Raw genomic sequence first — 144,179 nt, 5'->3', positions numbered from 1 at the left:
GGCATGACTGCGGATGCTCCACCGGAGCCGTGGGACCACGGGACTGTCAGCAGGCACGTCTGCCCCGGCCGGGGGACCGGGGAAGGGCAGCACGAGCGGCGCGGCACGCCGCCCTGCTTGGGGCGGCGGAATTTCTAGAGCCGCCCCTGCCTGAAAATGTGGGGCACCCCTGAGTCTTAGTGTCCACCTTCCCTCCATTTCCTATGCCTGTTCTGACCCTTCCTGCAGGCTCCCACCACAGCTGGCTGCTGCAGCCTGGTGAGTCTTCCTCTGGAGGGGATCTAGTACTTAAAAAGAACAGGAGTACTTGTGGCACCTTAGAGCCTAACAAATTTATTTCAGCATAAGCTTTCGTGGGCTACAGCTCACTTATGCTGAAATAAATTTGTTAGGCTCTAAGGTGCCACAAGTACTCCTGTTCTTTTTGTGGATACGGACTAACAAGGCTGCTACTCTGAAACCAGTACTTAAAAGTGAAAAAGCTTCCAGCCTGCCAGACCTATTAGCACAACACTGAAACTGCTAAAGAGCCATTCAAGGGGTAATGAAGCCATTTAACAGGCATTTGCCAACCCTCAGGTATATACCTTCAGTTTCTGAATGTACTGACAAAAACAGTTGTGCATGACTGTAATATTTACTCAGAACATGTTAGTCTACAGGACCTTAGTTTAAAAATTGCTTTAAAAATATTTCATTAGTGTGTTGCTGAAGATTATAAAAATCACCTCTCTCAAAAATCACTGCATAGATTTTTAGATGAACATTCATCTTTAGCCTTAAATGCTGGGATCACCAGCCATATAGGTTTTTAAATAAATCCTTCAAAAGACCACCCTTACCTAAAATACACGTGCGAGCCGTCGGGCATGGGGCACCAGTTTAATAAGATTTATGGAGCCCTATGCAGTACTAAGGATGTTACTGGAGTTTGGAAGGAGAAGCAGAGACTATGGTGACAATCTAACCATGCTTTATTTTGCACCTTCCATATACAGGCACACCCAGTTGTGTGCTAAGACAATTGAGTCCAACAGTCGTGCTCTGGGTTCCATGTTTAGAGGGCATTCATATCATCACGTGCACACCAGGACTGGGCAAATAATGGATTTTTTCGGTTAAAATAAAGAAAAATATTCCAGAACCAACCCCCATCAAAAATGAAAAAAAAAATTGGATCAGGTCAACTCTAAATGAATTTCTTCTGAATTTTCATTTTAATCGGCATTAGTACCTAGCTTTAAAAAGGGGAGCAACGAGGACCCAAGAAACTAGAGACCAGCCAGCCTAACTTTTGTACCAGGAAAGATACTGGAACAAACTACTAAACAATGCACTTGTAAGCATCTGGAGGACAATAGGGCTATAAAGAATAGCCAGCATGGCTTTGTCAAGAACAAATCAAGCCAAACCATCCTACCTTCCTTCTTTGACAGGGTCACTGGCCTAACGGATGGGGGAAAAGGAGCAGTAAATGCTGTTTTATGCAGCACTTCATCAACCGGAAAGCTCTATAGACTGGCATTTCTGATCCTCATTGAAATGCCGGGTTTTAGTCTGGTTGGCATGGGGCCGGCAGGGGTGGGACACAGGAGGAGGTGCGGAGCGCAGGGTGCAGGAGGGGATGTGGGGTGCGGGACGGGGGTCCAGGGTGCTGGATCCAGGGGCCACTCATCTTGGGTGGCTCCCTGCAAGTGGCAACCTGTCCCGGCTGCTCCTAGGTGGTGGCATGGCAGGCAACTCTGCGTACTTCCTCCGCCCGCACCCCGAGTATTAACAATGCAGTTCGCATTGGCTGGGAACCAAGGCCAATGGGAGCTGCGGAGGCGGCACCTGCAGGTGGAAGCAGTGTGCAGAGCCACCTGCCGCTCCTCCTCTTGCAGGGAGCAGCCTGAGGTGAATGCCTCCAGATCCGGCACCCCACACCTCCTCCCGCACCCTGAGCTCCTGCCCACACCCAAACTCACTTCCAGCACCCATGCCCTGCAACTCCCCTCCCTTAGTTAACCCGCATTTTTCACCTACCAGCACCCCCCATTCCCGCAACATGCCGGATAAAACAGCTTTTACTGCAGATGGAATATAACTTGATTTTAGTCCTGCTTTTGACACAGTCCCACATGACATTCTCATAAACCAACGAGGGGATTATGGTCTACATGACATAACTATAATAGGCGGGTGCAGAAATGGTTGAAAGACCGCACTCAAAGCATAGTTATCAATGGTTCGCTGTCAAACTGGCAGGGTGTAGCTTGTGGGGTCCTGCAAGGGTCAGTCCTGGGTCTGGTACCATTCAATATTTTCACTAATGAGTTGGATAATGGCGTGGAGTGTATGGTTATAAAATTTCCAGATGACACCAAGTCAGGAGGGATCGCAAGCGCTTTGGAGGGCATGATCAGCAGTCAAAGTGACCTTGACAAATTTTGGAGAACTGCTCTGAATTCAACACAATGAAATTCGAGTGCAAAGTGCTTCATTTGGGAAGGAAAAAAAATCAAACGTGCAAACTCTACCATGGGGAAAACTGGCTGGGTGGTAAAACTGCTGAAAAGGATCTATGGCTTATATGGGTCAACAATGATGCAGCTGCTACGGAGGCTAATATCATTCTGGGGTGCAGTAACAGACGTGTTGTACTGAAGCCAGGGGCGGTAATTGTCCTGCTCTACTCAGCACTGACGAGGCCTCAGCTGCAGTACTGTGTGCAGTTCTGGGCGACACACTTTAGAGAAGCTGTGGACAAACTGGAGAGAGTCCAGAGGAGAGCAACAAAAAATGATAAAACGTTTAGAAAACCTCACCTATAAGGAAAGGTTAAAAAAAACCAAAAAACCTGGGTATGTTCAACCTTGAGGGAAAAAAACAGGGGGGACTTGAAATATGTTAAGGGCTGTTATAAAGAAGATGGTGATCAATTGTTCTCCAGGTCCACGGAAGGTAGGACAAGAAGGAATGGGCTTAATCTGCAGCAAGGGAGATTCTGGTTAGAAAGTTTTTCCTTGTAGCTATTTAAGCTCTGGAATAGGCTCCCAAGGGAGGCTGTGGAATCTCCATCATTGGAAGCTCTTAAGACCAGATTGGGTCAACGCCTGGCAGGGATGGTCTAGGGTTACTAGGCCCTGTCACAGCGTAGGGTCAGAACATGACGACTTTGATGTTCCTCCTAGTCTATGTTTGTGGGTGTTTCCCCCCCCCCCCTTTGGGGGCATTTCTCCTTTTCCCCACCCAAATGTCAATTTGAAACCCCGTTTTGAATCAAAACATTGAAATGTTTCAGAGTTGTTGACATTCGACACAGTTTTTGGGGACCCCAAAGTGCTTTTTTGATGAAAAATCTTCACCCAGCTCTAGTGCGCAAAGTGCGACACATTAAAATATGCGAGTAGGAATGGCCAGAATTCGGGCGTCGTCCAGAGCCCCAACCCACGCTTAGGGACTCACTGTGCCAGATGCTGTCCATACAGACAGCAGGACAAAGCCCCTGCGCGGCAGAGTTTACGGTCTCAGTAGACAAGGGGTGAGAAGGAAATAGAAGTGAACAGACTTGCTCGCGGTCACAGAGGAGGCAAAACCGGGACACAACCAAGACCTCCTGCCTCCCGGACCAGTGCCCTATCTATTTATTGGGCCATGCTGCCGCTGAGCACTCACATATTATGTATCATTCTGGCCTTTCTCCATGCTTATGTGCATGCGAGGCTCCGAATACGGTAGACACGTGCTTGTCCCCAACCGCACCCCTGACCCTCCAAGGAGAGCCCTAGTCAGCTACAGCAGCTTTATACTACACAGGGGATGACCGGACATACCCGCTGTCCTGACAGAGCAACTCTCCCTCCTGCTTGCACCAGCAAGGAGGCAGAGGAGTGGTGAGCATCTTGCCCCGTTTTTAATCACAGGATATGCAGGGCCACTCTCTTCTCACTCAGTCCAGGGACTCCACTGAAGCCATAATAAATAACAATAATAATTAATAATATTGGAGTAGCACTGCTGTAATATTCCTGAAAGCGAGAGCAGAATCAGGCCCTTCCCCAAATAGCAAGTGGCTTTCGTTGTAAAGCGCAACCAACGGCTCCTAGCTTGTGGACTCGAATGTGTAAATGAGCCAGCAGTAAAGGAAAATGGGTAGCGTCTTGTGCCCCATGGCTAGGGTGACCAGATAGCAAGTGTGAAAACAGGGGTGGGGGATCACAGGGTCCTCTATAAGACAAAGCCTCTAATATTAGGAAGGTCCTGATAATATCAGGACATCTGCTCTCCCTACCCATGCCAGAATGCTAGCGGCGGCCCAAATGGAAAGTTATGACAGTGTTTGGGGAACGCAAACCCCCATGTCCAGTAAGAATTTCACTTCCTTCTAACCTGGCCCAAGGTTCAAACCAGCATCCTGTAGCCACTCAGTCCGCCGAGCCAACCAGCCCAGGTCCGTCGCCGAATGCTTTCCAAGAGGTACAGCCCCTCCCCAGCCAAGCGAAGCTAAAATGACGGCTCCCTTGAACTCTGTCTTCCGAGTCAGTAGTCGACAAGTCGGGGGAAAAACCCAAATCAGAACAGAAACCAGACGTCCATCACCACTCTTAATTACTCCACCAGGATACACACATGTCGATGAACTAATTCTGTTGATACTCAACTGCTGCAGTTACTGTAAGCTCCTCCCCTCCCCCCCTGGCATGACATATATTCCACTCCAATCCCTGTATTGGTGTCCTCTCTGCCCCGCTCCTCCCCTGCCTTCTGAATCAAGGATAAGTTGCTTGGGTCAGATTTTCAAGAACTCATCTTCCAGTTAGGCACTTAAAAAAAAAAATCTGATCCTTATTTAAGAAGCACTCAGCCCCCAGAATCTGCCAGTGAGGGACTTTAGGAAATCTGGTGAAGGCGCTTAGCACCCAGCAAGCTGAGCTGTCTCAAAAATCTAGCCACTCAGGCTGCGGGTTTCAGAAGAGACTTACTGCATGAGGCCTAACTCCCTCAGGAGCCTTTGAAAATCCAGCCTGAGGGCGTGACCACATGGAGCCTTGGTGCCCAGCAAGCCAGGCCATGAACGGACAGCGCATTCGCTTGGTGCACACAACGTCGCAGTACAGACCCTACGGCCACGCACCAAGGATGTAGCTATGCTGCACTTTATAACCCGCAGCAGCAAGTCTGAGCCCTGCTCTGCAGCCGTGGGCTCGCAGCACTTGTGCTACGGAACCAAAACCAGCAGCACAGACCTTGTCACTTGGGTTCTGAACACCCCTCCGCCCCGGGCTTCAACCCGAATGTCTACACAGCTGTTCTGAGCACTATGAGCCCAAGCCTGGAGACCTGGGCTCAGACCCACTGCTGCGGGTTATCAAATGCAGTGAAGACACGCCCGAGACGTTCTGCAGCGCGCTTCGACGTCCTCCCATTTCAAACGGCAGCAGATCAACGGGCTCTGTGGAACATTTAGTGCGCAGGAGCAGGGTCCATGTGGCGACTTCATGTGCAGAAATCCAGGCTGTGAACGCACAGCGTGCAAACCTGCTGCCCACAAAGTCTCCGTGCAGACAAGCACATGCACTGACGGGCGGTTTTGCGGGTGGGTACTTTCTGCCTTCCACTTTCACTGTGCACCATGTACATACTCCTGCCACCTACCCGTGGCTTGTGGGTGCTGAGCACCCCCTATTTTTTTCCGGTGGGTGCTTGAGTCCCGGCATATGCAGAGAAGACCTTTTACTCTGGGTGTCTAAATAGCTTAACTCTCTTTAAAATCTGTCCAATAGTCCCAGTTCCACCCCGCTCTTCCCTTGCCTATATCTCTGTGCTAGTTTCCTGAGAAAATATCAACATCCTTCCTCTAAGCTGTGTGATCTCCACTTTCCCCCGCTGCCCTGCCCCCAGAAGCAATAAACCTCAGCTGTTCATCTGAAGCCTGATGGTTTCCCAGCCATTTTTCTAAAAGCCTAATTTACTCTGGCAATTTGAATCAGTTTCCTATAAACATATTTTTATTGTACTGCAGGACAACTGTAGCATCAGTATTGTGTCAGGTGTATAATCCGAATGGCAGCTTGAATGCCTGTGCTGGTGGGGGGTTTTTGCTGTTTTGTTTTTTTTAAGAAAACAAGCTTCTGTTGCAGAAATTACAAATCTCCCATTATTTTGCTGTTAACACTGACACAAACTGCAAGTGTGTATTTGTTACACCTATTCCGGCACTACCAGAAATCCTCCATTGGAGTTGGACAGCACATGGATTAATTACCCGTAAAGGAAGACAAAAGCTGCTAGGCTGTCATTGGCTACAGCAGAATAAAAGTGATCACTCACATTTGAAATGATCCTGTAACATTCTATACACCTTACCCGTGCTGAATAATCAGAGTCCTTGCATGAGGAGGAGCTGTGTAGGGTTACAGAATAGGCACTGGGAAGTGTTCAGACGGGCACCACCGTTATTGTTTATTTGTATCACAGCTGAGATCGAGTCCCATTGTGCTAGGCTCGTTATATACCCAGCGAGACACAGGGCCTATGCCAAAGAGCTCAGAGTTTAAACAGACAAGACAGTTAGCAGAATCTCTAGGCACAGAGATTAAGTGATGTGCCTGAACTCACATAGCAAGGTTGTAGTCAAGCTGGGAAGTAAACCCCAGTTTCCTGAGTCCCAGCCCAGTGCCTTTTCCACACATCCATGTTTGTTTTCCTAAGACAGGGGAGGCTGCTCCCCTTTGCAAGGAGAAAGCGTTGGATTTCTGACGCTGGGCTGTGCCGGCGTTCGCAAAGATTGCATAACTCATGTGCGGTGACATAATGAGTGAGTTATGCGGCTCATCCCAAACGCCTGCCAATAAAACCTTTATGCCACAGCAGCATGTATTTTCCTGATGCCACATTATAGAGCAATGTTATTTCCAATCATTTTTCAGAAGCGTTTTATTGTGACCATTTCTCATAGCCCTTCTCATTCTGCCTTTATAACCTATATACACACAGGCCTCAGAGGACAGAACTATTGGAATCATTTAAAAATCCTCTTAAATTAGATATCTACACGCTATTCCTTTACATCAGGGTAACCTGACATTGCACGTTTCCCCAGAGCTAGAAACAAATACCAGTTATTAGTTTTGTAACCGTGCCTAGAAGACCGATTCAGGGATGAGGATCTTGTTGTGGTCGGTGTTATACACACATATAAAGAAATGATGGTCCTAAGCATCTGAGAAGAGGTAAAGGTGAAGGATAGTAACAAACAGGAGAGGACAAGGCAATGGTGATATGCCTGAGTGTGGTATAATGAGTATCAATCAAAGCACAACATTTCTCTTTATGAACGTGGGCCATCGACTCTTTGCTCATACTCAGACACAAGCCAGAGATGCACTAATATGTGCTTTTAAATTTGAAGCCAACCTTTTGCTTGTGTGTGGGATGCTCAAATCCTTAATTAGCAAAGTATCTATTTCCAGTCCTGGTGGGTCTAGTCCTGGTGAGCTGTTTGACTTTAGTGACTTCTAGATATTAGATCAGGATTAAATTTCTGGGCAGAAAGGATAGAGTTTTGTGGCAGTCAAATTACAAACCCAACAACTGGAACCAAGAGAGGCCATAAGGTTTTCAGCAAAGGGATCCACACCTGGACTGGTGTCTGATTAGATATTTGCTCAAGACAAGAACTGATCAGGAGTTTTCCATTAGAAACAACAAAATGACATTTCCACAAAACTAAAATTTTCTGTGGGAACATTCCAATTTTGTTGGCAATGTTGATTTACCATCAGGAAATGAAAGTTCCCATGTTCCCTAAGTTGCTCAACTCTTCTCCAACTTGTGAGATTTTTGTTTTGAAGAATCCAAAATTTCAAAGTAGGGAAATTCCATGTTTTCCCCTACCCTGCAAGATCTTATGGATCCCAGAAGTGTGAAAAGCCATCAGTAGAAAGGTGCCACTCCTTCATGTTGAATTACATCGAGCCTTGGGACCAGAAGGTGCTGCTTTCTTTTACACTAGGAAAATGTTTCAAATATTAATGGCAGCCACAATAATAAAAAAAACCACCTTTTTTAAATTATGCAAAACAAAACCCCCAACCCTAGGCATGCCCTAGCTCAATGACATATGGATAGGGACCACAACATATTTGAATGATACATTTATTTAGCCAAGCACTTTCAGCTTATTCCATAGAATTGAGTTAAAATGAGCCATTCTTACTTTCCCTATTGGTATCAGATAAACAGAATCCACATTGGAAATCACTGTCCTTCTACTGACATGGAGAGACAACCATGCAATGCAGGAAGCTCTGGAGAGACAGAATGCCACTTTGATCTTAGGCAAAATCCAAATGATTTTGAATGTAAAGTTGGAGATGCCACTTACACAGGAGCTTCTCCATCTGGGGCAGTACGACTCCAGTGACAACTATTAGACAACATTTATCTACTGTGGGTTACGCTTAGACTGGGTTGGAAATGTTTCGATAAACTATTTTTTACACTGACAAAAACATTTGTCAAACCCAAAACAGTTTGCAAAACAGGGGTGCTTTGCTGTATCTCCCACCTCAAAACTGTATTGAAAAAAGTTTCAAAATTATAAGATGTTTTGTTTTTGACATTGGAAAAACATTTTTAAAAAAGTTGAAACTGCATGAAACAACTTGGTTTAAGAGTAGTAGCCATGTTTGTCTGTATCCGCAAAAAGAATAGAAGTACTTGTGGCACCTTAGAGACTAACAAATTTATTGTAGCATAAGCTTTCGTGGGTTTAGAAATTTAAGTGCATTAGACTGAAAAAAAAAGTTAAAAGAGTAAAAAATCAAACCAGAAGGCTTCATTTGACCTGAACTGGGGTTGAGGGTTTGCGGGGTGAGGAGAAAATTCTTCAGTTTGCAAAGTTTGATCAAGATTTCAATTTTTCACCTCAGAAAAAAATGTTCAAACCATTTAAAATTTTCACAGGAAGGGGAAAAGACTTTATTATTGAGCTTGAATCATTATCTCATCCCATTTCATGAGCTAAATTAGAGTAGGGCTTAGTACATACTTGTGTGGTGTGACAAAGTTCCTCCTCTATCTTGGTGGGTCCTGCACTTACTGATGGATTTGTTCACCTCAGAGATCCACCATGTGGGCCAGGAAACAGCCCAGAGACCTTCCCCTCTGGTAGAACCCACAGTCCAGGTCAATTCCTCCTGTGTCTGATCAGGAGTTGGGATGTTTTGGGGGAACCCGGGCCCGCCCTCTACTCCAGGTTCCAGCCCAGGGCCCTGTGGACTGCAGCTGCCTAGAGTGCCTCCTGGTACAGCTGCGCAACAGCTACAATTCCCTGGGCTACTTCCCCATGGCCTCCTCCCAACACTTTCTTTATTCCTCACCACCGAACCTTGCTTCTGATGTCTGATAACGCTTGTACTTCTCAGTCTTCCAGCAATACGTCTTCTCACTCTCAGCTCCTAGTGCCTCTCGCTCCCAGATCCTCGCATGCACGCTACAAACTGAAGTGAGGTTCTTTTTAAACTCAGGTGCCCTGATTAGCCAACCTGTCCTAATTGATTCTAGCAGTTTCTTCTCAATTGGCTCCAGGTGTCCTAATTAGCCTGCCTGCCTTAATTGGTTCCAGCAAGTTCCTGCTTGTTCTGGAACTACCCAGGGAAAAAGGATCTACTTAATCTGGGACTAATATATCTGCCTTCTAACACTCTCCTGTAGCCATCTGGCCTGACCCTGTCACACAGGGTAGAACCCCCACACTGCAGGAGGTGGTGTGTGTTTCACATACTGCTCGCTGTGGGTTTTGTCATCCAGACAACCCAGATGCTGACCAATGACTGTGAATATTAGAGACCAAGAGAATTATTCCAAGTAGCCCAGCAAGATTCCTGTTTGGGTAATTAGAGGAGTTTGAACTGTCCAGTGCAAATCACGGGCAAGGTCCTCAGCTGGCGTGAACTGGCATAGCGCTGTTGAAGAGGGTAATGTTGAAGAGGGTAATGTACCAATCTGGACTGTTGGCTTTGGCAGTTTCCGATTCTCGATTTACCACGCATGGTGTGTGCTCAGTCACATGACTTTATTGGTGCTCCTTAGTTGGGTGACACAGGAGAATGAGAAGGAGCAAACGGCGCATTTACGAGATGAATTAGCCACCAAGACAGCATGCCTTTCAGCTGGTGAAACTTGTGACTTGCAAACGTTTTCGTGAATCTCCAATTACAAATCTCTGAATATTCATGAACAAAACAAATCTGGTGCTGTCATTTATTAAACTAATTTCACCATGTTGGGGTTATTTTGCTTTTCAACAAGCTGCAGTGACAATATGCTGCCTGGAGACATTTCCCCTGCAGGTTCACTTGGCGATGCTAATCTTCATGTCACCCTAAATTGTTTTGTAATGTTACTGTTCTAAGACAAACATCTGCCTTAATCCACCCCAGAACTGGTTGCAGTGCAGTGGCGGGTGACATATCTCCTCTGTTTTCAGTTTATAAAGCATTTGGGGATTACTTGAGAGGACCAGCTAAAGACACTGTATTATTAGTCGCACTACTTTGGGCTAAGCACCCTGCTGCGTCCAAGGACTAGACTGTGACATTAGACCCAGCCCTTGCGGAACACTGGCCCAGGAGACACTGTGATTCAGAGACACTCTGCTCAGTCAGGATACCTCCACTGCTTCTTCCTTAGTGCTGGCAATCTATACCAGTGATCAATGATTGCCCCATCCCTTGACCATGCTGGATCAGCTATATTGGCTAGCATGCAGGGAGCTGGCGCCCCATCCACCTGTTCTGGGAAGCAAACAAGCAGGCAAGGAGGCTGAGTAGCCCATACAGGTATGTCGGGGAGGAGAGCGGAGTTTTGCTTCCTTGCACAGACAGCTGGTCCAAGCCCTCCCTTAATAACCAAACCCACCAGCAGAAACGAGAGAAAAGATTTCCAAAGCTAAAAGAAAAGCCCTGATCTGAAATTAAAGTGAACCCTGCAAAGAAGGCCTTAGCCTTATTTTTGTAATGAAAATATTCTTTTAAACCTTTAAGGGTCTTTTAAACAAGTTATTTTAAGGTTCTTTTAAACAAGTCATATGCAGTTTCTCGCTTCTTCCTCTCTCCGAAGGACAATTGCTTCTGGCATGAAGCAAAGCTTTTATTCCGTTTTTAAACTTTAATGGTGGTTAAAAAGTAATAATGCATCATTATGGCATGGATTATGGTGATTAAATATTTAAAGGCGTTGCATACATCTACCCTGTGACAGAGGCAGGAGTTGGTGAAGGCTGATGCCTGTCATGAGAATGGAACATTTTCCTTTGGAAACAGATCAAACATAAGAGCACCCTCCCCCACCAGCGCTCCTGCCTATCACTGTCTAGGTACTCAGTGGAGCATGTGAACACCTCCTTTGCCATAAAACAGCATCAGACACAGCAGTAGCATTTTGTTTGTGATCTATGTGTGCCTAGTAGATTACCCAACTCTGGTAGGAAATAGAGCGGTTGTAGCATGCACCAGGAATCAAATGTGGTGCCTGTAAAGCCAAGCATTGCTAAAGTACTGGCAACGTATGCCTGCTCTCAGTACTAGCTTAAGCTCAATGGTGATGTGATTTGTTCTGAATCAGTGATCCATCAGGTCCAATGGTCTGGTCTCCTATCTCAGATAGTGACCGATCCATGACGCTCATTATACACCCTGGAGCCCCCAGGTGGCACTGTGGGAAAAGTCTTCCTACACCAATTCACTATCACCGTATGCTCTAAAGCGCGGGGATCAATGCCCTTTGTAATTTTATCCTAAGCGATGTAACTACAAGAACCTGCAGGTTTTCGGGTGTGAGGAGGAAAAGGAAGCGAAGTCCATCGGAGAGGCCGGATAATCAACAGCTGATTTAGGATGTTGCTGTGGGGCTGGGACCACAAAGGGCCTAAGGATGTGAGTCACCCAACTCCCAGACTGTGGCCAAGCATGGGGTGGTTATTTATTTGTATTACCAGCACGCCTACGGGCCCCACTCCTGGAGCAGGTCCCACGCTGCGAGGCACTATACAAACGCAGAGCAGAGACAAGCCCTGCTCTAGAATGCTTCCTACCTTGCTTCACTTTTGCAAGCATCTCTATACAACCAGAAGGACTGGAAAGTTCCCATAATAATTGAGCGTTAGGCATCCACACGGTATAGGCAGCTTTGAAAGTCTTCACCTGATTTTTTTTTATTATTATTATTATTATTTAAATTAGAGCTTCGATTTTGCAGATGCTAACGAAGGCCATGAAGGATGGGGGAAGGGATTAAACAGCTCCATATACACAGAGCCAAGTGCGGATACAAACATCTCTATCCACATCCGAGCCACAATCCGCAAAAATTGCCTGGCGCCCTGGGCAGTGATGCAGGGCTGTGCCAAGCACCTGATCCCCAACTGCCCCCGCCCTTTTCCCTAGAGAACTCTTGCCCCACCGCCTGCTCCGCCCCCGCCATACCTCGTTCCCAGCTCTGGATAGGAAGGCTACACTTCTGAGACCATGTGTGCAGTGCCACACAACCCTCCCAGGATGGGGGAAGGAATTTGGACACCCCGAGGCAGTTGTGGGGGCAGTAATGCATGCAGACCCGGCCCAGGCAGAGAGCGGCGATAACTACTCTCCCTCAAAGCGCGGGCCCTTGCTGCCTACTATTTTAAATGACCCACCGCATCTCTTTTAAAATGGCGCACTGTCAAAGCAAGCAGGGGACTACAACTCCCAGAACGCCCGCGGGTTATCCCCACTGCTGCGCAATTCATTGAGCTGAGGTGGAAGGAGCCTGGGGGCAGCCCTCCATTCTGGAGAGTCTGTTATGGTGAGAGCCCTGTCCCGATACAAAATTTGTATCCGCATCTGAGCTACTCTCTGTAAAAATGGTCCACGGATATAAAACGGAGACCCGCGGATTTGCAGGGCTCTCCATATGCAACCCTTGCACACTACCTGATCTAGCAGGTGGGGCTGTCAGAAGCTTTGGCAATGTTTCAAGCACCTCCTGACCTTCCATCCATTCCTATGTAACATCGGTGCACTGAGTGACCGCAGCAGAATGAGCCAGAGCTGGCTGGAGTGTGAATTGTCCCATCCTGTGAAAAAAGTTCTAGACTAAAAAGAAAAAAAAAAGTGCAATTTGAGACAAAGCCCAAATTCTGAAAATGTTTGTGAACTGAAATTCTGCCAATAAAATATTTGGGGTCAATCCAAACATTGATATGCCTGAAACATTTTGTTTCAATTTCAGCCTACCTTAGCTATAAAATGAGGTCCATTTCAAGGTGAAAAGCTACTTTTAAAATGGAAAATTTTTGAATTTTCTGTTCTATTCTGAAGTTATCGAAACAGGATGTTCTTTAAAGGCAGTTCTGTCAAAGTGATAACATTTTTGCCAAAACCAATTTCGAGCATGTGGAAGTGACATTTTCCAGCAAAACCAGTTTCAACACAAATGTTTTAACCAGCAGAAAAAGGGATTTAAAAGAGGTGATAACTTCGGTTCTGAGGTCTCCTTCCAATTATATGGCCAGGTTATAAAGGAACCTGCAAACAGCCTTTTTGCAGTGGCACTGTGACATACCCATGGCCCAGGGAATAAGCAGAGGCAATGCATGGGGGGCATGCGTGGTCATGTGCCCCCCCTAGATTTGCTGCTTGGCTTGAACTGAGCATGCTCAGTAACACTGCTGAAGTCAGCTGCCCTCACTTTGCCCCCCTCCTCCCTCATTCCTCAGGCACGGGTCGTCTCTGGAAGTCCAATTACATTGCATAATCTTGTACACTGGTTTGCCCTGCCAGCAACCAGAGAACGAGTCTCATCAATTTTCATGCGATTTTCTCCCCACTTCTAAAAAGACAGTCCCAGCTGACTGAAGACACGAGAGAGCGTTTTGCTATTAAAAAGTCAGATCTGACTTGTTTTATATTTTGTGACTTTAATGTTCCTTTTACATTCGGGGCCTTTCATGCGGAACTCCGGAAAATGCACCGCACCACAAAACAAACTTGATAACCTCCAATTCAAAGCTGTTTCTGGATCAGCACGGGGGCAGGCTTTGAAATCCTTTTTTTTGCCTCTTCCCCTTCATGCTAATCAGCTCCCTAGTTTCCATTCCTGCTCATTTTACAGCGTTTTGCCTGCAATAAATGAGAGCGAATCACTCATTAATGTTTGAGTAACCAAATGTCTTTCTGGGTAAGGCCAGGAACATTTCAGGAACCCTGCACAACACGGTCAAAAGAGGAATCTGGGCATTTAAATTCAGAACTCTGCTGGACACTAAAAACAATGGATTTAACAGAGACACTGGTTGTATGACCCTTTACAACAATTTGTAACACACCCTGCTGCTTACTAACCTTTTATTGTGGTACAACTTGCAGAGGTGTTAATTGCCCGCTTCATTTTCAATGGTGACCTACAACTTGTTAACCCTTTATGATTAACAAACTCCCCCCCATCCCTTTGTACATAGCTTGGATGCTCTGGTTACCTCCTCCAGACTTGAGGGAGCAGCTCTGTGAAGTTTGAAATCTTGTCCCGTCCCATTCACCAACAGAAATTGGTCCAATAACAGATATTACCTCACCCACCTGGTGTCTCTCATATCCTGGGACAAACATAGCTACATTTCAGATGATTTAGTTGAGGGTTGGTCCTGCTTTGAGCAGCGGGTTGGACTAGGTGACCTCCTGAGGTCCCTTCCAACCCTGAAATTCTATGATTCTATGATCTTGGGGAGCAGGGGAGGGGGAACGCAAAACAAAAAAACACCAACCAAAAGCAGCAGAGCTCAAACTGGTGTTTTGTAAAAGCAGTTGTGAAGGGGGGAGTCTCACAGACAGATCTGCACTAGGATCCTTGTCAGCACTAGGATCCTTTGGCAAGAGTGTCCCACCCATCAGTGCAACTCTGCCTGGCAGTGCTTTTTAATCACCCCACCTTTAAACCTGCTTGGGGGAAATATTTCATGCCAGCCAGTGCAGGAGTCTTGGCTACATTAGGGTTCCCCCCATCGCTGCCACCCATGTGTTAAAAATAGTTCTCCTAATGTAGGCAAAGCCAGAGGGACAAGTTCAACTTCGGTGTAAATCCATTGATTTCAACTGAATTAAATGCCACCAATCACTTTGGCCTTTGCACTTATGTTTGAACGTCTGATGCTGAAACCAGGGCCGCTCTGGGTGCTCAGCACCTCAGTGGATTGGAACGTAAGCTACTTGACCTTGAAACTGGTGTGCCCGATATTGCACACTCTGGCGCGGGGCTCCGTATGGAGCACAAACGGTTTCCAGATAGACGGACACAAAATTATTACAGGTCTTGAAGAGAAATTAGGGATGAATTTCACACGCGGTGTAAAAACTCCATAAGAAACACAGCACGTAACTGGCAATACTTGGGAAGGTTGGCTTGGTCTTTATTCTTTATTTTAAATGTTCTTTCAGTGTAAGATTTCCTGGGTGATATTTGACTTCATTTGTTTTCTAACGGTGTAAGAGAACTAGGCCTAGAGAGGATACAAGCCTGATCAATTAAGATATTGTTACATGAGCCCAACTTCAAGCACATGGTTACTTCCATTGAACACAACAACAGGTATACCAACTCTTGTGATTTTACTACCCGTCTTGTGAATGATGGTGGGTTTTTCCATGAAATCCCACCTACTGCAGTCAGCCTATTATATGAGAATCTCACCTTTTATTAGATAAAAAATGTCTAGTTCACACGACTATGGAGAAAAGCTTGAAAACATGAACCCCTCAAATTGAAGTTTCGTGATTTTTAAGCCATTCTGTAATTTCTTGCGGCCTTACTAAATGATTTTGGAAGCCTTGGAGGTGGTAATACTAGCAGACTTAGGCATGTGCTTAAGCAACTTGGATTTGAAAGGGTCACTCAAGGTTTGTCTTCACAACAAAGAAAAGCCTGCGGCTGACCCATGTCAGCTGACTTGGGCTCGCAGGGCTGTTTCATTGCCTTGTAGACTTCCAGGCTCCTCCTACCTCACAATGAAACGGCCCTGCAAGCCCAAGTCAGCTGGCACGGGCCAGCCGAGGGGGTTGGTTTTGGTTTATAGATATGCCCTGAGTGACAATTTCACATCCCAGTTACAGCAAGAAGACAGCCCTGCAGCCTGATCTGGCTGGCACAGGCCAGCAGCCACAGGTTTTTCTGGCTGTGTGGACATACCTTAAGGGCTTGTTTACGTGGTGCTTTAGTCCGCACCACAAGGCTGTGGCATCCTAACTGGCCAGTGTGGATCCTACTGATGTGCTGAAAGGGCTTAGTGCGCTTTAACTCAGTGCTGTTGTAAGGGACTATGCTAATGCACACTAGGGAACGTTTAGTGCACAGCAGCAAACTCCACACACACAGGACATGCTGAGGTGCGTTAGAATTTACACCTCCTGGGTGCAGACTAAAGCATCCCATAGACCAGCCCTTCGTCAAACAAAGGGTAGGAATAAATGGTCAGTTTTCAGAATGGAGAAAGGTAAATAGTGGTGTCCCCCAGGGGTCTGTACTGGGACCAGTCCTATTCAACATATTCATAGTTGATCTGGACAAAGGGGTAAACAGTGAGATGGCAAAATTTGCAGGTGATACAAACCTACCCAAGATAGTTAAGTCCCAAGCAGACAGTGAAGAGTTACAAAAAGGATCTCACAAAACTGCGTGATGGCAACAAAATGGCCGATGAAATTCAGTGTTGATAAATGCAAAGTAATGCCCATTGGAAAACATAATCCCAATTATACATATAAAATGATGGGGTCTAAATTAGCTGTTACCACTCAAGAAAGATCTTGGCGTCATTGTGGATAGTGCTCTGAAAACATACACTCAATGTGCGGCAGCAATCAAAAAAGCGAACAGAATGTTGGGAATCATTACGAAAAGAATAGATACTAAGACAGAAAATATCATGTTGCCTCTATATAAATCCATGGTACGCCCACATCTTGAATACTGCTTGCAGATGTGATCGCCCCATCGCAAAAAAGATATATTGGAATTGGAAAAGGTTCAGAAAAGGGCAACAAGAATGATTAGGGGTATGGAATGGCTGCCATATGAGGAGAGATTAACAAGACTCGGACTTTTCAGCTTGGAAATAAGATGACAACTAAGGGGAGATATGACGGAGGTATGTAAAATCATGACTGGTGTGGAGAAAGTAGATAAGGAAGTGTTATTTGCTCCTTCTCATAACACAAGAACTAGGGGCCACCAAATGAAATTATTAGGCAGCAGGTTTAAAAGAAACATAAGGAAGTATTTCTTCACACAATGCACAGTCAACCTGTGGAACTCCTTGCCAGAGGATGTTGTGAAGGCAAAGACTATAACAGGATTCAAAAAAGAATTAGATAAATTCATGGAGGATAGGTCCACCAATGGCTATTAGACAGGATGGGCAGGGATTGTGTCCCTAGCCTCTGTTTGCCAGAAGCTGGGAATGGGTGACAAGGGATTGATCACTTGATGATTACCTGTTCTGTTAATTCCCTCTGGGGCATCTGGCATTGGGCACTGTCGGAAGACAGGATACTGGGCTAGATGGACCTTTGGTCTGACCCAGTATGGCCATTCTTATGTTCTTCTGTACCCATCTGTCAGTTTGAACACCCTACTGCAGATGTGAATGCATTTAGGCACCCAGGTCTTTCACTGGGGTACAACACGCTATGGGACCGCACACAAAGCCCGGGAGATACACATCTGAGGTCAAGGAGCTGCATGGATTCCTCAGACAGCACATTAAACTCAGGTGCAGAGATGACCCAACTACACACTGAAAGATTTTTCTGGCTAAGATTTTCAAGAAGAGACTCAGCTCTTCGGTCCATAACTTGAGAGGTCTTAAAATGATCTGATTTGGGGGGGGGGTCACATTCTAACACTCACACAGGCACACACACAAATCAGGACCCTTTAAAGATGACTCAAGTTGGAGCACTTATTAAAAGTAACTTTTGAAAATCATGGCCTCAGATTTTGAATTAAAACCTTTCATAATACCCTTTGCCCTTCCCCAGCACCTGCCAGCCAGGGATCTCCAAATACTAAACCCCCATGAAGGAAGGAAATACCATCCTCATTTTACAGGTTGGGAAACGGAGGCAGCATCCTTCCCAAAGACACAGTGAGTCCGTGCAAAGGAGATTTATCCAAGGACAGATCTCCCAATCCCCCTGCTTTAACATCAGCCTCCTCCCTTCCCCACTCAGAAAAAGAAAACTGGACTATTTAATTCCACTCTTTCTAAAAAAAGACGTGAGACCACATTTGCTAGAGTTTCCATTCAGGTATTAGGCTTCATCTTAAGAAAACAGCCCAATGCCAGACAGACCTTGTATTAGTACTTGCTTATAAAAAAAAAAAAAAAAAAAGAAGGCTAAATGCAATCTGATTGCCAATAGAACTGTGATTCAATTTGGCCTTTTGCTTTATCCCCCACTCCCCTCGCTGCCATCTCTTTCCGCAGTATCGATTGGGTATTGTTAACCTTTCTTTATTACTTGTTTATGTTCCCCCATTACTTTAAAACATCAATAAGGAGCTTTTTAAAAAGGACAGCGGCAAGAAATGGAGAGACACTGAGGAAAGGTCAGGGATGAGGAAGGAGGTGGTGCCGGCTCTCTAGAAGCAACAGGCTGACAGCGCAGAAAGGTTAGCATTCCTGCCGCTCGAGGGACGGTGCTCACTTGTTTATCAGAGTGACATGAGTATCACCAACTCTCAAATACGTGCAGCCAGAGCTAAGGCAAAATGTCAGGCTGCCCCCACAGTGTACATGATCTATGGACAGACCTCCCTGCATCTCTCTCTGGCAGGTAGAGGATGCTCTCGAAGGTTGGCTTGGTTTTGATAGGATTCTTTATTTTAAATGTTCTTTCAGTGTAACACTTCCTGGGTGAAATTGACTTCAGTATTTTTTTTAAACGGTGTGAGAGAACTAGATGCAATGGCCAATAAAATAAGTCAGTCTATTAGAGATGGGGCCCAGAGTGCAAAATTCTGATCTATATCATTTGATGTTTACGTTTTGGCCATAGGATGCTGAAATCAGGACATGCTTTTCTCCTCATAAATGAAGCTGCAGTGACCTGGGGGATCATTCCTTCAGCAAGCAGATTCCTAATGGAGCTAGCAGGAGGGCAAGGCATGCACTATAACAATGTTTTTGGGAATGGACAGCTGAGCAAGGTGTAGATACAAATATCTATTTCAGGTACTTACAACACCCCCCACCTTATCTGAACACAGCACAATCTTGAGTTGTCAATGTACTTAGCCTATAACACCCCCATGAGATAGAGCAGGACTATTGTTCCCATTCTACAAATGAGGAACCAAAGCACAGAGAGGCCACGTGACTTACTTAAGGTTATACACAAAGACTAGTAAAGCTGAGACTTGAACCAGGTCACCAGAGTCCAAGGCTACCACCTTAACCAGTGGACCAGCCTTCTAATGAGGTACAAATGTGTCTGAGATTATATTAGCTAGGATGTGAGTTCTAAGGGGGCCATGTGAGAGAATTCTTTTGCTCAAGCATCTCTAAATGCTACATAAGCTAGGTGAGATTCACCGCAGAGCCAAATCCTGGTCCCATTGAGATTACTATCAAATCTCCTTTCAGTTTCAATGGGACCAGGATCTTTTTCCTATTAAAGGCAGCAGCAAACTTCCCATTGACCTCAATGGCACCAAACGAAGCCCTGCACAAATCCCCAGCTTATGTATTTATTTATTGTATTCCCCCTCCCCTCGCAATATGGATAGTTGGCTGGATGCTGCTGACAGAACATCTGTATCTCATCAGAGGCCTAGCAGCAGCCATGTTTCCTAACAGCCTCATTGCAGGGAATAAACGGCCTTAGAAGAAGGTCCCAAGAAGAAGTGGTGATGCACACGGGGAAGCAAGAGCCCAGAAATTGACTTAAGGAAGAAGAATAAGGGCCAGATGTTTAACGCACACACACAGAGCTAGGCTTGCAGTTCTGCAGGCACACGACTTGAGCTACGCACACAGGAGCAACCCGACAATGAAACAGCTCAGGCGTGATGAGGGACATAAATTCAAACAGGAAACAAAATTTGCGATTGAAGCAGCCGGGGCTCGGTGCACAAGCCGGCATTCATGGGCCCAGGCCTATTTGATACCGTCCACTGATTGCACAGGGCTAGATCCTAAGTGCCTGCTCTGCTTCTGCATGCTGTCCCTGATGTGCAAAGCCAGTGAATACTATTTAATACTAAGTGCAAGGGAACTAACCACTACCCTTCAACTGAGAGCAGAGATGGCCCTGAACCAAGACTTCCAGACACCGCTGAACCTTTGAGAAACTCAGCTCCAAATACTTTGTAGTATGAAGCCATCTATAACTGAGAGATTAGATTAATTTGGCCAAATTCTGTCTTTAATTAGACCTGTTAAACCTTTCGATTTTAAATAGGAACGGAGACTTCCTCAAAAACTCAGCCTAGAGCAGACTTCCCTAGTGTTCCTCACCTGAGCAACTTTACAATGAGGCAGTGGGCCAGATTTTCCGCTGGCAGAGATCAGAATGGCTCCATAATAGAGCCACAATGATTTACACCAGCTGAGAATCTGGCCCAGCGAGCAACCCTACAGCAAACCACTCCAGGCACAATGGAGGAAATACAATTCAGTAAGGAAACAGTTTCCATTTCAAGCATCCAGAGGGTTCTGATGAGCAGCAAGACACAAAAGCCGCCCCACCTCATTAAACATACAGTCCCAATGAGCTTTTGAGATCAGATGTAACTGCACAAGGAATCTCTTTTTGACCCCACAAAGCTCTGTAAATAACAGAGCTTTATAATTGATATTAAGAGACAGCATTGTGGTTGACAGTGCATGTTTAAGAGCCTGTAGTTCTGCTTGCAAACCCAAAGGCAGTTCACTAACAAGATCACTAGCATCCCACGCCATCATCATTTTATGGGCAGGTGAAAACCAGGAATAAGCCAACACCCTGGATCTTTGAGAAAAGCACAGCCGGGGAGGGGAGGGGTTGTCTGGAGACCAGCATGACAGAATGGGTTACTCCTAAAGTTTTTCCCTCTCAAAACCAGCTCCTCTCCCATAGTGAGGAGAGGAACTATGAATGGACACTATCATAATCATTCAAAGGCCCCAGTCAGCATCAGAGCCCCAGCTTGCTGGGTGCTGCATAGACACCTGCCTGGACACCTTAACTGCCATAGAAGAAATATATATCTGAGCTCCAATTGAAGGTGCTACCATGCATTGGTACCTTTCAGTTTGAGACTTGCAATGTATCTGCAGAGGGGATCGTAAGAATTTCAAAGGTCACCATCTCTCTTTCTTGCATTAAGAGAAGTTTCTGCCTATATTTGAAATAGGAGAACCCTGGAGGAGGCAAATGTTGCATTCAGTGCTGTAAATCACACTACACTACACACACAGTTCTCCCCTTGGAGAAGAGATGAGAGAGAGCCAGTTGTAACCAATGTTGGTCATGTGGTTTAATGCCCTAATGGAAGGTGCTCAGATACTACAGCGTGAAGCCGGTATCAGACCCTGTATAGAACAGAATCGAATCACAAGTGAAAGTTCCTGGCTTCAGGGATGTATACACAACACTTCCCCTCCAGATACACTGACCCTTCGGGAGAGGGTCTAAACCTCCCTGGCTCAATTGTCACCACTGCAGAGATGACACCAGCTTGATACGGTCATCTCACTAATGCAACACAGCAAATGCTTCCATACGGATGGCTCAGATCTTGGAAGAGATAGCCATGCAGATGAGACGAGCCCAGACAAACCGACACTGGCTTCACCTTCCATCATGGGCAGCCTACCTCCCTTCACCAAGACAGTTCAGTCTCATAGTGACATCAGATTCATTACTGTTCCAAGACACAGGTAATAGCAATGAGATATGCCTGCTATCCTACTTGGCTGGGATCTACTTCTATAGGACCATTTGGCTGCCTTGGTACCAAACACCTGTATAAGGAATGTTGCTTCTGTCTGTATTCACACAGGGACAAAGGCATTCTTGCATGAAAAGGAGTGCTCACCACTGGCTATTCTATTCTTTGGAAACGAGTGACTTGATTCTTATTTGTCATTTACTAGGGGGAAACAAGACTTCAAATAAACACTATTTCCATTCCATTAGTATCCCTGGAGCATGCTAACAGGAGCTACTGAAGTTAGACCTTTTGAAAATCAGCAGTTCCAGATCACTGTGAAAAACAGATTTGAGGTTTGTGATGGATAGTCAACTGAACATGAGCTCCCAGTGCAACACTGTGGCCAAGAGAGCTAATGTGTCCTGTGATTCATGAACAGGGAAATTTCGAGCAGGAATAGAGAGGTTATTTTATCTCTGTATTTGGCACTGGTGTGACCACTGCTGGAATCCTGTGTCCAGTTTGGTGCCCACAAATCAAGAAGGATGTTGAAAAATTGGAGAGTGTTCAGAGAAGAGCTGTGAGAACAATTAAAGGATTAGACAACATGCCCTATAGTGATAGACACAAGGAGCTCAATCTATTTATCTTAACAAAGAGAAGGTTCAGGGTGATTTGATCACAGTCTCGGCACCTACACGGGGAACAAATATTTAGTAATGGGATCCTCTGACAGAGAAAGGTCTATCACAGTCCAACGGCTGAAAGTTGAAGCTAGGCAAATTCTGACTAGAAATAAGGCATAATTTTTTAACAGTGAGTAATAAACCATTGGAAAAATTTGTCAAGGGTTATGGTGGATTCTCCATTCCTGATGATTTTAAAAATCAAGATTGAGTGTTTTCTCTAGAAGATCTGCTCTGGGAATTATTCTGGGGAAATTCTGCAGCATGTGTTATGCAGGAGGTCAGACTAGATAATCATAATGGTCCCTTTTGGCCTTGGAATCCATGAATCTAGAAGAACAAATGAGCAGCAAATCACATGTATCACTTGTACGCAGATAGTATGTGAGTGTTCCAGTCCTATGTAGCTAGGCAGTAAAAAAAAAACCCCAAAACAAAAAAACACTTCATTAAAAAAAATAGTGATGTACTGCTTGACAATTCCGAAGAACTGCTGGTGTCTAGAGTCTTGGCAGAATGTTCTCTCAATCCACAGCATCTAGTTGGTAGATCAAATAATTAAAACTAATTTCAGAAAACTAACTCTGGTTGCAAACGGAAAAGAGAGGTAAATTCCTCAGATCAATTATCCATGTGTTGCCCAGAGCTAAATGTTTACACCACTGCATCCTCTGCAATGTCAAAGATGCAGATGTCACCCAAGGCGAATAGGCTAGATTAATAGGCAGGAGGTTATGTTTGGACTACGAAGAAGGAAAATCCATACCTTCAGGAGAAAGCCTCTAGCTAGGAGTGACCAGAGGTTAGTATTAATTAAGTCTTCCTTGAAGGCTGTAAAAGATGGTGCATTTAAGAAAGAAAGTGTTTAAGTTAAGTGAAGTAGTATTTTCAGGTGAGGGTGTCTGCAAGGAAACTCTCAGGATGATAAGTGAGTATAATGAACGAACTACACTAGAGAAGGAGCTGGATGTACAAAAGCAGAGCTCCATGAGAGAAGTTTTCATCAATGATTAGCTACCGCCACCTCCCAGCCCAGGGCGCAGAATTCATTGAAGACATTAGTATCATATGATAAAGTACATTAGTACCTTCACAGAGAGAAAATGTCAGGTATTAAGAGTCTCTTTAAATCTAGCTGAGAAAGGCAGAACAAGGATCAGTGACTGGAAGTTGAAGCCAGACAAATTCAAAGTTGGAAATAAAGGTGCAAGTTTTGAAACAATGATGGTGACTAGGCATTGGACCAAGGGAGGTGGTGGATTCTCCATCTCTTGAAGTCCTCATATGAAGACTAGCTGCCTTTCCGGAAGAGATGCTCTAGCCAAACACAAGTTATTGAGCTCAATACAGGGGTAACTGGGTGAAATTTAGTGACCTGTGAAATATCGGTCAGATTAGATGATGTGATGGGCACTTCTGGTCTTAAATGCTATGAAAATGTTCTAAAACCAACTCACTGAGTCAGAGTCGGTGAATTTTAACAAGGGAATTGGACAGCAGAGTCTTGGGTTTTGTTTTCACCCATGAAATGAACTGGTTGTGTGACTGTGGTAAGTCACTTAACGTCTCTGTCTCAATAATCTGTATATGATTATAATACTTCCATTGCAATGGTGTGACAGGGTTTAGAAAAGATGCATTTGTAAATAATTTGGAAGTTTGGGAGGAAAGATGCTTCAAAGTACTAATGACTCAGGTGTGACATTACACCCCATATTCTTCATGGAAATACAGCTATGATATGAATATGGCATAACAAAGATAAACTTTATGCAAGATGGCTCATGTACGATACCATTAGAAAGGTTATGATTTACTGACTGTGATTATTCAATTTGTATGCATGTATCATTTCGGTATCTGAAATGAGGTATATTGACTATGTAAGAATTACAACTGTGTGTGTACTTGGGGAAACACCCACCAGACAGTAAGCAATCATCCTGAATGAGCCATTTGAGAAGGATAATAGAACTCTGAATATACTAATCTTCCACCTTCCTGAGGAGTTTCCTGGGATGCTGCATTGACCCTGCAAGGTCAGGTGATACGATAACCTGATACAAAATACCACCTTGGACACTGCTAATACTTTTCCTCTGCAGGGGGATGGGGATCAAAGAAAGGTTTCCCGCCTTAGGTAAATCCTTTTTAAGGTTGGGGATGGGGTTAATCTGGACTCTCCTCCATTGCCTACCCAAGAAGAAAGACAGCTGAAAATACCTGGTGGGACAAAGGAACTAACCTGAGGGGAAAGGCAGGGGTGAGTCTAGACTGTACAGGGGTCCATCTGTAAGAAGAAATAACTGGAACTCTAAGCCACAGAAACTCCTCAACTTGCCTAAAATAACATTTAGGGTGAGAAATTATTTCTTGAAACTAATCTCCTTAAGATCTTAAGCTTAGTATGCATGTTTTGTTTTATTTGCCTGGTAATATGCTTTGTTCTGTTTGCTATTATCCCTTATAATCACTTAAAATCTGCCTTTTATAGTTAATAAAGTTGTTTTGGTTATTATTAAATGCAGTTTGTGCAATTTCTGAGTGTGGGGGGGGAAGAAGTTGTGCATCTCTCTCTTCACATGGAGGGCGACGGTGAATTTTGATGAGCTTGCGCTGTGCAGATCTTTCTATACAGTGCAAGACAGTATTATTTTGGGTTTATTCTGCAAAGGGGATGTGCACATGAGTGCTGGGTGTCTGCAGCTGGGTGTGGCCCTACCTGTGTGTGTGCTGCAAGAGGCCGGAGAGCCTAATTCAGCAAAACATGGAATGGGAATCCAGGCTGGTGGAGCAGGAGGGGCTCAGTGAAACCCCAGTACATGAGGTGGCATCCCAGAAGGAGGGGTCTAACCTGTCACAGTGGCATCGTTGAGCAGGATAATGTGCACAGCTTATTGCTCTGAGACACTGGTGGTGATTTTAAGTGAGTTTTAAGTGCATTGGCTAGAGAACAGACAAAATGGTTACTGGTTTGTTATTTTCTGTTTGCTTTTTTCGGGCAAGGGAATTAGGGACACAAAAGCAGGAAAACGAGTGAAAGTGAAGCTACCAAAAAGTTGGAGCTCTACCAGTTGCAAGTAGAAGAAAACAAAAAGATGCATAAGAGACAGATAGAATTGAAACAGCTGGAAATTGATGAGCAAAAAGCTGCACATCAGAGGGCCATGGAAGTGAGACAGCTAGAGGCTGAGGAAGCCCAAGAACGGAGAAAGCTGGAGGCTGACAAAGAAAAGGAAGCGGAAGCAGCCAGGCAGCAGTTAGCCCTGGAACTGAAAGACAAAGGAATGAAGCATGAACTGAGGCAGGTATATATATGCAAGCAAGAATCAGGCTGGAGATATATTTGCATATATATACCTGCCTCTGGAAATTTCCACTACATGCATCCGACGAAGTGGGTATTCATGCACGAGAGCTCATGCTCCAATACGTCTGTTAGTCTATAAGGTGCTACAGGACTCATTGCTGCTTTTACAGATCCAGACTAACACGGCTACTCCTCTGATACTTCCCCATATTAATTTCCCCCTACTGTTACTCACACCTTCTTGTCAGCTGTTTGAAATGGGCCACCCTCGTTACCACTACAAAAGTGATTTTTCCTCCCTTGGTATTCTACTGTTAATTGAATTGTCTCGTTACCACTGCCTCCCCCGCCTTGGAAAGGCAACTCCCATCTTCTCATGTACTGTGCATATATACCTGCTACTGTATTTTCTACAACATCCATCTGATGAAGTGGGCTGTAGCCCACAAAAGCTTATGCTCAAATAAATGTGTTAGTCTCTAAGGTGCCACAAGGACTCCGCGTTGTTTTTGCTGATACAGACTAACACGGCTACCAATCTGAAACCTGACTTTTTTCATGTGGCTCAGGCTGTGCAGGGGTCTGTCAGCAGCAAGGGGGAATCCTGTGCTGAAGCCCCAGTGGGAAACAGCAAAGTACATAAACTGCTCAGGAAATGGGAAAGTCTCTTTAATTCCTCTGCAGCCCTGCAAAGCAGTTTGCTACTGGGGTGGGGGTGGGTAAAACCAGCTCCTTTTGGGTTGATATTCCCTCGGGGAAGGGGAATGTTTTGCCTGAGGGTAGGAAGACTGTCCAGGTTGCTGGCTGACAGAAAGTTGCAGTTAAGCAAGGAACAGAGCTTGCTCTAAAATGCATAGAAAAATGTGTCCTAGAAGAAAGTCCAGAGAAAAGTGATGGAGTCCGAGAGACCCCTGCGGTGGGTGTGGATTCCATGGCGTAACTGGAAGCAAACCCAATTCAAAGATGGAGAAGTGGGCAGTGCTTAACAGCTGGTCTGGTCTGGTCTGGCTGTTAGTTGGGGGAGGGATAGCTCAGTGGTTTGAGCATTGGCCTGCTAAATCCAGGGCTGTGAATTCAATCCTTGAGGGGGCCACTTAGGGATCTGGGGCAAAAATTGGTCCTGCTAGTGAAGGCAGGGGGCTGGACTCCATGACCTTTCAAGGTCCCTTCCAGTTCTAGGAGACTGGCATATCTCCAATTATTACCTTTACCTTCTGAGCCCACAGGGGACAGATTCCACTCTAGGGAGCACAGGGATGTGTGCCCTGGAGCGCAGCCCAGAGAAGGAAGTTAAGAAGAAGTGTGTGTGTGGGAGTGGGGGGTACAGGAATGTCTCTAAACAGATTGCAGGGGTGGGGGATTGCCCAGGAGAAATTTGCTGGATCTGCATCTGTAATCCCAGGCACTCTCCTGTGGCTCAGGTTTTAAGGCGGAACTGTGTAACTGAGGGGAGTAGCCATACAGCTGACCTCTTGGGAACAGAGAGAGGGGTGACTGAGGGTACCCTGATCCCACTTTTGCAAAATGTTTTTCCTGCTGTACTTGTGAAAACTAACTCTGTCTCTTTAAGGCAGGGTGGGTTTTTTCCCTAAGCAGGCTGGTGTCAGTGAAAATGCTAATGAACCACCTGAGGAAGGGGAGGAGACAGCCAGGCAGTTAAATCCCTCCCAACAGCTAAGCATCAAACACTGAGTTATGGGGGTGAGTAACACAAAGGAATCCTGGGGCAGATTCTTCACATGGGCTTAACCCTGGAGAGGAAATGCAACTCCGCAGCGGGTGGGCCAGTAACATACAAGGTCCCCATACACCCTTTCCTTGCCAGAACCCCAAAGACTTACCTAAACTAAGAACCTTTCCTGACGAGGAATGCAATAAATGCTAAACAAACTGGTCGGTTTAGACAGAGAAATCTGTCCTTTTCTTTTGATCTCTCACTGAATTCATGATTATTGGTGAGCCTGATTTTCCAGGGATGCTGTGCACCTGTAACACACCTCAACCTCAGGTGCTGGTTTCAGGGCCTAACGCTCAGGAAAGAATCAAGCCTGACTGCTAGAATTTTCATGAGTGCTAAGCAATTTGGGTGAGGAGTTCTTGGGGGGGGTGGAAAAAATCTATTCCTATCATATATAAAGTCTATGGAATTTGAGCAACCCAATCCATTTAGCGAAAACACTGACACTTCTTTGAACATTTCTAAATAGTCCACAATTTATTTGCCTTTGTCACTTTCCAACTGGATTATGCCTCCTTTTCACCTTTCATTTTATCACTGTCTATAATAAAGACACTCATTAATTTCAGCCATAAATACAGATATGATGGTTTTATCCCATGGCAATAAATGGTACTTTATTTAAAGGATCAAAAAGATAAACCAGTGTAGTAATTTACCATAATTATAGCAATGAACTGGTATGTAGAATTAGTCCCAGCAGAAATAAAAAGAGGATCAAGAAATGTCCATGGAAATCAGTGAAGTGGCAAGGAACAAGAAAAGATGGACAATGCGATAGTGTCAGTTGCAAGAGTTTTATTTATCTGAGCAGAGAGAACCTGTGGATGGGAAAGGGAAGTCATGGCTAGGCACAATTCCTATTTCTTCTCTCAAAAAGCCTACCAGGCTGAGTTGCCTCAGCTTGAAGATACAGGCAGAATAAAAGGCAATTAATTAGGAAGCAAAAAACCCACCACATTATCCCATTCTATAATTAGTGTCGTGTATGGAGGCAGATTTCAGGGCCTTGCATGTAATTTTCTGATTGAAAGAGAAAATCAATGACACGAAGTTCGGGTGGTTTCGAAGTGCAACTTGTTTATTTACATTAATTCTTGAACAGAGATGTTCACAAATGGCCTATTTGCCAATCCCCTCTTTCAGGAATCTTGACCCAAACACCAATGCTTGGTTCCCAGGGAGCAACTCTACCGCGAGAACTGACTCTCTAACTAGAGATTTAAGGTGGGGAGCAGTTCTTGCTGTTTGCACCAGCTCCCTGAAAAAAGGAATTGCATCATAAAACAATACAGTGTTTCTTGAAGGACTGCACATGGATTAGAAAAATAATTTGAGAGTCTATTTGTAACAGCGCCATCTTATGGCTTCATATACCATTACTGATATTTTGGTAGCATCTCTGATTGAGATCCCGTTGTGCTACACATTGTAGATACATATAGCGAGAAAGTCCCTGCCTCAGAGAGCTTACAGTCTAAATTGACAAGATAGACAAAGGCAGGGAGAAAGCCTCATCCCCATTTTATCAATATTCTCCCTGAGCCGCAGTTTACGTGATTTGTCCAAAGTCACACAGGAAGTCTGTGCAGAGTCACGCTTTGAACTCTGGTAACCTGAGTCTCAGGCCAGATTCTTAACCCCAAGTTATCCTCCCTCTCCATTTTTATCATTAAGTGTTATGAAAAAGGGAGAGGTGGTGCCGCAGAGGCCCCAGAAGGCTGCCGAACGCCATCATATGGGAGTAGGTCGCCGCAGAGAAGAACCATAGGGCATTCCATTGCAGAAGCAATGCCCTAAGGACGCAGTAAGATGCTGTTTCTGTTTGATTCTGTGCTCAACTTTAGAACATGAGAGTTGGGAGGAGGCAGCAGTGACTGGAGAGCTGTTTTTTTTTAAAGTTCCCTCCTCCCCTTCTCCCTCAATCAAAATTTCAGTGAAAGATTTACCCAGAGATTATTTTTCCAGACAGATCTATCCATGGCACAGTTCAAGAACTTGGCTTTTCTTTTCAAAGGTTCCCTTTTATCTCCTCTGCCCTCACTTACATCAGTGTGAATCAGGAGTCACTCCACTGAGTCAGTTGCAATGGAGCATGGCAAAACCAGTGACTGCGGGGAAACAAAAGGTAGTTTAGGGTCCTTTCACCCCTCCCCAGCTCTGGGCCATTGTGTGTTAACCAAAATGTGGCACTGATGACATGGCTGGGCAGTAGTTGTTTTACCTCAGGCCTATTTCATCACTGTGTGAAATAATGGTTAAGTCTAACTCTTATGAGGTAGGCACAGGAAACCACACCACTTGCCAGGATCTTGTCCCTGTCTGATCAGTGATTATTCATTTCTCTATGGTATGCTCGGTATTTTCCATATAAACCAAGAAAGCACTGTCCCTGCTCCAAAGTGCTTAGAGTCTGAGTGGCACAAATCTGGAGTCACTCATCTGAAGTCAGCGGTGTAAATGAGAACAGAACGTGGCCATTTGGGATCACTTTGCCCAGGCACTGGTGGAACATAAGGGAAGCAAATGTCTACATACCATTATGTCCTTTGTCTGCTTTGCGTAAAAACAGACAGTCACTTCCCAGACAGCTGCAACCATTGGTATGGCGAGCGCAGCTCACTAGCAGAGACAAACGGCTGGATAACGGTGTCAGAAAGTCAAACCGATCAATGATTCTTGCAAAACATCATCATATTTCCCAAAGTGAAAGAAAGACCTTATGAAACGTGTACCCCCTCCCTTCTCTCACTTTCTCGGAAACTGGCTAAAAGAGCTCTTTAAATTAAAAGATGGTGGCAATTATAGTGCAAGTCATTAACAGCTTGCATTGAATTGTTCTCTGCTGTAGAGAGCTACTTGAAAGAGTGGCACAACATGCAACTTCCTGACATTGGTTCCCAGGTGAAAGAACCTCTGCAGCTGTTTCCTATTGATTGTAGGGTTGCTCATCAGCATTGGGACGCACGTTATTTCTTCTTTGCAAAATAATTGAAGCATTTGATTTTAAACAAATGATGAATTGGCAAATAGCCTTAAAAAAAGGTCACAGTCCTGGCCTCCCATTAAAGTGCTCCTATTCAATAGTATTCTGTAGAGGATGATACATTACAAATCAGCTTTGTCAAAGGCAATACCTTCCTTCTTTAAATACCCCAGGTTTCCAGCTCTCTCTATTGCAGGCTTCTGATTTATTTATTTTTTTATTTTGCACAGCACAGCGTTAGCAAAGATGGAGGAATCGAATGAAATTTGTTATGTTAGCTCTCAAAGGGCAGGCCAGCTCTGTATCCAGTTGCTTTCTCCAACCAAAAGCTGTCAAAAAGGTCCATTTCCTACCACAAGTGGTGGATGGGAATTGACTGACTTCTAGAAATCAAAGATGGGGAAAAAAACAACACCCCCAAACCCAACTTTAGACCTTCCCGCTAGCACAGCAAGATTGCTCCCTAAGTTCTCCACTGCTATAACTTCCCACTTATAGATGATTAATGAATTGCAACCTCCATTAGTTCCGTTGGGACCTACTGTCACACTGTCCATACTGTGAAAATTTTCCTTCATTTCAGCCTAATTTTCTCATCTTGTATCCACAGGTTTTAAGGCTGAAGGAACCATTAGATCTTCTAATCTGACCTCCTGTCTAATGCAGGCCGTAAACTTTCATCTAGTTACTCGAGTATTAAAGTCCACAACTTGTGCTTGACTACAGCATATCTTCCAAAAAGGCACTCCCTTGTGATTTGAAGACATCAAGTTTCAGTGTCCTTCTTGCAGTTAAGCCTCCTTGCAGCTCTTTAGATAAGTGCAGTGTCTTTCCAGAGGCACTAAGATTATCACTATTGCGCAGGTAGCATTCACAGTGCATGGCATGGCAACCTCCTGGTGTGGATCTTTGGTTGCAGCTGACACACACAGCAATGCATTAAAGCTGGTCAGAAAGTGGTGGTGATGGTGGTGGGGTTGCTTCCCGCACAAATACAATTTCAAGATTTAAGTGAACAGTTTCCCTGGGAACCAGACACTTCAAGTTTTCCATTAAAAAAAACATTGGCAACAATAACACCAACAAAATGTTGACTGGCCTTATTACATGACCTGGGTGCCACGTAAGACAGGAAGTCTGTGTGCACCCAGTTCTGCAGGAGTGTGCAGAGGGCAGAAAGGCCAGGGCCAGGAGTGGAGGGAGGGCAAGGCACTACACCCCCTGCGGAGATGCAGTCGATGTGTGTGCACCTGCATGCATGCACACCCCTATACCATGCAGACAGGGATCAGACCATGAACTTCAGGGACCTGGCAGCGGCACCAGGACCCCAAAGACAGGAAGCCCTGCTGGAGCTGGGGCACATGCTAAGGCGCCAGCCCATGGTGCCCCACCTCAACCAATGTGAGAGGTGAACCCTAAAAATCTCCCTCCTTGCACAGTCGAAAAGCCCTGTGCTGCTTGGCTACATCACTGTGTGGGCCTATCCTCTGCTGCCTGGGGTGGATCCCTGTACATGGAGGGGCTTAGGATCACAGGCTGCTCTACAGGTGCTGAGCACACTCAGCACGCCCTGAGATCCATGCAGCAGTGATTTCAAACCCTCAGCCCTCTCCCTTCTTGATGAGTGTCTCCTTCAAATATTTGTAGATGGGGCGGTCTTGACTACACCTGGATCCTAAAGGTCTTCTCTGAAAAGCCTTTTATTTGTACCCTTGAAACCTTAACATTCAGAAGGAACCAAACCACCACCATTGCCAAGCAGGGCAGGGAGATAGAACAGGGCACAGTACTAGCTGTTAGGAAAGACCATTGCGCTCAGCTTTCATGGGCCTATCACGGCGGTGACAGAACCCATTACCAGTCTGGGTGGACCCCACAATGTCACAAGGACTCCCGGCTAGGAGCATCCCCTCTCTTCCCCACTTTCTGGAAGGAAGGAGATAGGAGTCCTGACTGAGTCCAGGGACTGTGGGGTGGAACAGCATCACAAGAGAAATGAAGTTTTTTCAACGTGGAGAGACACTATTTTTCCCTGTTGCTAATTCATACTCTTTGATGACACGTGATACAGTTGCCCAGGAAATAGTTGGATTAAGCTTTCCTAGAATTCCTGTCTCCCTCCCACTAAAGGAGAGACTGGCAAACATTTCCCTGGAAATTAGCAACATTGCACTTGAGTGGATTTAAAAATCCTCAGTGCGGGTTGCGGGAGAGAGGACCCTCTTCACAGTTTTTACTCATTGTGGGCTTGATTCTTCCAGCCTCACACCGAGCAGTGCCCTGTTCTGCCAACAGCCCTACCCATTTCAATGCAGCAAGGTATTGCTGAGTGTGCCTGACAGAAGCAGACACAAATACCCATTCCCACAACTCCAATACTGTCCTTCTGGGCAATTAACAGATCAATGCCAGGAAATAATGGTGTTCGCAGGAGAGTGGGGGACCTTAAATTGTTTTAACACTCAGACCAACCATGGTATTAAAACAAAAGCAACCTCCTCTTCTCCCCCGCCCAAAATATCACCTCTCGCGGTGGCCAACTGTACTTTTAATTTCTCATGCCAGAGGCTCGGTTGAGTTGAAATTCTCCTCATCATTTCAGTTGAAAGAGATTTTCTTCCCATCTTAAAAAGGACCGCTCAGAGTTCTTTAAATGAAGTGGTTTCTATTGAAAAGCCATCTTTTAAAAAGACACGTTGTGCACCAACACCCCCCCCCCCAACTGTTTCCTTTTTCAACATTTTGATTTTGGCACCATTTTTATCAAAAGCGAAATTTCCCATTTTCCAAAATCTCAGCTTTTAATAAATATTTATTATTTTTTATTATTTTCAACAACCAAATGTTTATCAAAAATAGTTTTCAAGCCCCCAAACGGAAGTGGTTCTCCTTCAAATCAGGTAAAATGTTCTCTTTTTACTGCTTTTCTTTGCAGCGCAGGGGAGCCTGGATGCCCCAAATCACGGACCACAACGCCATGGTGGTAGCTGCTGTGCAAACACAGGACGAAGAGCGGTGCCTGCTCCAAAGAGATTGCAATCTAGTTTTTACGCCAGCTCTGATCTTAAACTAGTCCTTAGTGTGATTGCGTGAGTTGATCTGGTTCAGAATTTGTGAAGTACTGAAGGGACTGAAGCTGCTCTATGATCAATGTAAGATACGGTTATATGAGGTACTGGCAATACGTACCATAGTACTGAAGGAATGGCCCCGCACAAATGAAAGCCCAAAGGAGCTCCATTTGCAGTTTCCAGTATTGCTTTAGAGTTCGGTAGAAAACCTGAGGGTCTTTCCTTCTTAACAGCAGCCTAGTGCATTTAATGCAGTGCTATAGCAACCAGCTCACAGTGTAATGAATCTTAGGGCAGAGCCTCACTAAGATGATATCTTGATGCTAAATCATTTGAACCCATTTTGATGAAGCAGCTGGCCCAGACGGTGCACTGCTTTTGCTGGGTGGCTTCAGGAGATGGCTGGGCTAGCATCGGCTAATGGTTAGAGCTCTCACTGCAACAGAATTAAGATCCAGGCAAGCTGGCTGAAATGTTTGAGACTTCCAGCCATGCCTGGATTTTAAGAGCGGCTCAGAGCACTGGGCTTAAATCCACATCCCAAAGGCAAACAGTGGGAAAAGCTGCTGAATTACTTCTGGTCCCTTTGCAGTACATGTAACTCGCTGTATCTACAAGCGAAATCCCTAATGTCTTTCCATTTGTGCATGGATCCAGGTGATGTATTTAACCTGCATCATGCTCAAGAATGCGCTCTTCAGCAATTAATAATCCATCGCAAAGGTCAATTTCATTTGCGGGCATCATTCCCCAAGGAAGAATCTGAATCCTAGCACTTCTCTGCACTCGGCCCTTCATTATAAATCTCTTTTGCACACACTCTAAACAAGTCCTTGTGGGATCATCCTGTTGCTTTGATATATCGGACAATCAGAGCTGCCTCACTAGACTGCAGTTTATAGCGTGAGCTATGTAACAAATGAGGATTTTTGACAGATTAAAAGATACTTTGTAGTGAAAAAGACAAAACTTGTCTGAGGAAACAATGAGTGTTGGAAACAGATGGGATTAATGAGCACTGCGAGGTGAATAGTGTAAGAAAAACTCGAACATTTGAGTTTCTCTCGCAGGAAAGTTTCACACAAAAAAACCCAAACATTTGCACCAGAACCACTTGCGCTCTCATCCAGTCAGGGGGCAGATGCTATACCATGTGACTTACATTGTCCGACCAATCACAACTACTGACTTCATCTCAAACATCAAGATTTCTTTGCCATCCAGCCACATAAAACAATTCCCCAAAGCATCTGAGTTTGGAATGACACATACGTCTGAGGAAATCTCCACAAATAGAAAAAGGGACTAAGTTCATCAGCTTATTTGCTCAGTTCTCATAGGGTGAAATTCACCTCTGTTCAGAGGATCAGTTTAAGGCTTGTGCATAGCTCAAATCTCACAGGGACTAAATAGCTGCATATATTTTACGCTGTGTTTCTCCAGGGGGTGAGTTTTACCCATGAGTAAAACAGGCAAGATCTTTCCACAAACACCCCAATTTTCCATCTAGAGATCTTCCACTGTTGTAACATCAAATCCTGCCACTCCACCCAGAACCAGCCTTCTTAGTGCTATCCTTTATCTTTGGGGTCCCTTTGAGGCAGGGCGACTTTGTAGGTTTGCAAATACATCAGCAGTGTGACCAGGTGCCTGAGATAGACCACACTGATAATGCCACACTTGGGGCAGGCTGCAAGAAATAGGGCAGACAATCCCCAGACCTGGTGGTTTACTCTATAATTAAATCCACCAAAGCAGTAACAAAAGAGCTTCTGCAGTATCACACCAGTTAACCGGATACCAAATCCAGGCTGCATTTTGGCCCAGCTTCCTTCTTAAAGCTGCAATCAAGAGCCAAGCAACGCTCTACAATAAGTCTGGGTTTCTACCACTTACCGTAACTCTTCCCACAAACAGACCAAGATGGCAACTGCTGTACCTAACTGCCCAGCTCTGGCTACCTTTGCGACTTCTGGATGCTTCTCACTCATCAGATCTCTTCTAACCAATACAGATTCCACATTACTACCCTCCTCCACAGCTACTATTCTTTATCTTTGTGCGGTGGCCTCTTTTTATACTCCTCAGAGGGATCCTGATTGGCTCTTCCTATTAGGAATGTGATTGGTTAATCCAGAATTCCTTATGTAAATAGCCTTCATACATGTGATCTGGGAGCCTTGGTCTCCCCCTGCAGGTCCTTCCATTGGCCCATTTACATCCCTGTCTCCCTCTGAGATGACATGACACCCCACCCCTGCTACTCTCATTCCCATAGCTCCAGCAGTCAGGGGAAGAACTGGGTGGAGCTCGGGTTGTTTCTGTCACCATAGTAACAGACTTCCCTCTGAGGACATTTCTCATATTGTTTAGCCTATATTTGCCTGTGTTCAGTGTACTAGATCCCAGCATCCATGGAAAACAGTTTCTGCAGCGCAGGGGGAAATTCTGAAATACACCAAGATACCCTTTTAAAAATCATTAATGCAGAGGGTGTAGGATGCAATCAGCAGCAGCCACACCCAAATTTGGTGGCTTGAGCCCGGGAGGTCTAAAATGAAACTTCCGAGCTCCCATTCATGGAAGACGGCTGTGAACTGTGGTGAACTGAACTCAGGGCTGGAGATCAGGGAAACTTGTAGTGCGATTGTGCCGAGAGACCCTGAAACAGCAGCTCACCTGTCCCTATCATGGAAAGTCATCCACTGCCTCAGTTTCCTCACTGTTCCATGGGTATTCAGTGACTTGAGGGTTAGCCCTTGGGCCAAACATCAGTCAGAGTCCTACCCTCTGGCAAACAGACCACTAAATAACAGCCTTCCTGCTCCCTTTCTGGCCTCACGCCTCCTTTCCCAGGCCTCTGCAACTCAGTAGCCCTTGGCTACTATTGACAGGGGTGCCAGCTTACCCCACTCTAACAGGGGCAGCTGAGGAGAGAAGGAGCCTCCCTCTACTCCAGACACCCTAAAGCTGTGAGGTACCTTCCCCTTTCACTAAAATCCCCAACCTACTTCACTTTTCCCTGGGCCACTTCCTACACAGGCCATCTCCTCCTGGACCTTTCTAGCCAGGTCCTTTTCAGGCCTCATCTCCATGGAGAAGACTCTGGCAAGTTCCTCCAGCCGATGCCTCCACTCAGTAGAAGAACTGGCCAAGCAGACCCTCCAGCTAAGATCTGCTGCCTCTTGATCAGCAGCTGAATCATGTGATCCCCAGTCATGTGACTCTTCTGAAAATGGCAAATGATCCCGTAACGACTCTGCTCCCTGTGCGTCTCAGACAAATCTGCTCAAGGGACTGAGTGAAAATATGCTAAAGGTCCTGTTAGCTCTGCTGAGCCAACACAGCTTGGGGAGAGAGCTGGATTCTATCACAGCACCAACACGGCGGGCAGCCAAGGTTTAATTACCAAATCTATCTCGGATACTTATATGGCCCCCATTACTGTGATACCTGAGCCCCTCACAATCTTCGATGTACTCATCCTCACAACATCTCTGTGAGGCAGGGAAGTGTTGTTAACGCCATTGTACATATGGGGAAACTGAGGCACAAGATGGCTAAGTGACTTGCTCAAAGTCGCACAGGGAGTTGGGCAGAGAATTCAACACACGTCTCAACTGCTAAGCTAGCAAGCACCCAGCTTGATTTTCAGCTTTACAGTTAGTTAGAAACACAATCTGCGCTTAGCTTGCAAAGCAGAGCCATTTTGCTCTAGGAGCCACTGAGAAGGGAGAAGTCTGAGATCCTGAAACTTGCCCTACAATAGTATTTTATAGGTGATGGATCAGGTCAAATGTTTACCTGAGACATGACAGGTCAGATCTTCTTCTCCCCATCCCGCCTTCCTGCTACTTTGCACTGCTCAGACAGCACAGAGCAGCCATAAAGTTCTTCCAAGGAGGCACCTGGGGATTCCCTCTCCTCCAGACACTCCTGGCCCCTACATGGCATAAGCAGCATGTTGGTGGCTGGCTGGGGATTGTACAGGCATGGCCAGAATGCCTTGCACTCCTGTATTCCCTGTCTGATATAACATTTCTAGGGGACTGTTGCAGCTTACAGCAGCCTCGAGGTTGCTCTATATTGTGGTTCCCAGCTGGCTCCCCTCATCTTCTACCCCAAGTGCAGCTCAGTGGGATCCAAAGTTCAGCTTGGAAAGTGAATTTCCCCAAGTGTGGGGGCAGATCCATTGTTTTGGTCCAGGCCCATCAGCGAGAAGATTCACAGACCCTTCCCCTTCTCCGGGCAGACTCGCCCTCTCAGCTCCTGCCTTCTGTGCACCTCCCATTTACGTTGCTCATCTTTGCAATCACCTCCCTCCAACGATTTCCTGGTGCGTGTTCTGAGCATTTATTTGTAAGCAGGCAATGTGCCGGGAGAGACGCAGAAAGAGAGCAAGGTACTAAATTAGCTGCCGAGAGAGTGGAAGTGATGTTAAAATTCCACCGCCTCTCCCAGGCTGGTGGGTGGGAAGTCACAGTCCCTCCAGCGTGGTCCCGCCTGCTCCACTCTTTGGAGAAACAATTATAAAATGCAAATATTTGTAGAGCACGTTGGCATCGTGTAATCTTCAATATTATTTCCAAGACACGGGTTACATGCGAGAAACAAAGTCTAATAAGCCTTTGTTCTTATTAGCCAGCTGCTGCTGTTCAAATAGGATGGGTGGGAAGAGGCGGAGGAGGGAGGGAGGACTGAAGTGGGAACCGCTTCCCCTGAGCCAAAGTACATTCAGCAAGAGTCGAGCTGGATGCAGTGCACGCACTTCTCCTTTGCTTTTTAATTGACGCACAAGGTGATGGCTCTTTTATTCTCCCACAGCCAGCGCTCCGAGGGCAACGACAGCATCCGGGCGGAGGGTAGGCTTGTTTCATTGGAGGGAGCGTGGCCCAATGGTCAGAGCTGTGGAGCGAGTCAGGACTCATGGCTTTCGTTCCCTGCTTGCTGTATGTCCAGGAGCCACTCGTGTTTAACACTCGTTGAGTAGGGAAATCCACAATGTTTATAGGAATGTGTAGTGGCTCCTAGGTGCCCCCGGCTTCCTGCCCTTCAGTGTAGGGCGTGGGGATGGTTGTAGATCCTACACTAACAGTACAGCCCCTGCCTGCACTGGAGTGACTCTGGATTTACATCAGTGCAAATGAGATTTGAAAAGTGCCCCTTTGTTTTCCAGTGATTTTATCTTGTTTGAATGTTTTACTTAATAGCTGCTGTAGGACTAGTGGGACTGTGAGGCAAATCCTCAGCGGGTGTAAATCAGTGGAGCTCCATCTCTTTCTCCCTACAGCCCCGAAATAGGAACAGCATGGGCAGTGAAAGTTTCCTGACACTGTCCCAGCAGCGTATCGCAAAGCTGCCCTGGGTGGACCTCATTCTCAAGGGGTGTAGGCTGTGCTGCTCAAACTGCTGACCAGGGGGCCAGTTAACATCAATACTGATGACGGATACACCTGTTTGCTGGTCTCCTCCTCTACACCCCACAGAGGAAAAGCTCCCATTGACTTCAGTGAACTTTGGATCAGGTCCTAGAAACTGGATGGAGGCTGTGAATATACAGGCCATCAAAGAGTCACCACATGGCAAAGCTCATTGTCACAGACAATCAAGCGGCACATGAACAGATGAGCCAGTGGTAAAAGGCTCCCAAGCCCATTATTAATCTCCAGTGGTAACACCCTATAAAAAAAAGGGCGAAGTCAGGACAGTGAAAATTTCAGGGGTAATGAAGAAGACGGTCCTGGACTTGTTTATTTAGCACCTCTGCCTGTTTGATGTACACCCGAAACCATGCAGAGTATCAAGCAGCCAGGAATACTCCAGATATAACATGCAGTAAATGAGAATTTATTAAGAGGAATGACTACATTAGGGAAAAAAAAACCCAACAACAACAACCCTGAAGGGATGGGACTGTGGCTTCGGTTTGCGGCAAGGCACTCATCCAGTCCCTGAGTGAGCAAGAGGAAGCTTAAGACTCAGCCGTTTATCCTCTTGATGGGACAGTATTTTTACCTTGTAAAGCTGTATCATGCTAATGTTATTGCTGGTGCACCACCAAGGTTTTACGACTTGCTACTGAATTTCCTTTTTTGTTAATACTGATGTTGCTGTGACCCAGCTCTGTGGTTAGGATCCCATAAAAAAATCCAACTGGCTAGGGATGATTTTGTGGTTAAGACTCTGGGCTATGCCACAGGTTTAATGTGTGACCCTGCAAATCAGTTAATCTCTCTGTATGTTGGTTGTCCATCTGTAAAATGGAAATAACAATATCATTTTGTCAATGTAGATTGTACACTCTTCTTCTAAAGTTAGACATCGTGGTGCCGAGTGCCAGTATAAAACCCAAAGGTGATGGATAGACAATTCCAGGAAATATCCTTAATACTGGGATAGCTGGGAATTATATTCTAGAACTAGAAAACTGCCCTGTGCTATTCCACTCCTCCAAGGATCACCAGAAAAAGCTGAGAACACAGGTGGCCGCAACATTATAACGGCAGCATTCAAAATTGGATACTTACGGGGGTTCATTGGGGATCATCTACCAGTAATGAGGTGGACGCAGAATACAGCGGGCAAATTTGCACAATGCTTTTCATTGGCAGTGGTAACAAGAAGAGTAAGTAGGACACATTTAATGTGTTTCCAGGAAGAAAATGTTAAGAAAAGTGGAAAATGGCCCAAACTTTCCCCGCTCTCATTGCAGTCTTTAGATTGCAATCTCAAGGGCCTGGCTGCATGTCGTTTGGCGGAATGGATTTTGGAAATGCAATTTACATTAACCATCTTTTACTTATCTATCGATCATGGAGTGGCCTCCTGACAAATTGCCTTACATGCAATGCACTGTGTGCTAATTGACTGATCGAGGTTAGGAGTGTGCCATATGCGGAGTGTGTCATTATCTGAATCCAATCCAGGCTCATTTTCATATAGAGATTCTACCTGTATGCCGCTGCATCAAGAGTTGCTTGGTCCCTATCAGTGTGACGTGGGTTGGCAGTACAGCCTAGACAATGAAGTGGATATTTTTGTGCATTCACTGAATTGCTGTTATTAGAAGAATCTCATTCCAATCATTTACTTTATATTGCAGCTCCTTTGTTATTAGCAAAGAGATGCTATTTCTCCTTAGAAATACCAGGTTGGGATCACACAGTACAGGCCTGTCCAGTCAGTCAAACCTTTACCACCAGGCAAAATGCTTTGATAGATCTATTTTTATTAGCTGCTAGGCTAGTACATGCTTAGCACATTACTTATATGCAGAGTCCAATCACAGATATTAGGGACGGAAAAGACGCATTAGAAAGAGACACGCGAAATCATCACTACAGATCCCGCAATCATATGAAACTCTTCAGCTTCAGGTGGTGCTGAAAAATAGGTCTGCGATTGACAGCTCAGATCCAGATCTTCATCCAAACTTTCCTGCTGTTCAGGGATGGGTCTTTGACTCAGCCCAAAATATAGCAATGCTGCCGGGGCTCGCTGTCAATTTTAGATCCAGATCTGAACTTCATATGGCACATGCCACTATTAAACATCTCCCTGCCCGGGGCTCTTTTGTACTATAATTAGCTTATGTTGCTAAAGAAAACATTGGTTCAAGCCAGAAAAACAGAATTTTCCATTTCAAGCATGGCATATTGACACAGTCCCATTATTGCTAATTTTTTTTTCAAAACGTTTTTCACACTGAAAAAAATTGGCAAAACTGACCTTTTTGCCAGGAAAAGTTTTGGTTTGGACGAATTGGCATTTTCCAACATATAAAACATTTCAGGGAACAATTCCCAGCCAGCTCCATTTAAATTGTTCTGTCCTGGCTGTGGACATGCATGCTATTTCCAAAGACGCGGGAGTCCTTAAGCAGTCTGTAGCTGGGTCATTCAGGTTCCTAGGCAGGGATTCAAAATCAAATTACTCCCTGCCTCCTGGGGCTTGCATGTATGTTCCCCAGACACTACTGAAGGGTGAGGATGCTGATGAGACATACTGTGATGTTATACCCAGAAGGTGGTACCTTGCAATACTTCCCTTTCTCTCTACAGTATATAAAGATCCAGCTTGAATGCCAGAATAAATCCCTATGAAAAAAAAATGACATTCATAAACATTTCATTCATTTTAATGCCCCTGCTTATCCTTTAGTTCCTTTTCTTCTGTATCCCAGTATCATAGATAGCAATTGCACATCACAGTACTGATGCTCCTCTGCTCTAATAGCTAGAACAACAGCTTGCTACTATAGCTGGTTGGAAAATCGGGGGAGGGTGGAGTGATCCTGTGGAAATTTTTGAATTTTTGGCACAAAAATATTTGGAAATGAGTTGGAAATGTTACAGCAGTACCTCATGGGAGTTGCAGTTCCAGTGCCTCATGTTCTCATTTTCCTCTATAGGCCGAGCTCCCTGGTCTGACTACATCTCCCATGATGCACCATGGTCTTCCCTCTTAGAAAAGGAAGGTGGGGCATCGTGGCAGTCATAGAATCATAGAATCTCAGGGTTGGAAGGAACCTCAGGAGGTCATCTAGTCCAACCCCCTGCTCAAAGCAGGACCAAACCCAACTAAATCATCCCAGCCAGGGCTTTGTCAAGCCTGACCTTAAAAACCTCTAAGGAAGGAGATTCCACCACCTCCCTAGGTAACCCATTCCAGTTCTTCACCACCCTACTAGTGAAAAAGTTTTTCCTAATGTCCAACCTAAACCTCCCCCTCTGCAACTTGAGACCATTACTCCTTGTTCTGTCATCTTCTACCACCAAGAACAGTCTAGATCCACCCTCTTTGGAACCCCCTTTCAGGTAGTTGAAAGCAGCTATCAAATCCCCCCTCATTCTTCTCTTCTGCAGACTAAACAATCCCAGTTCCCTCAGCCTCTCCTCATAAGTCATGTGCTCCAGCCCCCTAATCATTTTTGTTGCCCTCCGCTGGACACATGGTGACCATAGTGCTCCATAGGAGATCAGTCCATCTGGGGAGTCTGGCACTTAGACAAGAGCAGTGGTTTTCAAACTTTTGTACTGATGACCCCTTTCACACAGCAAATCTCTGAGTGCAACTCCCCTGATAAATAGGCCTGGATTTCCAATTAGGCAAAGTACGCACGTGCCATGGGGCACCTGCGTTCTAGGGCCTCTTAATAGTTAAAAGTAGGTTAAAAGTTTTGTTTTTTATGGAAAACATGAACGTCAGCTGTAGGCGCGGTGGGGGGGGGGTGGGTGGAAGGGGAGGGTACTGAAGATGCTGTGCCTAGGGACGTGTAAGATGTAAATCCTGCTCTGCTTATAAATGAAAACCACATTTTAAAATATTTAACACTATTATAAATGCTGGAGGCGAGGCAGGGTTGAGAGTGGAGGCTGACAGCTCACGACCCCCCACATAATAACCTCACGACCCCCTGAGGGGTCATGACCCCCAGTTTGAGAACCCCTGGACAAGAGACACCCGAACTACAGCTCCCATGAGGTACCATTGCAGCATTTCAGAATTGAAATATTTCACTTTTCAATGGAAAAAAAATATCATTTTTCACAGGAAGACACTTCATATGAAAACCAGATTTTCCATCACAATACAGCTTTGGTGGAAAATCTTCAGTCAGCCCAAGCTGGTACATGATGCAGCACCATGTGAGTACATGGTCCGTTACAGAGACTTAAAGGGACACATCTCTAGCTTGCAGAGTTTACCCTTTCCTTTCTCCTACAAGCCGTATTTCCTTTAAGAAGCAGTAGCCAATTAGGGTTGCTGGTATTCTGACATCACTGAGGCAATGCTGCAGCGGGTGGGATATAGGAAAGGTGTCAAAAATACAGTAGCACCCAGCGTTCTGCAGAGAAGGCTGCAGGTAAAAAAAATTCCTACACCACCAGCAGGCCTCAAAACAACCCTGGGTTTCTTTATTAGACATCTGTGTCTTTCCAAATGGCTTGAATGTGAGATGTGCGTTCTAATCCCAGCTCTTCCAGTTTTTCCAGGTTATTCTATTGGGTTTTAGCGCCTGTTCTGCCACTGAATCGCTGTGTGGACTTGGGCAGGTCATTTCACCCTTCCATAAAATGAGGATAATGGTACTGCCATAGGGTGGCTGTGGATCAACACACCTTGAGGGGAGTGCCACTGGAGTGCAAAGTGTTATTATGAAGGCTGAAGCTAAGAAATAGGGACCACTGTTGTAACTACAACCCTCTATCATTGGCAATGCTAAAAGAGGTACGAGACGGACAGTGCAGCTCATTCTCCTCTACTAAAACAGGATGAGAGCTCCCCTTCCTCTCCCTGGCTTCGGGAGCACTGCTCCCCCACTCCTGGGATGCTGAAGGCTAACCATTCGGCTACATTTCTCTTCCCCTTGCTGCATCCTATCAGCACAAGATGATGCAAAGTGTGTGGTATCAAGAAGTCATGGTGGCCAACAAAATAGGTGGCATCCTCGCTACTTAATCTGCCCCCACGTCTGCTTTCTTGGGAGTGCACCACCCTGGTGTGATGATATGTTTACTTGCACTTTATTATACAGCCACTAAGTGGTTGTGTGTGCTGTACGGAACTCAAGGCAGGGGATGGTAAACAAAGGAGACAGAGCTGGGACTTGTGCTGTGTGGAAGCTGCCCTTCTTGTGCCTGTACCCATAGTTGCTTTTTTCAATGAACACCTCCTGTTTAAGGTGAACTCTGACTCCATATAGCATGACAATAAGGCAAGCAAGCCCACTGAGAAACAAGACAGTCTGGGAGGACAGGACTGGGTTTTTCATTTTAGTGTTAATTTTTGGGAGGTAAAATCACTTTACACATTTCTCATTACTTCAATAGAATCTGATAAATGGGAGAATGGTACATGGGAGGTGGGGCTTGAAAGCCTAATTTTGGCCCTTCAACCCTCTCCTGTGAAGATTTTCTGCTCCCCACCACTCACCCTATTCTAAATGCCAACAGCGATGAGTTTCAACACAGGCAGCAAGATGTGTGCTCCTGGTCGTGTTTCAGGAGGAAAATCCCATTGATGGGGGTAGGCTACCTGTAAAAAGGGACTTTCCCTTGTGAACACCAACTAATTGATGTCAAATCAAGTCACTCCGAAGAGCTGTGATGGCTACGAATCAGATCACAGAGAGCAATGCAAGTTCATCACGCTTCATGCCAGGGTTGTGATTTGCAGTTTAATTGGTGATACTTTGTTCAGGGATTCTTCATAACCCCAACAAATCAAACGTCACATCTCTTTCACCTTGACATCAAATAACAGCTGATGATTAAAACCACCATGAGAGCGGATGGTTATTATAGATGGCAAGGTCACCGCTGTCTCCCCTTCTCTTTTTGGGCCTGGGCGATTGGAGTCAAGACGAGCATGGGAGGATAATGGAGTCTAACAAGGGAGGTTAAGTGAGGGTGGAAGACTGGTTTCTTCCCAATAGATTATTTTTTAAACTAATGGGTTTCTCTGTGTCTTTGCCCTGGTGATGCAGTGGCTTAGATTTAAACCTACAATGGAAGAAGACAGAAGGCTGGATTTTTAAAAGCAAAAATTTGGCTTCAGAGCTATGGATCCCATTGAGGCTTTGAGCTTTGAACTGGTATGAATACATGGGGCTGGCTTAAAGAAATAAAACAACTGAGACGCAGAGATGGAGCATCCCGTTGGCTGAAAAGCTGAACCCTTGTGAACCCTACGCTATGCTGATTTCCACCAGCTGAAAGTCTGGCACAGTGGCTTAAAAGGTAGCAGATTCCCCCATCATCTCACCACCAACCACCCTCAGCCCTGTTTTTCATGCATGAACTCTTGCCTTTCTTTGAACTTAAAGCTACATCCGCCTGCTGAGAGTCAGATCTGCAGCTGATGTAAACTGTTGACTATCTCTGTGCCTTCAGCTGAGAAATTGGATCTCATTCTGTATGGAGGCTCAAAGAAGTGTGGTTATTGTGAAATTTTACCCGTTACTGCAGTTCCTTGCTAAAGTGAAAGCACAGGTGCTGAAATTCAGCAGCATAAGGCAGGCTTTTGCTTGCAGACTCCAAAGAACACAAGGCTACAAATCTTAGGGAGAAAGGCCTGTTGTGGACACATACAGCATAGAGAAGATGATGATACAATAATAATATGCACCCAGGAGCATCTTCCATCTTACTGTCTCAAAACACTTTGCAAACATTCATGAATTAATCCTTGTAAAAGCCTTTGATTTAAATATTACCCTCATTTTGCAAATGGGGAAATTAGGTTCAGACAAGTTAAAGCCAACATTTAAAAAATGGCCTCTGGTTTTGGGTGCTGAACATGGGATGCCTGGGGCCTGGGTTTTTGGAGGTGCCGAACATCTGCAACTCCCACTGACTTCAGTTGCCAACTCTGGGTGCTCAGCACCTCTGAAAATCGAGTCTTGACTGGCTCAGGTTAGGCACCCAGAAACGGGGACCCTCACTATCAGGCTACTTTTGAAAAGTTTGGCCCAGGTGACTTGACCCAAAGCGACATCCCACTTGGCATCAATGGCTCCAGGCCAATTTACACTAGCTGAGGATTCGACATAGAGTCTAACTCCCCCACACCTATGAATTCAGCCCTATTGCTCCATATGTTACGCAGCTGAACATATGGGAGCTTATCCAAACCAAACCATTACAGGTCTGCAACTCCCTCCACAGAAGCCCTGTGCCAACAGGATGGACACTAGAGTTTGCATGCTACGATCTGTAAGATACTATGTGCAGGGGCCCTTCATCCTATCTCCCCACCTCTGATCACGTTGCCCACCTTCATGTACTCACATCACCCATGCCCCTCCTGCCTAAGTATGAAAGGTCCTCACCTGGACAGGCCACCCCCAAACATATCTGTGTGTGACTCTGTGGCCTCCTCCATAGACCGGGAAGCTAAGAAATGAAGCCAAAGCAGAACTTTCCATGTTGGCAGAGTGTGGCTGTACAGTGATCCCACTCTTCATGTCCACTATTTTTATTTCCCTTTTCCAGCATTCAAACAGATGGGAAGAGGCCTTCTGCCTGTTCTTCTCCATGGATGGATGGGGCAATTAACAAAGCTTTTGTCTTATAATGGTCCACTAAATTTTTGACAGTCTTCTTGGATGAGCAGGGGGAAATGCTCTTACCAGCTGAGTTCACAAGTTTAGAGCAAACGTTTTCACAGCTATAAAGCAAAACGTACATATTTCCTGATAGCGCGGAATGCAGACATCACAAATAAGGCTTATGCATGCAGCAACTTACAAGCTTTCTATAGTCTAACCACTAAATACATTTTAATAAAACTGTGATGCTGTATGACTGAAATATGACCATGTAGATCATTGATTTGCTACTGTTAGACAATTGCAAGAAATCTATCACAAGGTATGTCATGGAAGGTGTCAATGGAAAAGTTATGATTTGCTAAATAAGATTATCCTGTTTAAATCCATGTACCATCACTGTATGTGAAGATATGAATATTGGCTATGTTTCTGTATCTGTGTTTGCTCCTGGGATAACACCCACAAGGTAGTTTATATCCAGTCTAGCCAGTCGTGTATGGACTATTCAAGCTTGATGGCCCGTCAAAGACACTTAGCTGTCACAATGGGCTGTAAAAGAAATTAATTCTGCCCAGATAGCTCTTCCTGCAGATGACTCAGGCTCCAAGGGGCCAGTGGCGACCTCCTGTGAGTAATCAAACCATGTAAGGACATGTGATATGCTCATGTGACCCTGGACGCCATCTTGGGTCAGTAACTTTCCACCAACTGGACTCTGAGCTTTGTTTGAAACAGAAAATTTCGAGGCACGCGGCAAAGGGTATAAAAGACTGCTGGAATGACTCCATTTTGCCTCTTTCCTGTCCTGATTTTCTGGACTGTAGATTTACAACTAAAAGGAGCATATTGAGCTATGGACCGAGGACCTTCCAATCTTTCGGAAGTTACCAGAGAGACTCCACAAGCCAGCCGTCTATAACATTACTGCTACAAACCTGGTATAAGCACATTGCAATTATTGTATGTATATGATCTATTAACCATTTTAACTCTCTTCTTCTTTTCTTTTATTAATAAACCTTTAGATTTTAGTTACTAAGGATTGGCAACAACTTGATTATTGGGTAAGATCTGAGTTATATTTTGCCCTGGCTAAGTGGCTGATCTCTTGAGATTAGAAGGGCCCTATATTTGATTAAATTGGTTTTCATAGAATCATTGGACTGGAAGGGACCTCAGGAGGTCATCTAGTCCAGTCCCGTGCACTCATGGCAGGATTAAATATTATATTTCAGTAACTATTCATCCTAGAGTCCAGTGTCTGGGAGTGAGATATGGGCTGAAATGCCTAAGGGGACGTCATTTTTGATTTCTTGGTAACCAGCGTGGCGAGACAGAAGTTTACTTTTGTTACCGGCTTGGTAGACGCTAATGACAGAATTACCACCAGTGAGGGGGTGAGTCTGCTCTATTTCTCAGCAGTTTGTCCTGAGTCTGACATTCTCAGCTGTGACCCACTGAGCCATGGTGACAAAGACAAATACCTATTTTGAGCAACCCTAGCACATACGTGAACTGGTCTGGTCTCCAGCTGTGAGTTTGTCAGTTCTTAGCTAATGTCTGCAGCTTGTGCAAGAGCTCGCACCTGCCTGCAGGTGTGACAAGATGAATGCCCCCTGAAACTGAATAACTTTAACAGATTTACCACCTGTGGCCTGGACATGATGCTCATCACTTTGACCTTAAGCCTAACACTGTCTCTCCCCTCCAGATGCTGGTCTAGAAGGAGTGATCTGGCCCCATCTAATTACAATCCAGCTGTCAGATATATATTCTGGTGCATTACAATAACTGGACTATTAAATCTGAAGGATAAAATTTCATAAGCAAATTAGAACTCGGTCCTGCAAAGTACTCTGGCACTCTGCTTCTGACCCAGGACAGCAGTGATGTACATGCTTGTCTTCATTGGGAGTGTTGATGTGCTTGAGGTTAAGCACGTTTTCTAGTGCTTTGCTGAATCAGGGAGAGAGAATGCTCAACATCTTTTGAGCAGGGGCGGATCTAGGAATTTGGCCACCCCAAGCACAGCGGCACGCCGCGGGAGGCGCGCTGGCGGTCGCTGGTCCCGCGGCTCTGGGGGACCTCTTGCAGACGTGCCTGCGGAGGGTCCGCTGGTCCCGCGGCTCCGGTGGAGCATCTGCAGGCATGCCTGCGGGAGGTCCACCGGAGCCATGGGACCAGCGGACCCTCCGCAGTCATGCCTGCAGGAGGTCCACCGGAGCCGCCTGCCGCCCTCCCGGAAAAATGCCGCCCCAAGCGCACGCTTGGCGTGCTGGGGTCTGGAGCCGGCCCTGCTTTTGAGACCGACTCCTTTGTCTGGTAATAAATAGCATCTAATTACCTAATTACCAGACATGTCTTTAGTGAGGTTTGGTATCTACAAATTAGCAAGGGACAAGTTGTCTAGGAATAACACTTTCAAAAGTACCTAAAGCCCAGATCCTCAAAGATATTTAGGTTCCTGACACCCATTGATTTCAATGGGAATCAGGTGCCTAAATACCTTTGATGATCTGGGCCTAAGGGACTTAGGAGCTTAAGTTCAACTGAAAATCAATGAGACCTAGGCGCCTAAGTGACTTTTGAAAATGGGACTTAGGAGTTCTGGAAAACCCCTATATCAAATATATATAGATTCTATAAATAAAAAGAGAAACAGGGCCTGCCTTATCTTGGAAGAACAGAAATATTTTCCAACATTTTTCCTTAGATGTCCATGGAAACTAGAGCTGGTTGAAAGTCGGAGTTTCCATCTTGCAGAAAATCCCTACCTTCCAACATTTTTCATCCCGAACCATGACAAAGAGATTCATATTGTTCACAGATTTTCTGACTTTTTTTGTTTGTTTGTTTGCAAATGTCTAAATGTTTTGTTGTGGATCAGTCCGATGTTAACCTGTGACCCTGCAGGTGCAGATTGTGTTGTCAGAGCAAACGAGAGTCTCCCATCATAAGGGGCATGAGCCAAGGAGTCAGGGAAGCACACAAGATGCTTCCCCTTCCACTGATCAGGCCCTGAAGGGCAGGAGAACAGGATGTGACAGTGACTAGAAACAGCGAGCAAGCTGCACCATCTAGTTTAATTTTCAACAGGGAAATGCAAAAAGCCTGCTAAATCAGTTTTAGTACATCAACGTGGATGTGAAGGGTGTGGGAGCTGCCTGTTATATTTTCTGATTACATGTTGTGTCTGTTTGCCTGATGGTTGGTATTTGCTAGATGATTACATGTGAGGGCTCATTCCCGCAGGGGATGACTTGCAGGTTCACAGGAAGAGACAGCAGCTTTAGACTACACTGTAGATCAATACTTAAGGGGCAATGCAGGAAACCAGCTGCTTTGAAGTCTGTCCTCAAACCCGTGGGACCACACTCCGGGGCAGAGAAGACGACAAAGGAATTGGTGGCTTTTTTAAAGGGACACACTCTCTAACGGGGGGAAGTCTGAGGGAGACCCATAAGGGTGACCAGATGTCCCGATTTTATAGGGAAAGTCCCAATTTTTGGATCTTTTTCTTATATAGGTTCCTATTACCCCCCATCCGCTGTCCCAATTTTTCACATTTGCTGTCTGGTCACCCTAAGACCCAGAGATGACTGTGAGGGAACAGACTGGGGGTAGCTAGGAAAAGCGAGGCCTACATGAGCTTTAGGTAAGACAAATAGGTGTGTAGAGCTTTTTTAAAATCCCGTCTCACTTGTTATGTGCAGGTTTCAGAGTGGTAGCCATGTTAGTCTGTATCAGCAAAAACAATGAGGAGTCCTTGTGTGCAAATAAAGTTGTTATGTACAGTTTCTACGGTAGAGATTAAACAATGCTTCATTTGGGAAAGGCTGGTTTGGGGCACCGTGCTCGCTGCTGGAGAAGGGAAGAATCACAGGCAGACCTGCTGAGCAATCATGGTTGGTACCCAGGGGGCTGTAGCCCTGTGACCCAACCTGCACTAAAAATTAAGGTATAATGGTGGCATGGACAGGCAGGAATACCTGCACTATCTTTAATCTAGTGAGTTCAGGCAAGAGTAGTAATGAAGATGTAGCTGAGTGGTCTTCAGCGCGAGCTAGCTACTCCTATACAAGTGTGCCAGGATCCCGTGGCACATATTAAATTAAAGCTAGTGCAGGTACGTCTAACCGCACTACTCTCAGACCTTAATTCCCATGTAAAGGTATGCTGAGAGAGGGAGAATCACAGGATCCCGGCCCTCCCCCGGACTGGGGACGCCAGGAGGCCTAACACCTGGAAGTCGGGGGTGAGGGAGGATTAGATGAGAGGACATAGGTACAGTTAGTCCTGAACCATGACAATAGGTTTAATAAAACACCTGGGGAAATAAATACAGATCCCCAGAAATAAGTACAGATGCTGAAAACTGGCATAGCTCCCTTGACGTTAATGGAATTACACTGATTGACACCAGCTGAGGATCAGGCCCATGAGTACTATCGGGGCCACTTTCCCTTTATGCCTCAATACATTTGCTTTCCTGTTCCATCCATTTAACCGACAGTCATCCTGTTAAATCTAAATCAAATGCTTTTCGTTTGGCTCCAATTTAGCACGTAACCTCCCCCCCCTCAAATGGAAAGGCCACTTCCAATTACAAACCCAGCAGAGCAATCATTGCACCGTCCTGCTTGCATTTGTTTTTATCATCCCAAACACACGTCTCGTATCGGCCCTGGAGGAAACCCTTTGTGTTGGCAGAATATCACCAATGTGTGTTGTTGTTACTGTTAATTAATTTGTGTTGCTCTGGTTTTCGGTCTAATAAAAGCAAGACTGATGCCCGGTATATTTTCCCCCTCTCCTTCCTAACTGTTGTTTCATTCCATACAAAACATGCACTGGAAAAATCACTCAGAAGGCACATCTCCCAATGTGCAACTGTGGAAATTGTTATGGCAGCGTTTGGTGCCTCTGTCATTCTTATCTGCTGCAGGCGCCTTCTCCGAAAGCTTCTGGAAACCGGGCACAGAGTACAGTCAAAGATGCTGTAACAAAAGAGTCAGGGTTTCTATCACTGAAGGCTTCACACAAACTCTTTCAGGTGTCTGGGCCGGCCTTTCGGGAGTAACCCAGAGGAGTATTTCTAATCTCAATAAAAGGCCCGTTTAAAGAAATACAAACAAAAGTATTTTGAAAAGCCAACAGTGAAGGATGTTTGAATGGGACTGCGGGTGTGTGCCTGGGAAGCTAGAGAAAGCTATTTGGTAGCTAAAAATCTGTTTATAAATGTGTTTTACTACCACGTATTCAATACTGATTGTACACAGCTCCATTGTCTGTTAAAATTAATTTAGCAAGTTTCAAAGAAGAACCAAATATCCGCATGAATAGAGACGCTCTCATGAACTGGAGAGTGTGTGGATAAAGTTTTCAACACCACTTAAGTCCCTCAGGAACCTAAGAGTATGTCCACACTTGGTGTAAAGTCCAGCTTGAGGAGACATACCAACACTAGCTCTCGTTGGGCTAGCATGCTTAAAAGAGCTGTGGTGCAGGCAGCAGGAGGGCCTAGTGACCTTGGCATCCCATCCGAGACATTTGGTAGTTTCTCAGGCAGCTAGCTGCTTCCGAAGGTCACACTATGGCAGCTCCGTTTCTAGCTTGGTAGCTCAATCAGAGCTAGCACAGGTATGGCTCCTCGAGCAGGGAGACACCCCAGCTTGAAGCATAGGTGTACCCATAGTCTACTTAGGTTCCTAGTGACTTAGGTATGTTTGAAAATGTTATCCCATGTCTACATGTAGCTACATATATATGCTGTTGCCCACTACTGGATAGGTTTAGAACTGCTCAACTATGGGTCTTAGACCCTGTACTGCTAACAGAGATGCAAAAGGTAGGAGTTCATTGTTTTGAAGCAAGAGGCTCTACACTCTGTCCCTGCTTTCTCCAGGCAGTTCCAAGTAGCAATGGCATGCAGCACAGTGTACACTAGGCAGTCTGTCTGTCTTTCTAACGATCCTCTGTCTGTAATGTCTAAGCATTTTAGAAGCAGGGGCGGCTCTAGACATTTCGCCACCCCAAGCAGGGCAGCATGCCGCGGGAGGCACTCTGCCGGTCGCCAGTACCGCGGCTCCGGTGGACCTCCCCCAGGCGTGCCTGCGGAGGGTCCGCTGGTCCCGCGGCTCCACCGAAGCCGCGCAGGACCAGCGAACCCTCCGCAGGCACGCCTGCGGGAGGTCCACCGGAGCCGCCTGCCGCCCTCCCGGCGACTGGCAGAGCGCCCCCCGCGGCATGCCGCCCCAAGCACGCGCTTGGCGTGCTGGGGTCTGGAGCCGCCCCTGTTTAGAAGCCTTAGAAAAGACACAGTGCAACCAGCCAGAAGCAGGGTCGCCAACCCTGCAGGATTGTCCTGGAATCTCCAGGAATTAAAGAATGATATTCAATTAAAGTTTATGTCTTTTGATGAAACCTCCAGGAATACGTCCAAATACAATTGGCAGCCCTAGCCAGAAGGGCAATTAGTCAATTCTCTGCTCCATGCTAGTTGTCCAAGCTTTCAGCCAATGTAGGGGACATGTTATTCATTATTTTATGTCGTGTTTATATTGTGGCAGTGCCTAGGTGCCCTAGGCAGACTAGGACTTCGTTGTGCTACGTGCTGTACAAATGCAGAACAAAAAGATGGACCTGATTTTACACACACACACACACACACACACACACACAGGTCACAATGTTTGTATCCAGCTCCAGAAGAGATTTTGGTTTCTTCTCAGGAACACACCACACCCTCTTTCCCATCCAGTCCACCGAGGAGGCACTTCATGGCACAATTTAGTCCAAAGAGCACAAAAGTGTCTATTATTGTTTGGTCCAAGCTGTTCCCCTTAAAAGAACATTAAAAATCCCCTGCAGACCAATGGGGCTACCACCCTTCCTTTTGATAGCTGCCCTTGAATGGAAGAATTGACCTTGGGATGAATATCCTACAGTCAACTGTCTTGCCACAGAACTGTTTGCCAGCCGAATGGGAAGTGACTTCTGTTGCTAAAGTGTTATACTGTAAATCCTCCTGTTTAAAAAAAGCTAACACCATCTTAGCAGATAAAGCCATAACATGCAGCCATAAAGTAGATTATAGGAGGTAGATATTGTTATACCAATTTAAATGCCTCTTTCATGCATGAGTTTAGTTATTACAAAGCATATTATAAAGACCCATATAATTTAATAGGTAGCAGTAAAATATTTATACGTGGCATGATAATACAGTGTTAGCAAACTGGGGAACTTGTAGCCATGACACCTTGGACTGTGGACATATCATGCTTCCTACATTAATCAGGTCCAGTCAGAGAGAAGTCACCAAGGAGACAGCTCCCCATCAGGTGTAAGTCCCCATAGCTCCACTGGTGTCAGTGGAGCTATGTTGGTTCACATCATCTGCGGTTCTGACCCAAGAGCTGGAGGAACAGGTTTGTTGATTCAGGTGATACCGCTTTTCCCTCAGCGTTAGTGCCAGCATGGCATTAGGAAAGATTCTACCACTGCTTTGGATGAATTTATAGATTATCAGGGTTGGAAGGGACCTCGGGAGGTCATCTAGTCCCACCCCCTGCTCAAAGCAGGACCCATCCCCAGACAGATATTTACCCCAGTTCCCCTAAATGCCCCCCTCAAGGATTGAACTCACAACCCTGGGTTTAGCAGACCAATGCTCAAACCACTGAGCTATCCCTCCCCTAAACTGTAAAATCACGATCCTCCTTACTACTTGAATGCACACCGAGAGCCTTAACAGTCCGGCTATAGACTCAGTATCCCTCATGCAATCTCTCCTTCTGGAGCTGTTCCACTGTCTGTAAGTAATTTAAAGTTCATTGGGCCAGAGTGATTCTGAATTAGCCAGAGCAGGGACCTGATACTGGATTTCCCACAACAGTGCCCTAACCACTGAGCTGTTGGCCAGTCTACAGTGGGTGAACAGAGCTCTCTCTCCTGGTTTGTTTTGTTTTTGTGAATAATTTCAAATGGTCTTGGTGTCGTTCCACACTGGAATGGCAACATGTATCCAAACCTTGACATTTTTTCATGAAACGTAATTCTTGTTTTCTGGGCAGGCCTAGCCCTACTCCTGAATCTGCCACTGGCCTTCTGAATGACTGCGGGCAAGTCATTTCACCTGTTTCCCCATCCGCCCTTTGTGTATCTACACTGGAAGCTCCTTGGGGCAGAGACTCTTACTATGTGTTTGGACATAAACAAAGAGTAGGAATAAATGGTAAATTTTCAGCATGGAGAGAGGTAACTAGTGGTGTTCCCCAAGAGTCAGTCCTAGGACCAATCCTATTCAACATATTCATAAATGATCTGGAGAAAGGGGTAAACAGTGAGGTGGCAAAGTTTGCAGACGATACTAAACTGCTCAAGATAGTTAAGACCAAAGCAGACTGTGAAGAACTTCAAAAAGATCTCACAAAACTAAGTGATTGGGCAACAAAATGGCAAATGAAATTTAATGTGGATAAATGTAAAGTAATGCACATTGGGAAAAATAACCCCAACTATACATACAATATGATGGGGCCTAATTTAGCTACAACGAATCAGGAAAAAGATCTTGGACTCATCTCTGAAGACATCCACACAGTGTGCAGCAGCAGTCAAAAAAGCAAACAGGATGTTAGGACTCATTAAAAAGAGGATAGAGAATAAGATGGAGAATATCTTATTGCCCTTATATAAATCCATGGTACGCCCACATCCTGAATACTGCATACAGATGTGGTCTCCTCATCTCAAAAAAGATATACTGGCATTAGAAAAGGTTCAGAGAAGTGCAACTAAAATGATTAGGGGTTTAGAACGGGTCCCATAGGAGGAGAGATTAAAGAGGCTAGGACTTTTCATCTTGGAAAAGAGGAGACTAAGGGGGGATATGATGGAGGTATATAAAACCATGAGCAATGTGGAGAAAGTAAATAAGGAAAAGTTATTTACTTGTTCCCATAATATAAGAACTAGGGGCGACCAAATGAAATTAATGGTCAGCAGGTTTAAAACAAATAAAAGGAAGTGCTTCTTCACACAGCGCACAGTCAACTGGTGGAACTCCTTGCCTGAGAAGGTTGTGAAGGCTAGGACTATAACAAGGTTTAAAAGAGAAGTGGATATATTCATGGAGGTTAAGCCCATTAATGGCTATTAGCCACGATGGGTAAGGAAGGGTGTCCCTAGCCTCTGTTTGTCAGAGGGTAGTGATGGATGGCAGGCGAGAGATCACTTGATTATTACCTGTTAGGTTCACTCCCTATGGGGCACCTGGTATTGGCCACTGTCGGTAGACAGGATACTGGGCTGGATGGACCTTTGGTCTGACCCAGTATGGCCGTTCTTATACCAGCACCTAGTGTATCAATTCATAGATTCCAAGGCCAGAAGGGACCATTGTGATCATAGTCTGACCTCCAAGCCATGGAACTTCCCCAGAATAATTCCTGGACCAGAGTTGTTAGAAAAAAAAATCCCATCGTGATTTTAAAATAGTCAAGGATGGAGAATCCATCACAACCCTGAGTAAATTGTTCCAATGGCTAATTACTCTCAATTTAAGATTACTGTTAAAAATGTACACTTTATTTCCAGTCTGAATTGTCTTGCTTCAACTTCCAGCCACTGGATTGTGCCTTTTGCTGCTACACAGAAGAGCCCAGTATTAAATATTTCTTTCTCATGTAGGTACTTATAGACTGCAATCAAGCCACTGCTTAACCTTCTCTTGGTTAAGCTAAATTGAGTAAACTCCTTGAGTCTATCACTGTAGGGCAGGTTTTCTAATCCTTTAATCATTCTAGAGACTCTTCTCTGAACCCTCTCCAATTTATCAACATCCTTCTTGAACTGTGGACACCAGAACACAGTATTCTAGCAGTGGTTGCACCAGTGACAAATAGAGCAGTAAAATAACCTCTCTATTCCTACTTGAGATTCCCTTGTTTATGCATCCAAGGATTACATTAGCCCCGTTGGCCACAGCATTGCACAACGGGGCTCTAATCCTGGACTCCAGGAATCATATAAATGCAGGGCTGGAAGCAACCTCAAGAGTTCTTCTAGTCCGTCCCCCGGTACTGAGGCAGGATTAAATATACTTTAATAACAAAGAACTTCTTGAAAATCTGACCTGCAATGTATAAAGGCCTTTGGAATTTGGTCATCTGAACAAGAGGTAGGACATAAGCATGATGCATTACATCTGATGATTAGGAGAATGGGTGTTCTTTCCTGCAACCACTTTCTTGGAGAAGACCATCCCTATTCCTAAACACATAAGGACGTTTTAGGCTTTCTAACCCCATTGTTTGCTCAATCTCCAGCCATTGTTAGGCATGTATTTCTCACTCAGATTTTGTTTTCAATTCAAAGAGACTAGATACAAGGCTCTCCCGAGCTGCATGTATAACTGCTTGACCTTTCCAAAGCCCAGGATTCATTCAATCTTATGGACTGAGTTTCCCCTTAGGAATGAAGTCAGGGGAGCAGTTAGGTAACCATGTCTGAACCAGTTAGTCAACCCAAAGCATGACATATCACAAACTTGGCCTCCTCTATACTCCAGTGTTCCTGAGCAACAGAAAGTCCCCCTGGTTTATCAGGGACAGAGCTACCTAGGAGACTGACAGCTCTCAATACAGGCTAGCACAATCACAAATTAAAAGCCTTTTCGGATTGCTGTGGACACAGGAAAATATCTCCATGCTGGGTCTTCTGGGTCTCACTGCAATGGTGACAGAGCTGTGGTAATAGTGAAATACGGGAAGTGGCAATTTATTGTGTCCCCAGCAACCACAGCTGAACTGAGGACCAAATACTCCCTAAAAGAATAATTGTGAATCTGGTCGGAGGAAGAGGCGGAGAGAGGAAGAGGAGAAGAGGATGGAGCTTTGCCATAAATAGCAGGCAGTGATGTGTATTCGATATGACTGGAGCAGGCACAGATGTATGCCTGAGCAGAGCCTTGCATATTCCGCAGAGCCTGCATTACAATATTGCTTAAATAAGTAAAAACCTGGATGCCTCACTGTTCTCACAGTTGTTTTCATCTGGGAGGCTTGGCTCTGCACTCACTTAATAAAAACAAACCCTTACCCTCGTGTCCCACTCCTCCAGTGCCAAAGCAGAAGTTTATATTAGAATTTTAATTCCTGTCAACTGTCTGTGCCTGGAGGCTGGACTTCCATACTCATTGTTTTGTACTGCGGTCTCTCCCACTGGCCTCTACAGCATCCTGGATTGTGGCAGGGCTGGACAAGTGGGGCAATATATTATTCAGAACACTGTTCCCCTTTTCGTTTTGTTGCTGCTTGTTCATAGCTGCTCTGCGCAGCCCAGGTTAATGAAGTGCAGCATGCGGCAGGGTCTGATTAAGGGCTTCTGCCCGTGCAATCTTTAATCAAGGCATCCAGAGAGATCTCTCGTCGCTGCACTGAGAACTGACAGCACGGCCTGCGCTGTATTTATTAAAATGCCGGAGCATTTTAATTTTCCTGTTACGAGCCGAGACATGTTGCATTCTCCGTGTCACGTCCAAGAAACAGGACCCACAGCGACATCGCCCATTAACCCCGCAGTTCCCGCAGGCGAGAGAGCACTTGTTGCTCTACTCTAAGGTGAAGGTGGATGAAATCCTCATTCACAGATGCTTATATAATCTCATATCCAGTGGTTAATCTGCTGGTGTGTGGAGACCACGACCCAACATGCTGATCTGAACTATCTCATTGTTTCTCTGGGCTCCCTCTGTCCATAACCATTAATTGCCTCCTGTCTGATGCTTAGATTGTAAGGCCTTTGGGGCAGAGCCCTTTTTGTTTTGTTTGTACTTGCACCTGGGACTCTTTGGCACTTCTGGAAAACAATTAATAAAAACGATAATATATCACCAGTGCCTCCTTTTACAGACACTAATTCCAGACCATGAGGTTTGTGCTCAGTGGGTTGCGCCTTGGACAGAGGGTTGTGGGTTCAAGTCCCTCCTCAGATGTATTTGGTTGCTACAAATGATCCTGCAATCTCCTGAGAACAGCCTTCATTGTGGTACTTCACCAGTTGTGCTTCCAGCCCAAACCTGGAAGTGCAGAATGACACAAATCCTACAGGAGAAAGGTAAAGCAAAACATTTCTGAACCTGCCAAAGGCTTTAGTTCAGGTCTGCTTCAGATGTTGGAAGAGATTGGAGGGTGGCAGGAGTTTCCTGTTGTCCCCATTTGTGCAAAACGAGTCACCCTCTAAAGAGGAGTTTGCTGTTCCTTTAAGTTAGTAGGAGAAAGCCAGACAGGAAGATGGCTGGGGAAGGTGCTAAGTGAAAACTGCAGATTGGAGCAGAGAGAAAGATGGAGCCGCTCTAGGGATGATATGGTTCTCCGTCATTCTAATAAAGCTCCTGGGTCAGTGTTGGGGACAGCAGCTCTTTCTGCAATAGCATTGTCACATGACACACCTCTCTCAAATCAGGATCAGGTTGATGCTGACACACTGAAAGGTATCAAATAAACAAAGGGGATGAGTTTGCACTCTGGTCCATTTCAAAGGCCAAAAAAAAGCTCTCTAGAGGTATTTTTATGAGCCCTCTGATAAGTCACCTTTGGCAAGGGTGAGTTAGCAACATCCAGAGAGGAAGGGAACAGGAGCAGAAGGAGGGATGTCATCCGAGCTCTTTCAACAAGGGGCTCTCCCACCCCAGTGAGCCACCTTCTGCAGTTATGATGGTTGCAGACAGTATGATGGTCTGGTCATCTTGACCAACACACCAGGTAACCCCAGCGCTAAAAGCATGAGCTGCTCCAGCTTGAATGAAAGACCCCTAGCAGAGCAGTAACAGGCTCCTCTTCTCTGCCAATCAGACACAGAGAGGGACTTGTAACATATTCATCAGCGAGTTACAGACTGACTCTGCGGTAGAGGTATGGACTATTTGACTCAATAGAAAAGATCCTCAGCTGGTGTCGGTGGGTGCAGATCCACTGGAACCAATGGGGCTGTACTCATTGACGTGAACTGTGAATGGGGCCAAGAGGCCTTATCTACCTACGTCCTTTGCGCCTCTCTAATGACTAAGAAACACGTAAATCAGCTGCCCCCACTACCCCTTCCTCCTCCTAGACACTGATGCCATCCTCTCTCTCTTTGGTGATACACCATATAATGTGTTAGAGTCTGGGAAACTAGTTCAAAGGAAAAGGAAGGTGATTTGCATAAGAAATAAGTTTGCCTACGCATATTGGAGGGGCAGGAGGTGGAGAAGGGGTTAAATCAAATCCCATTTTGTCATGTAACATGCCTTGTGGGGTTTTCAAGAGCAGTGGAATTACACATTACTTATTGGTAATCGCATGTCTAACAAGATGTTCAGTATCTGCTGACATAAGCTAGCTCAAGGAGGTAAGGAGGCTTCTCATATCAGTATTTAAAAGTTGCAAAAAATCCCTGCTAAATGGATTATCACCATGCTAGAGTGTCTCTGTGCAGCTCCTTTTAAAGAGATCTGGAGCATTTCAACCAGTTCCAGGCAGAAGAGGTATATTATAGCTACCTGCTTTCTGCCAGTGGGGGCTGGTAGCACATGAAAGTGATACTCCTAACCCAGGGGTGGAGGGATAGCTCAGTGGTTTGAGATTGGCCTCCTCAACCCAAGGTTGTGAGTTCAATCCTTGAGAAGAGCACTTAGGGATTTGGGGCAAAAATTGGTCCTGCTAGTGAAGGCAGGGGGCTGGACTCAATGACCTTTTGAGGTCCCTTCCAGTTCTAGGAGATTGGTATATCTCCAATTATTACCTAACCCCAAATGCTCAAAAAACATGAGTCAGGACCCCCCCTCCAAATGAAGAGATAGATAGTGACAAAGTTCTGTCCTTGTCTCTGTGGGTCCCACATTTACTGACAGATTTTGCTACCCTCAGAGGCTCACTGTGACCCTCCATGTAGCCCTTCCATCTCTAGAGGCAAGGTCACAACTTACTGAGCCATTTTCATCATAAGCCAACAAGGGAGGTGAGGAGAAGCAACCCTCCCTCACACAGTCTCTGTTGTCTCTCAGTCTCAGTGATTAATCAGGGAGGGGAAGGGGGGAGCCCAGGCCCACCCTCTACTCCAGGCTCCAGCCCAGAGACCCTAAAATTAGCAGCAATGGCAGCTGACTTTTTGGAAATAGGACATGTACAATTCCCTGGGCCACTTCCCCACAGCAGCCCCCACTCAATATCTCCTTCACCATTACCTCAGGGCCTCCTTCCTTGCACTTGATATGGATTTAAACTGCTTAGTTCCTCCAACAGCACAGCTTCCTCCTACAGCTCCTGATACCCACACCTCACTGATTAACTAGCTCCAGCCAGCCCTTGGTTGGCTTCAGGTGTCCCAATCAATCTACCTATCTCCACTGCTTTCTAGAAGGATCTTAATTGGCCCCAAGTGTCTTGATTAACCTGGAGCAACTACCATTTGGTTACCATGGTACCAGGGATTTGTTTAGCCTGGGGCTAACATACCCATTCCTCACTACTTTACTATAGCCATCTGGCCTTGCCCCATCATTATATATATATGCCTTTGGCTTTGAGCCATTACGGTTCACATTTTCAAGCAACCATGAGGACTAGAAACTTACGTTATTTACAAAGCATAGATTCTCATAATCACATGAATCCAGGAGCTGGGGCTTTAAGGGAAAAACACCCCAAGAAAAAATATCACAAGACTCCTGATAAAATCACAACAATTGGCAACACTGAAAGTGTGATTGATCTTACTGCTTTTAGCACTCTTCACTTTCTCGGAGAAATAGCAACTAGGAGTAACAAAGAACCCAACCCAAGCTGCTCCCACTGAAGTGAGTGGCAAACATTAAATGGTTCAGGGAGAAAAAGTATTGGGGGAAGGAAAAGGAAAAAGAATTTATGTAAATAAAATGTAGCAGGAGGGAAAAATGAAGACCAACTGTGTTGAGACTATGTGAGTTGTACTGTGCTTCCCCTGTGTTACTTCACGTTTTTGCTAAATTCCAAACGGGGTATGGGCACAGAACAGGTCCCTTTCACTTGAGGGCAGGTCCCAGATAAACATGGTAAAAAACCACCAATGCCCAATGTGTGGATGGACTGAGAGAACGAAACAGAAGCGGGTCGGCAAAGTACACAGTGTGGGAAATGATCAGACTCTTTACGCCCTTGTCTAGAGTAAGGAATTTCTGTCTGAGCTTCAGAGGAGGCAGTAAAGTCCTTGTCCTTGTCTCTAGTGTCATGGGCTGCACGGTCCCAACACTGGCAGCATGACTGAAGTGCAGTATCAAAGCGGAAGGGAAAATGGGCAAGGTTAAGTGAACAATGAGGATTAAGATCTGGAGGGAATGTTCTCCTGTTGAAAGTTGCCAGTTGATAGACCCCCCCCTGGGAGGGGTCAAGCCATTTATAACCCACCGCTGTGCATCATCTCTGACGTGCAAGAACATTCCCTAGCAATGAGAAAGGTTTCAGAGTGGTAGCTGTGTTAGTCTGTGTCAGCAAAAAGAACAAAGAGTACTTGTACCTTGGAGACTAAAATTTATTGGGCATAAGCTTTCGTGGACTAAAACCCACTAACTAACTGGGTTTTAGCCCATGAAAGCTTATGCTCAAATAAATTTGTTAGCCTCTGAAGTGCCACAAGTACTCCTTGTTCTTTTAGCAATGAGAAAGACGTTTGAGTTCCATAATCCAGCTGCTCACTGACTTCTCCGATAAATCTGAGAACAAGGGGACCAATAGGGATGATTCATAGACTTACAGACTCAGATTTGAAGGCCAGAAGGGACCATCATGATCATCTAGTCTGAACTCCTGCACATCGCAGGCCACAGAACCTCACCCACCCACTCCTATAATAGACCCCTGACCTCTGGTTGAGTTACTTACGTCCTCAAATCACGGTTTAAAAACTTCAAGTTACAAAGAATCCACCATTTACACTAGTTTAAACCTGCAAGTGTCCCGTGCCCCATGCTGACGAAGACAAATTCCCCTTCCCTTCCCCAGGACTCCTCTCTGCTAGGAACCTCATTGATCCCACCAAATCACTCTACAAATGCTAAACCAACATAAGGTTGTAAAGTCCTTTAGGAAATAACACACACATCCAGGGACAGATCCTCAGTTGGTGTAAATCTGTGTAACCCTGTTGATTTCAGTGCAGCGACACTCATTTACACCAGCTGAGGATCTGATTCTGAGAACAATTACTCTGTCCACATACTGGTGTATTTGTTCAACTCAGTTCAGTTATTTGTGCTTTACGCCATTAAATAAGATCAGATTCAGGCCCCCTAGAGGTGAAAGGCTCCATATTCTCTGGAGCCATACAATCGCTCAGTGCCTGTTATTTCCAGTACCTTATATTTCTGCCAGGGCCAAGGTACATTTCCTACTTTAACCTAACTTCCCAATCTCCTGCCTCTTGTCGTATATTTGTTTCCATAGACCCACTCGCAGTACCCATTAGTATAATGATTTAATGGCTCTTAAATCTCTTCAGTCCTCATCAGGGAGCTTTCAGTTTCTACATGGCAATATTTCACGCTATTGTAGTGGGAGCGGGGACGGGAGGGGGGCAGGCGGAGGGAGAAGAGAGACACATCTCTGCTTGTTATCCAAGAAGATGTTTTTCAGATAGCAATCTATGAAATAGGCTCTTCTACTTTGCCAATTTACATACTTCATTGTTGAATAGGTTCACTTTTCCCCATAAAAATCTAAGGGATTGCGCTCTCTAAACATCTTTAAGGGAGAACCAAGATCTTGATTGTAGGGGGAAATTAAAGTAACAGGTTTCTTTCAGAAAACATGGCAAATGAGCCCCTTCTCCCCCTGGGGCCATTTGGTTGTAGTCCTCTGGTTGTATTAATGCTCCACTATCTCTGCTGGGGAGGAAAACTCAGAGGAAGTGCAGTCTAGTGCTCATAGCAGCAGCCAGTGCTCTCGATTCTGTTCATAATTTGCTACATGTTCTAATTCTGTTCTGACTTTGTGTGATGGGGTGCACCTACCCCACACCAGTCTCAAAAGGGTTAACTGTGCTTTGCAGGCTGAGGAAGCCCCGCCCCCTGACTCTGTTGGGCATGCTCAGCCTGGAGGCAGAGTATAAAAAGAAGCAGCCCAATTCAGTCTGGGCAGGCTGCTGAAGGGGGAGGATGCAGACTCTCTCCAAAGAGCAGCTACAGGCCCTGACTACAGAGCCATGGCATGCAGAGCTCCAGACAGACTGCAGGCTGCCTGATGAGACCGAAGAAGAGACCAGGAGCTATGCCACTTGAGGACCTCAAAGACCGGGGAAACCGTGGAGCATCACCTAGGGAGAAAAGGTAGGAGGCAGCCCAGGGGACTTAGTCTTTTTTCCAGTTAGTGAACTGGGGACCTAGTCAGGGTGTTTTGGGAGGATCCCTGATGATTCAGTAGTGAGCACCCCCATCACTATGAGGGCCCTGGGCTGGGACTTGGAGAAACAGCGAGAGCCTGAGTCCCCCTACCCCGGGTGCCACATATCTCTATGTGGTGCTCCACTTCCCCAAAGAATCAATAGGCCACATGGTATCCCAGAAGTGGGTGCCTTTATTGACTCTAGCCATTAGGCCATGCTGCCGTGGGCAGAAGGGTTACTCTGTTGACTCTAGCCATTACGCCACACAGCCCTGTGTGGAGGGGGGACTTTATTGACTCCAGTCACTAGGCAACACAACCATGTTTTATAGTAAGGGGCATCAGGATAGGACCTAACCGGCTGTGGTACCGCCTCTGCCCTTTCTTTTGACATATGAGACCTGATGCCCCATGACGGGGTGTACGTACCCTGCAACACTCCCCCTATCCAGATTTAGATAGAATGTAGCTTCTGAGACCTGCCAGGTTCCCAGCATAAGGTATAGCATGGAGGCTTTACACCTTCCTTTGAATCCACTAACACTGGCCACTACAATAGACAGAATGTTGGACAAGATGCTCTGATCACACCTGGCAATTCTGGTTGTATATATGCTGATATGGTGGGGGGAATATACTGAGGCTCTGGGGTTCCTTTAAAGACACTGGGCATAGGTTGTGCCATTCCGTCATTATAAAAGAGCTGCAGGTGTTCTCAGTTGTGTCTCCAATTCATGTCAAACTACAGGCCTTTCCATCAGTGGTTTAAGGAGATTGAAACAGTAATGTGAGGTCTCACCAGCCCAGAAGATGGGGGATGTGCAGGGGAGTGCCATTTATCCAAGCCAGAGAGGCCAAGGAAGTGCTCCTTTGACAAAAACAGAGTAGGAGTTCTGCTTTCTGCTCCCCCCATACACTATTAGCCCTGTTCCCAAGGCTGGGTAAAGCTTAAAGTGAGTGGCAATAGCAGTTACATAAAACAGAAGCCAAACATTTCTGGAAAGCCCTTTGGCAATGAGAAGATATTTTTTATAGTCAGAAACTTGAGTCACAGTAAACAGATTCCATACCAGCTAGGACTGGTGTGACGGAGCGATTCTGGCGGGACCCAACTGAGAGTGCCAAATCAGGACCAATTGCTTAAACTGGGCAGTCACAGCCCTAGGCTGGGGTTTTTCCACCTCTAAGGCGAACCAAACCAGCCAGACAAAAAGGACTTTGGTCTCACCCCACTGGCTAACCACAAGTCACACAAGCAATTTCCTTAGACACTCCAGTCTCCCAGCATCACCACCAGTGCACTCGTCCTGGGGATGAATGGTTATGAAAACCAACACCCCAATAAAAGAAAAAGGTTCCCTCGATCCCAAAGGACCAAGCCCCAGACCCAGGTCAATATACACATCAGATCTTACCCACAAATCACGCTGTTGCCAATCCTTTAGAATCTAAAATCTAAAGGTTTATTTACAAAGGGAAAAAGGTAGAGATGAGAGGTAGAATTGGTTAAATGGAATCAATTACATACAGTAATGGCAAAGTTCTTAGTTTAGGCTTGCAGCAGAGATGGAGTAAACTGCAGGTTCAAATTGAGTCTCTGGAACATCCCCCGCTGGGATGGGTCATTCAGTCCCTGGTGTAGAGCTTCAGTTTGTAGCAAAAATCCCTCCAGAGGTCAGAAGCAGGATTGAAGACCAGATGGAGATGAAGCATCAGCCTTATATAGACTTTTCCAGGTGTAAGAATCTCTTTGTCTTCACTGTGGAAATTTACAGCAAAATGGAGCCTGGAGTCACATGGGCCAGTCCCTGCATACTTTGCTGAGTCACAAGGCGTGTCTGCCTTCTCTCCATGGGTCCATTGTGTAGCTGACGGTCCTTAATGGGCCATCAAACAGGCTAGGCAGAGCTAACACCAGCTTGTCTGGGAGGCTTCCCCCAGAAGCACAGCACAAACTTGAAATACAGACAGCATAGAGCCAACATTCATAACTTCAACTAAAAATGATACAGACATATAGACAGCATAATTATAATCAGCAACCCAGAACCTGGTCTTAGACACCTTATATGACCCCGTTTACTTAGGATTTGGAGCCACTACAGGACCTTGGTTGCAACCCATGTTCTATATGGTCCCCATTTATATCAATAACGTCACACCCCCAACGCAAAATTGATGCAGGAAGGGATGACAAAACATCGCTGACTGCATCCCAAGAGCCCCCTTTCCTTGGGTCTGTCTCACTACAGCTAGTGTTGGGCTAGAGGCCATACCAGTGTATAACCGAAATGGTTTATCAAAGTCCTGTTCAATAACATGAATGGATCTCTTTACAAACTCTAGGTATAACTTGGTTAGCTTTTGCAGCATGGTTCCTGTATGTTTCAGGTGATCTTGCCAAGAGCTAAAGAAAACAGCTACTTTATCCATACCAGCTTTGGCCAATGTTTTGAACCCAATTAACATTAAACCAATGTAGATATTGATGTTGTTCATAGTACAGGACTTTTGGCATTTAGCCATGAACGCAATATGGTAGTGTGCCTCAGTTTCCCCTTTCATACAGCACATCAGGTCTGGAATGTATTTTCCCCTGTGAAAAGTTCCAACACTGTTTACAGGCATTAACTGTGAAACATCAGTATAGCAAGGCCCTTTAACATAAAGTGTGTTTTCATGTATTCCTTTCAACATGTTCAAGGGATTTTCCAAAAGATTAGGCACATTATACATTGTTACAGTTAGCATTAGCAATAACAACAAATTGATTGCAAGTGTCCATCTACAAACATGTTTGTCATGCCACACCCTTGGCTCAATACCATTGGAGTTTGGGCATTTTAGGGTTAACCTGTGGCTTCCCTTTGCAAAATTCAGTCTTCTCTTTCCTTCTGGATTAAACCCTGATTTCTCTTGCTTAACAGAATTCACTGGCTGATGGGGCGGGCCCTCTGTGCTAACAGCTATTAGCAATTCTGTCTTCTCCCTGCCAGCCAAGTAATTCGCATCAACACGGACACTAGCTTTTAACTTCTTAGCTGCTATGGATTCCAAGGCTGGACTTTGTCTCACAGAGGTACCACACAAATCCAAAGAGTCTGAGGGTGAGAGCTGGCTTGCTCTCCCCTGCCTCCTCAAGCATTTAGCCATACAACTGTTCTGCTCTGAAACACCAGTAACCGAATCTGTCCTCAGATCCTGAAGCACAGACTGCTTACTTACAGATTCAGCATGGAGACATTCCTGTCCCAACAGCATTGTCTCCCCACCAACAAGCTGGCCACACACAGCCAGGTGGTTATAGGGCTGCTCAACTTCCTTAACAGCTTCTACTCCACCTGAGACCTTTTCAAAGCTGCCCACACTGGATCTCTCAAAAGGAAAGTCAGTGGATCCATTCACAACAGAAAATTTCTGGCTGTTAGGAACTGAAACTTTCTTGATTAAATCACTTTTACACCCTTCAGTTGCAGTAAACTGCTTGCACAGGCTACCATGAGGATTCCTTTCCCTAGGAGCTTCTCTAAGCAGCAATTCACCCCTCACAGAAATTCTGCCCTTCCCCTCTTCACCTAGGGCTTGCTCTACAGGAACACTTCCCTGAGCAACCACAGATGCTACAGACTTTCTAGATAACAGGTTAGAAACAATCTCCTTCCCTTGGCCATGAACAAGTTCAGGAATCTTTTCCTTCTTGCTACAAGTTGTCAAACTGTCAGTCGGTAACACAATTAAATCACCTTTATGCTCTCCTTGTGCCCTGGCTGGGGTATCACCCTGATCAGACAGAGTTGCTGCACCCTTTTCCAACCACACATTAGCAACTGGCAAACCACAAGCACCAGAATTGTCTGTTCTCTGGGATTTTGCTAAGACACTAACTGGATGCAACCTAGTCACAGTGCCATTCTCCCCAGCAGACCCAAACTCAGGACCATTCCCTTCCTGGGCTTTAGCTGTATTTACAACCAACTTCGAGACAACTGAATCACCCTCAACCATCACAGGCTGAAAGGCACCTTCTGTCTGCTCCACAGACACAGAAGAGCCGGAGACACATTCTCCTTTACCAGACACACAGCTTGGGATTTCACTTCCCTTGTCCCAGCACACAGGGCTGTTCACAGACAACTGCTTGGAGACTGGGGTAGCTTCCTTCATAGGCAAGTCAATACTCCTGACAGACACAGGCACATTCCCTCCACTGTCACATTTCTCCTCACAGGAAACAGGTAAGGGATATGGACACTCATTTTCCACTATCCCTGTCTTCCCAAACTGCTGATTAGACAAAGCCATCAGCTCACAAGGCTGCCTAGGCTCCTCCAAACTTTCCCTACCAGGCACACTGCCACTCCCAACAGATAAGCTGCTGCTTTTTTCACTACACTGAGCTACTTTTAGCAAATCACAGTTACCCATTTCAGGTTTACTTCTACAAGCTGCACTAGCCACCAATCCATTACCCATTACAAATTTACCCTTTCCTTCTTCAGTTAGGGATTTAACCTGACCATCTACTTTAATCTGCTCCTGAGAAACATTTTCCTCCCCAATGAGATCTTTCTGCTCTTGATCTAACTCCAGATTAACTTCTGAGACATCAGACAGACATTCAGAAACTTCATTCCCAGACAAACTGCTTTCTTGTACAGACAAACAGATATTTCTCCCCAGGTTAGAACTTCCATCTCCCCAGCCATAGCAAAACTGGTTAAACACAGAAAACTGCCCAGAGTAACCCCATATATCAACACAGTTATAAACTGGATTTCCAAGAGGATACAGTTTCTGCCGTTCTTCCCTTGCTTTTTTGACTTGGAGCTGGAGTCTAGCAGTTTCTTGTTGTATTTTGTGAGTCTCCTGCTGCACCTTGCGAGTCTCCTCCTCAGCAGCCAGCACCTCCAGACGTCCCTTACGAGCTTTTTCTTCTCTCTTAGCAGCCTCTCTCTTTCTCTCAGCCGCCTCTCTCTTTCTCTCAGCCGCCTCTCTCTTTCTCTCAGCCGCCTCTCTCTTTCTCTCAGCCGCCTCTCTCTCCAGCTGGGCCAAGACTTGCTTCTCTTCCATTCGAATTTTTGCCAGTTCTTGCTCATAATCAAACTGCAGGCTGTCTCTCAAGGCTTGCAGTTTCCTTGCTTTTTGTCTCATGGTCACTGATCTTTAACCAACCAAACTCTCAATCCCACATTTAAATTTTGGATAGCGTGGGGTTCTGACCCAAAGCTTAATTGACCTGGTTCTGTGGATCCAAGCACGACTACGCCACTGTGACGGAGCGATTCTGGCGGGACCCAACTGAGAGTGCCAAATCAGGACCAATTGCTTAAACTGGGCAGTCACAGCCCTAGGCTGGGGTTTTTCCACCTCTAAGGCGAACCAAACCAGCCAGACAAAAAGGACTTTGGTCTCACCCCACTGGCTAACCACAAGTCACACAAGCAATTTCCTTAGACACTCCAGTCTCCCAGCATCACCACCAGTGCACTCGTCCTGGGGATGAATGGTTATGAAAACCAACACCCCAATAAAAGAAAAAGGTTCCCTCGATCCCAAAGGACCAAGCCCCAGACCCAGGTCAATATACACATCAGATCTTACCCACAAATCACGCTGTTGCCAATCCTTTAGAATCTAAAATCTAAAGGTTTATTTACAAAGGGAAAAAGGTAGAGATGAGAGGTAGAATTGGTTAAATGGAATCAATTACATACAGTAATGGCAAAGTTCTTAGTTTAGGCTTGCAGCAGAGATGGAGTAAACTGCAGGTTCAAATTGAGTCTCTGGAACATCCCCCGCTGGGATGGGTCATTCAGTCCCTGGTGTAGAGCTTCAGTTTGTAGCAAAAATCCCTCCAGAGGTCAGAAGCAGGATTGAAGACCAGATGGAGATGAAGCATCAGCCTTATATAGACTTTTCCAGGTGTAAGAATCTCTTTGTCTTCACTGTGGAAATTTACAGCAAAATGGAGCCTGGAGTCACATGGGCCAGTCCCTGCATACTTTGCTGAGTCACAAGGCGTGTCTGCCTTCTCTCCATGGGTCCATTGTGTAGCTGACGGTCCTTAATGGGCCATCAAACAGGCTAGGCAGAGCTAACACCAGCTTGTCTGGGAGGCTTCCCCCAGAAGCACAGCACAAACTTGAAATACAGACAGCATAGAGCCAACATTCATAACTTCAACTAAAAATGATACAGACATATAGACAGCATAATTATAATCAGCAACCCAGAACCTGGTCTTAGACACCTTATATGACCCCGTTTACTTAGGATTTGGAGCCACTACAGGACCTTGGTTGCAACCCATGTTCTATATGGTCCCCATTTATATCAATAACGTCACGCTCCAAGTCAAAAAAGCAAGGGAAGAACGGCAGAAACTGTATCCTCTTGGAAATCCAGTTTATAACTGTGTTGATATATGGGGTTACTCTGGGCAGTTTTCTGTGTTTAACCAGTTTTGCTATGGCTGGGGAGATGGAAGTTCTAACCTGGGGAGAAATATCTGTTTGTCTGTACAAGAAAGCAGTTTGTCTGGGAATGAAGTTTCTGAATGTCTGTCTGATGTCTCAGAAGTTAATCTGGAGTTAGATCAAGAGCAGAAAGATCTCATTGGGGAGGAAAATGTTTCTCAGGAGCAGATTAAAGTAGATGGTCAGGTTAAATCCCTAACTGAAGAAGGAAAGGGTAAATTTGTAATGGGTAATGGATTGGTGGCTAGTGCAGCTTGTAGAAGTAAACCTGAAATGGGTAACTGTGATTTGCTAAAAGTAGCTCAGTGTAGTGAAAAAAGCAGCAGCTTATCTGTTGGGAGTGGCAGTGTGCCTGGTAGGGAAAGTTTGGAGGAGCCTAGGCAGCCTTGTGAGCTGATGGCTTTGTCTAATCAGCAGTTTGGGAAGACAGGGATAGTGGAAAATGAGTGTCCATATCCCTTACCTGTTTCCTGTGAGGAGAAATGTGACAGTGGAGGGAATGTGCCTGTGTCTGTCAGGAGTATTGACTTGCCTATGAAGGAAGCTACCCCAGTCTCCAAGCAGTTGTCTGTGAACAGCCCTGTGTGCTGGGACAAGGGAAGTGAAATCCCAAGCTGTGTGTCTGGTAAAGGAGAATGTGTCTCCGGCTCTTCTGTGTCTGTGGAGCAGACAGAAGGTGCCTTTCAGCCTGTGATGGTTGAGGGTGATTCAGTTGTCTCGAAGTTGGTTGTAAATACAGCTAAAGCCCAGGAAGGGAATGGTCCTGAGTTTGGGTCTGCTGGGGAGAATGGCACTGTGACGGAGCGATTCTGGCGGGACCCAACTGAGAGTGCCAAATCAGGACCAATTGCTTAAACTGGGCAGTCACAGCCCTAGGCTGGGGTTTTTCCACCTCTAAGGCGAACCAAACCAGCCAGACAAAAAGGACTTTGGTCTCACCCCACTGGCTAACCACAAGTCACACAAGCAATTTCCTTAGACACTCCAGTCTCCCAGCATCACCACCAGTGCACTCGTCCTGGGGATGAATGGTTATGAAAACCAACACCCCAATAAAAGAAAAAGGTTCCCTCGATCCCAAAGGACCAAGCCCCAGACCCAGGTCAATATACACATCAGATCTTACCCACAAATCACGCTGTTGCCAATCCTTTAGAATCTAAAATCTAAAGGTTTATTTACAAAGGGAAAAAGGTAGAGATGAGAGGTAGAATTGGTTAAATGGAATCAATTACATACAGTAATGGCAAAGTTCTTAGTTTAGGCTTGCAGCAGAGATGGAGTAAACTGCAGGTTCAAATTGAGTCTCTGGAACATCCCCCGCTGGGATGGGTCATTCAGTCCCTGGTGTAGAGCTTCAGTTTGTAGCAAAAATCCCTCCAGAGGTCAGAAGCAGGATTGAAGACCAGATGGAGATGAAGCATCAGCCTTATATAGACTTTTCCAGGTGTAAGAATCTCTTTGTCTTCACTGTGGAAATTTACAGCAAAATGGAGCCTGGAGTCACATGGGCCAGTCCCTGCATACTTTGCTGAGTCACAAGGCGTGTCTGCCTTCTCTCCATGGGTCCATTGTGTAGCTGACGGTCCTTAATGGGCCATCAAACAGGCTAGGCAGAGCTAACACCAGCTTGTCTGGGAGGCTTCCCCCAGAAGCACAGCACAAACTTGAAATACAGACAGCATAGAGCCAACATTCATAACTTCAACTAAAAATGATACAGACATATAGACAGCATAATTATAATCAGCAACCCAGAACCTGGTCTTAGACACCTTATATGACCCCGTTTACTTAGGATTTGGAGCCACTACAGGACCTTGGTTGCAACCCATGTTCTATATGGTCCCCATTTATATCAATAACGTCACACCCCCAACGCAAAATTGATGCAGGAAGGGATGACAAAACATCGCTGACTGCATCCCAAGAGCCCCCTTTCCTTGGGTCTGTCTCACTACAGCTAGTGTTGGGCTAGAGGCCATACCAGTGTATAACCGAAATGGTTTATCAAAGTCCTGTTCAATAACATGAATGGATCTCTTTACAAACTCTAGGTATAACTTGGTTAGCTTTTGCAGCATGGTTCCTGTATGTTTCAGGTGATCTTGCCAAGAGCTAAAGAAAACAGCTACTTTATCCATACCAGCTTTGGCCAATGTTTTGAACCCAATTAACATTAAACCAATGTAGATATTGATGTTGTTCATAGTACAGGACTTTTGGCATTTAGCCATGAACGCAATATGGTAGTGTGCCTCAGTTTCCCCTTTCATACAGCACATCAGGTCTGGAATGTATTTTCCCCTGTGAAAAGTTCCAACACTGTTTACAGGCATTAACTGTGAAACATCAGTATAGCAAGGCCCTTTAACATAAAGTGTGTTTTCATGTATTCCTTTCAACATGTTCAAGGGATTTTCCAAAAGATTAGGCACATTATACATTGTTACAGTTAGCATTAGCAATAACAACAAATTGATTGCAAGTGTCCATCTACAAACATGTTTGTCATGCCACACCCTTGGCTCAATACCATTGGAGTTTGGGCATTTTAGGGTTAACCTGTGGCTTCCCTTTGCAAAATTCAGTCTTCTCTTTCCTTCTGGATTAAACCCTGATTTCTCTTGCTTAACAGAATTCACTGGCTGATGGGGCGGGCCCTCTGTGCTAACAGCTATTAGCAATTCTGTCTTCTCCCTGCCAGCCAAGTAATTCGCATCAACACGGACACTAGCTTTTAACTTCTTAGCTGCTATGGATTCCAAGGCTGGACTTTGTCTCACAGAGGTACCACACAAATCCAAAGAGTCTGAGGGTGAGAGCTGGCTTGCTCTCCCCTGCCTCCTCAAGCATTTAGCCATACAACTGTTCTGCTCTGAAACACCAGTAACCAACTACAGGCCTTTCCATCAGTGGTTTAAGGAGATTGAAACAGTAATGTGAGGTCTCACCAGCCCAGAAGATGGGGGATGTGCAGGGGAGTGCCATTTATCCAAGCCAGAGAGGCCAAGGAAGTGCTCCTTTGACAAAAACAGAGTAGGAGTTCTGCTTTCTGCTCCCCCCATACACTATTAGCCCTGTTCCCAAGGCTGGGTAAAGCTTAAAGTGAGTGGCAATAGCAGTTACATAAAACAGAAGCCAAACATTTCTGGAAAGCCCTTTGGCAATGAGAAGATATTTTTTATAGTCAGAAACTTGAGTCACAGTAAACAGATTCCATACCAGCTAGGACTGGCCACCTCCGCCTCTCACAGCCTTGAATAGGTCTGGAAGAGTAGAGTGGATCCTGGCTCCTGCCTTATAGCGATACACCTCTGCCTCGATATAACGCGACCCGATATAACATGAATTCGGATATAACGTGGTAAAGCAGCACTCCACGGGGGCAGGGCTGCGCACTCTGGCAGATCAAAGCAAGTTCAATATAATGCGGTTTCACCTATAATGCAGTAAGATTTTTTTGGCTCCCGAGGACAGTGTTATATTGAGGTAGAGGTGTACTTCCAAATGCTGCCAAATCAGCATCAGGGAGTCGACAGCCGATGCTAGGAATGCGGACGTGATCGCTCTCAAGAGGTTGCTAGATTAACACACGTGTTGAAGTGTATCCTTGAGGCCAATTCAATTCCAAGAGGACTTGGGGCACTTAAACAGTCCTGGGACGGGGGGAGGGGAAGAGGACCTATCTCTTTAATTGACTTGAGAAGACCATGCATCAATTAGCATTCGTTGCAGCAACAGTGCAGGTGGTGCTGCCAGGTTATCCACACCAGAGAGTGGCTAAGCAAACCCGAAAACGGTTCTTGTCATGGAATTGAGCAGGATTCTTTTATGGTTTCAGAGAAAGGATACTCCTGTGGTTAGGGGCTATCCTAGCTCTTGGGAGACATGGATTCAATTCCCTGCTCTTCCACAGATTTCTTGTGTCACCTTGCGTAAGTCCTGAGCCTCTTCATCCCCCATCTGTGCAATGGAGATAATGGCATTTCCAGACTTCACGGCGGTGTAGCAAGGATAAATACATTAAAGATAAGGAGGTGTGTGGTTACGATGGTGATGGAGGCCATATAAATGCCTTCGATAGTTGGCTGTCCCATACTATAGAACCATGGTTCCCAAACTTTTTTCCACCAAGGACCCCTTTGGCATTTAATTAAATTTCCTGGACACCTTTTATTTTTTATACTTACGTTTCACATTATTATTATTCTGTTAGTTAAGTTGGCTTATTATTAAAAAGCAAACTCGCCAATAAACCAGAGTAAACAGTCTGCAATTACTACAAATGATCACATCACTCTTATTTTCACTTTAACTCCAACTGTGGTGTAGTCCTGGATAGGAAATTACTGGAATGCTCTCACCTGCGTAGGAATGCCCTTGCCAGTGTGACCTCTCCTGCACACTGCATGGGAGGCCATTTTGAGAACAAAATGCCATCCTCCATGCCGCAAAAGTGCTTGAATGTTGTTTGGGTGCGTTCTGGCCCCACTGCAGTACTCCTCAAGGGACAGACTCCCGTATAACCCACAGCGAAGCCCCAGAGGTCCAGGGACCTCACTTTGGGAACTACTGATAGAGAAGATATTGAGTCAGAATGGAGAGAGACATCCTGGTTCCTAATAGTTTGAATCCCTGACGGGTTCAAAAGCATTTCAGGGAGTCAGAATACATACCCAGTACTAAAATGCAGGGCTTTTAGGAGGGGGACTGGGGAATAACTTCTTCCCTTGAAGCTGCCTGGGGAATTTATAGGGAAACCTCCTTTCAGGCAACCCGTCCTTCAGGTAAGGAGAGCTGGGGCCAGCTTCCCATCAGTGCCACTCAACCTGTCAGCCTGGAGAAGGAGTGCTTTTGAGGTCCCCAACTTAAGCCATCTTGGGGCTGATTTTGAGAGGTGCGGAGCACCCACCACTCCCTCTGACTTCCATGAGAGTGGTGGGTGGTCAGCACTTCTGATAAGTCAGGACCAAAGCACGTCAGGATAGGCCAAAACACAGCAGCAGACAGAATCAGTAGCCATTTTTGAAAAATTGGCCTTAAGGCCTGAGCTGAGCATGCCAGGATGTTCACAACTAAACCTAGATTTCCCCCCAGCCCCACACAGTCGTTCATTACATAACCACTAGATTGTTGGGCCAGGCTCAGCGATTCCACGTGAGATTCAGTTGCTTGTTTGGTGATCCGAGGCAGCTGGCATAAGAGAGAAACCCTGAGAGCTCAAAGCAAAAACAGCCCAATTAATCCCTAATTGTTTCCCAAAATAGGTCCGGAATGCGAACTAGCCGTCTCCTCTCTCAGCGAGAGTTTATAAACAATGACTAAATGAAGCTAACATTTTCCAACTCAGCAATTCTCTAACATTCCACCGGTATGTGATGAACAGAGGGTTTCTTGGCTGACCCAGAAGTGCTGCCCAATGCCCCACTGATCGCCCACTCCTGGCAATATTCAACTGCCAAAGGACACTGTGCTTGGAAGATTGGAAGGGGACTGGGGTCAGGTACTGGATGGTAGGTGGTCAAGCCTGACGGTTGGTTGAAGCCAGACGTAGGTCCAGGCCCAGGCTGAGGGCAGCGCTGAAACCGGGATCTGGACGCAGGCCGTGGGCCAGAGCCCACGGACGAGCCAAATCAGGACTGCAGTCAGAGTCAGGAAGCAGGGCTGGAGTCAGCCCAAGGGTCTGGGGCCTAGGAGGAGGTGGCAGAGCTGGAGCAGGGTCAGGGTAGGGCACGGAGAAGACTGAAGAGGGACAGGAACCGGAACTGGATCAAGAGCAGGCTGAGAGCCTGGGCAGTTTGTAACACCGCTAGGCAGCAGAAGGGTTCCTGGCTGCGTAGTGCTGTTGCACAGACTAATCTGCAGCTCGGACAGGGTCAGTGAAATACCTGTGCCTGAGGTTCGTCTGCCCCAGGCCCTGCACAGGACAAGCTGCTGCAGCAGCCCTGAGGGCTGGGTCACTGCAGGCTCTGTTGGAGGGATGAGGCTGAGGGAGCAGCCCTGGTCTGGTTTCAGGTTTGCCTCACAATTGGTAGTGGGTCAGGAACCCCATAGTGACCAAAGCCATTACCTTCCGCTAACCATCGGTGCCCTACTGCCTGGGGAGAGAGACGATGTCTTGCTCCAGTTCCTTGTGGACATCAAGGACTTGATCGAAAGGCTACGTAAGTAGACAACAGTTTCTCCATTGGCTTGAATGAGCATCAGATCCAATCCCTAGCCCTGGGGCAAATTCACGAAGTTATGCATGCTCACACCACAGCTACATTTATCCACATCATAAAACTGACCTTCACCATTGGCTCGCTTGCTGACAGGCTCCACAGAATGACGAAGCACTGGATGACCACGAACAGTAAAATGACTGGATACCCCTAAAGATGGTCCTACCAGGACAAGGTTGAGACTTGTGCACACACATTTGCACTGATGTTGGTATTGCCTCGCAAAGAAGGGGAACGGGTCCCTTAAGTCCCTTCGCAAGACCCTAGCACCATGGAACGAAACACAACACTGCATCTTTGGCTGCTAGGACTGCATCTTTACATGCAGTTACTTTGTATCATAAGTGTAGTAATGATATATTGCAGTTACATGTCTTCAGTGCACCTGGACTGAAGTGGTCTGGCAACTGCTTGAAATAGAAGGATTAGGGGTCTCCCTAAACCTCCAGCCAGAGCCCTGGCACAAGTGCCATGAAATGAGCCAGACAAAAGTTTGACAGAAGCCTTCACAACACAGAGTGCACACAGACTTGTTATGACTTTGTTTGAATTAGATGAGAACAGATTAAATTTTAATGTTCCTCTGAATCAGGCAGAGGGAAAGTTTGAAATCACATCTCCTATTGCTCAGGTGATCACCATGCTATAAAGTTGCTTTCACGCTCTTTGGCCTACTGAATATTTATACAAAGTGGAACAGCTTCAGCAGGAGAGATTGAGGGTAACCCACCCTAGAATGAGCTGGGGGTTAGAGTACTCCCTTAGGAAGGATCTGAGTTGAACTCCATGCTCCAGCCCCATTTCAGAGGGGAGATTCAAACCTGGTCTTCTATGTCCCAGGCAAGTGGCCTAACCACTGAGGTCAACCTTATAAGGGACAGACACTTTCCTAAGCAGACCAGAATGAAATGTTTTATCCGGCCTTTTCTAATTGGCTGACAAATTCTCAACATTTTCAGAATCAAACCAAATTTTTTTTCTGATTTATTGGTTTGCTGGCCAAACAAACAAAAAAATCAATTATTCACCCAGCTCTAACCATAATGCTCCCGCAGTAGGGGCAACCTTACTTCTGGCATTTCCTATCTGTTCAGGGCTTGCAATTGCAATTTTGGTGTTCTTTTATGTCATTATGATTTAGATTCCAGTAGCTGTTCCAGCTGAGATTAGGGCCACGGCGTGCTAGGTGCTTTATAGACACACGGCAAGAGACATTCCCCGCCTCAAAGGAGTTTATAATCTAACTAGGGAAGACAAACGAATTCTGTGAGGGGAAATAGAGTCAGAGAGACGAGTGACATGTCCAAGGCCACACAGCAGGTCAGGGACTAAAACCCAAGTCTCCTATTTCCTAGCTCAGCACCGTAGCCACTGCAACACCATCCTCTCATATAGCTCAATGGTAATATTGTGCATCTAACACTTCCAGCAAAGAGACATAGGTAGTTTTCCCCTCCATTGCTTCTCTATCCCCATTTTCTCTCTGATAGTTTAATGGCATCTTTTACCTCATACTGATTCCCATCTCTATATTTTACATCTTGCTAGCATATTAACGGCATCTTGAGCCACACGTTTCAGTTCCACCCTGCGGTTAGCAGCACTGATTTGCTTTCCTTCCCAACGCAAGGCAACTAGTTTATGTTTAATATTTTCTCGTCAGTTGCAAAGTGCACCACATTTAACTTCATTTCTATGCATTAGAAGTGCACACACATTGGAAGAATAAGACTCCCTACATCCAGCATCATAAAAATCCCTTTAAATTAAGTTGAGGTGAGCTATCCCTTCCCTGAGGCAGCCTGTCATTTGAAGATCCATTTAACAAGCTTGCTTTTTTGTTCAGACTTTGCACTTCATACCACCTTGCACCCACGGATCTCCAAGCACTCTGCAAACCTCCCCTCATTAACCCTCACAACACCCCATTGAGGCACATGAATATAATTCCATCCGTTGAGCAAAGAAGAAAACTGCTACACAGGGAAGCTGAGCAATTTCCCCAATGTCACAGATCAACTCAGGGGAAGAGCTGAAAAGACAACCTGGAAGTCCTGACTACCGGCGCCATGAGCTAACCTCCCTCACAAGGGACTGTCTCAGAATGAAGTTTAAAGCATCTGTTTGATTCTGAAGAGGAAACGGACAGATGTACTGCATCCCTCGTTCACAGAATCATAGAAGATTAGGGTTGGAAGGGACCTCAGGAGGTCATCTAGTCCCACCCCCTGCTCAAAGTAGGACCAGTCCCCAACTAACTCATCCAATCATTAGATGGAACATTCTTATTTGTAGACCCCAGTTTGTCTTCATCTCTCACAAACACATTGTGTAGATCCATGGACTTCAGATATACACTAGGGCTTCCATTTCTCTTCCTCTTTTTTTTCCATATAACTGTTCTTATTATATGTCTGTGGGCTCTGCTAGTATTGGTGCTCAATGCCATTGCAGAATAGATCCATACCCCCCAAGCTCTGCCTCCTACCATCTCCTAAGGCTGAGACAGACTTCCTGTAGCATCAAGAACATGAATGCTGGCAGCCCAGACGGTGATGGCTGCTGCTTGCAAACATCCTTTATGTTTACTGTAAAAACAAATATACATAGGTCGAATAGATCCTCTCCTCCTGACAGAACCCCCACGAGCAAATAATCCCATTTATCAGCCTACCTAATATGAGTCCTAGGGCTGGTCAAAAATTTTCCATCAAAACATCTTTTTTCCCAAACAGAAAATTGGGCTGTTGAGAAAATAAAGATTTCCCCCTGAGAGCATCTACTTTCCTTGAAAGTTTTCAAAGTTTGATTAAAAAGAGCCCAAATTTTTCAGCCTTGATTTAGGTTTTATGATGGGTGACCATCTTCAGCCACCTCCTCTTTCCCACAGGTTACATCTTAGACAATCTTCTATTGAGAAACACTTAAACCAAAATCAGCAAAGAATCCTGTGGCACCTTATAGACTAACAGACGTTTTGCAGCATGAGCTTTCGTGGGTGAATACCCACTTCTTCGGATGCAAGTAGTGGAAATAAGGTGCCACAGGATTCTTTGCTGCTTTTACAGAAACAGACTAACATGGCTACCCCTCTGATACTTAAACCAAAATATTGATACAGAAATCACCAGGCCAGAGTCAGGCCAAACTGTAGTGTTAAGTTATAACAGAGCAGCTTCATATTCACCTCAGAGGGCTTGTGGATGGGGGAGACAGGGGGTTGGACCCAGCAGGGCAGAGAAAGAGTGGGGGAGGGTGTAGGTGTTGTTGAGTTGGGTGTGCTGTCAGGGCATGTGCACGGGGCTTGGGTCACCCCTCCAGCACATACCCAGTTCTGGCCTTACACAGATGGGAGCACTGCTGTGATTCCCACAAGCCAAATGGAATCTCTAAGGTTCATTCCCCATCAAAGACTCCATGAAAATCATGTGATCTTCTGAGTGGGCCTACGTGAGATTCTCCACTGCCCTGCACCTGGTGTTCTCACATACGCCCTGAGTCCCGAGAGTGTGAAATGTTACCATGGCAGAATTCCACGTTCCCTCCCGTACTCACACCCATTTGGGAGCACTCACACCCATTTGGCACAGGTAGTCCGGACTACATGAAATGCAGAATGGGAGACTCAGGCCCCAGCTGCCTGATGCTGATCTCACGTGGATGCAAATCAGGAGCAGCTTCATTCAAGTCAGTGGAGTTACAACCGCAGAAGAGGCAGTTAAAGGGGAATCCAATGCCACGATGCCAAACCATACCTACCAGAGCAAGATAAACCAGGATAAGCTCTTGTTCCTAGCAGACGCCACCCCCTGCATCTCCCTTTCTGCTCATTCTCCAATTCTTAATCATTCACAACCTAACTTGAATGGTAGCGCCAAGCATGAAAGCTGAGAGGTTCTGAAGTGCCAGAAAAACGGGAGGTAACTGTTTTGTGTACTGAGGGAGCCATGATCCCTCCCCCACCAACCACTACAGCAGCAATATAAATCCTCAGCAGACATTGGAACATTGTTAGGTATGGTACAACGCTCCTTTTGTCTCCAGGTTGCAGAGACAGGGATAATTTATCAAGATTTGTACTGCTACAGAACCGTTGATGAAAACAAGGGTGGCAGTTTCTAAAGCAAGGCGGATTTCATTAGGCTTTCTAATCCGTGTATTTATAGACAAATTGTTTCCCAATTGACTTTGCAATCCTCGCTTGCCATTCACAATACTTGGTGAATAATTGCAATTACCGTCTGCTTAATGAGACAATGATCCTTTGCTAAAAAAATAAATAAAATAGAAATGTTTGCATGCAAGAGAGACTGGGTGTAGTCAAGTATTCAGAGAGCCAACTGTCTGAGGGATGCCATTTGAACACTGCAGAGCCTCTTAGAACAGAGGTCTTGGAAAGACGATATTCCTCACACCCTCTGCATCAGATCTCAACTGCTAAGCAACGCTGGGCTTGTTCAAAACTCACACGAGACCCCTTCAAGGAACTGTAGGAACTGTGAGAAGTCATGCTGGTCATTTGGAATGGGGCATTTGTCTTTCACAGCCAGCTCTGAGCCAATGTGCTGCAGAAGCTGCTGTTGATTTCTGAAGAGACATAAGTACATCTCTACCCCGATATAACGCAACCCGATATAACACAAATTTGGATATAATGCGATAAAGCAGTGCTCGGGGGGGGGCAGGGCTGCGCACTGTGGCGGCTGAAAGCAAGTTCGATATCAGGGCTGGCTCCAGTGGTTTTGCTGCCCCAAGCAGCCAAAAAAAAAAAAAAAAAAGCCGCGATCGCCATCTGCGGCAATTCAGCGGGAGGTCCTTCGCTTCGAGTGGGAGTGAGGGACCCTCTGCCGAATTGCTGCCGAATACTTGAAAGTGCCGCCCCGCTCCGGAGTGGCCGCCCCAAGCACCTGCTTGATCAGCTGGTGCCTGGAGCCGGCCCTGTTCGATATAATGCGGTGTCACCTATAACAGGGTAAAAAATTTGTCTCCCGGGAACAGCGTTATATCGGGGTAGAGATATGCAGAGAAGACTGCAGACGGTTCTTTAATCTGGCAGACCAAGGTAGCACAAGAGCTGATGGCAGGAAGCTGAAGCCAGGGGCGGCTCCAGGCACCAGCACGCCAAGCGCGTGACTGGGGCAGCAAGCCACAGGAGGTGCTCTGCCGGTCGCCACAAGGGAGACAGGCAGGTTGCCTTCGGCAGCATGCCTGCGGAGGGTCCGTTGATCCCGCGGCTTTGGCAGACCTCCCGCAGGCTGCCACTGAATTCGCGGGACTGGGGACCTCCTGCTGGCAAGCCGCCGAAGGCAGCCTGCCTGCCGTGCTTGGGGCGGCAAAATACCTAGAGCCGCCCCTGGCTGAAACCACACAAGTTCAGACTAGAAATAAGGGGCACGTTTTTAACAGCGAGGTAATCAATGATTGGAACAACTTACCTAGGAATACAGTGGATTCTAGATCACTTAGAGTCTTGAAATGAAGATTGTCTGTCTATCTAAAAGACATGCCAGAGCTCAAGCCCAGTTATGGGCTTAATGTAGGGATCACTGGGTGAAATTGTATACCCCGTATACAGAATACAGTGATCAGAATGTTCCCTTCTGAGAATCTATGAATAAAACTGAAGCCCTGAGCACGTGTAACAGTTAAAAATCCCAGGCCCAGGTGCTGAGAGCCATTGAACCAAACTGTAAACCCTGTATATAATGGAAACCACATCAAGCCAGGGGTGCAGCAGCACCCCTAGTTCCAGCACCTATGTCCCTGGCCATTTGCTTCAGCAGTAGAATAAGCTGCCATATCCTAGCCAAATTCCAGTTTGGATGACTACATTTGGCCTGCATAAATTCCCCTACAGTTTCAGCTGTCTCCAGTATTCTTCCTTGCTTCTTGTCCTAAACTGTGCTGTGTTCCTGTAAACCTTTAAACAGCTGCTGCCTTAGAAGAGGCAGCATTGGAAGAAGGGAGCCCTAAATACAGTTTGCAATTAGAACTGGTGAAATTTTTTGGACAAAACTTTCTTTTTTTTTTTAGCTAAAAATGCAGATTCGGGTGGAACAAAACATTTTGTGAATCGGGGGTCAATTTTGCAACAACAACAAAAATCAAAACATTGTCACTTTTAAACAAAATGTTTAGATTTTTCTATTTGAAACAACTTTCTGCTTCAAACTTTTCTTCATTCCTTAAACAAATTTAAAGAAAAAATCTTGAAAATCTTTTTGGTTACAGTAACACTATTTTGCACAGCTACAGCAACTTTCATCCAAGGACCTCTAAGCACTTTGCAAACACCAGTGAGGCCCAGGGCCACCCAGAGGATTCAGGGGGCCTGGAGTCTTTGGTGGTGGGGAGCCCCCGCTTCAGCGGCAATTCAGCGGCGGGGGGTCCTTCCACTCCGGGACCCACCGCCGAAGTGCCCCAAAGACCTGCGGCGGGGGCTCCCCACCGCCGAATTACCGCCAAAGACCAGGCACTTCGGTGGCAGGTCCCACTTCGGCGGTAATTCGGCGGCGGGAGGTCCTTCTTCCCCGGAGCGGAAGGACCCTCCGCTGCCAAAGATCTGGAGCAGAAGAAGCTCCAAGGGCCCGGGCCCTGTGAGTTTTCCGAGGCCCTCGGAGTGAGTGAAGGACCCCGCTCCAGGGGCCCTGAAAAACTCTCGTGGGGGCCCCTGCGGGGCCTGGGGCAAATTGCCCCACTTTCCCACCCCCCGGGCGGCCCCAGTGTGGCCTCACAACACATAAGGACAATAGGCAAGGAGTGTTGCTGCCATTTTACAGATGGTGGAACAGAGGCAAGAAGATTTAGTGATATGTCCCTGCTTACAGAATGTGCCCATGGCAAAGCCAGGGTTTGAACACACAGTACCTGAATTGCAGTGCTGTGATTTGGCCTGAAGACCATCTTTCTCTTGTGAACAGACCCATGGTAAATGTTGATTATTGATGGGCCACATCTGATTTCCTTTGCCAAAAACAGAATTGTTGCAAGAGGATATAGATTTACTTCACACTCCAGCTGCAGAAAAGTGTAGTAATGGCACAGCCCATGTCAAAACTCAGTTTAATTGCATTTGCAAGGCTGATGTTGGTGTCCAAGAGACAGGAATGCTGGCTCTTTGCTCCAAACAGTGTATAGATCTGATGAGTAACAGAACAGGTGAGCTAATGAAGCGCTTACCAGCGTATGCTGTCTGAAATCGAGCAGCCTCTGACATGCCCAGCTACCCTCAAGCTTATTTTCCTTTTCATTCTGGAGAGGATGGAAGCAAAGAGTGCTTGCTTTTGTTTCTGGGAGATAGCGTGGCTTCAATTGCATGGCGCGATGGCTGGAAGGAGAGTTTGCCCATCAAAGCTGTAAATGTGGCTTTCCGATCTGTAAACAGAGTAAATGAAATCTCACGAAGAGATGTGCCGCAAAAGGGATTTTTTTTTTAATTGTGGATTTCTGCTGGCAAATTTCAACTGAGTGAGAAGAGAAATTGTGCTCATGAAAGCTGATGCAGCTGAATTGGCTCGGAAAATATAAACTCTCCTCCCTGCTCACTGGAACCTCTGACTTTGATGCCAAATCAGCCATTTTAATGCAATTCCAAACGGGCTCCCTGGAGCCTAGAGAACTGGGGGGATGGGCACTTTAGGAATGCAGCGATCAGATTCTAGAGCCAGAGAGACTTATTAGGAGTGGGTAGAGGGGTGCGTGATGGGGGTTGGGCTGCACCATACATCTGAACATTATTATTAGAGCCTCAAATTGTGCAGGATGCTTTATTAGCATAAATATGGTCACTGCCCCGGAGAGCTTACAAGCTCTTTGGAGTAGCAGGGGTGGCAAACAGTAGCAATGGATGAGGTGGCATTAAGAAGACTCCATGATTACTTATGTAACCCTGGTTTTCTCTGTTCACATCAGCCCAACCTGTAGATGGTGCCCACGAAGCTGAGGCACCAATGAAGCTTCCTTCATGCAATTAAAGGCTTGTGGCAAGGAATGGCCCATTTCTTATGGGCACTGCAGGAGCTCTCCCAACACACAACTTTGCTGCTGGTGCAGTCAGGCTGAGAACTGCTGCTGACTTATAATTGGAGGTATACCTAGCTCCTAGAACCAGAAGGAACCCTGAAAAGTCATTGAGTCCAGCCCCCTGCCTTCACTAGCAGGACCAAGTACTGATTTTGCCCCAGATCCCTAAATGACCCCCTCAAGAATTGAACTCTCAATGCTGGGTTTAGCAGGCCAATGCTCAAACCACTGAACTATCCCTCCCCTCCCAATCAAGTGCCTGGGAATGACGCCTCCCCAATTTTGCACACCCCTGAAGCTGGAGGGTGTTTGGATCCAGATTTAAACATCGTGATCGGGGGCTAATATCTCCAGAAGGATGCCATGAACACAGAACAACGGCCCCTGGTGAGACAGTTTTGGAAGAGAAAGTTCTGAAACGCAAAGGATCATAAACCCCTTTCATAATTTGGAGAGAGAGGAAAGAGAAATGCCCCCTCCGTACATGTTAAAAAGAGAGGGGGAAGTAAACGTAAATGGCTGTTAGTTTGTTAATCTTGTTAAATGGAGTGATATGAGCAATAGCAGCAGGAGCTGAGATTGTTAATGGAACAGGATTATTTTCAGATGCTGGCGGTGTCTGTATTAGAGCAGTGAATTTCCTGCTGTGTGGGTAAATTTCCATCTTTAACGATAAAATAAGAATATTGCTAATAAAAGGTTCCCCTTGGCCAGTGACAACGCAGTTTGTGATTTCTCCCACCTCGTGAATTATATCCGCTGACATTTTAGCAGTGGCCAGGTTAACAGTGGTTTGGATCTTTTCCCTGTGGCTGGGCTCCTGATTAGTTCTGGAGACATCAAACATTTCCAGTGTCATGGCATGAATATAAACGCCTAGGCCCAGATTCAGGAAAGCATTTAATCGCAACACTTAACATTAAAGTGCTGAAGTCCCATTGACCTCAATGGAACTGAAGGACATGCTTAAGGTCAGTGATTTGTGGCACTGCAGCCTAGATCAGGGCTTGGTTATTACTGGGCTAGAGGACGCAAGGAACCTGCCCAATCCATTGTCCTCCTGCATACGGGCTGGACAGAGACCTCATGTTTCACAGCCCACTGGGGGCAGGGAAGGCCAGGGCAGAGCTAGCCCAGGGCAGAAAGGTGTGACTGAGGCATCCTTGAGAATAGCACAATAGCCACATTGCGCTTCCTGAGCCGCCATGTTTCTCAGATCTCCGGCTGGGATGGTGCAACTCTGAAGGGCCACTGAGCCCTCAATCTCCACTTCAGCAAATCTCCTATTGAGGTCGATGGACTGAGTACAGAAGACAGGAGTGAGCTCATAATACACAGGATCCTGCTTTGCCCAGTGGATAATTTGAAATCCATTATTTACACTTCATCCCGTTACCATCCTTATTTCCACCTGTTTCTTGCATCTATATTTCGTCGGAGCTCCTCTCCGTCTCTCCCACCTGTACCCCTCATTCTGTTTTTATCTTTCCATGTTTTATTCATCTTTCTGCCTTTTACTCTTGCACTCTCGCGCTTGTCCTGGTTTCTACAGTTCTTTCATTCTCTGCGCTGCTACCTGTTTGCGTCTCTCTGCCCATTTCTTCCCCTTTCATTTCCCCCTCTTCTCCTGTTCTCCCAATCTGAGTACAGATGCCTCAGCTTTGATTTTAATTTTACTGGTGGATTTAATTTCCCTAGGCTGGTGCATTGTCTAAACACAGGCTATAAAGAATTAATTGGCAAGGATTCAGTTAAGATGGCCTGGCTAACTGTAATGTAACTAATAGGCCAGAGGGCTTTTCGGTAGTAGAAACATTTCAGAAGTGGGATTTTGTTGGCTGTCCTGTAGCAATAAGCATCAAGGCAGAATAAAGAAATACAAAAGTCTTATAGCTTTTACCTTATCGTTCTAGAAACAGACAAGGAGAGCTTAATGGAGCCTGTAAGTAAACTTGAAATTTCAATGTTTGCCAATTGTTATAGCATATTCTGCATCTGCAAATGACAAGTGAAACCAAGCAAGTGGTAAACTTGGGCTCCCGCTGTGTCAGATTTCCAGACAAAAGCTCAGCGTCGAGTATCAAAGACATTGTTTAGTGTGCGTGTGTATAACCAAAGGAAAAGATGGGCCAAAGCCTGGACTGGATTCTCATGAAGGCTCTGGAGCAGGAGTCAAGAGATGGGGTTCTACTCTTGCCTCTGCCATGGACTTCCCTTGTGCTCAAGGGATCTCCTTGTGCCCCACTTCCCTTTAGATCAAATGGATATCAATCCTTCCCTACCTCCAAGGGTTAATTCATTAATGTATGCAATGGGCTCAGATAATACGGAGATGAGAGCCAACAAAAAGCCTGTATTAAAAAAACTCGAAGCAAACCTGATTTCAGTCTTCTCTGAAATCTGAACCAGCATTTGAGTTGTGCAGCTGGACTTCATCTTTTTAGTGGGACCCCATAAATCAGAACACCTCCTCTCCCCTGCCCCCCAACAGTCTGGCTGTTTGAAATCTCCGTCTAGATCCTCATGCTGAGTGCATCACAGTGGGTCCTGTATGGAAAGGGCTCTGGCACCTCACACCTCGATCATGCTCCCAACGAGGCCAATTTGCTTTGAAGAAGCTTCGCACCTGGCAGGATGAGGCCTAGTATAAACAGGGCTCTGGCTTCTGAAGGCCCAATCCTACTTCCACTGAAATCCACGGGTGATTTGTCATTGGGAGAAGCATCAACGCTCCTCAGTGGCCATCACTGGTAGCAAGGAGGTCACAGCAATAAGGGGTAGAAAGCAGCACATCTGAACGACTTGGCCAAACCAGCTTTAGAATATTTTCCTTTTACAGGAATCAGTCTCTGGTCAGACAGAAGGACGCCTGCAGCCAAGCACTGGCCTGGAAGTCCCAGCACGCTCTGAGACCACTTTTCCTCTGACCAGGCTGCAGGCTGAGCCTGTGGAAGTGACGCTGGGCCAGCCCCAGCTGTAATGATACAAGCCCTTTGCTTCTGCAGTGAATATCCTTCACCAAGGCAGGCTTCGTTGTCAGGAATAGGCTTTTATGTTGTTTGATGCTCAGCCTTTGAGTTAGACGCTAGAGCCAGCCTTTCTAGTATAACCAGTAGGGAAGCTGGAAGAATCTCAGCTGAAATCTCTGCTCGCTGTGGACTGCAGCCACTCATTAAATAATGGGAAAGTAATTAAAAAGTCTAGCTATACAATATGGATTCAATTAAAAAATGGGACAGTCGGTTGGGAAATTTTGATCTATTTTTTAATCCTCTATCTGTTAAACTCCAGATAAATATTTGTGTCTGTTTAAACACAGTCACCCTTTTTGTTTTTTCGAAAAGGAAAAAATTTCCATTAGCAATGCTGCAAACTAGTGTATACGGCACAGAATAAGGAACCTACAATAACAGAACAGTTTTTGCAACCAACCACTTCCAAATAGACTATTTCAATCATGATCCCTGCTATCCTATGTAACCGTGTTCTCTTATCACTGCAATCCTACGTAACTGATCTTATTACTGTTAACATCGTCTCTTCTTCTTCTTGAGTCACGGCAGCTTATTGCATTTTTTCTTAAGCTCTTTGGACCAGGGACCGTGTGTTTGTAACCACCCAGCTCAGTTGTATTTGTGGGTGCTATCAATCTGAAAATAATAATTCAAAGAATGTTTGGTGCAAATCAATTCCAATCCATTGATTGTCTGAGAGTGAGATTTGTGATGTGCATTCACTACTCTTTAACTATGCGGTGTGCTTGGTTACCTTACTCACACAGCATTGGATCTGCTTCCAGAGGCGTTGCAGTGAAAAGCATCGTCAGGACCCTATGTCCTTTGATTTTCTTGGGGCGAAGTTGGGGGCAGCTTGTGGATTTAGAAGGAGCTAAAATGAGAGGAATTGGATCTTAAACCTTGTTGTTTCGTTTGAGGCCGGTTTTGCTTGAGGCCTTGGCTACAAGAATGAATACTTGTAATAGCATAGGATGGGGTCAGAGTTAAAAGGACTTTTCTTTTATCACATTCAGGTGATGCATGGGGCTTGGGATGGCTCTCTGCGCAAGGCAGGAACCTCACCCCAAGATGATCATGAAAGGGTGTGACCACAGCTGGATGGAAATCTGGTTTGTAGTTAGCCACAAAAAAATCATTCTTGTTATTCGCCCGGCAAAATTGACCAGCCAGATCTGGGCTCTAACCCTGCAAGCGGCTCTGAAGGAGCACACGCGGTGTCCCATCAGCTTGAGCAGGAATGCATTGTGGGAGGACCCCCGTACCTACACAGAGCCTCACTGAAGACAACAGGCTTGTGCAAAAATCAAGAATGCATCTATGTGGATCCAAAGCCGCTCGGGGTGTTATTTCAAACCCCTCCAGGGCTTGTCTTCCTTGCAGTGTGAGCTCAAACTACTCCCCGAGTTACCCTTAACCTGACCCCTCTCTGCATGCAAAATCTCAAGCTTCAGTTAAGTGGTGATTTAAACTTGAGCTAGCTGGCCCACTGGGTGGGTGTGGGGGACTGAAGCCCAAGTGCTACTGACACCTAGGGTATGCCTAGACGTCAGTCACTGTGTGTGATTGCAGCTGGAGCAGACACACCTCAGCTAGCCTGAGTCCTGGAGTAGAGAAGTTGCAGCAGCGTACCTGCCCAGAACCCTGGGTAATTACCTGCGAGGCTAGCCACCAGGGGCGGCTCCAGGCACCAGCGCTCCAACCATGTCTGTGGGAGGTCCGCCAAAGCCGCGGGACCAGCGGACCCTCCGTGCTTGGGGTGGCAAAATGTCTAGAGCCGCCCCTGCTAGCCACTAGCCTATGCAGAAGTGCCTGCTGCTGCCACTTCATGGCTCTGGGGCCCAAGCTAGCTACACTAAAGCTAGCTCTGGAACGTCAGCTCAAGCTGCAGTCACCACCTGTCATTACAGTGTAGACATCCCCTCAATCTTGTAATGCAAGGGGATGCAGCAGCTCAAGTTACAACTCACAGGCTGCTCATCCAATCACTCTGCGTAGCCTGAGTGTTGTTTTGCAGGGTGCCACTCTCCTCAGAACTGGAGTGGAGTAACTCCAGCTAACTGTTGCAGTGAGGACTAGCAAAGGGGGACTATTTGACTCTTCCTGGTCGGAAGGAGAGTTTGGGATAGTTGTGAATGCACCAGGGACCCCTTATTCCCACACCCAGGGCAGCAGAACTGCAAATGGCTTCGCAATTCTGACACGAAGAAATTTCGTTAAGTTCAATTTATTTAATTGCAACAAAAAACACATTAATGGTCTGTGAGAGCCAATTTTTCCCCTCCCTCGTTTCTTTTCCAAAGCTGTGAAGTTTTATCTCAAGTGCTGAAGTTGTTCCTGGGTAATATATTTGTTATTAACTTTATGGATTGGAAAATGTTTTAAGCGTGATAAGTGCTAGGAGAATTCATGAGTCAGGTAGTTTCTTTGCTCCTTTATCCCGGGTTGCTTTACACTTTTCTCCTTGCTCACCTCTTGCAGCATAGCTCATGGAACAAGACACGGGTCATTTTTCTTATTAGCCATTTGTCATCGTGATCAGGTTCCAAAGTATAGTCATGATGGTTGGAACTGGCTCTTTAATTTCTATAGGATGTTAAGTACAAGCAGGCGGCCAGCCCGTTGTCTAAACCGAGCAGACACCCATGTCTGCTGAGAAACATTTCCCAACAAAGCCCAGGTTTTAAGAGTCTTTTGTCATCTGGCCATGAAACAAAACAGGTTTTATAACCAAAATAAAAACCAGCCCTCCTCTCAGTGGGGATCAGGGGACCACAAGCTGCGGTCTACCAGATGGCAGCTCTCAGCTCTTTGCTGCTGGAGTTCATGAGAGGGCATGGCTCTCTGTGGGGGGCTTGGAGCCCAGTGTGGCAAACCTCCTCCAGAGAGTGACGCCCACATGACTAGCTTTCTGGATCACTTCTACTGGAAGGCCCTGATCTTGTCCCCCACTGAAGTCAATGGTAAAGCAGGCAGACCATGGCAAAAAAAGCTTTAAATTCTTCTCCACTTTCTTAATCCGTTCCCAGCAACATCACTCGGTAATGGGTACTGAAATGGTATAATCATGACCATGGTCTCCTACTCTCTGTCCCTCCAGCAGCCCAGGAGAGACTGCCAAAGCAGGTCAGAGCTAGCATCAGCAACAGTGTGAGACACAATCACTCCACAGCCTAATGTGGCAATACTCAGTCTCAGGTCAGAAGTGTCACCACCTCATCGCTAAAATGCAACAGCCTCTGAAGTAGAACACAGCAGCTGTTGATCAACGCATAGAAACAACTCAAGAGTTTAGGACAGGAAGTGAAGAGAGATACTTGCCTTAGCTGAAGGAGAGAGAGGAATTTTCGATAGGTAGAACGAGTTGCTCTAGAGGGAATTTGGCTCTGACCCTAGGGATGAAACATGAAAGGGACAAGAGTTCAGAAGGTTTATGTCCTATGTGAAATACAGCACTGTTCCATCACTAGCATAACGGGACCACTGCTGTTTATTGAATTAACAGCACACGCCACTCCCTTTTGGGACTGTCCTCCCCAAACGAAAAACAAACAGTTTAATTTATGAGACGTGGCAGTCTCACAATCTGAGGTGCTGTGGTTCCTTTCTGAGTCAGTCTAAAATTATCCAGCTAACCTCTCCCTCCCTTCACAGAGCCTCCTCCAGCCCCAGAACAAGGCTAATGACTGATTTACATTAACACACTGCTCAGTGACCTGCACTCAAACCTTTGGGGAAGATACATAGAGTAACTATTACAATGGAGAGTGAATTATTGGGCCAGAACTGGCATGACAGAGAGTGCCCCCCATCTAACAATGCACATGAGCCAGTGAGTAAAGTCCTGGGTTTGATTCCCTGCTCTACCACAATTTTCTTGCACAAACCAAGGCAAGTCACTTAGCCTCAGATCCCCAACTGCTAAATGAGGCTCAGAGCACTTCACTTTCAAACAGGACTAGAGTTACCACATGGCTGGTATTTGACCGGCGTGGCTAGATTTTTTTTTATGGATTTTCCAGTTGCCAGAAAAATAATTGAAGCTGCCATTTTTTTTTCCACATGGGTCTAAAGATTTGCATGATTATCACAATACACTGGGATATCGAATGTCAAAAGTTTCTCTGTCCAGCTAAAGATGCTGCAGTGTTCCCACCTCTGCAATTTAAGTGATGATAGTTCAAAACTGTTTGAAATACAGCAGCTGTCTGCCCACCAACACACACACGTGTGTGAGAGAGAAGGTTTGAGTCATGCAAGAGTGAGAAGATGTGGGAGGCATATTAAATAATGGAAGATCAGGGCGATGGTGTGAGTGATCCTACTACACTGCTGGGGGGGGTGGGAAGCTTGCATCAGAAACTGCACATTCAATGACAAGCGGCTAAACAAAAGAGACTACAAAGACTGGCTGGCAAAATGTGCTGATGATAAACTGGCATTTGTTTTAATGGCGTTATCAATCTTATCTATGTGTGTTGTCTCTCTAGGTACTGTAAGTGGCTGTTCGGGGGAGGGTTGCGGAGTTGTCTTGTGGTTGGGGTTGCAGCAGGTTTGCCTTATGTGTGGGTGTGGCGGGGGGTGGGCTGGGTTGTGGTTTTTTTGCATTTCAAAGGTGGTAACTCTAAACACGACACGTGCACAAATGACTGTGAGTCACTTGCATATTACGGTAGTGGGGGGCATATGAGTACCTAAGAGAGCAGGAAAAAGCAATGCTGCACAAAGATGGAGAAATGACTGGCTGCAGGCAAGACTTCCCAACCAACTAACACATACCTATTACCAGAAACCCGGGGACCAGACCTCAGCATGTATCTGTCACCAGCGATACAGTGCATCTCTATTGTACCTTCCACGCAGGGGGGTTATAATGGATTCAGCCTCCCATCCTTGAGATGTAGATACGGTTTACTATACTGGTCATGCCGACGGAAAAGTGAGTTACTGACGGATTAAATGACTTGGTCATCATGTGATGAGTGGAACTGGAGAAAGAGGGTCAGGTTTCCGCAGGGACCCATTTAGATGTGGCACTAGGGGATCGGGAATTTAAGCCGGGGCCTGCTTGCTACCTCACACCCTCTACTCAGCAAGTAATCCTGGCGCCTCAGCATGCGCCACAACGATCTTTTTCTTACAACTCTGCCTGCCTGCCTGCCATATCACTTACTGCTATTGAAACCCTGGCCAGTCACATAGAGCCAGGAATGGGATCCAGATAGCCATGTCATTTGGACCGCAAGCCCATCCTTTGGCTGGGAAAGGAAATCAGAGCATAGCTCAGAAAACCCCTCTAATGGTTTCCACAAGATAAATCAGATTTGTCTATTAAAGCTGCATTTGTGCCATTCAAATTCACTGAGATCTGGGATAATACTACATACTGCGCCATCAGTTAATGTTTCATGAAGCACAAGAGAAGACCATCTATCAAATCTGTTTTTTATTGTGAATAATTCCCTCCTCTCTCACTGCTACATTTTAAAGGAGGGCAACCAATACAAAAAATATTTCTTTACACAATAGAGAATCAACTTCTATAGTTCACTGGTGAAAAGACAGCAAGACAAGGACTGAATAATTTCATGACCTTTAGTAGCATTCATCTGGCCGTCTCTCTATTGACTCAGACATTTCTAACACACTCACTGCTGCGGTGTGTGAATCCCTTACCAATTTACATTGGCCCAAGTCACTGGGTTATACAGGGACTTAGGTATTCTCTGCTTGCCTCCTTTCCAAGGGCAGGAGGAAGTCGTTTGGGGGAGCTGTAGCAAAGACATGGGTCTTGAATTTTGTCTTGTTGCCAGCCAAATTATGGTCATTCTTAACTGAAGGATGTTCCACAGCTATGCATCAGCTGCCAAATGAATTCCAGCTCTAGCTCCCACTAGTTTTACTGAAAAGTCCCTCATTCCTGAGGACCACAGCTACCATAGTAGCTTCCGGTTGTGGTGGGAGTTGTAGCCCTGGCAGGGCCCATCCCATTGAAAGCTTTGAAGAGCGAAGCCACTACAGTAAGCTGCCCCTGTATTTGTTGGCTAGTTAACGGGTGCAGTGATCCATGCTCTGAAGTGAGGTGCTCCTATAAATCTGTTACTCTGCAGGTGGGTTGCAGCACTTTGCACACACGGATAGGTCCGTGGATTCATTCTCAATCTGTATGCAGCATTGGTGGGGTGGCTACTAGATTGCTGTGTATAGCTCTGGTGTCTACTTCTTAAAAGGGACATTGAAAACATGAAGAGAGCGCAGAAAGAGCTCCAAAAGCGATTCAAGAGCTGGAGAAAATGGCACAGTGAAAGGCCTACACAGCTCAATCCGTTTAGCTTATCAAAAACAAGACTGAGCGGTGACCTGATTACAGTGTCTAAGTACCTTCACAGGGAGAAAATACCGGGCACTAAAGTGCTCTTTAATCTAGCAGAGAAAGGCACACCAGGAACCAATGGGTGGAAGCTGTAGCCAGAAAAATTCAAATTGGAAATTAGACTCAAATTTTTAACAGCAAGGGTGATTTATCCCTGGAACAAACTACCAAGGGAAGTAGTGGGTTCTTCATCGCCTGTTGTGCACACACAGCTGTAGGTTCAGAGCCTTCGACTGGAGCAGATACTCTGTCTTAAAGTTTCACCTGTGATTTCTGATGTTGGATGCCAATATGAGTCACCTTAAATGGGCTTGATTTCCAGATAGTGGGTGATCAGCAGTTTCTGACAATCAAACTCCATGAGTGTCAAGTATCAGAGGGGTAGCCATGTTAGTCTGGATCTGTAAAAGCAGCAAAGAGTTCTATGGCACTTTATAGACTAACAAACGTTAGACATGCATCCGACAAAGTGGGTATTCACCCACGAAAGCTCATGCTCCAATACGTTTATTAGTCTATAAGGTGCCACAGGACTCTTTGCTGCTCTTACAAACTCCATGAGGATACCTAAATTAAGTAGTCACTTGTGAAAGATTTAGGGCCCTCGCCTCCACATCTTTCCTATTCAATCCCTAATTCACTCCCATCCGTACTGGAAGTTTTAGATAATCACCTTAATTAATCGCTCAGTTTATGTAGGAACTCATAAATGTGCACACATGAAATATTATGAAGTTGAGCTGCCGAGAAGGCTGAGCCAGATAATGAAAGTATAAAGGCCAAGAATTCCATTTTTCTATTATGACCTATTATTTTCTCCCCCTCCACTATTTTCAAAAAACTAATTCCTCCAAAACTTTAATACATGAGCACGTGAAGCGATTAGTCTCTGAGGTGATAATGGTGACCTTTTGACTTTGGGATTAAAAGGATGAAATAATTTCCTCTCTGAAGATAAATGAGATTGTTTCTTCCAACACAGGCACTGATACTGGAAGGCTCAATTCACGTGTGGACCACGGCTTAATTTGTAATGAAAGAGAGGCTGGGGCTCAAGCAATTTTTTTTACATTCATAATGGATGGAGCAAACCCAGAGGTGCCAGAGCTATGCCTGGCAAGCCCTGGCTCAACTTAAGCACTGGTGTGGACTAAAGGATACCTTGGGAACACTAGCTGTTGACTTTTGAGGCTAGATATCTGGACCGGTTTCCTAATGGTGATGTTTATTAGAGGAAGCCGATGAAGTTATTCAGCAGTGAATACACCACAGGTTCGGTCAGCAAGATCTTTTCCTTAAAGGTTTGGGTTTATGGGCCAGACCGGGAGCACTTACTCATGAAAGTCGTCCCACTGAAGTTCCCATGGGGAGTTCAGAGTTCTATTCCCGGTTCTGCCCTGTGGGACTACTTGGGTAGCTGCTCTCCTGGCCTTCTCTCAAGTAAGCTTAGTCAGCAAGCAAGTGGAATGCCCTCCATTCAACACAGGGTTCAGACTAGTCCTAGGATCCTTCTCTCCCTACTCTGTCTCCCAAGCAGACATTCTTAGAACCATCCCCCTGATAATGAGGGCAAGAGGATGGGGATAGCTCATTAGGCAATATCCCTATACTGTGTCACAATGACAAAGTACAATAGTCTCCTAAGAAGCCGCCCCACCCTTTAATGCCCACTGAAGCACTGGTGTGCATCATAGGTGGCAAAAAGTCTCATTTATCCCTAGAAATGGTCATAGGTGCCAACTCCATGGGTGCTCCGGGGCTGGAGCACCCACGGAAAAAAATTGGTGGGTGCTCTGCACCCACTGGCAGCTCCCCGCCCCTGCTCCAGCTCACCTCCGCCTCCTCTGCAATTGCGCAGCCGAATCCTGCTTCTCCCCCCTCCCTCCCAGTGCTTGCACCGCGAAACAGATGATCCGCGGGGGAGGAGGGGGTGCATGGCACGCTGGGGGAAGAAGCGGGACTGGGGCAGGGATTTGGGGAAGGGATCTAGTAGGGGCAGGGAGGGGCCAGAGTTAGGGCGGGGACTTTGGGGATGGGGTTGGAATGGGGGTGGGGCCAGGGGCGGGGAAAGGGTGGAGTCGGGCGGGGCCGGGACAGAGCGGTGCAGGCACCCACCGGCGCCGGAGTAAGTTGGCGCCTATGGAAATGGTCCACCCAGGTCAGGGTTGAGACCCATTGGCAGAGCATTGTGGGGAAAAGCTCATTTGGTCTCTACCCCTCAGTGGTCAATGGATAAAGGCTGTTAATCCGGGACAGGGGCTTAATTCACTTGAAAGAAAATAAAGGCTTTAGAGGAACTGTTTGAGCTGCATATAGGGGGAAGTTTTCCCAATGCATGTGCTCTCTCTCTGCCCGGATTTAGACCTTTGTTATGAATCCTTCCCTTTTAAAAGCATTGCAGTCACCTTTGTCATTCATAATCATATATCTCGAGTGAGGGTGTTATAAAGCAACCCTTCTGTATGTCACTCAACAATCTAGTTACTTAACAATCTGGTTGCCAGAGACCATTATTTTTACAATAAACTGGGTTACGGCAGCTGAAGTGTAAAACACTGCGTTTTCCAGCTATTAAAGTAATTGACTAGTTTGTTAAACTCCCCAGACTCCTTACCTGGAGGATTTCATTGTCCTAAAGTTTTAGGATTTTTTTAGCACTCTTAATGCACACAGCCTAAAAGTCTGTGCCAGAGAATTCCTGGCAGAGAACTGACCACAAGAAGTGGTTTCAAAAACGTGTAGTCTGGTTTTATATGCCAAAATCTCTTAAATCTGTTAGGGTAAAATAATCCAAACATCATTAGCAACAAAGACAGATTCACTGCCTCCAGCCAGGCTGTGCTTGTTAAGGGAGCACTGTACCTCTCCATAACTGGATCTGAATTTTAATTAAATTAGTTTAAAAGTAAGGCTCTAAACGAGAAAGTGACTCTGTAAAATTAGCACCTTCTTATTGAACACATCTATTCCCTGGGCACCCTCAGAGGCCCACCATTTGCTTAAGATGTTTTCACTGCTTTTTCTGCTCTTAGTAAGTTCAATCCTTTTCATCAATAGGACTGTTAAATGAGTTTAGACCTTTGGAGACCATCAGGTTGCACAGATGTGCACACAGAGCAGTATTTCAGCTGCAAAAACCTTTCTGGGAATGATGCACAAGCCATAAAATCCTCAGTTCGACTCCCAGAATAAAAGGACCATTTGTATCAGTTGTGTTACCCTGGAAGTGGGTGGGGTCTACCTTGCCACTATGCTGATGAAACTCCCACTGATGTAGATTTACATCAGAAAGGAAGTGGGAGAACTTGCACTGAGCAATGTCCAGAGAAGCATAAATAGGAGAAAATGTGTGTGTGGGTGCACATTGCTTGTGCAAAGGAAGGGAAAGTTTGGTTGGAGGCCTATCTAGTCTAAACAGACCCTGATATCCCGGGAGATCTGCAGAGCTGGCAGTTAGAAGAAAATAAACTCTACATGGAACAAAATTTGATATGAGACACAATAGACACTTCGGACAAAATCCGCAAAGGGATTTAGAAGCGTACGTGCAACTTTAAGCATTTAAAACCAAAATTTAGATCTTCTAAACTCCTGCTCATCTGCCACCTAAATCTAAAAGTCCCTAGGTGCATACGTTTCTGTCAGTAAAGTCCCCTGGGCATCTAAATTTCTGCTAGTGGGCATGTGCACAGCTGCCCATGTCCTGACATCGCCAATACGTTCAACACCCAAGCCCTTGTAGGATTCTCAAACTAGGCCTATTTTACCTATGGGGCCCAATTTGGTAGGTGTTCTCAGAGGCTACCTAAGATGACATTAACCTGCTTGCCACCCACCCAATCACAACCAACAAGGAGGGGGTGCTGGCAGTAGCCTCCTTATACCCAATACCCCAATCGATAGAGCGCTCACCCATGCTTGGGACATCATAAGAAATAAGAATTGTCGTACTGGGTCAGACCAAAGGTCCATACAGCCCAGTAACTTGTCTACCAACAGTGATGAATGCTAAGTGTCCCAGAGGGAGTGAACCTAACAGGTAATGATCAAGTGGATCTCTCTCCTACCATCCGTCTCCACCCTCTGACAGAGGCTAGCGACACCATTCCTTACCCATCCTGGCTAATAGCCATTAATGGACTTAACTTCCATGAATTTATCTAGCTCTCTTTTAAACCCTGTTATAGTCCTATCCTTCACAACCTCCTCAGGTAAGGAGTTCCAGAAGTAGACTGTGCACTGCGTGAAGAAGAACTTCCTTTTATTTGTTTTAAACCTGCTGACCATTAATTTCATTTGGTGGCCCCTAGTTCTTATATTATGGGAACAAGTAAATAACTTTTCCTTATTTACTTTCTCCACATCACTCATGATTTTATATACCTCTATCATATCCCCCCCCCCAGTCTCCTCTTTTCCAAGCTGAAAAGTCCTAGCCTCTTTAATGTCTCCTCATATGGGACCCATTCCAAACCACTAATCATTTTAGTTGCCTTTCTCTGAATGTTTTCTAATGCCAGTATATCTTTTTTGAGATGAGGAAACCACATCTGTACATAGTATTCAAGATGTGGGCATACCATGGATTTATATAAGGGCAATAAGATATTCTCTGTCTAATTCTCTATCCCTTTTTGAATGATTCCTAAAATCCTGTTTGCTTTTTTGACTGCCGCTGCACAGGCTTCTTCAGAGAATTATCCACGATGACACCAGGATCTCTTTCCTGGTTAGTTGTAGCTAAATTAGCCCCCATTATATTGTATGTATAGTTGGGGTTATTTTTTTTCCCAATGTACTTTACATTTATCCTCATTAAAGTTCATTTGCCATTTTGTTGCCCTATCACTTAGTTTTGTGAGATCTTTTTGAAGTTCTTCACAGTCTGCTTTGGTCTTAAATATCTTGAGGAGTTTAGTATCGTCTGCAAACTTTGCCATCTCAGGTTCAAGCCCCCACTCTGCCTGACTCAGAGCAGAGACTGAAACCCAGGTAGTCTACCCCACAGGTGAGGCCTCAAACCACTGGGCTGTCAGGTGTTCTGGAGCAGCGGCTCAATCTCTCCTGCTGAATCTATTTCACTTCAAGTAATCTCAGGCACCATGGACATTGAGTCCTCAGATGCTCAAGTTTCCACCAATGAGCATGTTCCATCCTGCACCCACCCCACTAGTAAGGAGATGCTCTAAGCCTAGTTTAAGCCAAAAATTTCACTTTGGGGTCTCTGGGAAGCCCTACCTCACCGGCAGTGCCCAATCCCATAGGAAACCTCTGAGTATAGAATCATAGAACCATAGGGTTAAAACGCAACACAGGGACCTAGTCTAACCCCCTGGCAAGAGGCAGGATTTGTTGTGTCTAAATTGTCCATGGCAGACGACTATCCAGCCTCTTTTTGTAGGTCGAACACCTGCCAGACCCCACAGCAATGGGGCCAGATGCAGGCCACCAATAGGAGCAGAGACAGCACAGCCCCCCACCCCACAAACCAGTCAAAGGAACAGGGAAATTCAGGATGAGTCTGAGCGTAAGCAAAAAGAACAGGAGTACTTGTGGCACCTTAGAGACTAACAAAGTTATTTGAGAATAAGCTTTTGTGGGCTACAGCCCACTTCATCAGGTGCATAGAATGGAACATATAGTAAGAAATATATATACATACAGAGAACATGAAAAGGTGGAATTTGCCATACCAACTCTAAGAGGCTAATTAATTAAGATGAGGTATCAGCAGCAGGAGGAAAAAAAGCTTTGTAGTGATAATCAAGATGGGCCATTTCAGACAGTTGACAAGATGTGAGGATACTTAACATGGAGAAAGAGATTCAATTTGGTATGGCAACATCCACCTTTTCATGTTCTCTGTACGTATATATATTTCTTACTTTATGTTCCATTCTATGCATTTGATGAAGTTAGGGTGACCAGACATCCCGATAAAATTGGGACCGTCCCGATATTTGGGTGGTTGTCCTGCGTCCTGACTGATCTTTGGTCAGGACTCAATTTGTCCCGATATTTCGCTCCACCGGCAGCACTTGGCTTTTTTTTTTTTTTGGCTCCGCCAGCGGACCCCCCCCCCATCTCATCTGGTCACCCTAGATGAAGTGGGCTGTAGCCCACAAAAGCTTATGCTCGAATAAATTTGTTAGTCTCTAAGGCCTGGTCTACACTGGGGGGCGGGAAGGGGTCGAACTAAGGTACGTGACTTCAGCTACGCAAATAGCGTAGCTGAAGTCGAACTACCTTAGTTCGAGTTACTTACCCGTCCTCACGGCGCGGGCTCGACGTCCGCGGCTCCCCCGTCGACTCCGCCACTGCCGTTTGTGGTGGTGGAGTTCCGGAGTCGACGGGAGCGCGTTCGGAGTTCGATACATCGTGTCTAGATGAGACGCGATATATCGAACTCTGAGAATTCAATTGCTACCTGCCGATCCGGCGGGTAGTGAAGACGTACCCTAAGATGCCACAAGGACTCCTGTTCTTTTTGCGGATACAGACTAACACAGCTATTACTCTGAAACCTGAGCGTAAGCAGGAGGGAGAGAGATGGTTTGGCGGAGTCAGCAGAGAGACAAGTGATGGGCTGACCTGGCTTTGGTGCCTAACTCCAGGAGAGGGTTTGTGGCTGAAGCTTTTTAGCAGGAGGAACTGCTTATTTTTGGCTTATCAGTCAGGTTGCACCAGGTCAGCTACTTAGGCACCTAAGCCTCTCTCCTCTCCATCTCCCCCCCCCCCCCGACCCTCGCCCTGCACGTTTCTCTTAGCGTTTCACTAGATGGCAACATGTCCTTGTACTTGCAACAATAGCAGCTTCTCAGAGCTGAGCTTGACTGGGGCACTTCTATCAGCCAGCCACTGTGCTTGGAGCTGCCCTGTGTCATCTTTGCTTCCAGGTTGCCGTGTGTGGGTCTCACCTTCCTCGTGGTTAGGTTAGCTGATTCCCTGCCCAACTCGCAAGCTTGTGAGAATCCCCTTCTCAGGGGTTGAGCTATTTCTGTGCACTGCATAGGAAGCCTATGCAGAAGGGAGCTGGCTAACTCAGGGCTGAAAATCCCCCTAGGCAGTGGGTCACCTCGGGGTTAGGCATTGATCTGCTCAGCCAACACCTAAATCCCTTTCAGAAATCTGGCCCTAAGAGCTTAAGAGATATATTATTGTACAGCACCTAGCGTAATGGGCCTCTGAGTGGAATAAAAAAATAACACTCCTATTGGTGAACACTGAGTTACTCACATGACTTGTCCCATTTACTTTAATTTTTATGTAACTGCTCACCAGTCGGCATCAGGGGTTCAATCCTGATCCTGGGGAATTCAATGGGTCAATGAGCTGCTCTTTAGCATCTTTGGAACAGGGGGAGGGATAGCTCAGTGGTTTGAGCATTGGCCTGCTAAACCCAAGGTTGTGAGCTCCATCCTTGAGGGAGCCACTTAAGGATCTGGGGCAAAATCAGTACTTGGTCCTGCTAGTGAAGGCAGGGGGCTGGACTTAACCTGTCAGGGGCCCTTCCAGTTCTATGAGATGGTATATCTCCATATATTAGTGACACTGTGGCTATGTCTATCCTGTAGCCAGAGGTGTAATTTCCAGCTTATATAGGCATGTCCTTGGCTAATTGTGCTCAAGCAGTGCAAGACGCTAGCCACTCAAGTATAGGCCTAGAGTCTTGCACAGGATCATCCAGTTCTCCTACCACTCTAGCTACACTACTACTTTCAGCCACCACAGATATGTCTGCATTGCCAGCTTCCATGCAGAGTGTGTGCATGAGACAAAGGTTGGGGCTGTCTGTTTAAGTGCATGCATGTCAGGAGGAGGCGTGTCTGGCTGCAGAAGAGCTACAGAAGCAATTATGATCATAAATAAAACTATTATTAAAAAACCCCAATGTTTTTAACCACTTCTTTTGTCTAATCACCTTCAAATAAATGAAAAGAACAGTAAATGTTAGGGGAATAATTTGCTGTTAATCAAGAATAATAAAGTGAACAGCCTCATTTCCTCTTCAAACATCTCAGATTTACGGCCCTTGTATTTCTCTGCTCCCAGCTGATTACATGGTGATTTAGAGGAAGTTTGACAGCAGGGAGAGTCAAAATGAAGAATAACATTGTTTCACTGCACTTCTAGGGAGAATTTCAACCTCTCCCATCTAGGGAGCACTATAATATTTTGCATGTATATAGCCCTTTAGGAGCGCACAGAAGTTTAAGTGCATTAGTCCTTACAGCACCCCTGTGACATCAGTAAATATTACTATATCCATTCTGCAGCCGGGGAAACTGAGGCACAAACATGAAGCGAGTTGCCTGAGCTTATGCAACAGGTCAGGGGCACGGCTGCAAGCAGAACTGCAGAGTTCTGGATCCAAATCCCAATCCAGACCACTTGGATGCATAGCTTCTGCATTACTTTGAACCAGGGGAAAAAAAAAACTGGACTCAGGGTTATATTACGACTTTAAAAGCCAAGTAAAATGTCAGTCAGTGCAGCTCCTAACCCCCCCCCCCCCATCATGTCAATGAACCTTCAAGGTTGAGACTGTAATGACACAAACACACCAAAATATCCAGAGATTCATAGATTCATAGACTCTAGGACTGGAAGGGACCTCGAGAGGTCATCCAGTCCAGTCCCCTGCCCTCATGGCAGGACCAAATACGGTCTAGACCATCCCTGATAGACATTTATCTAACCTACTCTTAAATATCTCCAGATATGATAATATAAAGGTTCCCACAGACCCAGGTTTGCTCCATAGGATTATCTTTGCACTGCTCTTGAACGTGCATTGTTGCACACAGATGTAGGACGAGCATCCTATGATTTTAAGAGATGGTGACACACTTTGTCCCCAACCCTGCAGCTGGATCTGAGCAGATAGTCCCTGTGTTCCAGATGCATGACTGGAGCTGGTCCACTGGTGTCAAACACTGACTTCTCCTGGCTAGCTAAGGTAACATGCTCTGGCCATGCTAAGTGTGATTAGGTTCTTTTTATCACTTTTGTAATGAGAATGGTACCAAAATCCTTAAAACTATGCAGAAGCCCTGAGAATCAATAGAACATTGTGCACTTTCCTTCATCAAAACTTATGGCTGATTCAAGGTTCATTAAGGGAAAATCAGCTGATTTCATCCATCACCCAAACCAAAGGGCCCAATCTCATAGAAGTGTCAGAAGGCTACGTGTGCCTAGGCCACAGAGAAATTCTACGTGTGAGGGGCAGGTTAGGCCAACATCCTTGGGATCAGAACCTCACAATGAGAGGAGGTGCACAATGCATCAGTGAATCAGTGAGCGGCAGGTGGGTCAGCTGATGGCTACTGGAAGGCCACCTGCTCCGTGACCAGTAACTGAAGAAGGAGGAGATACTCACTGAATACTCACTTCTTGCTAGGTTGTCATCATAACAAGATGGAAGCAGACCAGCAGCATCTGGAAGTCATGTGGCTCTAACTCAGGGTATGTCTACGCTCCAATTAGATACCTGGGCCTGACCTGTGGCAGCTGGCTTGGGCTCACAGGGCTTGGGCTAAGGGGATATTTAATTTTAGTGTAGACTTCCAGGGACCCTCCCACATTGCAAGGTCCTACAGCAGTGTAGAAATAGGCTATGCTAGCTTTTTTTTGGCACACCCTAATGGCTGCCTGGGGTGGGGGCTATGGCAAAAATGTTCAGATTTGGATGTCCAGCACCTAAATCACTGGCCTGATGCTGAAAAGTGCTTGGTGCCTTTGAAAATCAGGACACTCATTTAGGGACTGAATCTAACACCCACTAAAGTCAATAAATAGACTTCCATTGACTTCAGCGAGTTTCCAATCAGTTCCTTCATGCCTAACTATAGATTTTGGAGCTTAATGTTGGCCTCCTACATTTGAGCATGTCCACCTATGTCTTTGTAGGGCTGGGGAACTAGAGCATTGGGATGGGACTGTAACGGTGCCGGACTTACCACAGCGGTGCCTCCTGCTGGTTGGTTAGGGAATTAGCTCTTTCAGCAGCGCACTTTCGCTAGTGGTGTCTCGCCCTCCATTACTTTCTCGGTCTCCACCATCCTCACTGTCGGACCCCTGTCACTCCCGGACCGCTGGGACACTGCCCTCCGGCTGTGCCCACTCTGCTGGCTCTCCCCGACTTCTGGGGGACCGGCAGCTTCTGATTCTATCCCTCGCCTCAGTGGCTCACTGCAGTCCTCAGTCTAGCCCCTTCCTCCAAGAACAGTCTGGCTTGGCCACTCTCATCATTGGCAAGTGGCGGGGGAAAGGGGAGCCCAGGCCCACTGCTACTCTGGGCCCCGCCCTTCAACTCTCCTCTACTGCCAGCTTCCCTGAGCCACTTCCCCATAGCCCCAGCACCTTCTCTGCCTCTTTGTGTCAGGGTCCCAATCTGGCAGCCGTCAGCCTCGAGCTCTACCAGCTTCTGCTGACCCTAGGGTGACCAGATGTCCCAATTTTATAGGGACAGTCCCAATATTTGGGGGTTTTGTTTATATGGGCTCCTATTACCCCCCACTCCTCACCCCCCTACCCCAATTTTTCACACTTGCTATCTGGTCACCCTAGCTGACCCTGCCCAGCATTGCTCTGTTTTGGGTGCGTCTCTAAGAGCCAATTCTTCTCCCTTCACCCTCCAGGGAGACACTGCCCTCCTCTTTGCCTGCAGCCTTCTTATAGGACCCAGCCGGGCCCTGACTGGCTGCTTTCAAGCCTCCACTTGATTGGCTCCCAATAAGCCCTTCCAGAATTGGCAGGGGTCCTGTGCAGCCTCTCTGTCTTGCTTTAACCCCTTTCATGCCAAAGTGAGGCAGCTGCCCCACTACAGGGACCAATCCCAGTGTAATCTTAATCCATTTCGCAAATGTGAGTAGTAGCATTCTACTCTTTAGGAACTCTTATTAGGGAGCAGAACAGGAATTTTAAGCTAGGATCACAGAATTGATGTAGGATTTGATACAACTGATCAGAAATGACCATTTGGGTCAATACAATTTATTTCTTATATGTCATCTTCCATGTATAGTAACCTTGAAGGCATAGGATACAATATACCCATGAGCGTAACATTTATGGCCAGTTACTTATTTATTCAGCTCTACAGTACACATCTAATCATTTTTGAATGGAAAAGAAAATTCAATTCAATCCAATCACAATACATTGTTGTTGGCAAAATTGAATATAGCCTTGACATTCAAAAGGAAAATAGTCAATAAATCTATGCAGCCTGTAAGTGGGGAAAAATCACTCACAGTTGTTATGCATTGTTTTAAACAAGCAGAGTTTGATTTCGACAATGCTTTTAATCTGAATGCCCCCCCCCCAGTTTTCCTAATCCTTTCCATCATTAGTACATCCTGGGAAATAATAATGAGACAGGGCATTTGGGGGTTAGATTTCTCATTGGGAGCTCTGACACTGAAGTAACACCCCCAGCTACCCTGTTTAGCTCCCCATACAGCGTTATGTTTGTCTTGTTTCCATGTACAGCATTAACTCAGCTGTACTTGGCATTTGGATAGTCAGCTTGAGACCTGCAACACATCATTAGTGTTTTTGTGTTCCTATATATATATCTTAAGCAACTGTCATTTAACATTTGGTGGTGACACTTTCTCATTTTCACAAGCTATTAAGTTTGCTATAGAGCAACACAGATATGGGTCAAGTGGTATATCTCTAACATAGATGCATTTGTGGGGTTTTTTTTATCTTCATGTACTTGGGAGCAGAGGAACTGTCCTGTCAGAGAAGATCAATGGCCCTTCTAAGTATGGTATCCAGACTCCCATAACATCCTAATCCTGATGCTCCCAAATGATAATAATTTGTAGCACCTTCTACCTTCAAAACACACTACACACATTAAGCTTCTCAACATCTCTGTGAGGTGAGTAAAGACTATTAGCCCCATACACTGAGATTCTGGGAGATGAAGTATAGAGCTGGAACCAAAGCAAAACTTTAGGTCCAATCCCCAGCACACAAATTTGGGGGAAGTTTTACACCTCAGGTCCATCTTTTGTTATTTAGCTTTCATAGAATCATAGAATCTCAGGGTTGGAAGGGACCTCAGGAGGTCATCTAGTCCAACCACCTGCTCAAAACAGGACCAATCCCCAACTAAATCATCCCAGCCAGGGCTTTGTCAAGCCTGACCTTAAAAACCTCTAAGGAAGGAGATTCCACCACCTCCCTAGGTAACCCATTCCAGTGCTTCACCACCCTCCTAGTGAAAAGGTTTTTCCTAATATCCAACCTAAACCTCCCCCATTGCAACTTGAGACCATTACTCCTTGTTCTGTCATCTGCTACCACTGAGAACCATCTAGATCCATCCTCTTTGGAACCCCCCTTTCAGGTAGTTGAAAGCAGCTATCAAATCCCCCCTCATTCTTCTCTTCCGCAGACTAAATAATCCCAGTTCCCTCAGCCTTTCCCCAGGCTACAAAGGGAATGAGAGCCGGGTTTGGAACTCAGAGGTTTCTGGCTCCAAGTCCCATGTTCTTTCCTATTCCTGATATAATACACATGCCCCCATTTCCGATGCACCTTAGGCACTTTCCTGGACACCCCTGTCCATGATGCACCCCATGTATAGTCCCATGTATCCCTGTGTCTGATGCACCCCAAACCCTTCCCCTTGCACCCCTGCCTCCAACCCAACCTGTGTGCTTTCCTTTTGTCTTACATGGGTTAATACATTATGATAGGTGTGCTCAAGTCATAAATTCAGATCTGAGTCAAACCTCCTCCTTCAGAATCTTGGGGGGGGGAGGGTCAGACGTCGGGTTTGATTTGGAAATGTTGACGAACAGTGAAGGTAGGCAATTGCCCAATGTCAGATAGTGAATGAGCAGCAGAAATGGAAAGAGGCTGTAGAAATCCAGACTCCTCTGCCTCGCTCTAACCATTAGACCACATTCTCTTTCCATCTAATACCTAATGCAAGCTGCTGGGAATGCAAGAGTGCAAACTGTACAGCAAAATCCCTCCCAAACTTGCTCATTTAAAACAAAAGATGCGAGGATGGGCTAGAGCGAGAACCTCAGCCTCTCTCTGTTTACTGTCAGTGATTTAGACAATGCCTTCTTTGTGCTTTTCACTGCACCTTATAGCTGCTCAGTTTTATCAAACAGATGATCAAAGCATTTTGCTTATTGCTGCCCCAACAGCCCATAAATCTGAGAGTCAAAACCCATTATGAAAAGCACAGTGCTGGAGACTTCATCTGCTCCAGAGCTGGGTAAATACAGCAGTCAAATAAAACAGATCCACACATTCCCATTTCGTATCCCTTGGCATCTGCTCTCCTACTCTTGTATTGGCCCCGCATCACTAGTGTGATGAATGGAAAGACGATCAGGTTTCAGGAGAGATCCAGATTGGTGAAGGACTAGACAGTCGAGAATGCAAGCCAGTAGCTGGCTGCTGATATACAAACAGCAAGGCCTCAGCATGTAACGCTGGCCTCTTGGGATGTTTAATACAGCCTCGTGTCTTATAACTAACACGGCTACCCCTCTGATACTTAATACAGCCTCGTGTCTTGTAACTAGAGCTGGTTGGGAATTTTACATCAGAATAATTTTCCAGTGGAAAAGTCACTTTTGGCAATGTTTTAATTTTCCACGAGAAAATCACCTATTGCTAACAAAACAAGCAGCTCACCCACAATAATGAAGTTGTCATCACAGCATACTCATTACCTTATTTCTCACATTTCACAGATGGGAAAACTGAGGCCCAAAGAAATTAAGGGTCAGATTTTTAAAGGTATTTAGGTACCTAACTGCCATTGATTTCAATGGGAATTGCGTGCCTAAATTCCTTTAAAAAATCTGGCCTTAAGAGGTTTGTGACAGAGCTGGGAATCAAACCAAGATCTCCGGAGTGCCAAGCTAGAGGTCTGATTGTGAGACCCTTTGTCCTTCGCATGATGGCTCTAGCTTTCTGCTAATAGTCCATCAAATGATTTTTCTATCTCAAAAGTGCACCCAACCAGCCAGTTTTAAATAAACACTGCAGAATATTTCCAGAAAGAGAATCGCATATTCATCATTATCAGTATTTTCTCTAGAGAACTGATGCATCTCCAGGCAGAGAGCAGAAACAAACCACATGACCCACGTGTCCAATCAAATCAGTTCACGTTTCCAATATTCTTATTATCAATGAACCGCTTGGGATCAATCTACAGACCATGAATTATTCACAGAAATCAATTGGCAGATAATTTTGAATGATGGATAAATCCAATAAAACAGCAATCTTTTTGTGGAAAATTATCAAACAGTAAAAGAGTGAACTTTCACTGGATAAATTACCTTTGCTCAGCTCTGATCTTCACCTATGCACACACTCCCCCTATCTAATAACAATAACCTTGGAAAAATTGGGCAAAAATGCAAAAGACAGCCTCTGCCACCCACTGTGTCATAATGGACTTTTCCAGCAGTGTCCTTAGCTAAATCTCTGACATTTCTAACGGACCCCATGGGAGAATTTAATCTGTGCAGTACTGAAATTGCTTACTCTGTTCCTGGGAAAATAGAACATAATTGCATTTTTAAAATATTATTATTTCTTCTTGGGTTTTTTTGGATTCCTATTTGGAAACCTTAATACAATATATTTTCCCCCGACCCAATTTAAAAAAAAAAAGAAGTCCTCTTTGTCTGGATTGTTTTTGAGCTGCCTGTGTTCGTTGTTTGCACGCCTCAGGGTATTTCTTTTTCTCCCCCCAGAGCATTGTGCAAACTTTATGAGATTATTCAAAGAAGGGGCAGGGAAGAGGAGAGGGAAATGGAACACAAAATAAATAAATAAATGATGGTGCTGTAATCTGAATGACCGGGGAGCCTCTGGTGCAGAATATTAACCATCAGGGGGAAATGTGCCAGAAAAATGCAATAGCCCCATTCCCTGGCAGAAAAAGGGTCTTGGTGCAATTCAGACATCACTGGCCTTTGAAACCAGTGGTTTGCACATTGGCCTGCTAAACTTAGGGTTGTGAGTTCTTGAGGGGGCCATTTGGGGATTTAGTTGGAGATGAGTCCTGCTTTGAGCAGGGCGTTGGACTAGATGACCTCCTGAGGTCCCTTCCAATCCTGATATTCTATGAACTGGGCAGGCGTCTCAGCAAGACTGTCCCATTCAAATCCAGTTCTTGCTTTTTTTAAAAACAAACAAACAAACAAACCCAGTCCTCTAATTATTAACGGTCCTGGTAGGCTCAGTCTCTTTATCTGCTGTTCCTAGATCTATAATTTCTATCTTAAGCAAACTCTTAGAAAATGGTCAGCTTTGAAGAAAGCACAAAGGCAATAAGAATGCCAAAGAACTATACTGGGATTGTGTTGTACTCCCCACTGCCCTGTATTAGACCTGGCTGGGATTCTTTTAGCAAGGGTTTGGGGGTAGCAAGCCCTTCAGAGTACTCTGCATTGCTTTACATGCAACCCAGATCTGATTCTCTGTCTCAGTGTGTCATTTCTGTAGGCTGTAAGTGCTCCGTAAAGCAATGCCGGAGATTGGGTTTCATCACTAAAAGAGCAGTGAGGGTCTACGTGGATTTTGCTCTACTATGCCAGAGACCTCACAATCACAGTACTAGAGCTGGGCAGGAAATTCTAAATAGGTTTGAGAGTTTGAATTCTTTCCCTGCCTTGAATCAAGACAAAAAAGTAAAAATCTGAGTGAACTGAAAAACCAAAACATTTTTTTGGGTCAGCTCAGTTGACACATTTGTTTCCACAGATCTTTTTTTCATTGATTTTTTTCAGTCTACTTAGCTGAAATTTCAAAACACAAAGTCATTTTGAACAGGGAAACTGGAACATTTTCATTTTGAAATGGTCCACGTGAAGTGTTTCCAGAATCTGAATCTTCCCCACCCCCATTTACATGTTTTTCCAGTCAGGCTATTCAGCAAACCAGACCCTGTTTCATGAACAGTTTCGGCACCGATGAATTGACATTTTTCAACCAAAAAATGATTAGTGGCAAAAAAATGTGACCAGATCTACACTACACATGATACACTAACATATGCCACAATGGTCTCCTCCACTTCTTTCCATGTCACCATGCACAGTAAGAGCTGGTGGAATAAGGGCCTACAACTTCCTAGTCATCTGCTGCTCCATTGCCTTAATGTCCTGGAGAATTATTATTAAAAAGTCCATCACTGTAATGAATCAGTGGGCCCCAGGCAAAGAGACACACAGTCACTAGATAATTCACAGGTACATACACCACCTGGGAGCTGAGACTAGAGCTCTGGGTCTTTGACTCCAAAAGTACATGCATTAGCACCTCAGTTAAAGGTGACTACCTAGATGGCAGTGGTAGTTACAGGTCACTTCCCATCCGTTAGGGCTATTTCTCTATCTGTTGCCCACACACAGAGGCTAGGACATTATTGCAGATCTCGTTTCAGATTCAGAACATCCCTTCTGCAGAATTTCATGGTGTCTCTCTATTGGATGGGGCAAAGCACTGGCTGTCCAGAGACCTGGGTTCTGTTCCTGGATCTCAATTAGGGGGTCTCGCCCCCGAGTGAGCTCCATGTGCATAGAAGCAACTCACCGGCTGCCACCCTGCTGCGGCTGGTTGCAGGATTGCTGGGCCTTCCCCTGGGTCATCTCCGCCTATTGGTCATCTCCAGCTGGGTCGTCTGTGACCCAGGTACAGCCACTTGAAAATTCAATCCCCATCTGGGATATTCAAAGTCCCCAAATCAACAAAAGTCTCAAGTTAACATAAACAAAAGGTCTTGTGTAATACCAACAGACTCAGGTCATCAGTGGGTGGGATTGAACCTGGGAACTCTGGAGCTTAATGCATGAGCCTCTACTGCATGAGCTAAAAGCCATGGGCCTCTTAGCTAAGTCTGTAGAGCAGATTCATTAATATCTTTCTAAGTAGTCTCAGTGCCACTAGATGGGACCAAGCACCAGCCCCAGGAGGTGTGTTGGTTACACTTGCACCTCTGTTGGGCTCAATTTTTCAGCTCCTTCTTCCTCTTGTGAAACACTAGCCCCAGACTGCCTCCCTGCAGCATGGCCGGTTGTTCCTGAGGCCTACCACAGCAGTTAGCTCCACTCATGGGGCTTAGCTCTCCAGCAGAAACCTAGCTCCACTGTTCTCCTCCACAGCTAGCCCCTAACTGCTGGGTTTCCACTCTTTTTAAGCTCTACACCCAGCTCAGGTGCGGCAGATGGGTCTAATTAAACAGGCTGAGCCAGCCTCCGGGGCCTCTTGGTGCTTAAAGTAGCAGACTAGCCCTCTTAACTGTGTCACTGACCTTCTCTGTGGCCTTAGGCAAGTTCCTTCAGCTCTTCCTGCTGTGTTTTCCCCTCCCGGTCTTTGTCTGCCTTGTCTGTTTGGAGTGTAAGCTCTTCGAGCCAGGGGCTGTCTCTCACTATGTGTTTGTAAAGTGCCTAGTCCTGATTTCAGGTGGGCCTCTATGTGCTACTTTAATACAGAAAATAAAAACAGAGACAGCTTGCTAAGAGTTTGAAAAAAATATGTGTCCACCAATAACATGATGGGAGATCAGTCCTTCCACAGCAGGACAGAACCCCGGCAAAGTAAGGCCCAACTCCCCCCAGACACTTTTCAGTCTATTTCATTTACTGTAATTTTCTTTAGGCTAGAGTGTTGTGAGTCTTTTGCTCGTAAGCAAAGTTTAGCATTGGCAAATGGCTGCTATTTGGCAGGAGCAATGGGTCTCAGTCAAACTGTGCCTGCCAATTCCAGTCCTGAGTCCCAGCTTTCATTTCCTGGTCCAGTGGGTGGAATCAAAGGCCTGTCTAACAAAGTCAACACTGAAAATGAAATTGCAGTTAGAGGGTAATTTGAGTAAGATCCATAAGATAAATTGTTCAGAGGGAGGAAAACAAACAAACGAGCTATTTTTTCCTTCACTACCAAACTAGTTTTGTCATAAGAAGCTGGGAGGCTGAATATATCTTGGCCATGTTGACAGGAAAGAAACATTGGAAAGTGGCTGACAAAATAACAGGTGAAAATACAGCAGGGTGTGAAACATGAGGGGAAAAACTGCTTTGCAGGTAAGTCTGTGATTCTTCCCCCTTCTCTTTTAGTTTAGTAGTTCAGACATCTGTTTATGGCTCTGCTAGTGAGAAACACAGGAGACTGGCCCCGGGGGCCCACAACAACTGTGCAGGGATCAGAGAGTGTGTTTTATCTGCTGGAGGAACCCCATAGTGTGCTCAGCCACTCCAAAGAGTTCTTCTCCGTGCAAATGGTCACAGATCTCTCTAGATGGCAAAGCTCATCCACATTTGGAGTTTTTTTCTTCCTCTGCCTGTTTCTTAATTGGTTTCTCTATTTTGGGATAATTCATGATGATTAAGTTAATTAGTGGGCTCTGTTTTCACTAACAGTTACCAAATCCTCATGATTCAGGGTATAAGAACATCACTGGCAAAGGTCAGGAGGGAATTGCTGTGTCCTCTTATAGGGCCTCTATCTCTTGCTCTCCATCCAGTCTATCCAAAATGCTGTTACCAAAGTCATCTTCCTTTCTCACTCTTCTGACACCGCATTACTCTCCTCTTCACATGCATTCAGTGGTGTTCTGTCTTTATCTACATCAAGTTTAAGTTCCTTGTCCTCATCTCTGCCTTGTACAAAACACACAGCCATTTTCTTCTTCAATGGGGTCCTGCTCCAGGGCTCAGGCCCGTAAGTGCTACTGCAATCTCGATCATATATCATGGAGAGGGAGGATCCCTCAGTTAACCAAGTCTGAAACCATTTAGGTCTTTGTAATGAAAGCCAGCACTTTGAACTGGAAACCAACATCCTAAGCCTTCCAGAACAGCAGGGCCTACAAATCCGCATGAGCATCAATGCTGGTTGCGTCTGCTTTGAGCTGTGGTTGGGAGGGTTTCCTCAGGTCTAGAGTCCCCATGCTACCTTTGCCCTATATGCAGGCCAAGTTTGGCTTTGTCTCTGCCTCAGTGCATGGGGACTCAGCATGATGCTTTCCCCAGCGCTGCAGTTTAGTTTGCGCCTCCTGGCACTGAGCCGGTCTAAGTGTTGTTGGGTTGACTTGTCAGGTTAGTGTCAGTAGATGTGATGTAAATAAGAGATATGCGGCAGCCACGCTGGCATAGCCAATAGACACAGAGGTGGGACATCTGGCAGAACAGATGCAATTTAGCTGGGCTGCATAGGCTGCCCTCACAAACCTTCAGCTGCCCAAGAGTAATGCCAACCATCTGAGCAACTTACAAGCGGGCACCGTGCCCTCCAAGCAGATGGGCATGAGCATTAGCAGGCCAGAGACCACATCCAAGCATTGAATATAGGGTTGTTTTGGGGCAGTGGTCCCAGCCGGACAAGTCAAAACAGATGTCCACCCTGTAGCTCTTTGTTTAATGCCTCTTTATTGTGCCATGTATTTGTCAACCACTTTAGAAAACCTCCACTTTGCTGCTTAGTTTCTATGTCATGGGTCCAGGGCAAAAAAGATGCACATTCAATGCACAACTGGGGAACAAGCTCTGTTTAGTGAAGGAAAGCTCATTCTCTTGGTTTCTATACCGGGTGTTTGAGGAACAGGGAGCACCAGCATTTTATGAATTTAGACATTGTGCACCAAAGTGGCTGCCACTGGACCTGAAAGGAAGTACCTGGTGTGTTTGGAATCTCTACTGAATCAACTCCAGTGAATTTTTAAAAGGCTTTCAAAGTCACACAGCAGAGCAAAGCTTCTGCTTTTCACAGCAACATTTCTAAATGACCAAAGACATTTGAGATGGGAAAAGATTTTTAGGTTACCATATGTATCCCGGAGTCCTCATGTTCGCCCACTGCAAATAATTGCTTCCTGTATAATGTTGCTTCAGCTAATAGGGCAATATGCCCCATCCTCATGAATGCTTTAGGTTTCCAGAAACCTACAAAACCAGAAACAACAAATGCAAAACCTTCATGTGGCCTGTAGATTCAGAATGAATTTCAGATTTTATATATGTGCAACCTACAGCTGTGCAGGAAATGGTTTTCCTATCTGACTTATTTTCAAGAGTTTGAAATTTCCTCCCATCTCAAATGGAGAGGAAAAGTCAAAATCTTGAAAATATTCATGAACTGAAAAAAAAATAGTATAGGCCCATCAAAATGTTTCATTTATTTCTTGTATTCTTTTTTTTTTTACTTTAATTAACTTACATTTCTAAATGAAAGGTCATTTTAAATCAGAAAACCAATTTTTTTTGTTATGAAAATGTCAAAACACAACATTCTGACAATTTCAAAATTTGGGGGGGTGGGGGTTACATTTTTTTTGGAGTCTGGAGATTTGTCTAATCCAAACCTGTTTGCCAACAGTTTTGGTTATGACAAAGCAATATTTTTCTATGATAAAACGTTTCATCAAAAATGTCCTGACCATTTCTAGTGCAACTGCAGACAAGTTGGAAAGTGATAGCTGTTAACGGCAAACTTTGATATCAGGACACAACAGGTTAGGACAGGAAGTGAGGTATTTCTAATTGAAGAGGGATTTTAAGAAAGCAGAATATAAATTACCCAAAATGAAATTGACCCAGAACAATAGGACTAAGGGTACCACTACATTTGAGTTGGCAGGTGTGATTTCCAGGTCAGATAGAGGTATCTGCACTAGCATGCTAAAAACAGCAGTGTAGCCAGGATAACATGAGCAATAGCTCAGGATAGCTTCCCAGTGCATGTCCACCTGGACCCCCCGGGTAGGTACTTAGGCAGCTTCGCCCATGCTACCCTGGGTACACTATTTTTAGTACTCTAGATCTAGCATAGGAATGTTTATGTGAGCTGGGAATCGTACCTCCCAGCCCAAATGTAGACATAGTCTCAGATACCAGCTCTTGTGAAAGGCACCATGAGATCTAACTGCAGGATACAGGTAGTGAACTATGTCCATCATGTTGATTACCCAATAAGAAAATTAATATTTATATTGTTTTATTTGCAATTAACAAAGTAAGTCAAAACCATGGACTCTTCCAAAGCTTCCAAAGACGTGACAACAGCTCACAGATAAAACTCAGTGGCCAAATGCAGTACTGGACTGCATGCTAAGCTACATCCTATCACAGAACAGAAGGCTGGTGCCTCTTTCCTATACGGACCTGATGAGAACTCACCTAGAGTATTGTGCAACGAGCATCTCAATCCTAGAGTGCATTGCTACCGTACTCCCCAATCCTGCCACACGTCCCTCTCTCCCACCCCTGCATAAGCATCCAGCCACACTCCTTCTTTTGCAGGATCAGACTCATATATTGGACTTCAAAAGTGATCAGCACAAATGATTAAGGGGCATGAATAATGGACCTTAGGGAAGATTCAAAGGGCTGACCTTGTTTCCTGCGGCTTGGCTACACGGTGGCGAAAGGGGAAATGGTGACTGTCTACACCTATTTGAAGTAGCAAGGAGGGAGAGGAAGTGTGGAAGGTGGTGGCTAGGAAGGGGATGAAGCTAGAGGTGGTTGGAACTTTTGCCTAGCAAGGTTTTTCAATGAAAAATGACTTTTTTCGAAAAACAAAAATGGTCACAACAAATTGTCAACTTTATTGAAATTTTCCTAGTTGTGCAAAATTTTCCCCCATGTTTCTTATCAAGCTGTTTCAGGAATTTATTTGGAAATTTTCTTGTAATTTTTCATGTCATGGACACCATTTTTGTCTTTCCAAAAACTGGGTTTTCAATAAAACAAACATTTCAGTAATGATTTTGGGAATGGTTTCAATAGGCATTTAGGTAAAAAATATTATGGGAAACATCACCTAAAATGGGTCCATTTTGGACCCTGGGAAATAGAAACAATTTTGAAAGTTTATGAAGTTGTTTTCCTGTTGTTGTTTTTTTTCCTAAGCTCAATGGGAAACATTTCCCTCCAGTCAGGTGTTTTTTCCTCATACTTACACAGAATGATCAAGTCGCCTGTTGAACTTTTTGATAAACGAACCTGATTGAGCTGCTTAAATCTCTCACTGTAGGGCACTGTCTCCAGCCCATTTTTGTGGGCATCCTCTCCAATTTTTTAACATCGCTTTTAAATCTGGGCACCAGCACTGTACGCAGTATTTCAGCATTAGTCTCACCAGTGCTGTATACAAAGGGAGAGATGATCTTAATATATCTAATCCCTGGGAATGTACAGTACAAAATACACAACCATCCTCAGCAGCATTCCTAGGATATAGCATTAAGTGGCAGTTTGTCTGCGGAGATGTGACTCTTTCCCACATCTTCCCCTCACTGACCCAAGGAAAGGCTGAATAACTAAAGCAGGTAGGCATTTTTTACTCTCTGAGTTACCCCAGTAACAACTCCTTTATTACCCAAGTAACATTCGGCAACTGTCACCATTATGTTGAGTAAAACCCCACTCTGCAAGTTCTCCTATTACAATGGGGATGTTCTCAGAGTACAGTCCTACTCGTGGTGAGAAAGGGTGGCAGAATCAAATCCTCGACACCTTGGGCTTGGTTCTTTCACTGCTGCTCATGTTGATTAGTACCTTAATGAAGCTAAGCGGGCTCCTGGTGGAGACATGTACAACTCCATGTTAGCGAGGGTGCCAGATTTCATAGATTAATGGAATCTGAGGACAGACAGGACCTTCATGACCATCTAGTTTCAGCTAATGAATAACACAGGCCATAGACTTTTGCTTCATTTCTTGCAACAAGCCCATAGCTTATTGTGGCCCACTGTGAAGGAATTCAGCACATCCTGTCCTTGGAGAGCTGCAGCTTCTCAGCTGGAGTGGTAGAGTCCCTTTCTTTGGAGAGGAGCTTGGCAAAGGCCCAGGGGTGCCTGTGACAATACCAGTCCTCTATTTAAAATGACAGACCTTGGAGAGCCTGCACCCCCTCCCCTCCGCCCCCACACCAAGATCCTAATGGAGAGGAGATATTCACAGTTCATTAGCCATAATGTGTGTGGGTAACTCATTGACTCAAATGGATGAAATATTAAATATTAAAAATGCATCTTTTAATTCAAATGCGAGAAAGAGGGGGGAAAAGCCCAGCATTTAACGAGCCTCCCGGCATTTATAATATTCTCATTAGGAAATTACACAGCCGACAAGCTGGATGTGTACTAAATGCAAGAACAAATAACCATGAATTAAATGTTAAGCATTCAAAGCCAGAGCCACTTGCTGAAAAGCATAAACAGGGCAGCATTTCAACTGAGCCAGAGCCAAATAAAATGTAAAAAGAGACTAACAAAATAAAATCACAGTGGAAAGGGTTATTAGAAATTAAGCAAACAAATATATATATATCTGTGTGCTTGCTCTGGGGAATCGTTAAGGCAAATAATGTGTCTAGAGGTGGAAGAATCTAAATCTTTGTGATCCTTTGGGAGGGCACGTTTCGTACCACTTGAAGGGGATGCAAGAGATGGGGTCTCTCTCTCTAGAAAATGGAGGCAGCTTTGACCACGATCCGAGTGAAGGCAAAGTAACTAACGTAAGACATGAATGCTACACTCAGACCATGTTAATGCATGAGCAAGATAAACACAGCCAGATAATCTGGAACAGCCAGTCAGAGTGGAGGATGGGGGGAGGATTAGACTCACAGGGCCAGATTTTCCATTATTCTGTTTGTGTGCTTGGGGCAAGGATGGAGGGGGGGAAGGTGAAAAGTAGCTTTACGACAGCATTCTGTTTCCTGCGTAGGCGGCTGTGCAGGAGGGCCACCCAACCCCTAGTGTAAGCTAGAGCAGCCCAACATACAGTTTCTGGCCTGAGGCCCTGGGAACCATTGAATAGCCATTCTGCAGTGCCCTGTGCTGAGGGGCTGAGCGCCAGTGCAGAGGAATTCTACAGGGAGGCTTCCTGCATGGGTGGGGGGAATATTCTCAGGGGGCCATTCCCTCATAGAATAACTGTGAATCAGCCCCAGGCTCTTGCCAAGAGACCCAAAAGGAAGACCAGCTTGGAAAAAATGAAATTGCCTCAAATCCCATATGTATATGCTAATGGTGCTTAGAGTAGCCTGAAACAATAGGGAGCAGATGTCACCAAGTAAGAGGAGGGCTGTGAGGTACAACTGCTTTCCCACGCCAAGAGAGAGGGATCTCCCCGCTCCCGCTTTTAGGGGCTCTCTCCTCCCCTCTCCCTCTTTTAAAGAGAGCTCAGTTCACAACTGAGCCTCATGCTCACTTTGTGTTCTCATAGGAATTTCTGCAGAGGATCACGCTAATGATCCACTTAGTCCTTTCTCTGGCAGTGATTCAGGTAAGATGCTTCCAAGGAAGGCATAACCAGCCCCAAGCACTCCCCGTAATTGACCTACTTGTGCAATATTTTCCCACATCGACATTTTACTTTAGCCATGTCACTGTTATGGTGTCATTTTCGCTGCAATGCATCTTTACATTTCGAAGGAGTCTTTTTGTCCATGGGGGCAGCTGCCATTTTGTGAGGCAAAGCATGTTAGAGATTAGATGTACATGCTGTGCTGTCTCGTGGAGACTTTACTTTTGTCCTTTCTTGAATTATTGTTTCCCTTAATTGAAAATAGAGAATGTGGTTGCTTTTTGTGCATGGAGGAACATAACACAACATACGGGTAGAGCAGCTCTGTATGTTCTAATCAAAGATTATTGCTTGCCCAAATGATCACTTGTGGCTGGTCGTAGATCCCCAGTCTCCTTGTTATTGGGGCAGGACTAATAAAGGGTTGTTAGCCTTGTTGTGTGAATGGAGGGCAGCAGAACTGTACCTGGCAGACCCCAATGGAGGGACTCACCCTCAACTGAACGGCACTTGCTAGGCAGGGGACATGGGTTCCAAAGCCCAATAAGTTGAGAGAGGGTGGGGACAGGTACTTGCACCTGCTACTGTGGACCCTGTTTTAGGGTCCTAGACACCATATGATCCTTCCTCTCCATGGTATAATCATAGAGCTAATTTAGACTCAATTGAAAGTCTTGTTACATGCTGAAGACCTGAAATCACTGATACCTAGGTCTAAGTATCAGACCTACTTTGGGACAATGTCTCTATTGCACGAGACTGCTCAGTGTGCACCGGCAGTGAGGCTCCCCCACTAATAGCTGAGATCACAGAGCTGAAATCACTGAGAGCTGAGTTAAGTGGGGGGCCCTGAAGGCATCCTGGCGAATGGCAAGCCAGGCGGCTGGTGGAGAGGCATGGCCAGTGGCCAGCAGGGCAGCTGGTGGAGAGGCATGGTCAGCAGCCAGCAGGACAGCTGGAGGGGAGGTGTGGTGAGTGACCAGCAGGGAGACTGGTGGAGAGGCGCAGCCAGCAGGGCGACTGGCGGAGAGGTGTGATGAGTGGCCAGCAGGGCGGCTGGAAGAGAGGGCCAGAGCAGAGCCCCACAGAGAGGCACTGAAATTGGCCATTTGGGCGACAAGCGAGTGCCTGAGCAGCGGAGCATGTAAGGTGCCTTGTTACCCCTACATCCATACAGGGTGGGAGGTGGACTCTGCGGATGAACCTCTGAACTCTGGGGCTGCACGGGCCAAGGACAGCAACTGTGAGTGGGGTGCAGAGAAGGGATGAGCACGTTAAAGGGACTTTTGAGTTGCTGCACTTAAGAACCGGAGGGGGAAAGGACACTGCCCAGCTGACTTGGGGTGGGGCTTTTGCTCATGGTTTATGTTTATGAACCCTATTTGTGGTGTATTTCCAAATTAATGCTGAGTTACTTCCCTCCTTTTATTGGAAGTGGTTGCTACACTCGGACTCCGTGCTTGCAAGAGGGGAAGTATTGCCTCTTAGAGGCACCCAGGGGGTGGTGTGTAATTGTCCCAGGTCACTGGGTGGGGGCTCAAGCTGATTTTGTTTTGTATTGTTGAAAAGAAACCCCTAGATACTGAACCCAGTGTTTGTTGCTGCTGGCTCCACCTGGCAGAAGGGTTACATATGTAACTGGAGCACTTTCCCTTTCAAAAGAGGAAGTGATTCTGATATACTCTCTCTGTCTCCCTCTCTCCGGCTTTGTACAATAGAGAATATCAGGGTTGGAAGGGACCTCAGGAGGTGATCAAGTCCAACCCCCTGCTCAAAGCAGGACCGATTCCCAACTAAATCATCCCAGCCAGGGCTTTGTCAAGCCTGACCTTAAAAACCTCTAAGGAAGGAGATTCCACCACCTCCCTAGGTAACCCATTCCAGTGCTTCACCACCCTCCCAGTGAAAAAGTTTTTCCTAATATCCAACCTAAACCTCCCCCACTGCAAATTGAGACCATTACTCCTTGTTCTGTCATCAGGTACCACTGAGAACAGTCTAGATCCATCCTCTTTGGAACCCCCTTTCAGGTAGTCGAAAGCAGCTATCAAATCCCCCCTTCATTCTTCTCTTCTGCAGGCTAAACAATGTGCTGAGTTGTGCTGCTGAGAGAAGAGTGTGTACTGGTAAAGTCTTTTTCATAAAAAGTCTGTTTAGATTAATCTACCCTGCATGGATTGCCATTGCTCTGAGCAGTCTAACCAAAGACAAAACAACCAAGAACTCTAGTAGAAGGAGGGTTCAGTGAAATGAACCACATTTGGAGTGAAAAGTTGAATCAGAGCTGATGCTAACAAAGCTGTTCTTTTTGCTCAGAATGAACATGAAGGGCACATGTTCAGTGTTTCATGATAAACTCATTCAGAACACTAAATTACTGGAAAAAATCTTCCACTCTGAAAAATATCTATGTATTGATGTTGAGTCAAAAGCTGGCAGTAGCAACATCAACCCACAAAGTTTAAGAGTGTACTTTTAACTTTTGTGTATTTTTCTACCCTAAACATGTCCCAAATATTTCCCTATTTTTAATTTTAAAATAGGATCCCTTTAAATATATGGCATTTCACCTCGTTCTAGCACAGGACTCTTTTAGTTTTTGGGTATTAAACAAAAACACAATATTTTTTAATGAGAAAATTTTGGGAGCTGGGAGGTTCTGATCAGACACTTCAGTGAAAGCAGAGAGACAGAGTAACTTTACGGATAACATGTTTTCCTTATTCTAGGGAAATGAATAATAAAGTTCCCTGTTCAATGTTGAAAGACAGTGACACGTTACCATTGCCATATGACAGACAGTAATTCAGCTTTTGATTGGTATGGGCTGTTTATGCCTGTTAGATTAATAGGTTAAAATCAAGAAAAATAAACATCCTTACTGGAATTTACTTTAAGTTTCGTAGCTGCACTCTGATTAGTGCAAAAATAGCACCTTGCATTTCCCTGCCAAGTTTTATGAAATAACAGGCAGTAAAAATATTTTATGCTATGGGGAAAAAAAAACCCAACACTATCCATGTCATTTTAACAAGTTGTGTGACAAAAAAAGCATAATGTGAAACAAAGCCTATTGTAAAATAAACCCTAATGAAAGCAAATATTGCCTTCATTTACACATCCTATTCTCTCCTTGGGAGGAAGGTGCTGAAAGATTTTTCACAGGTACAATTTTTGGAATAAAATGTACCATACAGTATGTGTGATCTGATATTAACAGAAATACTCGGTTTGATTGTGTTTCCCTCCTTAGGTGGTATTTTATCTTCTTATCCTCCTTAAAGAATGAAAGTGCAATTCTATCTGTTACCATATATATCTTTCCTTCCTTTCATCCACCCATCCAACCACCATATTGCACCAGGTGTTTTTCCTCTCAAATAACACAAAATAGCAAAGTAGGAAAAAAAAGTTTGATACATCAAATTATTAACAGTAGTAAAGCTCAGGAAATATTTCTCGAAAGAGAAATGGTCTAGTTCAACCCAGAGCCACTGGGTTTGATGAAGGAAACACTGAGTGAAGTTATATGGCCTGGGCTATACATTGGGTCAGACTAGATAATCGTAATGCATCCTATTGGTTTTAAAATCCATAAATCGGGTCTTGATCCCTTTTTGCAGCCTTTACATCTGCTTTACATCTTTGTTCTGCTATCACAGAACAAAATGCTGAGGCTGTTACGACTGCTAAGAAACGCCAAAGCAGACTGTTACTCAAATAACTATCAATGATGTTGTTTATTGATGTTCAGCAATAAAATACATATCCCGTGTTGCCAGCTCTTGCAGTTGTACCACGAGTCTCATGTTCCTGGAGAGAATCTCAGCTTTCATTGGGGAAAAAAAGTAAGTTTCTACCCCCTTGATGGCTGTGGATAAAAGCTAGAACAAGTCTACCCTAAAGGGTCAGGAAACAGAAGACAAAAAGAACTCAAAAGTTATCATTAAAAAAAATTGCATGATTTTTAAGCCAGTCACATGACTTGGAAGTGGGGGCTGACTCGTATTTTTGATACACTTATGCTTGGCAACACTGCATTTATGAAAACGTATCATATCCATACACAGAGAGGGAGACAGGCAGACAGATGAGGGGAGACAGACAGGCTGAATGGGCTACCAAAGGCCACGTGTCAAGAAGGGGACCCTGCTACACAGTATCTGAGCAATTTAGCTCTTCATGGGGAGCCACACATACTAGCACAGCCTGTTAACTGCCTTCCCCCCCAAACACTCCCACCAATGTCTCCATGAAGGAAAATATTGACATATCTGAAATATGTACGACACCGGCTGGGCGTTCAGTGACAGTTGCCTTCCTGTAAGCTGTTCTCCAGGCTGCTTGATCTGCTGAGAGCCATAATTTCTCTCTCTCTCGCTCTCTTTTTTAATATGTGACTTTGCCACTCTCGGAGATTCTGCACACTAGGCACCAAGGACTCAATAAATAGCAACCAGTTAACCATGTTCTGCAGAGAAATCCTACTCCAGGAAACTTGAAGATTCTCTAGAAGAATTATTTTTCCAGCTTAAAAAATGCAGTGCATTTAGGTCCAGTTTTTCACGTGCTTAGCACCCACAATTGGTGAGTGTGGCAGAGGCCTGTCTATTTTGTTTGCTGGAAGAGGAGCTGGAAGAACAGCCTCTCTCTACAGAAGGGGGAGGAAATTTCACAGACACAGTGGTCAAGGAACTGCCTATGGACAAATCAACCAACAACTGGACCAGAGCTGAGATCCAAAACTTAAAACATAACTACTAATTATTCTACCAATCACACGCCATGAATAATGAATGGAAGTCAGGACTCTTGGATTCTATATCTAGTTCTGCCATTGATCTATTTTGCAACCACAAATAAAATCACTTAACTTCTATGTGACTAGATTCCACAGCTGTAAAATGGGGATAAAAATACAAACCAATCGCTCATTGGTTTTTGTTGGTTTAATTAATTTATTTTTATTTGGGACTTAGCTCTGCTCAGCAGAGGGTGAAGAGCGTTTTACAGAATGGCTAGATCCTGCAAATTCCTGGAAATGTCACTAGAGGAATCTAACCATTTATGAGAAAAAACGCAACGCTGGTAGCTTAGCGATTTCCTTGAATATCTAAAACCAGTTATCGGACTTGTCTGATGTGTCAACACTTGGCACAACAAAACACAGTGAGCACTCTTGACATCAGACTGCTGGTTGTACAGAAGGCCTGATGGCGGTTGCAGCATATGATCTCCTTCCAATCACTTGCATGTGCGTCCTCCCGGCAAAAGAACAGGTCATGAGTGCTCTGAAGGGAAAGGCAACAGAACACGGGCTTCAGAATCTCCGGCGCCATTCACGGAGATGACTGAAGAGTTCAACACTCCCTCTAGAGCCTGTTGTCAGTGCAGGCCAGAGACAGTTTATTTTAGAGATGTCCTTTGGGAGGCCAGTATTGAAATATCCTACTTAGAGCCTGCATGCTCCACTGAGCCTGTTTCTTGGCCAAGCAGAAAGAAATACTTCAGAGACATAATACAATTCGTTTGTCTCTTCTGGGTTTTCGCTATTGAAAATGCACCCCTTTTAGCTCTTATACAAAATTCATAACAGTGAAACTGAACTTTTTCCTTCCTGAAACACTGAACAGCAGCAGTTAAAAGAACCCCTCCTCCCCAGGAGAGGATATGGAGTTAGAGCAGAGAGGGGGTGGTGGGCGAAGATCAAATGCATATGCGTGGCATACCCCTTTGAAGCCAACCAGTGCTCCTTCGTCATCTGGAAGGGATAGTTCTGTGATTGTTGCTGCTTCTGAATGACTGCTCATTGTGCACATAGCTAGTCTATGCTAAAACCTCCCCCTGTTACTGTTATCATCCATCTGTTTGTTTGCTTCACCCGCCTGCTACTACTTGTCTTCCAGACCCTGATTAAGCAAAGCATTTAAGCATATGCTCAAGTCCATTCCTTATTTGGCAAAATCAGCTGGTGGATACAGATCTTTTTCAGATTCCCACTCTTGTTAATAAGGTAATAATTGGAGATATACCAATCTCCTAGAACTGGAAGGGACCTTGAAAGGTCATCAAGTCCAGCCCCCTGCCTTCACTAGCAGGACCAATTTTTGCCCCAGATCCCTAAGTGGCCTCCTCAAGGATTGAACTCACAACCCTGGGTTTAGCAGGCCAATGCTCAAACCACTGAGCTATCCCTCCCTCCTTGTTTTATTTAATCAATTTCTGAGATTATTTTTGGTCACTCTTTATATTAAGGCTCCATTTATAACCAGTTTATAAAGATTATTCATAGTTTTTATAAGCAGGCCTGGTTGTAAATTTTCCATCCAACCTGTTTTCTGATGGAAAACAGGTTATCAACAAAACAAAATTTTTCATAAAAATTTCTACAAACATATAGATGTTTCATTGAAAAGACAAACAGAAAAGCAAAATATTTTGATTTTTATATGCTGCCAGAGTGCTTTATGGGAGTTGAAGTTTCTTTGCCTCATATCTCCACTGACCTGTATTGTCTGTGCTCCCTTCCTTGACTACAACTCCCCTGATGCACCATGGCCAGGGATTCCCATTATACATTCTCTCCCCTCTCCAAGATGGGAGATCATGGTGCATCACGGGAGATGTAGTTTGACCAGGAAACCTGGCCTATAAAGAGGAACGGGAGCATGAGGCAGCTGAAGTCACAACTCCAACTAGCTCTAGTTATAGATATGTTACAGGCTTGCATATTGCACATTATGTTATAAGCACATTTTATAGATGACAATAGGCCATGGTTATGAGCAACCTATTGATGTATTGGCCTCTATAACAATTGATTAATCATTAATCATTTATTAAATCTTTATAGATTATTCAGAAATGGAACCTTAGTATAAAACATGACCAAAAAGAAAAATCCATCATAAATTTCAGCTGGCAATACGAATAAATCATGTTATTTTTTTCTCTGCTCTGATTAACATTTGCCCCAGTAGGTTTCTTGTGCAGCAACAACATATTGAAGAGGCCATTGGACAGCCAAAAACCCCCCCATCATTTGCTTTGATAATTGAGTGCCACCAACTTTGAGTCGCAGTAGGAGTCACTTTTGGAATCCCATTTAGATCCCAGCAAACAGCAAAGCACATGTGCTTTAATTTGCTTGCTTATTTGAATAATGCCCCATGAGTGCATGTTTGAAATCAACCATGTGTTTGAACATTATGGACTCTTATAAGTGTAATTCTAGCAAATGCCACAGATTTGGAAATTGCAGTAGCTTTAAGGCCTGGTTTAGCTTGATTCAAAAGTCTTAGCAAATATTTTTTTTTTTTGGTAGAGGACACAAGGCCCTTATAGAAGTAAATAATATTTTCCCAACTCTTTCAGCTTATCTGACACTGTCCGTATGACCACAGAATTAGAGGCACTATGGCATGCTTCAACTGCTTCTAAATCAGCCAATATTTTGTATCTCGTCACGACTCCTTTTCAGTCACAAAAAGGTAAATAAAGCAACCTCAGCTGGATCCCTGCGTATTTCAGGTTTTCTGTCAACAGTTGGAGAAGTGTCTCCATCTCTCACTTCTATCTGATGAACTCCGGGCTTATCTGGCCCTCATCTCCACCGCCTCCCTCCCTTCTGCCCTAATGCGTGCCAGATCCATTTGGAAAACCTCCGGCAGATATTTAGCGTATCTTCTGGTGATCTTTGAGATGGCAGGGGAAAGTGAGTGTTGGAGAAAGGGATGCCAGGAGGGAGAGGTGGGAAGGTCGAGTGTGGGAGCATGATAGGGAGAAGGTGAAGACTGAAAGACAGAAAGGAGGAGGAGGTGGTACTGGAGATGGGGCACTGTGGAAGAGCAGAAGGTTTGAGCAAGGGGGAATAAAAGAGGGGAATCTGTGGAGAGGCAGGGGCAGAAAAAGAAAAGGGGATGGGAGAGTGGAACTCTGGGTAGGGGGGCATAAGGGAAGGAGAAGATGGGGAATGGTGAGGGAAACCCTCTCTGCTCATCCTGTCCTCTTCTAGTTGCTCCCCAAGACCCTACAGAGGATGTCAGGGGAGAGAAGATTCCTTCCCCTACTTCCCTTGCGTATCTCCGTGAGACTCTGCTTTCTTATCCCACAATTTTTCATGGGCTCCTCAGATGCTGGTTGAGCATAAAGAGCTGATGTTCCTAGTTAGGCTCACTGGGTAGCTGAGTAGCCAGAAGGTTTGCTGAGGTTGTGGGAGGAGAACAGATTCCCTGGGAATTACAAACCCATTGCCCCGCTCTCCCTGATACATCCTGTAGCTCCCCAGGTCCCACGCAGGAGTCGCAGGGCAGTGAAGAAACCCTGCTCTGCTCCACACCTGGGGCCCTAGGACCATAAACATTTCCAACATTTAAAAAACAGACAGACAGAAAAACAAAGGAAATTCCCAAAAACCCCTGCCAAAAAAAAAAGTTTTGTTAAGATGAGGACACAGATTAGTAACAGAAGCATAAAAAAGGAACCTTGGAAGAATGTTGTAACTATAAAAAAGGGTCAGCATTAGGAAACCAGGAAACTGAGAGTGAAGACTAACTTGAAAAAAAAAATCCCGAACAGTTGCAAGTATGGAAACTCACAGCTAAAGCACTCTGACTAAGAACACAGCTTCATACTCCATTGTCTCCTTTTCCCATGAGAAGTGCATTTGCATTAAAAGAAACAGGACATCTGGTGATGCACAGCGTTGCATGTTTGAACCCATCACTCTGGATAGCATCCCTTTAAAATTAATTGGCGTCTGAGAGCACTAGGCAGGGAGTTCAGTTTTTGACAATGTGCATTGGTTTAGGGAGAGAATTGGGACTATGAACAGGTGTCTGGGAAAGTACAGCATGCATGGCTGATTCAGCATGTTCACTATGCCCTAGATGTATAAAGAAAGCTGGAAACTGTGGCGTGTTACAAGCTAGATAAGGACACTCTTAATTGTGTCTGAGCGATAAAAGGATAGCTTGGAGGGGTATTTTTGTTGTTAAATCACAAGGTAGCAAGTAAGTGAAAAGGCAATGTTAATACCATGGGAACTCACCAAGCACATGGTAGGAAACCTATTGGATATAACCCAGTTTCCAGCTATGCCGGTTCTCTGAAGTGTACCAATTTGTTTGGTTTCTTTGCTTCTTTTCTGCACTGGATTTCTGACAAAGCAGCCCCAGCCACAACAAATCACACAGGGTATGCTTTGACACATCAGGATCTCTGAAGCATATTATGGGGGACTGATTGCACCATATTGCTGTCCGTTCACCTCTGCATAATCCTTTTATCTTAGTCTGCTGCAGACAGTATCATTCAGAGGTTGTGCAAGTGATCTCTCTCTTTGCGTGTTTGTGATTATTAGGATTGCATTACCAGGTGCATTATTAAAAGATAAACTGTCATCGGGTCCTGATATTGACTTCTGCAGGTGGGCGTTTCAATGAAACCCCTTAGATGGAAGCAATCTGGAAAAAACAGTTCCCCTTTGGTGATGCCCCCAGTTCTTTTTAATGAAGGAGGGTGATAGGGTTGTCAGGGCAGAGATCTGAAACCTGAACATATGTTGATGGACATCGTTAGCCAGGAGAAATGGCAAATGAAGATCCCCTGGGTCTGCGATGATGATATGACCTACTTGCTGATGTCACTAAGAGTGGGATTTTCTAAAGCAAACAGCATTGATGTCTCGTTATAACAACTTGTAACCCACTAACCCTCCTTTTTCTGATGACTGCATAGGTGCTAATTGGCCACTTCATTTTGAATGGTATCTTGCAACACGTGTTAATTCCTGACACTTAACAATCTGTTCCACCTTGTATTTAGCTTTGACGCTCCAAGTACCTTTTCCAGACCCGAAGAAGAGCTCTGTGCTTGCCTCCTTCACCAACAGAAGTTAGTCCAATTACTTCACCCACCTCGTCTCACTCAGGAACTAGTACTATTAAGGGTGATACTTCCAGCTGTGACATTACAGCCTCAGACACCCAGTGTATGGTGACTATAGAAAGGCAAGTATTTCAGAGATTCCATTGGGAAGGCAGGTGAGCTAATTATCTGACATCTAATCCATCTCTGCTGAAAGCTAAATTCCTAACCATGTTCTATAGTCCAGGCCCAAAGGGCTAATATCTCCATGGTGCAGGCTACTATGGTGACACACAGTCTTTAGCGTGTGACATGACGTGAAGAAATGTATGTCCGCAAATAGAGTCATAGAAGAGTCATGGAATTTAAGACCTGATCATCTAGTCTGACCTGTGTATCACAGGCCACCAATACAACTAGACACCTTGACACTAAACCCAGCAACTGAACTGGGGTTAAAAAATAAAATAAAATGAACAATAACAGACATTATTTGATGCCCGCATTGTTAGTTTTATTGTTGTTAACCTCAGTTCATGAATTATTCATATTTACTTGTTAAGCACTTTTTCCAGCATGAAATGTCTGCTCTTGATGTTCACGCATCGCAATGGCAGAGTCTTTGTACAAATGTGGGTGGTCTTTGATGGATTTTATTTTGCATGACTTGTAAAGTAATGTGAAAAAAAACCGTCTTCAATGGCAAAAAACAAAATATGTTGTTAATGGTTTGGGGGGGAAAAGCAAAATGTTTGTTTTTGTTCTTAGAGTTTGGCGGAATTCAAAACCGAACGGGAACTTTGTTTGGATAAAATGAATAGTCAAAGTTCCAATAGTATGTATTAAATTAGGCCAAGAGTTTTGGAAGGGATATGACCTTTCACAATTCAGGGTTTAAGATGGGATTTAGGCAGAAACTCCCTCTGAGCCTGTTGTAGGGTTGCTTATACCTTCCATCAAATGGCCATTGTCAGAAACAGGATACTGGACCAGATGGGCTTCTGATCCAGAAAGGAAATTTCTATGTTTCCTCCAGATTCAGCTCTGCCATACCTAGGCATGCCATTCGTCTGGTTTTAAGATGGGCAGTCCTGGTTTTGTAAGGTGTACCCCTGTCTGGTACCGATGTAAAACTGGACATGGTTTAATCTGGTATTGTCATGGAAGCACCTAGGACACCATTTTGCAGAGCATGCTGCTTCCCCCCTGCCCCCCACTGCCGGTTAGACTTTGCCCACATGGAGCATGTGAGGTCATGCCAGTGGGAACAGAGTGGCATACTCATACTCTGCAAAATGGCATCCTTTGTGCACCATGATCTTGCACGCCCTGTGTGTGTGAGGGCACACTGTTGGGGACAGGGGCATGCAGGTTGGGGCAGGGACAACCCAGGGGAACTCCTGGACTCTGGGGATGAGTCCACGGCCACCCTATCCATACAAATCCATGTACTAGGAAAGGCCACGCTCCTCAGCCTGTATTTATCTGTACCACAGTGAACTGAACATGAAGAATAGATTGGGGTGAGCATTTCTGATGGTGTTGTTTCCCTTTTTCTGCCATGGTTGAATTTGTTATGCACAATGTGATACTTAGCTGAGAGTTAGCAGATTGCAGCTGAAATGCTGCTTCCTGTGCAGTGGAAATTATGGCAATCCCTTGCAGACAGTACATTCTTATACGCCCCCAGATGCATATGATGGGAAAACAAATCTAGTAAAAAAATAACCTTCTTTCAGATAAGCAGAAAAACAATTAATCGCACACGTTTGGTCCTTTTTTTTTAATGTAATGAACCATGGGTTCATACATACAGACATTATCGTCACTGATAGGCATCAAGCCCAAGATTTTCTTCATCAAAAGCACCTATCAAATGATTGATCTGAAGAAAAAAAAACGCTTATTAGGTGTAAGTAATAGACTGGTAAAGTCACTGGGGCCAGTCAGTAGAGGAAGACATGACCCCCCACACTAAGTCAGTGTATTACAAATAAAATGTAATAGCCTCTTGGTACAGACCAGAACCTAGCAGGGTAGATTTTTGACTTCTTAGGCATGCAGTTACAGTCAGTGTGCGTGTGGAACCGTGATAACTGTCAATGGGTGTTCAGAAACATGCCTTGCCTAACATCTAGGCAAATTTACCTGCAACATGTCCAGGTGAATCTGCATAATATTGAATCATTTAAAGATCCAATGGCTGGACGCTGAAATAAAAAAGTTCCAATGGGAATTAAGATGCAAATTTTTAACAAGGGGAGTAATTAACTACTGGAACTAACTGCCATAGGAGGTGGCAAAATTTCCACCACTCAGAGTCCTTAAAGCAAGACCGGACATCTTTCTAAAATATGTGCTCTAGTTCAACCAAAAAATTTTATGCTTGATGCGGGAACTACTGAATGAAATCTAGACCTGTGTTAAGCAGGAGGTCAGAATAAATTAGTATAACAGTCCCTTCTGATCTTAATATCTATATATCTATGATAGTGTCTTTATTTGAGAATCTCAAAGTATTTTAAGAGCACTAATGGCTTCCTTGCAAGGCAGGTAGAGATGAAGAGGCACACTATGGTTATGACTTATGCTTGGCCACAAAGAAAGTAGTGAGATGGGAATCGGATCTAGGAGTCCTGATGCCCTGTGCTAACCAATGAGCGCTTTCTTCTCTGTTCGATTATTTTCACCAGAGGGCTGATCCAAAGCCCATTAAAAACTTTCGTTGATGGCAGATATTGCCTGACTAAGAATTGACTCGCCACCAAAATAAAAGTGCTTCAGCACTTTAGTGGCGTGAAGGGAAAAGTAACTGAAAATCCAGTTCTGTGCCCACCTGGAGTAAATTCTGCTATAGATATAGAGGGGAACAGCATCATATAATTTTTTTCCCCTTGCAAATTTACTTCTGTCTTAAAGAAATTGCCAGTTGTTACTGTTACTTTGACATAAACAGCAGAAAACTCCCATTAAAAATTAAAGCACATCCCTTGACAGTCTTTGCACATATGCAATCTTTCAATTCTGTGCAGCCACCATCTGGAATCTATGATCTCCTCCTGCTTGCATGTAAACAGTAGTGGCTTTCAAGCTATGTACAATAATAAATAATAACAACAAATGTATGGAAAACCACTGGAGAAGTTTACAGTTTTATCAGAGTGTATCCTGGGACCAAATAGCGGGTTGGACTGCCCCACTAGTATCTCCAATGTGTGGTCCAAGGGAGGATCTCCTCAGTCCTTCAGCAGACTGAATATAGTGGAGTGAGAGTTGCTTTTTAAGGAGATTTCAGAACCTGAGATATTGTCAATGGGTCAAAGCCTAGTGCCATCAGTGATCTCATCTCCATCCATAACCCCCTTGTCTAGTTCTGCCCCTCTGGAACTAGGCTGCTTACAAACCCCAGGATGCAGCCCAGCAAAGCGGGAGGAAAATGTTCTTGGTTGAAAGGCCCAGCTGTGGAATGGGTTTATAGATGGCACCAGACTAATCCAGTCTGACCACCTTCAGGGCATCTTTAAGTCCCCTTCCACTTTGACAAAGCATTTCCACCATAGCCAGCACAACAATGACATACCGTCTAGATATGGATACCCTAGAGCTGACATTTGTCATTCTACATTTTTTGGACAAAAAAATTCTGCAGGAAATGTCCAATTTTGACTAAACTTGTCAGGTTTCTGTCCAAACACGCACCTGAAAATCAAAGATACTTCAGTTTTCAGCTGTCAAAAAAAAAAATGTTGGTTTGGGTTTTTTCAGGATAACCTGAAAACAAAACAATTTGCAGGAATAAAAACCATTTCCTGACTCGCTATAATTCTCCCCCCAAAGCACAACCTCCTCTAACCAGTAGCAGACCAAAAAAAAAAAAAGGTACAGAAGTCACCCAAGGACCACCCCCATGCATAGTTAATCTACTTGGGACGTGCTTAGTAAAGGACACTATAGAAAACCCATACATAGACAGACAGACAGACATAAGCATTTATTTCAATCAGACTTTCCCCATTTCTAGAGTCAATATTTTATGAATGACTCACAAAAACGACCATGAAAACATTTTTCTCTTGATTGCTGACAGCGTGCACCAGTGGTCCCTTTAGCCCTCTAACATCTCCAAACTGCGTCTCTTTAAATACTCCCACCGCCACCACAAAATAAGCTTCCTTTTTTGCTGCCCTCACAACTCATTTAAAGTAAAACAGTAACCATGACCGTGTGGGCCTCTGGTTTAATGTCTGCACGATTGTTCCTTGCTGAGGAATGTCATTCAGGTCTGAATGTAAGTTGTTTCGTGTTTTACTCCTGGTTCGTTGATTTTAGAGTGCTTTTGTGTGCAGTGCTGCTTGCAAGGTAGCTGCAGTACCGCCTGCCTCCCAAGCTGTCATAGAGAAGACTCTGTTAGGATGATTGACACCAGGTAAGCACCTCATTAGACGCAGCAGATAGACAGGAAAGGCCCTGGGGTCTGTGCAGACGTGAAAAGCGAGCTGGGATGTTTGCCAGTAAGGGGGAGAGCCACCGTCCTAGCAAAGGCTCTTAAAGATACACGTGTTCATTCTCAGGGAGGCCCCTTTTGAGTTCTGTCTCTGTTTGGTGATCATGGGGGGGAAGGTGATGGGTTTTGAGGTGAGACAGACGACTTGGCTTGGGTGTAATAAGGACCAGCTTGAATCTTTAGCCAAAGTATCCAGCCCTGAACCTTTTATTATTAGTTATTATGTTCTGTAGTAGGGGAGGGCAAACTATGGCCCACGGCTAAGGCAGTCTCCCTGCCTGCCCTGGCCCCGTGCCGCTCCCGGAAGCTCCCGGAACGGGGAACCGTGGCCAATGGGAGCTTCAGGGGTGGTTCCCGCCGGCGAAGGCAGCACGCAGCGGAGCTGCCTGCCCCACCTCACCCCCAGGAGCCACTGCTGGCCACTTCTGGGAACAGCGCAGGGTTAGGACAGGCAGGGAGCCTGCCTCAGCGGCCCTGCATGCTGCTGCCACCCTGCAGCCGCTCGAGGTAAGTGGCGCCGGGCCGGAGCCTGCACTCTGAACCCCTGCCCTGAGCCCCCTGCTGAGCCCCGCACCCCTTCTGCACCCCAGCCCCCCGCCCTGAGCCAACTCCCACAGTCTGTACCCCCATACATCCCAACCCCCTGCCCTGAGCCCCCTCCCACACCCCGCACCCCTCCTGCACCCCAACCCCCTGCCGAGCCCGCTCCCACACCCCGCACCCCTCCTGCACCCCAACCCCCTGCCCTGAGCCACCTTCTGCACCCCACACCCCTTGCCCTGAGCCTCTTCCTGCACACAGCACCCCCCACACACCCCACACTCCCTCCCGCACCCCTACCCCCTGCCCTGAGCCCCCTCCCACACCCCGCACCCCTCCTGCACCCCAACCCCCTGCCCTGAGCCACCTTCTGCACCCCACACCACCCGCCCTGAGCCTCTTCCTGCACACAGTACCCCCCACGCACACCACTCTCCCTCCCGCACCCCAACTCCCTGCCCTGAGCCCCCTCCCACACCCCGCACCCCTACCCCCTGCCCTGAGCCCCCTCCCACAGCCCACACCCCTCCTGCACCCCACGTCCCTGCCCTGAGCCCCCTCCCACACCTCGCACCCCTCCTGCACCCCAAGTCCCTACCCTGAGCCCCCTTCTGCACCCCACACCCCTTGCCCTGAGCCTCTTCCTGCACACAGCACCCCCCCACACACACCCTCCCGCACCCCAGCCCCCTGCCCAAGCCCTACATTCATGGCCCTGCATAAAATTTCCCCACCCAGATGTGGCCTTCGGGCCAAAAAGTTTGCCCACCTGTTCTATAGTGAAGTAAAGCCCCAAATAAATTAATAGATTCCAAGGCCAGAAGGGACCCCTATGATCATCTAGTCTGAGCTCCTGTTTAACTCAGGCCACAGAACCTCCCCCAGATAAATCCTGTTGGCACTAGAGCATTTTTTCAATCTAATTGTGATTTAAAAATTCAGCGATGAGGAATCCACCACAATCCTTGGCAGATGGCTCCACTATTAAAACTCACTATTAAAAGTTTGTCCCTTATTTCCACTCTGAATTTATTTAGCTTCAACTTCCAGCTGCTGGATCTTGTTAAGACCTTTGTCTGCTAGACTGCAGTGCCCATTATCAAATATTTCTTCCCCAAGCAGGTGTGATCCTGTCACCCCTTGTACACTTCCCAAGCACGGAAGAAAACACAGTCCCCGCCCGGAAGAGCTTATGGTCTGAAGCAGCTGAAGAGGGGAGAATGGGCTGCACATACAAACACACTGAGCCAGGGCAGGATAGCGCATGTGGCTTTTAGTGCCACATACGGCCTGTTTCTTAAGCATGGTGATGGGACACAGGTGGAGTAATGGGTATTGGGAAGTGAGATCAGGGAGTAGGGAAAAGGAAAGAAAGAATAAAAGGGATAATCAAGGGAGGAAGAAAGTATGTACTCAGCAGTCTGGAACCACAGCGTAAGTCGGTTCTGGTAGCTCCCTCTCAGTTGAGACCAGGTGAAGTTGTTTGCCTAAATTCTTCATAAAGGTCCTGCTTCACCAAAGTGCTTGTGTTTAAGTCCCATTGACATGCTTTGCTGAACGGGGATAGGATTACTTACAGGCTTAATGCTAAAGTACGCGCTTAAGTGCTTTGCTGAACTGGGGGCATATAAGTACCTGCTCATGGTACTAGACTAAGCCAAGCCGTAGTGATTCTTTCCAGGTATAGTCACTATAACTCCTAGTAATAGATCAAGGAGTTTCAGACTGTGTCTTTGCCACAACATGCAGTTCAGTCAGACCTTGATCCAAAGCCCATTGAAAAACTCCCCTTGACTCCAATGGGTTTTAGATCAAGTCCTGAACTCACCGTGAGTTGAGTTTGTATTACAGAGAGTTTCTTTTACAAGACGTGTGAGTCTGCAGGGTCAAGGTATCTATATAGTTCAAGTCACTGCAGCATCAAGGCTCTGTATCATCTTTCAGCAAACCTTTGACAAGTGGTACATTATTTTACACTCTTCACCCCATTTCTTGGAATTCCCCAACCATATTTGGCAAGGGTGAAATTCACCCATGTACAGAAAATCTGCACAAGGCTTATCTGCCACTTAAGCCCCACTTAATTCTATTTCGAGGTCTTAACTGCTGCACAAACCTTGTACAGGAGAGTCCAGTAAAATCTGCAGTTCATCTTAAAGCTATTCAGGTCACAATTTGTATCTCAATAAACGAAGACCTGACTCTTCTGTAACTCTCTGCTCGGGTTGTATTGCACACTCTCCTCTTATGTCTGACCCACTGAAGACGTGAGCGTCACTCAAACTGCGGTGGTTCATGCCCTATCACTGGAGATCCTGGGTTGAATCTCAGGCGATGGCCAAGATGAATGCTGGTGCAGTTGTTTGGGCCATCCCAGCCACCAGCCAAAAACAACCGGGAAAACGATAATCAACAGAACAACCAACCAACACTGAATCATGCTGAAAAGTTGAAACTGAAAGATAAATAATTCATACCAGATGAGTTCATAGGGCACAGATCATTCCTGGAGACAGAAGTGTGTATTTAAATCTGTAGCTTCCTGAATACTGAAGGTAATAATGAAGGAAACCAGGGAAGCATCCTTAAGTTGCTGTGTATGAAATCCCAGCAACTGGCAATTGACGAAATACATTATTTTCTTCTCCTCTTCTTTCTCCTGTATAATATATAGTCATCAAACCAGCCCCTGCTGTGCTCAGCAGCACTCTCATATCCATAACTGCCTAGGAAGATAATTTCCTAAGAGTATTGGATTCATTTTTAAGCAGGATAACTGCGAACTTTCGCTTGCACAAGATTTCCATTAGATGAAGTGGATTGCACCGCTTCATTGACATTCTCAATTGCAAGCTTTGGGGAGGCTTTCAGATACCATCTCCATGTGACACTTTGGGATTACCACACAGCACAACACCCAGATTTTTTTTTAAAAATGTTATTTTTTCTTTAAAATTACTTTAAAATATTGAACCCATGTGGGATTCTTAATCCTGGATTCACCTAACTTTTCAGTTACCAAGTCATAATCAAGGCTAAGTGAAATTGCGAAGGTGCACAAGCCTAGGAAACTAAGATGAGTTTGGCAAAATGGCATTAACATCTATCTCTTTATTCAGTGATTTATTGAATGGCTTTTAATGGTCATAACTCTTAGGAGATGCTCAGATACTAGGGTGATGGATGCTGCTTGGAGAACCCAGGCTCTGAGCCTGCAAACACTCATGTGAGTAACTTCATGGATGCGACTGGTCCTCACTGAGCAAAACGTACCTAAGTGTTTGCAGGAGCAGGATAGATAAATGTCCAAAAATTGAAATTCATTTGTTAAACATAATTCAGCTAGGGTGATCAGACATCTTGATATTGTTAGGACAGTCCCAGTATTTGAGGCTTTGTCTTTTTTAGGCACCCATTACCCCCATCCTGATTTTTTGCCTTTGCTATCTGGTCACCCTAAATTCAGCTGATGCCCTGGGGCAAATACGACTGTTGGTCAGCTGGGCGTAAAACTGGAGAAAAAGACCAGCCCTGCTCTCACTGCTTAGTGCTTTAGAATGGGCCACAGCTGAAGTCAGCCAATCCCTGACTCACCACTGTAGGCTTGTAAAATTGGTGCCTCCCATCCTATGACAAAAGAGAGCAGCCTGAGAGCTGCTCTAATAGATACCAGCTGTGGAGAGCCCAAGGGGCTGAAACTGTGGTCAACATTCAGCATGGACCAGGGGAAACCCACACATGTCCCCTTTTCCCTGCGCCTCTAGCAGCAAGAAGTGTGCGTGGTCCAAGAGCCCTTACATGGTTCCGCACCACTGGTAAATCAGTCCTGCACTGGGACAATCCTCCAGGTCTCAGGTAAATCAGGTTTGCAGCCAGATTCCACTGGCAGAACAGAGCAGAGCAGCTGCATCACCCCAGGGGATCTAGCCCCTAAGTGTTGGGTGTCTGTTCTCACCAACCCCCCAGATTTTATGATTCCCATCCCTGCTTCCTTCCCACTCCTTCATCGTCAGTTATTTGTGAATATTAAAAATGTCCATCTTTTCTCTCGGTATCCAGAGCCAGTGCGAGCCCATTGGGGGCACTAAGCAGGAATATTTTTGCTCCCCAAATACGAAAACAAGCAAGTCCTCATAATAAAAAGCAAATAGGGGGCTGCTTGGGCCCCTAAGAAATTGCCTAGTCTACTTATGCCTAGCGCCGGCTCTGATTATAGCTTTTTCTTCTTTGTGAGATTAAACAGCCCCCTGTCTGTTCCTTAACCAGAGAAAATCTACCATTTAGCCTTCTCATCCTTTTACGGGCTACTATCTTCCTTTTTCCTCCTCTTCTCCTCCTCCATTTCCCGAGTCTTTCAGTGCAGTACTTTAAGTGCACTCTCCCAAAAAGCATGGTTACGTTTTAATACCTTTTTTCTAGACTTAAATATAATGGCTCTACTTTGGCAAGAGCCTGCTTCACTTTTGGTCATCAGCAGCCTTCTCTTGAGAATGTCCTGCTGAATGCAGCCTGTTGAAATGGCTCCCCTTCCCCGGATGGGTTGCTTCTTGGCCTAGCGTAACTTCCCATTTAGACACATCGAATGGTACGCACCTCTTGGCGGCCCAGTCTGCATATGTGTCTAAATCCTACTGAAGTCCTTTAGGGGTGGGTTCAAGTCTGTTGTCAGCAAATGTGGGTATCCAGTTCTACATTGTACACAAATGCCAGAAGTCTAAATAATAAGATGGGTGAACTAGAGTGCCTTGTGATAAAGGAGGATATAGATATAATAGGCATCACAGAAACCTGGTGGACTGAGAGCAATCAATGGGACACAATCATTCCGGGCTACAAAATATATCGGAAGGACAGAACAGGCCGTGCAGGGGGAGGAGTGGCACTATATGTTAAAGAAAGTGTAGATTCAAATGAAGTAAAAATCTTAAGCGAATCCACAGGTTCCATAGAGTCTCTATGGATAGAAATTTCATGCTCTAGTAAAAATATAACAGTAGGGATCTATTATCGACCACCTGACCAGGACAGTAATAGTGAGGATGAAATGCTAAGGGAAATTAGAGAGGCTATCAAAATTAAGAACCCAATAATAGTGGGGGATTTCAATTATCCCCATATTGACTGGGAACATTTCACTTCAGGACGAAATGCAGAGATAAAATTTCTCGATACTTTAAATGACTGCTTCATGGAGCAGCTGGTACGGGAACCCACAAGGGGAGAGGCGACTCTAGATTTAATCCTGAGTGGAGCGCAGGAGCTGGTCCAAGAGGTAACTATAGCAGGACCGCTTGGAAATAGTGACCATAATACAATAGCATTCAACATCCCTGTGGTGGGAAGAACATCTCAACTGCCCAACACTGTGGCCTTTAATTTCAAAAGAAGGAACTATACAAAAATGAGGGGGTTAGTTAGACAGAAGTTAAAAGGTACAGTGACTAAAGTGAAATCCCTGCAAGTTGCGTGGGCCCTTTTTAAAGACACCATAATAGAGGCCCAACTTCAATGTATACCCCAAATTAAGAAAAACAGTAAAAGAACTAAAAAAGAGCCACCGTGGCTTAACAACCATGTAAAAGAAGCAGTGAGAGATAAAAAGACTTCCTTTAAAAAGTGGAAGTCAAATCCTAGTGAGGCAAATAGAAAGGAGCACAAACACTGCCAACTTAAGTGCAAGAGTGTAATAAGAAAAGCCAAAGAGGAGTTTGAAGAACGGCTAGCCAAAAACTCCAAAGGTAATAACAAAATGTTTTTTAAGTACATCAGAAGCAGGAAGCCTGCTAAACAACCAGTGGGGCCCCTTGATGATCAAAATACAAAAGGAGCGCTTAAAGATGATAAAGTCATTGCGGAGAAACTAAATGGATTCTTTGCTTCAGTCTTCACGGCTGAGGATGTTAGAGAGATTCCCAAACCTGAGCTGGCTTTTGTAGGTGACAAATCTGAGGAACTGTCACAGATTGAAGTGTCACTAGAGGAGGTTTTGGAATTAATTGATAAACTCAACATTAACAAATCGGCTTCGGTAAGGAAAGGTCCTTTCATGGATTGAGAACTGGTTAAAGGACAGGGAACAAAGGGTAGGAATTAATGGTAAATTCTCAGAATGGAGAGGGGTAACTAGTGGTGTTCCCCAAGGGTCAGTCCTAGGACCAATCCTATTCAATTTATTCATAAATGATCTGGAAGACCAAAGCAGATTGTGAAGAACTTCAAAAAGATCTCACAAAACTAAGTGATTGGGCAACAAAATGGCAAATGAAATTTAATGTGGATAAATGTAAAGTAATGCACATTGGAAAAAATAACCCCAACTATACATACAACATGATGGGGGCTAATTTAGCTACAACGAGTCAGGAAAAAGATCTTGGAGTTATCGTGGATAGTTCTCTAAAGATGTCCACGCAGTGTGCAGAGGCGGGATAGAGAAAGTGGATAAGGAAAAGTTATCAGAGGATGGAGATATGGCAGGAGAGAGATCACTTGATCATTGCCTGTTAGGTTCACTCCCTCATACATTCCATTAGCTCAGCCCACCGAATAATCAGCAGCATCTCATGACTTCTTCCACTTCTATAGCCCCCCATTACCATGGTATCTGTGTGACCCAAAATCTTTAATACATCTATTCTCACAACACCTGCGAGATGGGGTACATCTATTATTATTTTTAAAAGGTGGGGATCTGAGACACAAAGAGACTAAGCATCTTGCACAAACTTACACAGGAAGTCATGGGAATTGAACCACAATCTCATGACTCCAAAATTAGTGCTGCTAATCCCTGCACCAATCTTCCTCCTACTGCTTATGTGTCACAGCTGGGTGGAAAACAGTATTTTCTGTGATATGTTTTGAAAGGAACAAAAGTTAATTAAAATTTATCCCTCCCCTCCCAGAGGTGATCCAGTTTTCCAATGAAAAAGATCAGAAATCAAAAATGAAAACTTTTAAAGCTAAAAACCACCAAAATTTTCCCAAAATGATTATTTTTCACAGATTTTTTTCCAAACAAAAGATTGTGACCAGTTTTATTAAAACCACAGAGTAGACAGTTGGCCACAAACCATTATGATCTGGAATTAACGATTATAATCTCTCAATTTGCTATTGCTTCAGCCCTGCCCGTTTTATTTCTGAGATTTCTTTCTCAGGCTATGTCTATGCTACCATGGTAAGTCGATCCATGTTATGCAACTCCAGCTATGTGAATAACGTAGCTGGAGTCAATGTACCTTAGGTCGAGTTACTGTGGGGTCTACACCATGGCGGGGTTGATGGGAGAAACTCTCCCGTCGACTTACCCTACTCTTCTCGTTGGGGGTAGAGTACAGGGGTCGACTGGAGCGCGATCTGCTGTTGATTTGGCGGGTCTTCACTAGACCCGCTAAATGACCACCGGTGGCTCGATCTCAGAGCATTGATCCCAGCTGTAGTGTAGACATAGCCTACTTCTTCCCAATTAGACCCCCGGCACAGAGCTTTATCATCTGGCAGTTGCAGATGTCTCTCATTTTGGGCCTGATCTAAAGCCTCTTTAAGTCAACGGGTGTCTTGATTAAATTAAGTGCATTTTCCATCAGACCATTTATGTACTATCCCCATAGACAGCTCAAAATGAGATGTCTGTGCGTAGAAATAATGCACCTACCACTGTTGCACTGCAGTGTCCTTTACAGGATCTGCAGTTTTTCCACCTTCCTCACCTTGCTGCAGGCAAGAAACGCCACCCTTTTGGCAGTAGATGGCCTTCTGACAGACAGCCATAAAGCACTTATGCTGGAGAGCTCTAGCTAACAATAGTTACAGCAAAGCACTCTGTAATGAAGATACCATCATAATAAAGAAGCATTTGAGTTATTTCATTGCCCTTTGCCTTTCTTTGGCTAACCCAATCACTTGGGCACCACAGAGTGATGGAAATACCCCAAAACTCTCTCACACACATGTATACACACATGCACACACAAAGAAATAGCAGGTAACAACCTCCAAGTGTATCTTTTCCTATACCACAATGTGATTTATTGTAAGTGTATTTGCCCAGGAACAAAAATGTTACCTACAGCGTGGAGACAGTAGCTGAATGTAGCTGAAAGCAAGGAGCAAAAGTGTTAGTTGTGTAGTTGCCATCAATCCCTCAATAAAGGATCTAGATTGAATGACGTCTGTCGGCCTAGGTGGAAGTTACTGGCAGGTCCACCAGCTATTGATCTAAAAGCAATAATCAGCTGTGTTCTGTGATAACAAAGCAAGCTTCTCTTTCCACAAGAGATTTGTGTTTAGTAGCAGCAGGGTTCCCAGCTAGATCGATGGGTTTGTCATCACTTTCCACCTGAATTGTTTGTTTTGAGGGGTTTGTAAATCAGGGCTGGGGGGGGGGGGTTCTCAGCTGTCTCAGGCTCTGTTACAGCTTCACTAATCAGGCTTTCATTTCATGGATGATAACTGGGCTATCAATTGAGTTTGCACCCTTCTTTCAGGCACCCAATGGCATGTGCAGACAGATCTCAGCAAAGCAACCCCAAAACTGCTTATGGGCCCACTCCAAGTGCTCCCAACCTATTTTCAGAGCTCTGATTTCTCTAACTACATAACCAACATACTCATTAAAACACAAACCATGACAATACAATAAAATCTTTAAACAGCTTTCAAGACCATGAAATATAAATGACCAACCCATTTCTAGAGTTATATACATTCCAGAGTCCTCCATTTGCAATGCTCCAGGAAAATTTGTCTCCTTGCTTCACATCGGTTTTTAACCCTTCAGGGTGAGTTCATTTGAACCTCAAAGACACAATGGAACAAGGAGAAATTAATCTGAAACCATGAAGGTGGTCGTATGTGGATGTCATTAGAGATAAAGAGAGCAAACAGGAAAATTGAATCAAAACATTTCATTTCAGGTCTGTTCAATATCCATCTCTGCCTAACTGAGCTGCTGCAGTGCCTCATGGGAGTTGGAGTTCAAGCGCCTCGTGCTCCCATTCTCCCCATGGGCTGGACTCCTTGGCTAGCCTACATCTCCCATGATGCACCACAGGCATGGGACTCCCAGCATGCATTACAGAGATAGTCCCAGCTGCTAAACTACGATCTGGATTAGGGCTTTGAGCACACCTCTGGTTTCCCATGGTTAATCCAGGGATTGGCAACCTTTGGCACGCAGCCCATCAGGGAAAGCCTCTGGCAGGCTGGGACGGTTTGTTTACCTGCAGCATCCACTGGTTCGGACAATTGCAGCACCCACTGGCTGCAGGTTGCCGTTCCAGGCCAATGGGGGCTGCGGGAAGCGGTGGCCAGCACGTCCCTTGGCCCATGCTGCTTTCCGCAGCCCCCATTGGCCTGGAACGGCGAACCATGGCCAGTGGGAGCCGCGATCGGCTGAACCTGTGGACACTGCACCTGGCCCGCCGGTGGATTTCCCTGATGGGCCACAGGCCAAAGTTTGCAGATCCTTGGTTTAATCTGAGCAGACTGTGGTGTTCATGGTTTAAGAAGGGCAGATCTCACTAGCAAATTAATGTGCTCCATATGCCTGGCCAGTTTTCCAGAGTCCAAAATGTGCAGCTATTAAATATAATGAATCAGGCATTATAGATTATACCCTGTATCCCCAACAGTGTCATTAAATAGGATGGGGAAGCTGCTGGGTAAACAGCAGACAGAGCCTCCTTCAGCAAGCAATCTTTGACACAGAGGCTTAGCTTGTTCAGAGATAGGTTTAGCATCTCAGATATGATGACAATCACAGCGAAGAGGAAGGGGAAGGAAACACAGCAAAGCATTGGAAGGGCATCTTAACACTGTGTTAGGGAAATGAGACTATAAGTGATGGCTGTATCTTGCACGGTAGTGGGAGGGTCATAAACATAGCAGAGACAATTTCAGCTAAATGAGGTGTATCCCAGGCAGCTGTCCCGATGCATTCGGAGGCCATTTGCAAAAGGAAAGATCCTCCAATCACCATTTTAAGAAACACTCCCCGACAGCTGACGCCTCCTCAAATGCCTGGAATAACACAGCGGAGATACTCGCAGGAGCCGCGAGTCGATTCCTTCTTGGCACCGGCTGCGTTATAGCTGGGTTGTTTTATGCATTATAATTATCTGGCTCAGTAGTGAGCCGCCTGCAACCCTTTATCATTGAAGCAACCAGGCAAACAAGCTAACTTGCCTCATTCATCTGAGGCTCCCCCTCGTTTATGTTTCTTCAATCTAGAATGTGGTCGAAGCCTGTCTGGCTGCAAAACACAAAATACAGAGGGGTGAAGGGCATGAGTAGCCCTCCACCCCACCACTTAGCACCCCCAGAGCGTTCTAAGTGTTGCTAGCTCTCCCGACTGTATTCAGAGTGTCATGATAACTGATGTCTTGGTTAGAGTCCCTGTTAATGCCCCATGTAGTTAAGGAGTAAGACCCACCTACTGTGTGCAGCTAGCGTACAGATGGAAATATTATTAATTATATTACAGTAAGTACCTTGTCTGGGGCCTCTAGATCAGGACTCCATTATGCTAGGCATTCTAATACATGTCTTGCGGGAGAACGCTCCTGTCTGTCTAAATGGACGGGACAGGAAACAGCGGCACAAGGAAGGGAGGTCATATACCCAGCATCACACAGCAGGTCAATGGCGGAATCAGGAGTAGACCCCTGG

This window comes from Mauremys mutica, chromosome 7 (assembly GCF_020497125.1).
Source record: "Mauremys mutica isolate MM-2020 ecotype Southern chromosome 7, ASM2049712v1, whole genome shotgun sequence".
Lineage (NCBI taxonomy): Eukaryota > Metazoa > Chordata > Testudines > Geoemydidae > Mauremys > Mauremys mutica.
The sequence above is the reverse complement of the archived record's forward strand: the minus strand, read 5'-3'. Positions refer to the sequence as shown.